This window comes from Acomys russatus, chromosome 1 (genome assembly GCF_903995435.1).
Source record: "Acomys russatus chromosome 1, mAcoRus1.1, whole genome shotgun sequence".
NCBI lineage: Eukaryota > Metazoa > Chordata > Mammalia > Rodentia > Muridae > Acomys > Acomys russatus.
The window spans coordinates 66233001-66377179 of NC_067137.1; the positions used below are offsets into that span (position 1 = coordinate 66233001).

At 42.7% G+C, this 144179-nt stretch overlaps 1 protein-coding gene, 1 long non-coding RNA gene and 2 pseudogenes across 3 annotated transcripts; 2 read left to right on the plus strand and 2 right to left on the minus strand.

Annotated features, from left to right (window-relative positions):
* The first annotated feature begins 7997 nt into the window (after nt 1-7997).
* LOC127188060 (zinc finger MYND domain-containing protein 19-like) lies at nt 7998-8459 on the plus strand (annotated as a pseudogene).
* Nucleotides 8460-8497: 38 nt separating this feature from the next.
* LOC127188142 (protein regulator of cytokinesis 1-like) lies at nt 8498-9855 on the minus strand (annotated as a pseudogene).
* A 6970-nt stretch (nt 9856-16825) lies between these two features.
* Nucleotides 16826-105361, minus strand: Baz1a (bromodomain adjacent to zinc finger domain 1A). Of its 2 annotated transcripts, XM_051145991.1 has the most exons (27): nt 105262-105361; nt 104748-104890; nt 90770-91048; nt 68873-69016; nt 62442-62543; nt 60046-60133; nt 56731-56865; nt 54148-54247; nt 52624-52790; nt 50981-51076; nt 49514-49652; nt 48170-48316; nt 44504-44599; nt 44156-44380; nt 43571-43736; nt 43245-43352; nt 40263-40387; nt 37720-38319; nt 33772-33935; nt 32369-32520; nt 30529-30677; nt 25357-25604; nt 25049-25275; nt 22145-22611; nt 20989-21131; nt 18051-18138; nt 16826-17671 (listed from the first exon to the last, which is right to left on the minus strand). In XM_051145991.1, the coding sequence occupies exons 2-27, from the start codon at nt 104858-104860 to the stop codon at nt 17475-17477; spliced, it is 4665 nt and encodes a 1554-aa protein (XP_051001948.1). In that variant the 5' UTR covers nt 104861-104890; nt 105262-105361; the 3' UTR covers nt 16826-17474. The 2 variants fall into 2 exon arrangements, with proteins under 2 accessions (XP_051001948.1, XP_051001939.1); XM_051145982.1 differs by lacking the exons at nt 16826-17671; nt 18051-18138; nt 20989-21131; nt 22145-22611 and adding an exon at nt 29127-29216 and having other exon boundaries at nt 25027-25275; nt 105262-105360.
* LOC127189408 (uncharacterized) lies at nt 32470-34124 on the plus strand. Its single transcript, XR_007830649.1, has 2 exons — nt 32470-32577; nt 33800-34124. It is a non-coding gene; the product is annotated as an uncharacterized LOC127189408 (long non-coding RNA).
* Nucleotides 105362-144179: the final 38818 nt, after the last annotated feature.

Here is a 144179-nt window from a genome sequence, read left to right on the forward strand (position 1 = left end):
CTCCCACTACTGTATTTTTCTGAACCATAAGATGCACTTTTCCCTCAAAAGTAGGGGGTGGGGGGTTAGAGTCTGCCTTATGGTCCAATTGCTGTTTTCTGTTTTTCTTGTTTTACTGCTCTAAAAACTGAGTATGTCTTATGGTCAGGTGAGTTCTTTTAGTTTTTTTTTTTCTGAGACAGGGTTTCTCTGTGTAGCCTTGGCTGTCTGGGACTCCCTTTGTAGACCAGGCTGGCCTTGAACTCACAGAGATCTGCCTGCCTCTGCCTCTTGAGTGCTGGGACTAAAGGTGTGCGCCACCACACCCAGCTCAGATGCATCTTATAGTCCAAAAAATACGGTACATGGTCTGGTGCTTTCTATTTAATTAATTGCTTGCCCCCTGAGATTTTTACTATTCTATGAGCAAATGCTCACTATGCCAAGTGATGTTGTGTAACCTTGCCTCCAAATTATCCCTGATTGGCCAATAAATGCCTACATTTGGGCAGGGCAGATGAGAGAGGTAGGTGGAGCGAAGGTTTGTGGGCTTAGAGGACAGAAGGATCATAGGAGGGAGAAGAGCAGAGAGGAAGGAGCAGAGACAGGAGAGCAGAAAGAGGAAAGCAGAGTCGCAATGTGAAGCCAGGCGTGGTGGCGTACGCCTTTAGACCCAGCATTTGGGAGGCAGAGGCAGGTGGATCTCTGTGAGTTCAAGGCCAGCCTGGTCTACAAAGGGAGTCCAGGACAGCCAAGGCTACATAAAGAAACCCTGTCTTGGAAAAAAAAAAAAGCCAAAAAACCTTGTCTGGAAAAATAAAAACAAAAACAAAATCAAAATTGAGGCTGAAGGGTATTTGTGGTGGTTTGAATAAGATTGGTCCCCATAGGCTCATATATTTGAATGCTTAGGGAGTGGCAGGAGGATGTGTGGCCTTGGAGGAAGTGTGCCACTGGGAGTGGGCTTTGGGGTTTCAAACGTTCAAGCCAGGCCCATTGTCTTCCTCTTCCTGCTGCCTGTCAATCCAGACGTAGACCTTTCACTTACCTCCCCAGGACTATGTCTGCCTGCATGCTACCATGTTTCCTCACAGGATGACAATAAACTAACCTCTGAACTGTACACCAGCCCCAGTTAAGTGCTTTTGTTATACGAGTTGCTGTGGTCAGCTGGGGAGGTGGCGCATGTCTTTAATCCCAGCACTCCGGAGGCAGAGGCAGATCGATCTCTGTGAGTTTGAGGCCAGCCTGATCTACAAAGCGAGTCCAGGACAGCCAAGGATACACAGAGAAACCCTGTCTCGAAAAACCAAAACCACAACCAAAACAACAACAATAACAACAAAAAGAGTTTCGTGGTCATGTTGTCCCTTCACAGCCATAGAAACACTAAGAGGGCATTGCTTGTGGCAGACTTTTCCTAGCGTGCCCATGGTTGCTTCTTGGTATTGTAGGAAAAGGGAAGGGAAAGGAGATGAAAGAAAAGTGGTGGGAAAGGAAAGGAGGGGAATGCAAAGGGAAGTGGGGGGGGGGGGAAGAAGGAGGAATAAGGGAGGAATAAGAGGGGAGGGAGAAAAGAGGGAAGGAAAGCAGGTTTCAAAACCAGGCACAGTGACACACACTTCAAATCCCAGCACCCAGGAAGTGGAGGCAGGGGGGATCAGAAAGTTCAAGGTCATCCTTGGCCAGCTGGGCTACATAGTGAGACCATCCCTATTGAAACAGACAACAATAGCAGCAGACCCCAGACATTGTAAATCTTGTCTGCCTAGCCATGTGCAGAATAAAGTCTGACTATTGGATTGCCTGTAAAGTTCAGAAGGCACCCTGCCTCCCCTATTCCTGACCAGTCCCAGAAGCGAAAGCACAAACAGTTCAGGAGTCTTTCCTTTCCTTTTCCTTTTCCTTTTCCTTCCCCTTCTCCTCCTTTTCCCCTCCTCTTCCCCTTCCCCTTCCCTTTTCCTTTCTGGCATTGAGACAGGGTCTCACTCTCCCCACTCCTCTCCACTCAGCCTCTCACTCCAGGCTGGATTGGACCTGACTACCTACACCAGGCTGGTCTTGAATTCATGGCAATCCTCCTGCCTCAGTGCTGCTGCTAAGACCACAGCCATGGGATATGTCCATCTAGCTGAGGGTTTATACCAAGTGGCATTTGAATCCATCAGCGTCCGCAAGCTAGGCAGCCAGTAACTTGCAGCTGGTGTGTAGTTAACACCACTGGAGCTGGCTGGCATATCCAGAGTTTGAAGCCACATTGAATAGCATTTCGCTTCTGCTGCTTCTGTCAAGCCTTCATGTGACTCAGACTGCTAAGTGTCTTGGCCATGAGATCATGCTCCTAAGTTAGTAAGAACTAACAAGGAGACGTGTAGGACCTGATCAGAGAGTGAGTCACAGCACTCGGACCAGAGCTCAGGACCAGTGCTGTGTGTTCTCTAGTTCTCAGTCCAACTTGAATGTAGAAGAGTGTGTAACCTCGTCAACACTTTGCTAGCAGTGTAGGGTTAAGAAGCAGCAGCTGCAGGGCGTGGTGGTGCACGCCTTTAATCCCAGCACTCCTGAGGTAGAGGCAGGCGGATCGCTGTGAGTTTGAGGCCAGCCTGGTCTACAAAGCCAGTTCAGGACAGCCAAGCTAACACAGAGAGACCCTGTCTTGAAACCCTCCCTCAAAAACAACAACAACAACAAAAAAAAAGCAGCTGGGCTGGTGGTGGTGACACACACCTTTAATTCCGGCTTGGGAGGCAGAGTCAGGGGTTGGAGTTCAGAGTTTGAGGCCAGCCTGGTTTACAGAGCAAGTGCCAGGGCTACACAGAGAAACCCTCAAACAATCAAAGACTGGTGTAGTGGCACAGACCTTTAATCCCAGCACTCTGGGAGGCAGAGGCAGGTGGATCTCTGAGTTTGAGGCCAGCCTGGTCTACAAAGCAAGTCCAGAACAGCCAAGGCTACACAGAGAAACCTTGACTCAAAAAACAAAAACAACAACAACAAATAATAATAAAAATAAATCTTAAAAAAGAGTACCATTTTATAATCCTACCCACAAGGAAGGATTACAGACTCCAGTTTCTACAGTGCTTACCAACGTGATAGTCTGTGTGTCTTTTTTAGTTAGTCTAGTGGTTGTGATATAGTGTCTCCGTGTCTGTGTGTGTGTGTGTGTGTGTGTGTGTGTGTGTGTGTGTGTGTGAAGACAAGGTTCCTCTGTGTAGTCCTGGCTGTCTTGGAACTCACTCTGTTGACTAGGTTAGCCTTGAACTTCTGCCTCAGCTTCCCAAGTGTTGGGATTAAAGGTGTGCACTACCACTGCCCACTTTGTGCTTTATTTTATATATTTATATATATTTTTTTTTTTTAGGATTTCATATATGAATACTGTATTTACATAATTTTCCCATGCCTCCCTTCCCTCCAGTTCCTCTGGTGCTCTCTTGACTCCTCAAATTCATGGGTTCTCTTAAGTATAATTGTTACACACACACACACACACACACATTCATAAATGCATCCACTGCAATCATTAGTTGCAGCTCATAGGTGTTTATGGCTGACCTCTTGGGACTGGCTAACCTACGTGAAGAACTCTCTCAGCAACCTGTAGCTCTTCTTCTAGGGCAGAAGCCTTGTGAGACGCCCCCCCCCATACCCCATCTATGTTGGCATGTCAGTTGGTCTTGTCAGATTTGGGGTCTTGTTATTGGTTAGCAGCTGTATTGGTGGGGTTTCCTGGGCGCAGTCTCCCTGTCCAACATAGACACTATCTCACCATCTCTGGCTCTTGCAACCCTCCCCATCCCTTCCTTGATGTTCCCTGAGCCTTAAGTGTAGGGGGGTATCAACTGATCAACTGATGACGGGGCTGGGCACCACAGTCAGTTGTTTCCTGCATTTTGACCAGTTGTGGTTCCTCCCTTACCCCCTTGTGCTATAAAGAAGCTTCTTTGATAAGAGGTGAGAGCTACACTTCTCTCTCTCTGTGTGTGTATACCTATTTGAAAGGCAGTTGGGAATTATACTGGTTTAGGAAATTGGCAGCATTGGGTTCTCCTGCTTCCATGGCCTCCTCACCAGCTATGCCTCCTTTATAGACCCTGGCATGAGCTGCCCTCCTACTGGCTGAGCCCTAAGGCTAAGGGTGTAAGTGCCACTGTTGCCACTTTTGGAATATCTTGCCGTTTGGGTCATTGTTGGTGCTGGTAGGTGTCACATCTGAGTCACACTGCTTGCTTTCCTCCCTTGCTTGCTCCTTCTGATTGTTTGTTTGTTTTGTTTTGTGAGACACAGTTTCTCTTTATAACAACTCTGGCTGTCCTGGTACTCATAAAGATCTTCCTGCCTCTGCCTCCTGAGTGCTGGGACTAAAGGTGTAAGATGTCACACCGGCTCTGGGAGGAACATTGTCACCCCAAATGGCACAACTTCATTTAAACTACATAGTATAATTTAACGTCATTTAAATTTTATATAATTTTATAGCCAAGCGTCCTGGTGCACGCCTTTAATCCCAACCCTCAGGAGGCAGGGGCAGGTGGATCTCTGTGAGTTCAATGCCAGCCTGGTTTACAGACTGAGTTCAGGACAGCCAGGGGTACACAGAAAAACCCTGTCTCAAAAAAAGCAAAAAAAAAAAAAAAAAAAAAATATATATATATATATATATATATATATATATATATATATATATATAATTTAAAATAACTATAAAGCAATATGATTTCCCATGGTGTTTTCAAACATCCTTAGTGTTACTGATCCCACTTCCTTTCCTCTTCCTCCATCTTGTCCTCTTTCTCTGGTTCCCAGAGTTCCCCTTCATAGCACTTTTCTGCATTCCCCCCTCTGGCGGTAAGGGTGAAGTTTAGAAGTTTTAGGGACATCAGATCCTAAAACTGGCCTCATATCAGTGTGAGCCACTTGATGTGGGTGCTGGGAACAGAACTGTGGTCCTCTCCAAGAACAAGAGCTCTTAACTGCTGAGCCACTTCTCCAAATTCCTGGATTATCTTTTTAAATTTTTTTTTTTAAGGACAGGGTTTCTCTGTGTAGCCTTGTCAGGATAGGGTGTTGAATCGTCTAGAGCTGAAATGACCCAGTGGTTGTGAGCTGTCCTATGTGGGTGGTGAGAAATAAACTCTGGTCCTCTAGAAGGGCAGTACTTGCTCTAAACCCTGTTTTTACATTTTAAGGGAAACACAGCGACATCTGTTGGCCACCATAGGAAATTGATCTGCTTTTTGTTTTGGAATCCTTAAATATTTTATTTATTTTTTAAATTAATCAATTAACTTTACATTCCAACCGCAGTTTCCTTTCCCTCCTCTCCTCCCAGTCCTTCTCCTCCCAGCCCTCCCCCATCCATCCCTCCCCCCTTTCTCTTCAGAAGAGGGAGGCCTCCCACCGGTATCAACCAGCCATGGCATATCAAGTTGAAGTAAGACTAGGCACACCTTCTTTTAGTGAGGCTTGACAAGGCGTCTCCGTAGGGGAAAGGCAAGCAACAGAGTCAGAGATATCCCCGGCTCCTGCTGTCAGGAGTCCCGCGTGAAGACCAAAGTGTACAACTATTACATATGTGTAGAAGGTTTAGGTCAGTCCCATGGATGCTACCTGGTTGGTGCTTCAGTCTCTGTGAGCCCCTCTGGGCCCAGGCTACTTGATTCTTGTTTTCTTGTGGTGCCCTTGACCCCTCTGGCTCCTAGAATCTTTCCTCCCCTGATCCCTTCTGCAAGATTCCCCTAGCTCTGCTTAATGTTGGCTGTGGGTCTCTGCATCTGTTTCTATCAGTTGCTGGGTGAAGCCTCTCTGATGATGGCTATGCTAGGCTCCTGTCTGCAAATATAGCCAAATATCATTAAAGTGTCAGGGGTGTCATGGCATGGGTGTCAAGCTGGACCAGTCAGTCATTGGTTTGCTGTTCTGCTCCACCTGTACCCCTGAATGTCTTGTAGGCAGGACAAATTGTAGGTCAGAGGTTTTGTGACTGGGTTGGTGTCCCAGTTCCAATCCCTCCATTGGAAGTCTTGCCTGATTACAGGAGACGGCTGATTCAGGGTTCATATTTAGCCAGGGTCACCCTCACAGATTTCTGAGAGTTTCCATTGTCCTAGATCTCTAGCTCGTCCCAGAGATGTCCTCCCCCATCCCAGATGTCTCTTGCAGTACTCTCTTCCTCCATCCTCTCCGACCTGATTGTTCCTGTTTCCATCCCTGACCCTACAGTCTCCCCATCCCACCTACCCACAATGTCTATTCTAGTGAGACTCATGCGTTCCCGCTTGGGCCTTCCTTGTTACGTCACTTCCTCGGGTCTGTGGACTGTAGCATGGTTACCCTGTCCTTTATGGCTAGTTATCTGTCTCCTTCTAAGTGAGTACAGACCATGTGTGTCTTTCTGGGTCTGGGTTACCTCACTCAGGATGATCTTTTCTAGTCTCATCCATCTGCCTACAAATTTCATGATGTAATTGTTTGTTTGTTTGTTTGTTTGCTTTTGGAGATGGAGTTTTTCTGTGTAGCCTTGGCTGTCCTGGAACTCACTCTGTAGACCACGCTGGCCTTGAATACCTGTGTTTGCCTCTGAAGTGCTGGGATTAAAGGCGTGCACTACCACCACCTGGCCAATGTCATTGCTTCTTTTTGTTTTTGTTTTTCCAAGATAGGGTTTCTCTGTGTTGCCTTGGCTGTCCTGGACTCACTTTGTAGACCAGGCTGGCCTCAAACTCTCAGAGATCCACCTGCCTCTATCTCCCGAGTGCTGGGATTACAGCTGATGTCATTGCTTTTAATAGCTGAGTAGTATTCCATTGTGTAAATGTACCACAGTTTATTTGTCCAGTTTTTGGTTGGGGGACATCTAGATTGTTTTCAGTTTCTGGCTGTTAAAAATAAAGCTTCTATGAACATAGTTTAGCAAGTGTCCTTGTGGTATGGTGGAGCATCTTTCGTGTATATGCTCAGGAGTGGTATAGCTGCGTCTTGAGGTAGAGTTATTCCCAGTTTTCTGAGAAACCGCCAAATTGATTTTCCAAAGTGACTGTAGAAGTTTGTACTTCCACCAGCAATGGAGGAGTGTTCCCCTTTCTCCACATCCTTGCCAGCATATGCCATCACTTGATCTGCTTTACACTTGAGATCACTTGATTTTCTGTTCTTTGTGAGGAAAGCCAGGTCACTTGGAGAAACCAGCATTGAGAGATGGTGCTTCGGTCCACTCTAGTTTCAGGGTTTAAGAAGTTATGCAGTGACACACAGTCAATATATTGTTGAGACAACAGACATTTATTAAAATAATTAACTAGAGGCATGGAGAGATGGCTCAGAGGTTAAGAGCACTGCCTGCTCTTCCAGAGATCCTGAGTTCAATTCCCAGCACCCACGTGATGGCTCAAAACCATCTATAATGTGATCTCATGCCCTCTGTAGATAAAGCACTCATATACAATAAATAAAATAAATAAATCTTTATATTTTAATTAGTTAATTAATTAATTAAATTTAAGAAAGGATCTCAGCTGGGTGTGATGACACAGCCTTGTAATCCCAGCACTCAGGAGGCAGAGGCAGGTGAATAGCTGAATTATTGTGAGTTTGAGGCCAGCCTGGTCTACAAAGAGAGTTCAGGACAATCAAGGCTATTTAGAGAAACCCTGTCTCAAAAAAAAAAAAAAAAAAAAAAAAAAAAAAAAAAGAAAAGAAAAAAAGAAAGAAAGAAAGGATCTCATTGTGTAGCCCAGACCAGCCTGTAACTCATTCCATGTCTTGTCTTCCAGGTTGCTTCAACCTCTCAGCAATCTTCTGCCTCTCGGCCTCCTGAGTGGTGGAGTTATAGATATGGGCTCCATACCTGACAAGACATGGACATTTGTTATTGAGGTGATGGGTAATGAGCCTAGGACCTTTGGCATTCTATAACCTGTGCTTCAGCCTAGCCGATCTGTCAGTCTGTCGGTCAGTCGGTCGGTCAGAAGCCTCCCAAGGGAGCAGCTCTGCTAGCCTAGAGTGCAGACTGGACCATGACTGACTTTAAATTGGGCAAGTCATGCGGCTCAGCCCAGTGGCTGGGAAGACCAAACACACAACAATAGAGGAGCCAGATGTACCATCGGTGGAGAGCTACTCTTCTGAGGCTCAAATGGAAGGAGATGATGATGGAAATAGTGCTGAGATATTTGCATACGCCTTCTACAAAAACCAAGGAAGGGGCTACCACATGAGCCGCTGTGGGAACAACACAGGGGAGGTGTGGTTCCTGGGTTCCGGGAGGTGCATCTCAGTGCTGTGACTGCGGACAGTCACCTAGACAGCCTGCAGCTGGTACCATGCGCGTGGCGACCTCCAGCATACGAAGGGAACAAAGCTTATATTGGTTTATAACCCAGCAGCTTCCCTCAGGTCCTGTAGAGGAACAGTACCCCATCCTGAATGTGAGCCGGTGCTGTCATGCCAACGGGGAGGTGGTGGAAGTTGTGGAGTAGTATTGGCGGCCCTACTACTGTGAGTGTCGTTACCCTCCTTACACAGCGAGTGAGAAGCAGCTTAGCTCAGCATCTCTTCCACCAAAGACAGACTGAATGTGGCTGTTGGGTGCAGCACTGGACATGGTGGTGGTGGTGATCTTGCCGTACTTTTCCAGGCTTGTTGGGAGTAAATCCTGGTCTCTTGCTAGGTGTCCGTGGAGCACTGCCATATAGTGTCTCTGTCTGTCTCTTGTTCTTTCCTTGCCTTTCCTGTTTGGTTCTTTCTTTCTGCGAACGATGTAATTCCCATTGCTCTATAACACAGTGCATGGACTTCTGCCCGGTCACCACCTGTGCTGCTGAGTGCTCTTGTTTCCACTTTTCAGTTCACAGCTCCTCTTCCTTCCAGCTTAGGGAGCGTTTTCTGCAGCTTCGCTTTTCTTCTCTTAGAAGATTTCCCCTTCTGTTTGTAACTGACTTGGATCTAAAGCTTTTCTCTCAAACGCTAGGAAAAGTTCCCAGCTCTCCTCCTTCCCATTTCTGGACACCTTCAAACAGTTCCTGGTGAACTTCGTAGTAGTTTCTTAACTGGATGATCCGTGTGTCATGAAGATGAGCAGGTTCTCTGTGTAGTCCTCAGGATGGCAGGGACAAAAGCCTGCCTCTGTTCCTGCCTAGAAAAGGCTGGTCCCAGAACTGAGCCGGCTTCACTCGAACTGTCTCATTCACCTGCTTTATGTTTTCCATTTTCAGTTCCTCTAACCGAGCCGCAGCGCGTTCCTGATTTTGGCTTCTGACCAAAATCATAGCTGCCACACGCTGACGGAACAGGTTCCGCTCTTCTAAGGTAGGGACAGAGGTGCTGTCCACGGCACAGAAGTTTCACGGAGTTCTCGATCTTGTTCTCGGAAGTAGCCGAAGTTCCTCCTTTCTCTCCTTTTTCTGCTTTCTCATCAATTCTACTTGAGTGCTCAAATCTTTTTTCTAGTTGCGAGACAGCAGTTTTTCTTCGTGAAAGTGGCCTCACTTGTAACTCACTGCACAGGGTGCTCGTTTTTTCTGACAGATGGATGTGCGTTTGAGAAGCCTTTCCCTCAGGGTCTCCTCTTCCGCAATCACCAGACCCTTGACGTGCTTCTTCCCATCCTCGGTTCTTTGTAGTCGCTGTTCCTCTGGATTTCCAGCTAATTCCCGTATTTCCCGAAGGTGAGTGAGTGCTTTCTGGAGGCACACGGTGGACTCCTCTGCTTTGTGCCTCACTTCTCACGGCTGATGCTTCAAGCAGCCAAGAATTGAGACCCGCCACCTCCCTCACGCGGGACGGAGGATGGTTACCAGCCCCGGAAGCCTTGGCTCTGGAGCCGTAGCCAGCGCTCTTCACCACCGAGCCATCTCTCCAGCACTTGTGTACCATTCTTTATCGCACAGACATACAAAGGGGAAGATTCCTCTGCATCTCAGCATGGCCTTTTCTGCTGTAGTTGGCTTTTGAATGAGGATGATAATGGAGGAGATGAAAAAGGAAGCTGAGGTCACTGTCACTTCCATGCTTTCTGTGCCTCTCTATGCAGTCATGTATCCTAGAACAAGTAAATGTGTCTGCAGACTCTGAGGGCCGCTTTTTATTAAGGCTGAAAAGGAAAATCCAGGCCTCACAAAAGACATCGTTATGAAAGTATTAGAGAAAAACAATGTAGAAGTTAATTTCTTCATATGGCAGCTGATGGCGTGGAAGAGTGCGATTGAACGCAGAGACCAGCGAGAGCCAGAATCCCAGGACCCAAATGAAAAGACACCGCACTTAAACAGATTCTCAGTAAGATCTGAGACCAGATCAGTGACAGAGTGAGGTTTTGCAGACAGTCAAGGATATAGCTTTTAAAAGAACTGCTTGATGTGAACACCAGAACTGCAGGGCACTTGAACACCAAAAAAACAAAAACAAAAACCAAAAAACAAACAAAACACACACATACACACACACACACACACACACACACACACACACACACACACAAAAAAAAAAAAAAAAAAAAAAAAAAACAAAACACCAAACCAACCAACCAAACAAACAAAAACCAAAAAACCCAAAACAAAAACCTTTTGGAGTTTATCCAGTAAATATTTTTTTAAAGGAAAATTAGTAAATACTCTTTTGAGAAGAACTCAGCACATTAGAAGTCAAAAACATGACAGCTGGGCGGTGGTGGTGCACACCTTTAATCTCAGCACTGGAGGCAGAAGCAAGCGGATCTCTCCTTTGATAGCCCTTCATCGCAGCGCTATTGCTTCGTAGTTCCCGGTAGACTGAATTCCATTTGCAATCTGTTGCGAAGAACTATTCCTTTCAGAGACAAGATAAGCGGCATTCTAAAAACCCGAGTGAAAGCAGCCGGTTGCCATTTGTACCTCCAATTTTGAAAGCATGCTGGGTTTCAGGGAGACCTCAGAGGGTTTTCTAGTAGGGAAGTTATAAAATGTGCATCATCCGTCAGCTGTGGCTTCCACGGTGTCAGGGAGCTGGGGAGTGAGATCATCATCTCACACGAGTGTCTCCTGCTGGCGAGCTTGAATCCTGAGGGGCCCACTGGACTTTGTATCAAAGTGTATCTGCCTGGCATTGAGAGACTGTGCACTGAGTCCAGAATTAAAACGTGTTATTTTCCTATCATTTATTTGATATTACTTTTGTTTATGTGGATGTGTGTCTCTCTTTGTGTGTATGTACACATGTGCAGGTGCCTTCAGAGACCAGAAAGAGCATCCGATCCCCTGGAGCTGGAGCTACAGGCAGCTGTGAGCCACTTGACATGGGTGCTTGGATCTGAATTCCAAGTTCTCCGGAAGAACAAGCAAAGGCTTTTAACCGCTACACCATCTCTCCAGTCCCATTTTCTCATATTTTAATTAAGATTTAAAATTTTAAAAAATGTTATTGTGTGTTTAATTATAAGTGTGTCCTTTGGAGCCCAGAGGGCAGTTCTGGACATTGGTTCTCTTCTTCCAGCTTTGTGTGGGTTCTGGACCTGAACTCGGCCATAAGGCTTGGACAACAAGTACCTTCTACTCAGTCAAGCTACTGGCGCCAAGAGATTTGTTTTTAAACTGGGCTATTCATCTCTTGCAAACTATCTTGCTAGAAACTTCAGCTAATAAAACTTTCCAGGTGGTAGTGGCACACACGCCTTTGATCCCAGCACTTGGGAGGCAGAGGTAGGTGGATTTCTGTGAGTTCAAGGCCAGCCTGGTCTACAGAGGGAGTTCCAGGACAGCAAGGGCTGCTTACACAGAGAAACTGTTTTCAAACTAAAACCAAAACAACAGCAACAAAACTTTCCACACTGTGTCTCATAGAGAACTTACAGATGGAGCCAGGAGAGTTGGAAGTTCAGAGTCATCCAAGTCCATGTGACACATTTGAGTCCAGCTTGGGCTTCATGAGACCTTGTCTCAAAAACAAAATTCCGTACTGTGTTTGCCATTATCTTTCTTCAAATTCTGGTTCCTGCTTGGTTTGTTGAATTTCAGGAACTCGTTCTCCCCCAGCCTCCTGTTCTCTCTGTAGTATAAGAATTGAGGCCAGGGCAAGCACTCCATCATTGAGCTATGTTGCTAATCCTTTATTTGTCAACCAGAGTTTCGGTATGTAGCCTTGGTTGTCCCCAAACTCACTCTATAGAGCAGACTGGCCTTGAAGTCAGCGAGATCTTTGTGTGTCTGTCTCCTGAGTGCTGGGATTAAAGGCTTGTGTCACCATACCCAGCTCCTCTCTCCTCTTTCTGCCTCTTTATTCCTTTTCCATTTTAATGATGATTAATATATTAGACAATATTAAGAAATTAGTTCAAGGGGCTGGAGAGATGGCTCAGAGGTTAACAGCACTGTTTGTTCTTCTAAAAATCCTGTGTTCAATTCCCAGCAACTACATGGTGGCTCACAACCATCTATAATGAGATCTGGTGCCCTCTGCTGACATTCAGGCATACACACAGGAAAAACACTGTATATGTAATAAATAAGTCTTTAAAAAAAAAGAAAAAGAAAAATTAGTTCAGGCTGGAGAGATGGCCCAGTGGTTAAGAACACTGGCTGCTGTTCCAATGAACCCAGGTTCAATTCTCAGCCACCCACATGGCAGCTCACAACTGTCTGTAGCTCCAGTTCCAGGGGATCTGACACTCCTGCCCCCAAACACACACATACAGGCAGGCAGAATACCAATGTACATGCAATAAAAACAAATAAGTCCAACTATTTACATGTTACTTTTTGTTGTTTTTTGAGATAGGGTCTCTGTGTAGCCTTGGCTGTCCTGAACTCACTTTGTAGACCAGCCTGGCCTCGAACTCAGTGATCTGCCTTCCTCTGCCTCCCAAGTGCTGGGATTAAAGGTGTGCGCCACCATGCCTGGCACACATGTTACATTTTCTAACAGTACTATTTTTGTTTGAGTTCCCTGTCTTTTTTTGTTGTTGTTGTTTTGTTTTTTAGTACAACTTATGTTTATATTGTCTCAGTGTGAGTTGTTTTTTAAAAATATATTTTATTAATTTATTCATATTATATCTCAATTGTTATCCCATCCCTTGTATCCTCCCACTCCTCCCTCCCTTCCATTTTCCCCTTACTCCCCTCCCCTATGACTGTGACTGAGGGGGACCTCCTCCCCCTGTATATGCTCATAGGGTATCAAGTCTCTTCTTGGTAGAGTTCTCTTTCTTTTAGTGATGTATATTGAAATAGTTACAGAAGTAGAGCAACAAACACATGGGGTATTTTTCATAACCAAAAGGGTTATTGGCAATAGAAAATGCTGGTGGGGAATTAATAATTCTTTAAGCTGGAGTGATGGACACAGGAGAATTACTTCATCCCACTGCTTTTGTATATGTGAAGAGATATTCTGATCTATTTCCCTATGTTTTATGTATATACATGTTTGTCTATGAGTATGTGCTTGTTTAAATGCAGGTGCCCTACAAGTCCACATCAGGGGTCAGGTCTTTGGAGATGGAGTGACAGGTGGTTGTGAGCCACCTGATGTGGGTGCTGGGAATTGAACTTGGGTCCCATGCAAAAGCAGCGTGAGCTCTGAACTGCTGAGCTCTCTTTCCAGCTCCATCTTACTGTTATTTTCTTTAAAAAAGTATATGTGTCGGGCGAGCAGGAAGTGGCTAGAGAGATGCCTCATTTCAAGGGCACTTGCTGCTCTTCGGGGCTTACTTGGGTTTGGTTCCCAGGACCCAGATGGTAGCTTACAGAGGCCTCTAACTGTAGCTCCATGGGATCTGATGCCCTCTTCTGGCTTTGGAGAACATTGCATGCACATTCAAATAGACCCACACATTAAAAAAAAAATGTTCATTCCTGCATGGCATGTGTGCACAGGTCCTCACTTTCAACTGTGTCTGAGAAAGGGTCTCTTAATGCCATCTCATCTGCTGGGCTAGCGGGCCTGTGGGTGTCCAGGGCCTCTCCTGTTTCTGCTCCCCACCTTGCCCCAGGAGTGCTGCGTTCACAGATGCTCAGTGTCCCATGTTACCCGGGATCTGAATTCCTTTTGTGTGGGGTAAGCCCTCTCTCCAGACCTATATCCTGTCTTCTTGGTACTTTTGTCTTATAGCTCATGCTGATACCTTCTCTGATGTTCCTTCTGAAGGTCCTCAGATGTGCATTCTGCTGCTGGCATAGACACGCCCACAGACCGTAGTGAGTCAAACTGCTCAGTTCTATATTCTCGCTGATTTCCTACAGCAACTCTTACAATCCTTTAATCCCAGCACTAAGGAGAGGTAGGCAGATCTCTGCTAATCGCAGGGCAGCCTGGTCTACAGAGCGAGTTCTAGGACAGCCAGGGCTACAGGGCTATACAGAGAAACTTTGTCCCAAAAAACCAAAAAACAAACCCAAGGGGGAGGGGCACACATTGAACTGGGGCATGCTGACCATTCAGAGGGTTAGTCCATGACCATCATGGTAGGAGGCACGGTGGCAAGCCGGCAGACATAGTAGCCGAGTTCTATGCCTGGATTGCCAGGCAGGAGGAAGAGAGAGACACTAGGCCTCCTCAGAGGCCACCCCAGTGACATACTTCCTCCAACACCTCCTCCAAGGCCACAGCTCCTAACCCTGTAGCATTATTCCCTAATGACCAAGCATTCAAACACATGAGCCACTCCTATTCAAACCACCACAGTGGATTACATTTAGATGTCCTACTTAAAGCTAGGTGGTGGTCTTTCGTCCCAGCACTCAGAGGCAAAGGCGAGTTTGAGGCCAGCCTGCTGTATAAAGCAAGTTACAGGACAGCCAGGGCTATACAGAGAAACCCTGTCTCAAAAAGCAAAGCAAAACAAACAAAAGTCCCATTTAAAACACATACACACACACTCAAACCCCTAAACTATCATACTTTTAAAACAATTTATTTTCATGTATATCTGAACGTGGGTTGGAAAGGCGGTGGATATATGAATGCTGGGTCCAGGTGCTGTTGGAGGCCAGAAGGCATTAAAGGTGTGCGCCACCACGTCCAGCTAAATTTTACTTTTAAATCACTCAATGACTATTGTGTCCTTGTGGAGGTCAGAGGACAACTTTTTGGACTTGGCTCTCTTTTGACCTAGAGATTGAGCGCAGGTGGTCAGGAGGAGGCAAGCGCTTTCCTCACTGGGTCTTCCGACTGCCCACAGCTTTTCAATTTACACTATTTGTTTATTCATATTCTGAATATGCTTTCTCATTTTTTTTGAGGCAAGACTTGCTATCTTCTAAGACAGAATTGTTACCAAGAAAAATGATGGAACTACCTAGTCTCTAGCATGCTAGTACAACACGTGTACACTGATGAGCCGCCTTTCTCTCTTGCTAGTACCACATGTGTTCACTGATGAGCCGCCTTTCTCTCCGCTCCTGCTTTGCTCCCACATGCTCCTTTGGATGGCAAGCACACATCACATGGCTACTGTGGGAAATGAATTGAAAGTAACCTTGCTTGTGCTGTTACTAAAACCAATTGAACCATTCTGGCCATTTCTCTGAAATCAATGTACTCAAGAGTGTACAAATCCCCTTCTTTCTCTAAAAAAGGCAGATTTTTTTTTTTTTTGAGACAGGGTTTTTCTGTGTAGCCTTGGCTGTCCAAGACTCACTTTGTAGACCAGGCTGGCCTTGAATTCACAGAGATCCACTTGCCTCTGCCTCCCAAGTGCTGGGATTACAGGCGTGAGCCACTGAACCCAGCTTGAGATTTTTCAATCTTACAACCAAAAAAAGCTTATCAAATTGGTTTATCTAACACAAAAAAGCATTTCAGTTAGTAGGTGCAAAGACTGTAACTTTGACACTAAGGGGCCAGGCACACACAGTAGGATGTTTTGGCTTCTTTCCCATCCAGCACTTTGCAATTGTAATCAAACAATGAAAGAAAAATGCCAAATGTATTAGTAGTTACTTTTCTATTGCTGTGATTAAACACCATGACCAAAGCAACTTATATAAAAGTTTATTTGGACTTATGGCTTCAGAAAGCTCCATCATGACTGGGAATTTTGGCAGCAGGAATAGGAAGCTTCCACCTCAAGCAGGCTCAAGAAGCAGGGAGACAAACAGTAAGGCGAAGACGACTCAAAGCCCCGCCCCTAGTGATCTACTTCCTCCCTTTCCTCCCTCCTCCGCTCCCCTCTCCTCCTCTCTTTCCCTTTCCTTTCTTTCAAGATTTCTCTGTGTAGCCCTGGTCATCCTGGAACTCACTCTGGTAGACCAGGTTGGCCTTGAACTCAGAGATTTGCTTGCTTCTACCCCTGGAATGCTGGGATTAAAGGCTTGCACAACTACTACCTAGCTAAGCTCACTTTTGAGAGGGGGTTTCTCTGTGTAACAGTCCTGATTGTCCTGGCCTCACTTTGTAGACGAGGCTGGCCTTGAACTCAGAGATCTGCCTGCCTCTGCCCCTGAATTGCAGGTGTGAGCCACCGAGCACCTGGCTACGGTCACATTTCTTAAGCCTCTAACTGGGGACCTAGTATTCGAATACAGAGCCTATGGGGGCCATTCACATTTAAACTACGACAGATAGACAGGGACAGTAGCCCAGGCTGGCTCTGAACTGGTGATCTTCCTGCCTCAGCATACTGAGTGCTAACATTATAGGCCTGCACCACCAAGAGCACGAGTGAGGCAGAGGGTGCATGCCTTCTTCAGGGTTCAACATGTTTCTCTCCACCTGAGGAGAATCTGAGCAAGAACATTACTGCCACCGGGACAACGAAACAGTGAATTCAGAAAACTTGAAAAATGTATCATTTTATTTGTACACTTAAAAAAGTTGTACACAGAAACTTATCGTTTGTGAAACAGAACTGTTAGAAGAGTGACATTTTTTTATTTAAATCATTAAGAATGTTTGAGAAATAAAACAAAACCATAGTAAAATGTTTTAAAAAATTAAAGAACATTTTCCAAGTATAAATTTTATAAATACAAAACAAATTCACAAATGACTCTGAATGCTAAATAAATATCTCGTTAATAAATTCATTCGACACTGGCTACAGCACATCAGGGCTAGAAAATTGGATTCATTCACGTGTAGTGTGGAAACAGTGTGCTCATTTACCAAGTCTTAAGACACACACCCTCTCTAAACTGCGCTCTAAAAGACTCATTTGTGGAGATAAATCCACCTAAAAGGTCAATGACAAAAATAAATCATAGATGAAAAAATATTTTCCAAGATACCTGAACACATGAATGATCTCAAAATGTACAAAAACCTCTGTAAACTGTACTGTATCCAATACATCTATTTATTAAACTTAGTAGATACTGAACAAAACTGTAGCAAAGGAAATCTCTCCTACATTCTCCTGAGTGCTTGATATTAAAACTGAGACTATAGTGCAGGCCACACATGGATGCGGCCGACCAGCTGTCACTGCTTTACACACACATCTGCTTTAGAGCATGATTTAATGTTCCATTTTCACGAACGATTCACGTTTTTCTTCACATACAGCCTTTAGAAGGACAAAGTTAGATCCGTGACTTTTTTGCAGCTAGTGGTGCGCTAACCTGGTCCACATTACTGGGTGAGACATGGAGTCCAAGCTTTTGAGCCTGAATATGAAAAAACGCTTGAAGCCGAGTTCCAGCTTTTGCTTCACTTGTGTTCCGAGGGTTGTACTCAAAGCAGTTCGAAAACATTAACTCAATATCATCAATAAACTCAGCTAGAGAGAAAGAAAAACAAACAACATTAGGAATGAAAGTATATATATACATCAGAAACAAATTTTGTTTGTACACTGGAAAACTTTAGAACTTACACAGGCCTTGAGGGGAGAGACAGCGCCTTCTTAACTTTTCATGAGGCCCTATGTTCAATCTCCAGCATCAAAAAACAAAAATACCACTTCTTCCACTAAGACTAGACTGTATAAAATGTCTCTATTTAACCCAATTCATCTTTCATCTCAGTATGTATTGATAAGCATTGAGGGACCCCAAAGGCTGCCATCTAACCAATTATACTAATGTACATCATTTAAAACAAAATAAAAATAGCAACAACTTTTAAAAGCAACAAAAAGGAAATCATAAGCTACTTACATGCTAATTTATATTCACATTTATTTACTTTTTCTCGAATTATATTTAAGGCAATGGGCTTCTTAATGATGTCATAGTAGTCTGGGACCTGTAAAATAATTCAGTATTTCACAGTAAAAAAAGATTATTAGATATTTATAGTCAAGTGAACTTTATATCTGAAAAGCAAGTTAATATCAACTTCTGAATACTATTATTTCATTAAAATATGTCACATATTTAGAGTCATTAAATGATGTAAAGCTTGTTTGATATCATTAGAAATTAATTTTTATGAAAAGTAAAACTTAAGTTTCGCTCATGATTTTCCCTATAAATATATGCCCATAATATTTTCACTAGTGGGCAGTATTGCATCTGTAGTAATGAATAAAATGTGACAATGCTTGCTTAATTGATGACAAAAACTATTTATGAAAAATAAGGTAAAAGCTGGAACTCAAGCCCATCTTTAGCTCCAGAGCAAACACTGAGCTAGACCAGGCTGAGATCCTGTGGGAAACAAACCAAAACACTAGTCCAGTGGCGTTAATCTCTCCTGACTCTCCCCACGCAAATTGGTGGAGGGTGAACCCACACATACAAAACAAACTAATTTTGAAATGGACCTGGGTTCAATTCCCAGCACCCACAGGGCAGTTCTCAATCATCCAGCGACAACTCCAGCCCCAAGATCTGACCAGCTCTGCCCCTGAGCACACTGCACAGACATACACTATCTATCCCCACATGGTCATTTCCCAGCTCTTCCCTACAGTCTCTCTATCCTAAAGCACTGTCAGCCCTCCCTGAGCCTCTAACCTTTCTTTTGAGGTTGGCCGCTAACTCACAGCTCTCCTACCTTAGTACCCAGCACACACGACTCTGGCTCTTATTATGATTTAACTTCATTCTGTATATTCCTTTTTGTTTTGTTTTGAGACAGGGTTTCTCTGTGTAGCCCTGGCTGTCTTGGAATTCACTCTGTAGACCAGGCTGCCTCGAATTCAGAGATCCACCTGCCTCTGCCTCCCGAGTGCTGGGATTAAAGGCGGGCGCCACCATGCCTGGCTCTACTTCTAAAGTGCTATTATAACTTTAAAATTTTACTTTACGTTTATTTGTGTGCTTGAGTATGCTTATGTGTGAGAGGTCAGAACAGAGCACCAGATCCCCTGGAGCTGGAGTCACAGGCAGTTGTGTGCCATCAGATGTAAGCTCTGGGAGCTGCTCTTTCACCCTCTGGAAGAGTGACAAGTCCTTAAATGCCTAGCCATTTCTCTAGCCCCTTCTCCGGAAAACTTTATGTGTACGCATGAGTGTTTCCTTGCATGTATATATGTGCACCACATGCACATCTGGTGCCTGTGGAGGCAGAAGGAGGAATTGTTTCCCTAGAACTGAAGTTACAGATGGCTGTAAACTGCCACATGGGTGCTGGGAACCAAACCTGGGTCCTCTGGAAGTGCTCTTAACTGCTGAGCCATCTCTCTAGCTCTGCTATTATAATTCCTATTATAGTACTGTGACATTACCCTAGCACATTCTGCGCTTAATACATTAACACAGCAGCAGCTCATTCTCCTGAGTTAGGTTTGCCATCTCTCTCACAAAAGCCTCTTTCACATCAGTGTTTCCAAGCGAGACATTTCAGACAAGGACCATAGCTTCATTTTGGGGACGTATGAGGATGGAAACCAATGGCTGGGAGTCAAGCGAAACCATTAAGTAAAAAAATGTCTGAGGTGGGACCCAAGAATGTTTGTTTGGTTTGCTTTTTTGAGACAAGGTCTCATTATGTAGCTCTGGCTGCTCTGGAGCTCACTATGTGGACCTGGCAGGTCTCAAACTCACAGAGATCCACCTGCCTCTGCCTCCCTAGTGCTGGGATCAAAGACATGCATTGTCAATCTGGCGCTCAGGTATGTTTTAATATGTTCTTTAAAATGATTCTGAGGTATGCTGTAGTTTGATAACTAACTTAACATATGAAAAAATGCCACTAATAGTATTTAGTTGAATTTATCCCACGCATACTTATTATATAGAACAAAAAATTACTTTAAGTAAGTTTATCATTTACAAAGTATCAGCTATGGGGCTGGAGAGATGGCTCAGTGGTTAAGAACATTTACTGTTCTTGCAGAGGACCTGGGTTCAAGTTCTCAGCACCCTCACAGTGGCTCACATCCAAGTTCCAGGGGATCTGATGCCCTCTTCTGGCCTATGCAGGCATTGCACACACATGGCACACATACAAACACTCATACATATAAAAAACAAAAATAAATCCTAAGGAGTCTGAAACACAGCCAGGTAGTCTACAGAGTGAGTCCAGGACAGCCAAGGCTACACAGAGACACCCTATCTTGAGAAAGAAAAAAAAAAAAAAGAATCTGAGAATAGTTGAGTGGTGGTGGTTTATGCCTTTAATCCCAGCACTTGGGAGGCAAAAGTAGGCCAGCCTGGCTTTCTCCAAGACAGAGACAGAGACAGACAGACAATCCTGTCCATATAACAGTCTAAAAACATAAGTAACATAACCACAGGATCAGAAGGGACTAAAGAGCAATGCTGTTTAGCCTTAGGGTTTTTTAGTTTTGTTTTTTTTATAGAACAAACCTTCCAATTGTGTGCTTTTGGAAAGAATTCAGCAGAGAATAGGTGCTTTGATTTCAGTTTCAAAGTTTCATAAAGACTATATTATTTAGAATATAAATGTAAATGAGGTAATATATAAACATATTTCATAAAGTCTACTTATTTTTTTTTGTTTTGTTTTTTGTTTTTCGAGACAGGGTTTCTCTGTGTAGCCTTGGCCATCCTGGACTCACTTTGTAGACCAGGCTGGCCTCGAACTCACAGCGATCCGCCTGCCTCTGCCTCCCGAGGCTGGGATTAAAGGCGTGCGCCACCACGCCCGGCTCATAAAGCCTACTTATATTACTAATATTATTACCTGGATTTTAGAAACAAGCTTCAAGAAGGGCCAGCTATCATCGTGCCGCACCAATTCCACAACAAGCTGTTCAAAAGCAGACAGTTCATGAACTCCTCCTTGTCGGCCAGAACTTCTTCGATTCATCGGTACAGGAGATGACTCTGAATAAGTAAGTGAGAAATTTTAAGCACTACTTAAGGGAAATACTGACCACAAGTTAAGCTGGTCACAGAAATACATGCCAAAGCGCAATAAAAATGGACACTTCACACTGCTGTTTTTGCTTTTCACATGTATGTGGCATGACGACACGGATGCATGTCTGTGTGTGTGTGTGTGTGTGTGTGTCGGTGCATATGCATATGCACCCAGGTGCCTGTGGAGGCCTGTTTGTGTGGTCCATCTTCTTTGTGGAAGCAGGGCTCACTGACAGGGCTTCTTACCCTGATGCCTTGTGTTGGCCTATGGTGCTCAAACTACAGGTAGGTTTGCCGCCCTACGCAGTATTTACATGGGCTCTGCACCCCTGGTGCTAAATGCCTGGTTTCTAGCACTGTAGGCGGAGCTATATCCTTAGTCCGTCTAACCTACTCTGAAAGACCTGGGAATCTGGGCCAAATACTCTAATTTACTACTTTACTAAAAATATTTTTAAACTAAAAACAAAACAAAGCAAAAGAACCAAAACCCAAACCAGCTAAGCAATTCTCTAATAGCTCTTAAAACATGTCTTGAAGTAAGCGTATTATGACAGGGTATGGTGGCGCGTACAGTTAATCTCAGCACTCAGGGGGCCCAGGGGGAGAGGAGTGGTAGCCCTACCCTTCATTCACTCTTTTCGGAGCTTCTGTGTACTTTTTTGTATTTATGAAACAGTAAGGGCTAAGGAGACGGCTCTTTGGGAAAGTACAGATGTGAGGATCTCAGTTTGGTCCCAGGCCAGGCTTTACGCTCCCTCTGGCCTCCACACACAGGCACGGGCACACTCTTTTCAGATTTAGTATGTTGTCCATGCCGGTAGAGCCCACTAATGTACTTTGCCTTCACTCAACAACAGTGGCCTCTTCAATGACTTATGCCTTAGAACAGGCTGTTGTGTAGCATAGAACAGCTTTTAAAACGACAAAGGGCTCCATTTTCTTAGGTAAGGAAGAATATAAATTAGGTTTCTTACCTGTAGATTGTCTTTTCCTGCCCCTTTTCTTAGAGTCACTATCCTGAAGAGAAAGCCTCTCGGCAGGATTTAATGGTATCAAGTGTCCGCTCGCTCTCGAAGCGCCGACTCTGAAGTTGGGGAAGCTGGGGCTGTGCTCTGGGGTGCTCTCAGCGCTCTTCCTTCCTCTGCGTTTCCCACGAGGGCTGAGCAGTCCCACAAACACATCTGCTTGCAGTGCACCAGGGCTGTGGCGCGTGGGCCGACTGCCAGGCCTTAGAGATCGAGTTTCTGTCGGAGGAGCAGATCTGACTTTCCTTAGGCTTCTGCCAGGAGTTTTAGAAGCTGTGCTTTTGGGTGTGCTCTGCTGACTCCTTGAAGGGTATCTCCCAGGGTCTTGCCGTTGGCTGCGACTTGAGAGAGAAGAGCCAAATTTCCCTCTTGTTTTAATTGGCAATCTAACTTGGGGCCGTCCTCGTTTTGGTGGGCTATAAATATTATTAGAAAATACAATTATTGCACATAATAATGAATATATGGTTTTTTTTTTTTTCGAGACAGGGTTTCTCTGTGTAGCCTTGGCCATCCTGGACTCACTTTGTAGACCAGGCTGGCCTCGAACTCACAGCGATCCGCCTGCCTCTGCCTCCCAAGTGCTGGGATTAAAGGCAAGCGCCACCACACCCGGCTCTATATGGTCATTTTACTCAGTGAGTAAGTTGAACATAAGTTATTTTTGCAAAGAACCTTATCCTAGCGGGGTATGATGGTGCACGCCTTTAATCCCAGCACTTGAAGCAGAGGCAGGCAGATCTCTGTGAGTTTGAGGGCAGTCTGGTCTACAAATTGAATCTAGGACAGCCAGCACTGCAAGAGAAACCCTGTCTCTAAAAACCAACCTCGCCCCCAAACAAAGCAAACAAACAAACAAACAAAAAAAAGAACCTTATCCTACAGTTTATATCCTTTACGCTTTGAGACAAGTTCTCATGGAAATCCAAACTGTACTTTCATGTATTTCTCTGAAACAAGGACATTTAATTTCTAGGTGACTAGGACATCATAGTGAAAAATCAAGTCCTGAATTGTGGTAAATAATAAAATTCTCAGAACTGTAAACAGACCTCTTCAATAATCTTTAAAAACACAGAAAAATCATGGGACTAAGGTTGCACTGTGTCTCCCTCTGTGTCATCACCACTGACACAACTGATGGTCCAGCCAATGGCTGATATGGAAGTAGGCCTCAAACTTATGGTTCATAAAGACTAAGTCAAGAACCTCTCTATTTTCTGATTCTGAAAATATGAAACTAGATTTAAGTTATCTCTCTACATATGTCTACTTAACCTGGAACAAGAATTTTCCAAAATTATTGACCAATTGGTGTGTGTGTGTGTTTGCAGTACATGTGTATTGTGTGCGCGCATGCAGTACATGTCCGTGTTCAGGTGTGCTAGTCCTACATGGGCATGTGCAGGCCGAGACTACCGGTGAGTGTCTTCTATTGCTCACCACAGTTTTTAAGACAGGATCTCTCAGGAAAGCTAGAACTGGCTTATTAGGCTAGACTGGCTAGCCAGTAACCCCCTGGGACCTGCCTCTCTCCATAACCCCCAATCCCAGGGCTGGGGTTACAAGTGTATGCTTTTCTGTGGGTGTTGGGGATGCAAACATGGGTCCTCATGCTTGTACAGTTTTCAGTTTACTGACCAGGCCATCTTCCACCAGGCCCTCAGATGCTTTATTGCTTTGTCTAATATGATGCTGCCTTCAACAGCCATGTGTAGTAAATGGGCTCTCTGAGCCGGGACTCTTTTTTTAAAAAATTATTTATTTTTATTTCCCATGCATCCAATTTTGTCCCTAAATATGTCTGTGTGAAGGTATCAGATCCCCTGAAACTGGAGTTACAGGCAGTTATGAGCTCCCATGTGGGTGCTGGAAATTGAACCCAGGTCCTCTCGAAGAGCAGTTACCCATCTCTCCAGGCCCCAGCTGGTACCCTTACAAACAAACAAACAAAAAACTCCCTCAAAACAATAGTATAAATCAGGAGGAAAAGTGGTATAGAGGTAGGAGAGGAGCTGCAGGGGAGGGAATGGAACAGGGAGTGGATTTCATGAAAATACAGAGGATACATGTGTACAATTCTCAAATAATAAAGGAGAGAAGAAAAAAAAAACCTTCATCACAACAAAAAAGGAGGGGATGGCTCTTTAAATTATTCTCCTCTGACACGGTCTTTTGTATTGACAGTTCTTGGTTGCTGTTGCCATACTTGGCTTCTTGATCCCATGGCACTGGGTGCAGATGTTTAAAATGAGAACAAAGAATACAATATGGCTTCCCCTCCTTGTGGCATAACCAGGCCTACTGATGGAGAACTAGTGGATAGAAATATCTAGTCTATAAATCTACTAGATGTATCTACTTGGTAGATATGACTTTGCTTTCATTTTAGTCCTGAAAGAAAGGGCCAAACTGTATGGTGTTGCACTCATGTAATCTGAGTACTCAGGAGGCTAAGGCAAGATTACTTCAAGCTTAAGGCTAGCCTGAGCTACAGTGTGAGACTGTGTCAAGTGTGTAAAAAAGAATAAAATAAGAGGAGACAACCCCAGTGCTACCTCAGCAGGAATGTCCATCCAGCCTCCAAACCTATGCACTAGGCCTTAGCGACAGCTCACTATGTCTCAGAAGGGTTGTTAGTTCTGGGGGCAATGGGGCACGAGAACAAGAATACAACAGTGTGGACTGCTTAAATTGGACATACCCGCCTTGGAAATATTCCAAAATATTTGTAATACACAGAAAGCACAAGCAGTTTCAGATATGTTAGTTTTAGAACAGTTACGATCCCAACTGGTGTGTGTGTGTGAAGAGACACAGGCTGGAAGACTTCACACCAAAACCTGGACTCACCTGCGTTCTTCCTCTTCTTCAGAGTCCTCTTCATCTTGTTCTACCTCATACTCTTCCTCCTCACTTTGATCATCTTCATCATCATCATCAACTTCATCATCTTCACCTTCCATACTCTCTTCCATTTCTTCATCACTTTCCAAGGATGGTCTCTGTCTAGAGGAAAGTCTTCTAGAGCGCTGCTTTGGTCGACATTCTGGACAAAACCAATCTCCATCAGGAACAGTCTGAACAAATCACAAAAATGATCATTATCTACTTGTCAAAATCTCAATTTCAATGTGGGCAACAGACAAAGATGAAACTACCTTGAGCTTTGGTCGGATGCAGTAGGTGTGATGCCCTCGATCACAGCCATCACAGAGTACCATGTTTTCAGCATCTCCCTTTTTCCTGCAGATCTTGCAACGTGCGTTCAGTATAGATTTAGACCACATCACACTACGATCCAAGGTTGATAAGTGAAGAAAGACTTGGGATAGACTAGCAGAGGAAAGGAGAGACTCCCTCCAACGGTCCAGGACAGTTTTATAAGAACGGCCGCTGTCACTGCCATCTTAAATGAGAGGGGAAAGTGATTAAAGTTCCTGGGTGAACATAAATGTCTACCAGAATTACTTCTTGCTTCGATTTCATGTTTCTTCTAATGTTTATCAAAAAGACTATGCTTAGTATTGAAAGCTAAAATTCCACATAATCCTGGGACTTGGGAAGTGAAGGGCAAGAGAATTGCTATGCTTTGAAGACAGGCTGGACTATGCAATGAGTTCTAGGTCAGTCTGGGTTACAACGGAGTGAAACTGTCCTATCCTCAACTGCCCACACCTAACGTTAAACATTAAAGAACGTATCTGCTGAGCCACATTTTAAAAAATGACATAAGGAATTACTTAAATCCACAAACTGAAGGCTTGAGGATTTTAATAGTTAAAAAAGAAAAGAATTTAGGCAATGTGTTTCCAATCTAGTCTTTGTAACAAATCTTGATCTAATTTAAAACTGGATAAGCAAGTTACTATTTCTTTGAATCAAGTATGTCACTTCCTCAGTGCTAGAAGAATGATTGATTGTTTTCTAATTTCAGTATCAAACACACATGAGGTTTCTTTTGAGCTGATAGTACAGGTTCTGAAATTAGATAAAGGTGTTGGCTCAGAGTGTTCATGAGAGTACATATACTAATACCACTTTGTCGTATAATTTGGAAAGTTTACTACAGTAACACTGCTGTTATCCCAGCAGTCAAGAGACTGTGGTAAGAGATTACCCAGAGGCCAGTCTGGGTAATATACTAAATTCAAGGCCAGCCTGAGTAACATACTGAGTTCAAGGCCATCCTGGGCTTCTTTGCTCTATCTCAAAACAAAGAAACATGCCCCCACCTAAACTAACTAATTAAATAAAATGGGAAAAAACAAAGAAAACAAACAAACAAAACCCAAAAAATAATGCTTGCCACACAAGCCTGATGACTTAAGGTGGATCCTAGTACTGAAAGCGGAAGGGAAGAACCAACTCTAGGAGTGTTTTCTGACCTCCAAACTGGTGTGGCATACTTGAACAGCGCCCCCCCCCCCAACAATAGTAATCAAAACAAAGAAAACAGAACCCCAGAAAAGGCTTTGGTGGCTCAGAAGCAGAATGCTTGCCTTGCACTGCAGCCCTGGCTTTCCATCCTCAACAACACACATCCATACAGATGTACAACCACATACCAAACCAAAAACAGAGTTTTATTGTGGAAATAAAATATTGTGAGAACTAGCAGAATCAGAATTCAGATATCAGAACTATAGCTGTTCTTCCAAATCCTGAGTTCAATTCCCAGCAACCACATGGTGGCTCACAGCCATCTATAATGATATCTGGTGCCCTCTTCTGGCATGCAGGTGTACATGCAGGCAAAACACTGTATACATAATAAATAAATCTTTAAACAAAACAAACAAAGAAAAAAAAAAAACCCAGTAGACCAGGAAGTTTACATGAGTCAGAACTCTGGTGAGTGTGTGGCTCAGTGACAAAGCATGTGCGCACCATACACCAGGGATAGCTAAAACACAACAAAGACACTATACAGAACTTATAATAAGTCAAGGGACAAGGGAAAAATCAGCAAATGAACCAATGACTTTTTTTGGGGGGGGGGGTGGTCGTTTGAGACAGGGCTTCTCTGTGTAGCCTTGTCTGTCCTGAACTTTATAGATCAGGCTGGCCTTAACTCAGAAATCCACCTGCCTCAAGTGCTGGTGTTAAAGGTGTGCACCACCACTGTCCATTGAATCAAACAACTCTTAAAGACTTTTCAAAGCTTGAGAAAATAAATCTGGACACCAGTCCAGATTGGTAATGGCAAGAAATAAGGTTGAAGAATGGCCAACATGCAGAGTGGACAAAAGGCCAATTATAAGAGGCTTTTGTAGTCCTGGAAATCAGTGATTTTAGTGCATATGTTGGTGAAACTCCTTTTTTGAAAGATAACATAGCTCAGGCTGGCTTCAAATTCAGGGTCCTCTCAACACAGCCTCCTAACTGCTGGGATTACAGACTGTACCAACCACCCCTGGCTTACTGTGGGTGCAATCCCAGGTCTTGGGGAGCAGAAGTGGCATGATCAATTCAGTGTCACCCTCAGCTACATAGCAAGCTTGAGATCAGCTATGCCAGTTTAGCACTGGGATTATTGGCCCACCCCACTATCCTAGGCTTTTTACATAAGTGCTGGCAATATAAATTTGGGTCCTCAGCTTACATAACAGAGTCATCTCCCCTAAGCCCCTTCTCCATCCCTTTATGGAGATAGGATCTCTTGTGGCCCAAGGTACCACTCTCAAATTCCCTACACCTCCTGGGATGGCCTCTACTTCCTAAGTGCTAGATATCACAGTTGCACACAGACACACAGATTTGCTTCCTTCACCAGCTCAAACAAGCCAGTCACTCCTCCCTTGTTCTCTAAGGTTACATATCTTTTATCTTTCATTTGCTAGTCTGGATATACTCCTGAGGAAATTGTTGGCTGAAATGATTAAGTATACTGAGATTTACTTTGCACACATCAACACAGAAGAGCTGTAAGGGGCTGGTAAGATGGCTCAGCAGGCAAAGGTACTTGCTGCCAAGCTTGATACCCAACTTCTGTTCTGGGGCCAGAGAGAACCAACTCCCCAGCTGTCCTCTGATCTCTCTCCCCCACCCTCTCTGTGTGTGTGTGTGCATGTGTGTGATATTGATAAGGGTAGAAGGGAGTTGCAAGAAGTCTGGAGGAAGGCTGGGGGCATAACTCAGTAGTAGAATACTTGCTTAGCCTATGTGCTCAGAACTTACGGGACCTTCCGGTGGGTGCTTAGAATATAAGAATATTGAGAGAAATGTAGACACTGGAGCCTTGGCTGAGGTTTCAGAGGGAAACAAAGATCCTTAAGAGACAGCACCACTGAGGTGAAAATGTCTATATATCACTGGAGCAATAGGAAAGTATGTTCTCAGGGTCAGCACACAGAGGCTGTGTCCACAGAGTGTAAAGCCAAGTCTGGCAGCAGAACTTAGCAGTGTGTAAAAGTCTCATACGGTGTTGGTTTTGAAGGCTTGAAAAAAGATAGGAGTCATGGAGAGTGGCTGAAGTGTAGCATCATGTGGGAGGGTTGGAGGCCATGGGAGGTGTGGAGACCACAGACATTGGAGATGCCAGGGCCACAGCATGTCCATCACGGACAACAGTGGGTATGGAAGGGAAGGACAGGAGACTCCCCCTGCCCAGAGACTCCCATCCATCGCCTCGGGAGTTGTGGTGTCCTTGTATCCTTTAAAACGTTTGTCACTCCCTGAACTCTTTAAAGATGTATGAGAATCTTCTTGAGGCTAGCCTTGAAAACTTGTTTCTCTCCACACACACAAAAAATGCCATTAGATGGGTGCTCAGAGGAGAAAGGCCTATCTATGACTGTGGCCGTCAATGTGCCATGACTTATTTAAGTTATAACAGAACTATTAACTCATGAAATCAGGAAAAGGTTTATAACAATGTAATAGTAGATATAAATTCTTCAAACTAAGTACATTATATGAATAGACTCACATTCTGAAATTGGATGATACTGTCTATAGCAGTGGTTCTTAACCTGTGGGTCACGACCCCTTTGGGAGTTGAACCCTTTCACAGGGTCACCTAAGACCATCAGAAAACACAGATAGTCACATTATGATTTATTATAGTAGCAAAATTTCATTTATGAAGTAGCAACAAAAATAATTTTATGGCTGGGGGTCACTACAATATGAAGAATTGTAGTAAAGGATCACAACATTAGGAAGGTTGAATCACCGGTCTATAGGAACTTAAATTTTTATTTAATTTTTTTCAGGTGTATGAGTGCTTGCCTGCATGTATGTATGTGTACCACATGCACTCCTGGTGCCCACCGAGGCCAGGAGAGGGCGCTGGATCCCCTGATCTGGAGTTACAGATTGTTAGCTACTGTGTTGGTGCTGGGAACCAAACCTGGATCTTCTTTATGAACATAAGTGCTCTTAAGCAATGAGGCATCTCTCCAGCTCTGACACTTCATTTTTACTACTCTTCACACTAATTAGTATCAATTATTTAAAAATTTTAGTATTCAGGTTCTTCTTTTTTAAAATTAAAGACAAGATCTCACTATGCAGCCCTGACTGGCCTAGAAAAGGCTATGTAGACCAGATTTGCCTTAAACTCGAGAGATCCTTTCTAGTGCTAGGATAAAGGTATGTGCTACCGTAGCTAGCTAACACGATGAATTAACTTAAAATCTGAAGAAGACAACATGGAATTAGAAGCAAGTATAACACTAAAATTAATTTGAATTTTAAAATTCCTATTTTTCTGAAGACATAATAATTAGGTTCTTAGGTTGGCCCTAAAAAGCCTATTAATTGAATAAATTTCCTAAAATGGAGATAGATTATTTCTTTTATTCTAACCACAAATTGTAGCTCAGTGGTCGAGTCTGCCTAGCATGCACGAAGTCCTGGCTAATCCCTAGCACCTTCCATACCTCTCAAGAACATTTCCACCTATAGTCTTAACACTTTATACTCTAACTTGACATTTCTTGGGCGATGCATATTTTTAAACCAAATCTCTATGATGGAGACTAAAATCACTAACAAAAAAATTTCAAGTCACTTTTAAAAAACTCTATTTTTACATAATTTATATTATTTGAAGAATGGATAGTAATACATTTTGGTGATTTTTTTTTTTTTTTTGAACATCACACAGAAAGAAATAGTTAAAAAAAATTTACTAGAACAAATGTCTAGATTAAGCCAGGAAGCAGTATCTATGCATTATTTAAAATACATCTTACCCAAAAAGCTCATCTTTTAAAAAAAATTTTGAGTTTTTTCTATGAGCCTATCAATTTCATTATGTCAGTCCATAAAGTTCCAAAAAGAAGTAATTTTGAATTATTTAAATTTAAAGATAAGAAGATACTCACCAAGTGGAGCTTTGAGGAAACGCCGTTCAATGCCCTGTTCTATCTGAAAGAGGGCCATGGCCAGATAATGGACCACATTGCTCACTGACTGTGGTGTACTGGTGTTAGTTGAGATGGTATTTGGAGTTTCTGTTTTAATCCCCAAAAGTCTATAATTAAAATAAAAACAGTTTATGATGCAGAAAACTCACAATCAGGTGAAACTTGGACTTACTCATTCTTCTAAGTTTGTGTAGCGTGTGGAGGTCAGGACAGCCTCAGGTGCCAGCTGCCGCCTTCTCCCTTCTGTGAGACAAGGTCTTCTGTCACTTGCCTTGCAGATGCCAGGATGGCTGGCATGAACTCCCAGGAATTCTGTCTTTGCCTCCCATCTTGCCAGTGAGAGCACTAGAAGCATGTGCCTAGCTTTGTGTGAGTCCTGGGGATTCTAACTCGGGTCCCCACTTGCTTGGCAAGGGCTCTATCCACAGCCCATCTCCCCAGACAGCAAAGGTTTATCGACACCTATGCAAGAATGTTTCCAGCCTTAAAGAGCTATCACAAGTGAAAGGATAGCAGAGGTCTACTTAGGACAGAAGGCTCCTAGTCAGAGAGAAGGCTGAAGAGGGAAGGCTTCTGGGAAAGATTTCAGAGAGGTGTGGGTGACAGACCTTAAAGCCATGGGCAGTTTATCACTATTGTTCTTGCTTCAACTACTAAGTCCCCCTACCCCTCACTAGGTGTAAGCCTCCACAGTGTAAAAAGATCACTTACAAAGCCTTTTCCCATGTTCTTCCCCACAGGAAACTTCCTATAGTCCTTTTTCTGCCCCCAACCTGGGTCTCACTATTTGGGTGTCCCTGGAGCCTTCCATATAGCTTTAGGTTGGTCTTAAATTCGCAATCCTGCTGCCTCTTTCCTCAAGTTAGGCCCTCTCACTGTAGTCTCTGTTCTTTCAGGACAAGGAAGGCCCCTATAACAGTTTCACATCTTTCCAACATTCTCTTCTACAGGAGAAGCTGCTTAGAAGTATGAACCAGCCAAAGTGACCTGGCTGACACAGAAGTGTGTACTTTAATGAGTTGTCTTATGGTTGCATCAGTACAAAGTGAAGCAACAGTGTGAAGTGCTGAAAAAGATGACCTCAAGGGAGAGATTTATGAAGGATCTCTCTTCTCTTCTCTTCCCCTCCCCTCCTCTCCTCCACAGTGTTCCATAACTGATCTACACATTACCCCACCTCAGAATGTACTCATTCATTTAGTGAATTTGTATGTTGTGTGGGGCACATATACCACAGTGCACATAGAGAAGTCAGAGGATAACTTTGACAGTCACTTCTCTCCTTCCACCTTGTTGAGACAGGATCCTGCTGTGTACTCCAGACAGGCTGGCCTGCAAGTTTCTGGCCAATTCTTCTCTACCTACTTCTGTCTCTCCATAGGAGGACTGGGTTTGCAGACACATGACACGGTTATCTTTAAATGGCTTCAGGGGTCCAAACTTAGGTTATCAGGCTTGTACTGCAAACAAACACTTTTACCCATTGTGCGAGGAGGAGGAGGACCAGAGTTCAGACACCCAGCACCCACATCAAAAGGTAGGCATGGCAGCACGAGACAGGTAGGTACCTGCAGTTCACTGGCCAGCAAGCCGGGCTGAAATAATGAACTCCAGGCTCAGAAGAGGCCAGCTTTAGGGAAGGATATTTGATTTCTATTCTCCACACACATGCACACCCAGCCCAAATAACAACAGAATGAAATTAAACACACGTCCTAAAAAGCCCAAACAAAAGAAGCCAAAAACTAAGATGACAGCAGCAAGCCAGAGCTGAGCATCACGGCAGAAGCGTTTTTACCTGTCTCTTACTATGACTCTTGCTTGTTCAATTTCCATCTCCTCCACATCTTCAGTCACAGTTTTAACGACTCCATTCTCCTTGTTCTCCTCACTTAACAGCTCATATCGTCCACTCTCTAAGGCTGACCTCCAGATGTGCCGATCTGTAACCTGTAATGAAACCCAGTTTACCAACCCTGAAATACAGGGATATGTTACCCCGAAGAGGTATGTACTTATACAGTAAGATTAACTCATGTACATTCTAGAACACAGGAATCAAAAAAGACATCTAAAAAAATATAGTTATTGTACTCAGGAAGGAGGCTTAGGCAGGAGGACCAACAGGCAAGCCAGGGTTATTAAAAGGAATCATCTCATAGCCCAAAATAAGTAAATAAAAATGAAGTTATTCAATGATGTAATAAAATTTATGTAAGTGTAGATGAAAGCTTTAGTACTTTAGTCTTAAAAATCTTATTTTGGCACATGTCTTTAATCCCCAGCACCCAGGAGGCAGAGGCAGGTAGATCTCTGTGAATTTGAGGCCAGCCTGGTCTACAAAGCGAGTCCAGGACGGTCAGGACTACAAGAAAAACCCTGTCTCAAAAAAACCCAAAAAAAAAATCTTATTTTGTGTGTGTGTGTGGGAGGACTTACTATGTAGCCCCAAACCAGCCTTGAACTCATGGTGATCCTCCTGCTTCAACTTCTAAAGTATTAGGATTACAAGTGTGAGCCGTTTTGCACAACTTTATAATCAATTTTTTTGTTTTATTTTTTGAAACAGGCTTTCTCCATGTAGCTCAGGCTTGTCCTACAGCTCACTTTGGAGACCAGGCTTGCTTCAAATTCACAGAGATTCACCTGCCTCAGCATCCCAAGTGCTGGGAATAAAGACATCTGCCACCATGCCCAGCTATGAACAATTTTTTAAAATTTAAGTGTATGATTGTTTCATCTGTGTGTAAGTCTATGTACCACTTAAGTGTCTGATGTCTGGTGGCCAGGAGAGTGTGTCAGACTGGGACTGGAGTTCCAGAAGGCTATGAGGCTGGGTCCTCTGGAAGAGCAGTCAGTGCTCTTGAACACTGAGCCATCTCTCCAGCCCCTTTATAAATGATTTCAAGTTGGCCATAGTGTAAAAATGACAAGTGATGGTAAAGGCACGAATATAAACAGGCATGGTGATGCAAGCCTGTAATTCCAGCAGGAAGATGGAGAGTTCTAGGCACTGAGGGCAGTGTTAGATCTGTCTCACAGATAAAGAAACCAACGGCAGGAGGTGCACTTTACTGGAGTGGTATGTAGCTGTACTACTGGGGGTTGAGGGGACAGCCAACAGAGAAGGCAGGAGTTGATTAAGCAAGATGAAAATATAAAACATTTAGAAATAGTCACACAAACATGAGGAAGACCAACCTTGACTGCTCCTAATGTCCCTTGATAGATTCTGTCTTCAATATCCAAAAGAAAGTCCCTGAGCCTGAGCTCCAGCTGCCTCTCTGCAGACATCTGTGCTGTGTCGCATGTACTGGAAGAGCGTCCCCGAGAAGAAACAGGCTTGCTGTCAGCCTGAGGTTTGTCTGAAATAACCATCAAGCATCTTTATTAACACTTTCTCTGTAAAAACATAACATGAGCAGAGGTGCGGTGGTGAATGCCTTTAACCCCAGCACTCGGGAGGCAGAAGCAGCAAGACCAGGACAGCCAGGGCTACACAGAGAAACCGTGTCTCAAAAAACCAAACCAAACCAACAACAACCCCCCCAAAACAAGCCCCCCAATATAATGACATAATTTTGAGAAAATTGACATAAAAGCACAAATTCTCAGTAGTTACAACCATAAGAGCATTATATGATACACTTTTGAGATAATCAACATGAAAGCACCATGAATCCTTAATAGTTATAATCACAATCTGGTAAAGGCCCTTGTCTTAGGGTATCTATTGCTGTGATAAAACAGCACGGCCAACAGCAACTTGGGAAGGAAAGGGTTACTTTCAGCTTACACCTCTCAGAAAGGAAGTCAGTGCAGGAACAGAAGCAGAAGCCATGGAGGAGTGCTGCTCGTTGACTGCTCATTATTTGCTTAACCTGTTTTCTTATACTCCCCAGGACCACCAGCCTTGGCATGGCAGTGAGACGGGCCTTCCCACTCCCACCCATCAGTCAGGAAGCCCTACTTCCCTACTGATGATCTTATGGAGGCATTTTCTCAATTAAGAGTCTTTTCTTCCCAGATGACCTTAGCTTGTGTCAAGTTGACATAAAACTAGTCATCAGAGCCTTGTATCCAGAACATACAGAAAACTCTTACAGTTCCATAAAAAGACAAATAATCCACTTATAGAACGGGCAAAAAATGTGTATAGACATTTCTTTAAGGAAGATATACCAGTGGACCTCCTCCAGTGAGGCTTCACATTCCTTAGGATGGCTGAAATAGAAAGATAATTTACAAAGAAATAAAGAAGAACCTTCATACACCATGGCTGGGAAAACAAACGCATAGCTGCTTTGGCAAACAAACTAGCAGTTCTTCGAGTATTAAAGTCATTACATGGCAAATTAATTTTACTGCTAGGTATATATACTTAACAAATAAGAATGATGGACACAAAAACTTGTATGTAAATATTTATAGCAGCATTTCCCATAATAGTAGAAAGGGGGAAACAAAACGCACACCTATCCACATATGGATAAATTAGTATATATACACAATGGAATATTATTTGGCCACAAGAAGTAATGAAGTTTTGAGAACATTAGAAGCATTGTACTTATGATGCTAACCACAAATGATGATATGCTTCCACTCATATGAATGTCAAGAGTGCAGACCGATCTGTGAACTGAAGACCAGCTTGGTCTATAGAATGCAACCACGGCCATTGTGAAAACCTGTCTCAAAAAACCAAAACCAAACCAACCAACCAACCAAACAAAAAGGAATGTAAAGAGGAAATTTTAACAGAGACTGAAAGACCTGTAGTTGTCCAAAGTTAGAGACAGTGTGTGTGTGTTCTGACACTGTACAGTATATGCAAACTATCCTGTGTCCACTTCCCATCTTACTGCAGGAATGGCATTACAGAGCCACACCACCTCATCTGGCTTTTTATGTGGGTTCAGGACCTGCCCTCAGGTCATCAGGCAAGAGCTTTTAGCTTGCTGAGTTAATTCCCTGGCCCACAAAGATTCTTTTTGAAGCAACAAAAATGTTTTAAGCTGTACTGTGGGGATGACTGTCCATATTTGTGAACATACTGAAAACCACTGAACTGTATACTTTCAATTGGTGAGTGTCTGATCTGTTGAAAAAGTACGAAAAATAGTCTAAATTGAGGCCTCACCAGAAGGGGGAGCCATGCCCCAATACTGTTTGGATAGCCAGGAACCGGAAGTTGGATGGCCCAGAGCTCTAGCATAGAACCAAACACAACTGCCTCCACACCCCCTCCCCAAGTCAATGAAATGATTCCTAACAATATTCTGTTATACCTATACGTCAATGTCTAGCTTAATCACCATCAGAAAGGCTTCCTCAGGCATAGTGGTGCACACCTTTAATCCCAGTGCTGGGGTGGGGGGTGGGACATGCAAAGGCAGGCAGATCTCTGAGAGTCTGAAGCCAGTGTTACACAGAGAAACCCTGTTTCAAATGACAAACAAACAAACAAAAAACCCAACAGAAAAGAAAAGCTTCCTCCAGCAGCCGAAGGGAGCAGGTGTGGACCCTCAGCCTAACAGTAGGCAGAGTTTGGGGAACCCTGAGGAAGAGAGGAGAAAGGATTGTAGGAACCAGAGGGGTTGAGGACACCAGGAGAACATGGCTCACAGAATCAACTAAGCAGGGCTCATGCAGGTTCACAGAGACTGAGGCAACAGTCATGGAGACTGCATGGGTCCTGTGCTACACGGTGGTTGTTAGCTTGGGGTTTTTGTGGGACTGACTCCTAACAGAGGGAATGGGGACTGTCTCTGGCTCTTTTGCTGCTCTTGGGACCCTTTTCCTCCTACTGGGTGGCCTCATTCAGCCTTGATACGAAGGTTTGTACTTAGTCTTATTGCAACTTGTTACGCTGTGTTCAGCTGATATCCCTGGGAGACCTGCTTTTTTATGGAGGGAAATGGAGAAGGAATGTATTTGGGGAAGAGAGGGAAGTGGGAGGAGAACAGAGAGGAACAGAGAAAGGGGAAACAATGGTAGGGATATATTGTATGAAAGAATAATGAATAAAAAGAAAAAAATAAAAAAAAAAGCAGGAGCTGGAAAGATGGCTCAGCAGTTAAGAGCACTGTCTGCTCTTCCAGAGGTCCTGAGTTCGATTCCCAGCAACAACATGGTGGCTCACAGCCATCTGTAACATGATCTGATGCCCTCTCCTGGCATGCAGTGTACATGCAGATAGAACACTCATATACATAAAATAAATAAACCTTAATAAAAGAGAATATAAAAAGTGCGACATAGTAACAAGCCTCAAATGTAAGCAGTCCAAGACTCGCACTGCTGGAACTCATACCATGAGATGCTTCTTTCTCCTAGCTGCCATCAGTGTGTCAGCCTCCCACAGTAAGTACTGTTTCCTGATCTGCCCCGGCAGCCACCCTATCTCCACTCTATCTTCATGCTTCTTGATAGGACTCAGTCAAAACCTTAATCCCACTCACTGGTGCATCTTCAAAACTGCTGGCACCTTAGTCTTGGGTGGAGAGAGAATGTAGACGAGTAGTAAAGGCCCCCTGGGTGTGTCTGTGAAAGTCTCTAGACCTCAGTGATACGCCTGACAGTAGGCAGTAGGAGAGGGTCAAAGAACCACCTTGAACATGGGTGGCTGGTGCAGGCCCAGGTGAAATAAAAGGGGGAGGGAGAGGAAGCCAGTTACGGCAGGTCTTCTGTTTCCAAGCGACTACTGTGCCACTCTCCTACTCCTGTCAACTCCCAGCCTCAAGCTGTTTGGTGCAGGGATTTTGTCACAAGAAGCAAAGCTGAATGACACAAGTAGTCAGTCCACTGTCAAAGAGTGAGAAGACCTGCTCTCACTGTACATGGTTCCTCATAATCCAAACACAGGCATTTTGAAAACCCTGTCTGCATGAATATATGCCCACTGTTGAATCTGCAAACTAATCGCAGGTCAGAATGAAAGCTAACATATTTTAATATTATGTGTAACAGCTTGAAATAGGTTTAATCCAAGCATGGTGGTGCATGCCTTTCATCCTAGCACTCGGGAGGCAGAGGCAGTCAGATCTCTGTGAGTTCAAGGCCAGCCTGTTCTATAGTGAGGTCCAGGACAGCCAGAGATATGTAGAGAGACCCTGACTCAAAAAAACAAAACAAACAAAAATTTACCTGAGAAATGGAATTTCTCTTCAGAGAAGTGGGCCAGCTGTGCACATATTCTGCTCTTCTCCTGCAACAAGGTTTCTTTTAAGGCACTTTCTCTGTGTCCTCTGGAGTTGAGTGCTTCAATAAGCTGGTCTAGCTGCTCACAGGAACTGTAAAAGCACCACCGATTTGGCTTATGCACTGGTTTTGGCAGAAGTACAGAATCGCCGAATGGACCTTGGTCAAGGCTGGAGGTAGATTCAGACATGAAGGGCTCTTCGGTTTTAACCGATACCTGAGGACCGTGAGACGGGGCACTGCTATGACATGACGACGGTCGAGGCAACAGCATGTCTTCAGTGAGACCTGAGTAATCCTCTTCTATGAACAAGCCAGGAATAGAAGGGAAGATCCAGTACCGCCTGTACAAGCGGTCTCGCCCCAGCGGGAAGATGTTAGTACAGGAGATGGCGCTCTGGATCTTGTCTAGGAGTTCGCGCTCTTTCCGCTGGTGCTCTTGTCTCAGAGCGTCTTCTGCGTCAGCACTCAGAGGCTCCTGCTTTATACAGTAGTCCATCTCTTCTTGCTTTATACATTGTTTAACTCCATTTTGTCCGGCTTTCCCTGTGTTGAAATAAAATGTATCATCACCATTTTTGTTGTTAAGATTTATTTATTTATTATGTATACAGTGTACACCTGCAGGCCAGGAGAGGGCACCAGATCTCATTATAGATGGCTGTGAGCCACCATGTGGTTGCTGGGAATTGAACTCAGGACCTCTGGAAGAGCAGTCAGTGCTCTTAACCTCTGAGCCATCTCTCCAACCCCATCATTACTTTATTTCCCTTGGGTTTTTGTTGTTGTTATTGTTTGAGACAGGGTCCCCTTATGTAGACCTAGCTGCCGTAGAGCTCACAAGAGATCCATCTGCTTTAGCTTTTAAAGGCCTATGCCATCATAGCCAGCCTCACTATGTTTTAAATTTTCAATAAAGAAATATGAGACACACCAGGAGGTGGTGGCACATGCCTTTAATCCCAGCACTGGGAGACACGGGTAGGTGAATCTCTGCATTTGAGGCCAGTCTGGTCTACCAAGTGAATTCCAGGACAGCCAGGGCTACACAGAAAAACCTTGTCTCAAAAAACAAAACAAAACCAAAACAACAATAACAAACAGAAAGAAATATATGACATTAAGCTAACCATGATTTACTGTGTCATTATGGACTGGACTGTATTTTACAGTGGCTGGATTTGAAGCGGGAGACTTAACTGGCCAGGATTGGTGTCCTAAGAACAGGACAAGTACATCTCCTCCTCTCTGGCATGCAGAGAACAAGCTGTGTGAAGATACAACAAGAGATCTTTGTGTGTAGGCCTGCACATTGCTTTAATATAGTAAAGAGTAAAAATCAGTAAAAACAGACTCAACACAACTTGCTAGGGGCTGGAGAGATGGCCTAGCAGTTAAGAGCACTGACTACTCTTCCAGAGGACCTGGGTTCAATTCCCACCATCCACATGGAGGTCACAGAAACTCCAGTTCCAGAGGATCTGGCACCCTCACATGCATGCACACAGGCAAGACACCAGTGCACATAAAATGAAAAAATAAATGTTAAAAAACTTGCTAACTAAACTTTGAAGTTATTCAGGATGCAGAGGCAGGTGAGGCCAGCCTAGTGTACACATTGAGTTCTAACCCAGCCAGAGCTACAAAAATGAGATCCTATCTCAAACTTCCCCAACTGCCACCCCCAAAAAATGTGAAGTTTAGGAGATAATGATCTATGATTGGCACAGTGGGTCAGGTCTATAATCCTAGCACTTGGGAGGTAGAGGGGCAGGAGTAGGATTTCAAGGCCATCCTTGGCTACATAGCATGTTCAATGTTTCAAATAAACTGGAAGAGGAAAAAAAGAGCATGAAACTGACCTGTGAAAGAGCAAACAATATTGTATCTCTTCCTTAAATGACATATGAATAAAGAACTTTCATAAATATACTATGTCAGGGGCACTATCACATCTGTCATCCCTTTACTTAGGATGACTTCAAGTTTGAGACCAGCCTCAGCTATAAAGCAAGTTCCAGGCCCAACTGGGCTATGTAGTAACGCCTTGTCTTGATGCAATATAAACAAAACAATCCAATAACTACAGTAATGTTTTTCTTTTTTGTTAAAGATTTGTTTGTTTATGATGTATACAGTGCACATCAGATCACATTATAGATGGTTGTGAGCCACCATGTGGTTAGCTGGGAATTGAACTCAGGACCTCCGGAAGAGCAGTCAGTGCTCTTAACCTCTGAGGCATCTCTCCAGCCCAACAGTAATGTTTTTCACAACATCATTTTATAACAAAAAATGTTTTTACAATCATGAAGGCAGATGTTTAAGATACCACACAGACATGGTGACATACCATCACTCAGAGGTAAAGGAAGGAGAGTCAGGAGTTCAAGGTCAGTCCTGGCTACATAGGAGCGCAAGGCTGTCCTGAATCAAGACCTAGCCATGAAGCAGAAACACAGTCTTGCTGGCAGTGAACTGACAGATACCTCTTGTGCTCCTTTTATGGGATCCTGGATCTTCTTCATCTTCAGTGGCCACATCAGGGTCCAGATCTTTCCGTTCTATTTCTTTGCTCTCAGTACTAATATCAAAATCTTCCCTTCCTTCTTCCCTGAAAGAAAAAGGAATGACCTTAAAGTCTGGAGAAAGTATAAGTAAGAGGAGTGTAGGGACCTGGGTTCAATTCCCAGCATCCACATGGAGTTCTCAGAAACTCCAGTTCCAGGAGATCTGGCACCTCACACACACGCACACAGGCAAGACACCAATGCACATAAAATAAAGAATAAATGTTAAAAACCTTGCTAACTAAAATTTGAAGTAACGGGCTGGAGAGATGACTCAGAGGTTAAGAGAACTGTCTGCTCTTCCAGAGGACCTGAGTTCAATTCCCAGCAACCACATGACGGCTCACAACAATCTATAATGAGATCTGGTGCCCTCTTCTGGCTTGCAAGTATAAAGCACACATATACAGTAACTCAATCATCAATCTTAAAATATTTTTTTTGAAGTTACTCAGGAGGACAAGAAGTGTAGGGATAAAGACAGAACAGAGATTGAGAATGGGAAACCAGTGAGTGGCCCAACTTGAGCTTCTGTTAACGATACCGTTCTATGCTCACAGACAGGAGCCTAGCATAGCGGTCTTCTAAGAGGCTTCATGAGGCAGCTGATGGAAGCTTGAGGAGTTTTGTGGAAGAGTGGAAGGAAAGGCTCAGGGAGCCAGAGATGTCAAGGACACAAGAAAACCTACTGAGTCAAATAACCTGGGCCCATGGAGGCTCACAGAGACTGAACCACCAACCAAAGAGCATGCATGAGCTGGACCTAGACCCCTACACATATATAGCAGATGTGCAGGGCCACTATGTTACTCTCTAACAATGAAAGCAGGGGATATCTCTGTATCTATCACCTGCCTTTGGATTCCTTCCCCTAGCTGGACTCCCTTGTCTGGCCTCAGTGGGAGAAGATGCACTTATTCCTGCTATGACCTGGGGTGCCAAGGTGGGTTGGTCCCCCTTAGGGGTCTCCCCTTCTCTGAGAATGAGGAGAGAATAGAATGGGGAAGGGGTTGAGGGCAGGACTGGGAGGAGAGGGGGAGGGGCTGGAATCAGGCTGTAAGGCGATTAAGTAAATAAGTAGAAAAAAAGAAATTAAGGAAAAAAATTAAAATACCAAAAAGGTGTGTTGATGTATGACTGTAATTCTAGCTCTTGGCAAAGTTGAATCAGGAGTTCTAGGGTGGCTATGGCTACATGAAACCCTGTCAAAACCACAAAGACAGGGACAAGTGGATATTTGTTTGTTTAGACAATATGAGCTGTAACTCACTGTGTAGCCCAGGCTGACCTTAGTTCAAGCTCACAACAACCATCCATCTTCAGCCTCCAGAGTGGGATTACACATGAAAGCCACCATGCCTGGCTTCTTTTTGGAAAACTGAGAAGAGGCTGCGCTGTAAATCAGTGGGAGGGCCCGTGCTTAACACCTTCCAGAGCCTGGGTTTAGTCCCCAGTAAAAAAAGAAACCAAAATAACAATTTATAATATTGTGAACATCATGCATTTAATTTAGTCCCAGCACTTGGGAGGCAGAGAGAGGCAGATCTGAGTTTAAGGGCTACGTAGAAAGATGGTGCAGGCTATTCGACCATACTGGGAAACTGGCTTGTATACTGGAAAAACCTGTTTCTAGTGTGGTGTGGCTCAGCCCTAGCACACACTTTTAATGCAAGAGCTTTCTGTAAGCAAGAGCTAAATAAAGTTAAGCCTAGATCAAGAGGTGGAGCAGGTGACCAGGTGACAGGAAGTGAACATAGGAAACAAACTAGACAGTGAGAGGAAGTCGGAGAGAACACAGGAAGTAGAAAGGAGGGACAATCAGTTTGGAGGTTTTTAAGACAGCATGCAGTAGAAAAGGCTTTTTCCTTCTGGGACTTTGGTGAAAGAGGAAGGTCAGCTGGGTGCTTTCTCTGTCTCTCTGAGCTAGTGGGCTTTCACCCCAGTATCTGGCTTCTGAGTCTTCATTGGTAAAATTGAACATTGAGATTTTGTTTTAAAAACAACAGAAAGAACCAGCTTCAAAAACCCAAAATAAACAATCTGGTTTTATTTTTAAAAAAAGGAAAAGAAAAGGGAATCACCATTTCAACACATACAATTTAGTGATTTTTAGCATATTTACAAGATTGCCTATGATGGTCTGAATGTGACTAGCCCCATAGGCTCATATATTTGAAAGTCTAGTCCCTAGTTCTAGACTGTTTAGGAAAAGATTAGAGGAGGTGTGTCGCTGGGGGGTGGGCTTAGAGGTTTCAAAAGACCAGCCAGCAACAGTCTTTTTCTGTATAGGGATGTAGAAGACATAGACCTATTTGTTTATACTTTCATCAGTTGATGAACATTTAGTTTGTTATTTTTTACAATTTACAAGTTACTGTTAGGAATAATACTAAGCCAAGTGTGATGGTATGCACCAATAATCTTAATACTTGGGAAGCAGAGGCAAGAGGATTCAGTTTGAGGCTATCTTGGTATTCAAAAAGATGACAGAAATCAACCTTCCAATTTAACCCCTGATCTTCTGTAAGTCTCAGAGGCACTGTGAAACAGTGTACCTATGTTTGTGGTGGCTGTTGAGCAGAGAAGGAAATAAACTATTTAGGGAAGAAACATCACTGGTTAAAAATAACCCATTGAAAGCTTTCTGGGAAGTTACCATTTACAACATGGATTTTAAGAGAAAGTGAGTTTTTATATTTTCAAAACTTTAGCTAAAAATTAACATGTGTATATTTAAAAATCTATACATAAATTTCATAGGCTTTTTAATATAATTATAGAAAATTATTTTTTTAAACTCTGAAAGCATTTTAGAGTTTCAGGTGTCTGACTTTTATCCTTATTCTTTATGTATATGAGGTGAATAAAGCAAGCCATATGAGGAGTGAAATCCAAACATACCCTAGATCTGCAGTTGAATTTTGCTGCTCATCCTCCTTCAGTTTTTCTTGTTTCTCTTTCATTTTCTGTTCTTGTTCCTTAAGTTTTTCTTCCTTCCTTCTACGTATTCTGAAAGTCAAATAAAAGACTGCGGTCCATCTGACGCAAAGGTGCTTTTCACTTAGCATCTTTCTTTTATTGAGCTATAGAAAATACTCAGAATGCTGTGACAAACTATTTTGGGGAAATCCACCCCATGCTCTTTAGAAGCACCCAACAAGAGCACAAGCTGGTGCTGTGTCCACAACATGAGCTTTAATCAGGGAGTCAGAGTGCGTGGTGCTTACCGAGCAGCTGTGGCTTCTCTCTCTTTCCGGTGTTGCTCTGCTTTGAGCTCTCGGAACTCCTGCTTAGCCTGTCGTAATACGTCAACGTAATCTTCAATGAAATCCCTAGTAGAAACTAGGGTTAGTAGCTTCCCACAGAGAGCATGAAGTATCTTCATTTTTTCTCCTGCCAAAATGGATTAATTTCTGTGTTATCAGTAAGGAAAAAAGGAACTGTGTATGACAATTTGTAACTCAATGGTAAAACGCCTAATGAAGAACAAGGAGCAGCAGATGTGGTGGCACGTTTGTTTAGTGCCAGCATTTGGGAGGAAAAGGCAGGCAGATCTTTCTGAGGTTAAGGCCAGCTTGGTCTACACAGTGAATTCCAGGTCAGCCAGAGAGACATAGGGAGACACTGCCTCAAAACAAACAAACCAAAAACCAATCAACCAAACAACTCTAACACCAATAATGAACTGCTTTTTCTTATTCTCTTTAATAACTGATTTATCATCTGGAGTTTCTTTTCGGCTTGTTACTTTTCTGAATAAAAGAGATGGGTAGGAAGTAAGCAGGTTAGAAAAATCCCAACTCGCAGTTTACCTGGTGTCAAATCATACACAGAAGTGCTGGACAGTTTTTTTACTAGGCTAGGATTGCTTAATCGAAGCTCCATGCAGGCGTCATCTGTAGCATCGAATCCTCCTCGTTTCTGGTATCGGTACTTTGCATTTGCTGATGTTACATCGGCACCTGAAGCTAATATGTGCAGTCTGAGGATTTCAGAGAGAGTGCAGCTATCAAGATCCAAGCTTTTCAAACTGCAGCCTATATTATTGAAAATGAAACAGTCATTTAGAAAATAGACAATGAATACTCAGCAATGTAAATGTACCTTTATAAATTAAAATGAAATGCCAAACAACAACAAAAAATAAAGCCCACACATACCCTGGTGTAACTGTGGCCATGCAGCGGCCAAGGATGCAACTGCAGACAGTGCAGATTTTGTGGGGTCTGCGTCCTCATCCAAAGCCTCTGTTAGATCTTTAAGGAGATAAATACTTTATTCTAGTGCAGGAGTATTTAGGAAGAATGCCCTTTTAAAACGATGAACGAAACAGCTTAGCATTCAGGGACCTCAGAAGAACCAACACCCAGCACAGCGTTAATCACATTCTTGGTCTCCACCAAAGCAACAGAGCCTAGAACACAGACTTTAAGACTAACATTTCCTTACAGAGCACACAAGAAAATTTCCAAATTACCAGCAAGGTGCACTTACATATTCCAAAATGGCAAAATGTATTTTAGAATTTAATCACTCGTTTAATATAACCTTAGGAAGTCTACTTTGAAAGTTGAGTAAAGATACCCAATATTATAAACACCTTAAGGTTGAATCACGACACAGCATAGATTGTAATTATCACAAAACTGGCCCAAAAAAACTGCCAAAAGAACTTTTACAGCCAGCACTGTTATCAATTATTTATGCTTTTCATTAAAATTTCCTCACTTTCAGAATTTTTCAATCTAAGAAACACCGGGAAGATTTCCCTTTATTTTCTCAAAGAACTGCTTTAGCTTTGAAAACTATTAGTTACAGCAAAACCAAACAGCAAATCTATTGGTATAAATATATAAGCATCATATAAACAACTCTTCCCAATTATAATACACAGATAAAAAACTCCAGTGCCTCATGCTTGCAGAAACAAAAACCAAACAAACCAACTAGCCGCTGTATTACAGTACAGTGTCTACAAGTTACTCTAAGCAACAGGCCATGCTCTGGTTTTAACACTGCCAGTAACTACTGGTATACATCCTTTAGACAAGTCACTTAAGTTGGCCTTTACTTTCTAGAAAAGCAGTTTGTAAGTACTTCAAGTATTTACTAGCAGATCAATATAAGAAAAGCATTTGTTAAAATGTGTGAGAAGGAGAGAAATCTGTCCATCCATCTTGTCACCTCTCCTGCACTACCACCAATGACCTCAGGCTAATCTGAGTCCGTGCTTCCATTGTTCTAGCATGTGATTCAATTGGCAAAGTTTCCAGGTTGATAAAATGAACTTTAGAGAATGAAGTGAGTAACTTTTCCAAGGAAATGGCAACTCTGGGGTCAAGCCTGATCACAATTACTGATGATGTTAAGATACAAAGTGTACACAGGACCACAGAGAAGTTACTTGATTAAATTTAGTACAAATGCTGAAGTCTCACCTACCAGACCTAACTCAAGTGGCACACAATATATTTTTCCTACAAGGCAAATACTAGACCTAAAACTTTACAAATCCTCTGGAACAGGAGTTACAGACAGTTGTTAGCTTCTGTGTGGGGGCTGTGATTCCGACCAGGGTCCTTTGCAAGAGTAGCCAGTGCACTAGGCTGTTGAGCCATGTCTCCAACTCAAAACATGTATTCTTCAGCTGCATCCTGTACCATATGGACTCTAGAGAATTCTAAGTACCTTTAAAAAATTATCCCCTAGGTTCTTTCTTACAAGAGAGTATGGCTAAGATGTATCCAGTATAACTGCACAAAACAGTTGTATTCATTAGATTTTTGTTTTATTTTGAGACACGGTCTCTCTATATAGTCCTGGCACTGAGCTATATGCATAGATCAGGCCAGCCTCAAATTCACAGAGACTCTCGTCTCCGCCTCCCTTACTATTACATGTATACCTATTATTATAAGTGCTGGGATTAAAGGTGTGCTCCACCATGCCTGGCTTTATTAGATCATTTTAATGTATAAAGAGTTACATACAATTCCAGCACTCAGTAATGATATTTGCCCCCGCCCCAAAAAACACTCAAAACTGTTCTATTTAAGGAGTGTGCTCTTATCCTTCAAAATAACTTTGAACTCATGGTATAAAACAAAAGTTAGGAAATTGGTTATGGTAGAACATGCTTGTGACCCAGCACTTAGAAAGTGGAGTAAGGAGGCAGTAGTTCATGGTCAACCTCAGCTACATTGCAACATGGACAGATACTATCTCAAACCATCAGTAGCAACAACAAAAATACTAAAGGCAGGAATATAGGAACTGATGGCTAGTACAAGATTTTTAAAACTGACAAAATGTCTAAGATTTGATATAAAACAGATATCCTAAGGGCTAATAAAATTAGACATGGGCAATGTTAAGAAGAAAAATAACTAGTTTTTTAATTTGTTGCCTATTTTGAGATAAAATAATATAATAAATATAATATAATATAATATAATATAATATAGGGTTATAGTTTAGACTGCCTAAATTTGTGGTCTATTACCTCCTTACTAGCCGTGTTTCTTTTAGCTACATCTGTTTCTTTGCATGGGATATAAAACAGTCAAAGCGGAAGTTAAAGCTGGTAACAAAAACACCAACCACTTTCTAATTTTTTTCCTTTGTATTAACTGATTTCCCCACACAAGTTCCTTCTCATTCTTTGAAAAAAAAAAATCACTGTGTTATTACATGTGCGTGCGTGCCTGTGTGAGTGCAGGTGTGTGTGTAGAGGTCAGAGGGCAAGTCCTTTAGGTGCTGGTTCGACCATAACTTTACCAATAACTATAGTGTTACTGGCTAACACAACACAATGGCTATATGAATACTTTTATTTGACTGACTGAATCACCTAAGATGAAAACGTGGCAGTCATGCTGCTAAAACAACCTTTATATGGAACCTACAGTGATCAGCACTTCAGCTGGAGAGTACATTCACTTCGACTCAGACCATAAAATCAAGAGGGCAGATAGATGCAGATTTATCAATATCCCATCGATCCAGGATCGGGACACAGAACTCAAAAACTATCTAGGGCTTATCAGAGGTCTGGTACCCTAGGCTGGACTTGAACTCTGTGCTGCTGAGGATGACCTTGATGATCCTCCTGCCTCTGCCTCCCACGTGCTGGCAACATGGCATGCCCTTCCATGGGCAGTTTTATGAAGTCGTGTGCATGCTAGGTAAGCATATCTATACACATAGCTTTTAAATGATGGAAGTAAAGACAGTTTATTAAGAAAATAAAAGGAAAGACACATCTGAGCGTGCAAGTGGACCAGCTGGACCAAATCCAGAGCTCAAAAGACTTGTGAGCAGATTTTTAGTTTTCTAAAGGTTTCTCTAAGACATTTTTCTATGTAAACATATTACTGACATTGGATATTTAAGAGCTTAGAATTTAAATTAAAAAAATCCAAATGTTAGTGTAAAAAATGCCAGACCTACAATAAAATCAGCAATAGTATTTTAACTGAAAGTAGTAATAAAAGTTCAAATTCTCTCAATCAAGAGCAGAGGAAAAGGTTATTTAGCAGAATTTCCTGGGGCATTGAAGATACTAGCTAGTGAGATGCTTCTAAATTACAAGGGAAAATGTAAAGAAACAAAAGGAAGACAACTCAGGAAAAATGTCTCAAGGGCTGTCAGAAACAAGTCACAACAGCGACAACTAGTAATGCATTGTTAGCATAATATAACTTAGCATCAGATAAACAGAATACCTGTATTTTCTAATTACAAAAGAAAAGCTAGTTTTGAAATAATAAAAAAACGGTTTTACTACAAAGCTTCTAGTTCAATCAGCAATGATGTTGAACTCTGACCTTTGGTGTCAGCATCAGTTATCTGCTCTTTGGCTATTTCCTCCTCTTCTTCAGCCATCGCCTGGAAGATTGCAGTCAGGAAGAAAAAAAGCAATTCACACAGTGGGCCTTCACTGTCATTTCCTACAAGAGCTTCCTCTAACACTTCTGTGAATAAAACGTTTAAAAGGAATTTAAAGTTCTGTCATGACTGAAGAAACAACTCCATTGGAAAATAACAAACATTCAATCAACATCAGCCTGTGCAACTGCTCTCAAGTGTTTATGAAAGAAGATCTACATATTATCTAAACCAAAATAGATTATGATTTCAACACAGGAAAAAAAAAAAAAAGCCAAAGCCAGTGCACTAAAGATAGTCAAAATAGCCTCACTGGACCAATAAATATAACATCTAAATTTAAAGTTGAGGCACAAATTTAGCTACATTTAAAAACACACAATTTAGACAAATGTGGTGATGCGTGCCTGTTCCTAAAGTTGGCGGCAGAGGCAGGATTGCCGCAGATGAAGGCAGCTTGTTCTACCAGTCTACATAGCAAGTTCTGGGTCATCCAGGGCTATATAGTAATACCCTGTCTCAAAAATAAAAACAAACAAAATAAATAAATAAAATACTCAATGAGTTATTGTTCCATTGTTCATAAGAGCTATGTGGGGTGCTGTTTACCAAACAGTGCACAGGAGAAGTAATTATCATAACATTGTGTAGGTATTAGATGTTTCTTTTCTTATTTATTTTACCTAAATAGCATTGTTTGGATGCTCTTGATTCATAAGGCACAGTGCTTCATGCCTTAAAACCCTCGCCCAAAAGGAGAAACTGAAGAATCTGAAAACCCTGCTGCTCAATGTTTTCTTATCTTATTAAAATGAAAATGACAGTGCAAATCTGTATTGGAGACTTTCTATAAGCATCTTTAAAAAATTATTGGGTAACATTTCCAAATTTGATTCAAATTCCTCCTCATTTTGGACTCTATTGTAAATGCTTATACAAAGTTTATAAACACAGGTAAATTAGTTATAAATTAGAAGTGGAAAATATTTGTCTGTAAACTCTCACATGCCATTCCTCACTCAAGAGGATCTACTCTCCAGCCCTTACATCCTAGGTCTATAACTTATGAGCCCCAAGCCTAAGAGCAACGGTATCTGTTTCCTAGTAGAAGGTCACATGAAGAGAACTGAGTCACACGCATCTTACACAACTAGGCAGTCAAGCCTTCATATGATCTCAGTCCTAGCTCCCAAAGAGAAGTTGTGTTCAAAGCCCCTACAGAGCTGGGAGAAGTCACTGTCATGTAAACTGCCGTGCAGCCAACAGGTAAGCTGAGTACTTGCCTAAGGTTACTCCCTCTGGAAACTCATCCTGAAGATCAAAAAGTTCCCCAAACGCATTGAGGAACTCCAGAACCATCAGAGCATCACCAAAGACTTCAGGAGGTAGTCGAGTTTTCACTGGCGTTGGTTCTGGAAGTTCCTGCAAAGTTAGACAGTCCATGTAACATCTGAACCATGTGCAGGAACTGAAAGGAGTACATGCCCTAACATATTCTTAACTAGTAAACTGTCCCACGTGCACTAGCGGCTCTCAGCCGCAGATGCTGCCACCCCTACCTTACGAACTTACTCAAGCCTACTCAACCACAGCCCATAAAAAGAACTATGAGGAAAAGATACTTCCTTTACTAAAGATAACCTCAGGCTGAAGCATGTTTCTGACTAAATTTCCTATTCAAAGGATCTTCCATTATGTTCAGATTTTGAAGTCAAACTGTTTGTATCGTCAATGTAAACATTATAATACAGAGGATAACTGACCGCCTACTGATTTAATAAACGACATCCTTACAATGCATGCCTGGCTAGAGCAGTTATTTTATGTCAGGTATCACAAAGACCGGTCAATTATTTTACCAGAATAACCACCACTATAGTAACAATGCAACCCTGGAAAGCCAAGAAAAACATCTGTAGAACTGGCTGTTTCCTTTCAGTTAAATGAGGTACATGTGCTTCTACCAAGAAACAAACATTTCATCTGGGTGTATTCTACAGGTTTATAATCTCAGCACCCAAAAGAGTGACACTAATGAGTGGAAGCTCCAGGCTGCCTGGACTATACAGCGAGGCCTACCTCGTTGTCAAAGGTGTCGGGGGGGAACTATGCCAACCATGTGTGTGTGGGTGTGTACATATATACATGTATATATGTATATACATATATATATGTGTGTGTATGTGTGTATGTGTGTATGTGTGTATATATATATATAAACCAAGCTGGCCTAAGAGTGGAAACTCACATAGATCTATCCACCTGTCCCTGACTACCAACTGCTGGATTAAATGCATGTGTCACCACCCTTGCTCAAATGTAGCCATTAGGCACCTCACTTTCCATTTAGGTCCCTTAGTAAAGGGAGCAGGGGCTGTCTTGAGCATGGACTCTGTGGTCTGCTCTTCGATCACTTCCCCTTGGCAGGGTGGCCTTACCAGGACACAGAGGAAGAAGACTCGGGCAGTCTTAAAAAGACTTGATAGGCTGGGGGCAGTTGGTAGGAGAGGAGTGCTCCCCCTTTCTGAGGACTAGGAGAGAGGGGGAAGAGGGAGAGAGGGTAGGACCAGGAGGAGACAGGGAGGGAGCTATGATTGGAATATAAAAAATAAAAAGTGCAGGCACAGCTGCAATGCTCACTAAACAAATAAATAAAATGCACGTGTCACCATGCCCCGCTCAAGGACTTTGCCAGCAAAGGCACAGAGGACAGACTAAGCACACCTGTTTCTAACACTTCCCACTCATACCTTCAGGTCATCACATTCCATGTCTTCTCTGGGTTTACTCCACTGCTTTAAGTATTCCATATATTTTCGCTTTTCTTCACGTAATTTCTCTCTTTCCTAAAAAGAAAGGTAAATAAAAATCATTGGAAGAGATTTATTAGTCAATATCAACATCACCCCAGAATTGTTAGTAAACACTGGAGCTGAGCAGCTCAACTAGGCGAGTGCTGGCTCAATAGTCAAGAATCCTGGGCTTGATCCTCAACACCATAGAAACTGAGGCTTGGGGACAGCACTTGTAATCCCAGTACCTGCCAGGTGCTGGCAACAATTCAAGATCATCCTTGGCTACAGAGCAAATGTGGGGCCAGCCTAGGTTAGTTACATGAGATCCTGTCTCAGTTAAAACCGAACAAAAATCCCCTGCAACTGAAGCTCCATGCAGATGGTTGTGAGCGCCCATGTGGGTGCTGGAAGAGTGAGTGGCTAGTATCCCCATCCACTGAACCATTTCTCAAGCCCTGTTTTTGTTTTGATTTTTTAAGGCCAAGAATGGAGATGGGAAATAAATGAATCCAAGTGTTATTTATTTATTTATTTATTGGTGTGTATGGTGTATGTATGTGGGAGGGAGACAGAAATCACTATCATTGTCTTCCTCTCTTCTCTCCTCCTGGTCTTGCCCTCCCAGCCTCCACCTTGCAATTAAAAAAATGTGTGTATGTGTCTGCTTATCGTTTATATCATATGTGTGCAGTGCCCACAGAATAGCACAGCAGATCCCCCAGACCTGGCATTACAGTTGTGAGTAGCCCAATGTGGGTGATAGGAACAGAGCTTAAGCCCTCCATGAAAACAGCAAGTGTTCTGGGCACTCAGCACCGGGGGTGGGAGGTGGGGTGTAGAGGCAGGCAGGTCTCTGTGAGTTTGAGGCCAGCCTGGTCTACAGAGTAAGTTCTGGGACAACCAGGGCTACACAGAGAAATGCTGTCTCAATCTCAAGTATGGGGCTGGAGAGATGGTTTAGAGTTAAGAGCACTGGCTGCTCTTCCAGAGGACCCAGGTTCAATTCTCAGCACCCACATGGCAGCTCATAACTGTCTGTAACTCTAGTTCCAGGGAATCCAACACCCTATCACAGACATACATACAGGCAAAACACCAGCGCACATAAAATGAAAATATGTCATTTAAAAAAAAAAGAAAGAAAAGCAAGTGCTCTTAACTACTGATCCATCTCTCCAGCCTACTGACTTAAAATTTTTATTTATTTAATGTGCATGGATGTTTTACCTGTATATATGTCCGTGTACCACATGCATGCCTGATGCCTGTGGTGGCCAGAAGAGGATGACAGATGCCCTGAGCTGGAGTTACAGATGGTTGTGAGCTGCCACGTTGGTGCTAGGAACTGAACTCAGGCGCAATGGAAGGGTAGCCAGTGCTCTTAACTATTGAGCCTGCATTTTAAATTTTGAGTAAAGTGTAAAAACACCAAATACACTGAACCTTAAAATAGCGATACTAATTTTTTCATTGTTTTACATGCAGACTCAGAAATATGAATGAAAATGTAAAAGCACTTAAAGAATTAGCCATGAATTTAAATATGTAAAGTTATATTATATATAAGAATTAGAGCTAATATATATCCAAATGAGTACCTTTTCTCTTTCTATTTTAAGTCTCTCTTTTTCTTCTTTTTTCTTTAGTCGCTCTTCTTCTACAATTTTCTTCAATTCTTCCCTCTTTTTCTCTCTATCTTCCTTTTCTTTCTTTCTTGCTTCCAAAGCATCTGCTTTTTCTCGTTTTAGTTTAGCCTTTTCAAAAGCTGTGAGGAAGGTCAAATTTAAAACTATATACAAAGACAGACATTTAACTTTTTTAAAAAAAATCTAACAAAAGTGGCTCTAAAAATAGTCAAGGTTAAATTAAATTAGCAGAGACTCACAAATTCTTGAGGAGCTAGCAGGTAACTGATTAAATAGTAAGCTACAAACACATACTGTCTTTGAGAGCAAAGATACTAGAACATAAACAAAAAATGACAAGTAATCTACTTGTTGAGATACGGAATCACTTCTGGGCAGTGGTGCCGCCTGCCTTTAATTCTAGCACTCAGGAGGAAGAGGCAGGCAGATAGATCTCTGAGTTTGAGGCCAGCCTTGTATACAGAAGGGTTCCACAGACTACACAGAGAAACCATCTCAAGAGGGAAAAAAAGATATGGAATCACACCCTCTCAACTCAAATGTATTAATCTAGAATTCACATGCAAACTAGATACAGATGCATCAAACTGGGAGGCAGTGTCAGTGAAGGCCATGGAGTGTAGACACATTGGTCTGCAACCCTGAATACAGCTTCAACCCAGTCTAGCATTAGCAAGTCTAGTAGGGAATGATACACTTGGAAGAGATGAATAAGTCTCATTTAGAAAAAAATGGGCCTTTTGGCCATCTTCAGTAACTCGCTAAAATGACAAACACAAAGGGAAAGAGGAGGGGCGCTCGCTGTATGTCCTCCAGGCCTTTTAGGAAACATGGAGTCGTTCCTTTGGCCACATACATGTGAATCTACAGAAAGGGTGATACTGTAGACATCAAGGGAATGGGCACTGTTCAAAAAGGGATGCCCCATAATTACCACGGCAAAACCGGAAGAGTCTACAACATCACCCAGCATGCTGTGGGCATCACTGTGAACAAGCAGGTTAAGGGCAAGATTCTCGCCAAGAGCATCAATGTGCACGTTGACCACATCAAGCACTCTAAGAGAGGAGACAGCTTCCTGAAGTGTGTGAAGGAGACTGGCCAGAAGGAGGAGGAAGCCAAGGAGAAGGGCACCTGGGACCAGCTGAAGCTCCAGCCTGTCCCACCCAGAGAGGCACAGAGAAGTGAGGACTAAGGGGGAGGAGCCTGAGCTGCTGGAGCCCATTCCGTACAAACTCACGGCCTAATGTACGGAAAGAAATAAAGGGCCTGGACTGTAAAGTGGTTTTATTAGAAGAAGGAGGAGGAGGAGGAGGAGGAGGAAGAGGAGGAAGAAAAAGAAAAGAAAAAGGCAGTTACCTAGGAGGAGAGGGTTTTAAATTAAAAAATAGATATGTCACTCCAAAATATTCCTCATTCAGACCCAGAGAACTATTCCTTAACAGTGTTGTGTTTGGAGAGAACGTGAACACTCACCTAGTGCCTTCATTTCTTCTTGTTTCAAAAGCTTGTCTCTTTCTTTAATAGCTTTGCTCCGATATCCTGCAGTGGTCAGTTTATTAGCAATGTTGTCTTCCTAAAAATTAAGCCAAGAAACTAAAGTGGTAAATCACGAACTATATAAACTGATGATCTGCCAAATTCTCCTAGTAAGTAAAAAGAAAACGTCAAACCCTCCCCACCAGGACTGCAGAGATATAGCTCAGTGGCAGAGTGCATGCCCAGCATGTAAGCATCCTAAAGCCCTGAGTTCAAATGCCCAGCACGGCAAAAGACAACAAAACCCAGAACAATTACGCCTTTTCGTAAATACTGAAATGAGTTCTCTGATTCTAAAGTATAAATGTATAATTAGTAATCCTAATCACAGTGATGTGTAGGACATGAATCAGTCCCAACATTTATATAAATCAGAAAAACATCAAACACTTTGGTAATATATCAAGAGCCATAAAAAGTATATATTAGAAAAATAATAAATCCAAAATTACTTCGTAAACAGATGATATGAACATCAAATATAAAAGACATGTTAGAAGGATTTTTTGGGGGGGCCAAATTTTTATTCTATTTTGGAATACTATTCTTGCTATGTAGTTCCTTGGCTGGCCTAGAACTTTCTATATAGAAATTAATTGGTCACTATGTTGAAGGTTATGTGAAAGAAGAAAACCTTTCATCCACAGGGCCTGGAGGGAGTATAGCTGAGTGGCATGGGTGTGGTAACAAGGAAGGGACAACAGATCGTCTCTACTGAAGGCTTTCCAGCAAGGAAGAAAGAGTATCTGTCCTACTTAACACAAGCAACTCTTTCAGTGAACACCTCACAAGAGCCTAGAAATGACTAAGATTCTTCGCTAACTCTAACTTATATGGAATACCCTCCCGACTGTTCCTAGGAGCAGCAGAAGCTGCTTGCACATCGTTACAGTCGTCAGCAACCTCTAGTCAGCAGGAAAGTGCAAATGAGCACGCACAGGATGAGGGTAAGAGTCCAGGATCAGAAAAATCCAAATGTTATTTGTAATTCTGAGAACAGCGTAGATTATTAGCCTGCCTACTTCCATAGTGCCTGGGTTAGGGAATGACAATGATCTGATGAAGGAAAACTCTTTACTGCTAAAAGAAATAAAGATAAATTGGGAAGCAGGCACAGAATTGGCATATATTTTATCGCACGCTGCCCTTCTCAATTTACCTTGCATCTAGGTCTCTCATTACATACCCTGAATCAGCAGTAGATTGTTCTTTGCTTGGCTACCACTTTATGATTAAAGTATTTTTAGTAACTATATAAGCAAATTGGAAATTATTAGAGAAAGAATATTAGATCCATTTGTTTGACAAATTGCAGCCTCAAGAATATACATTCTGCCTTGTAGTCCACTAGATCTCTCTGCAAACTAATGAAGAGTCCAGCCTGATCTAAGGACGGCCAGCGTGTGTTTAAATTTCCACTATCTCAGAAATGTGCTTAGCCCTCCTAGTTGAGAACGTCCCCAACTATTGTTAGCTCATTCAGAAAACCGTGCCTTTCCCCCCAACCCCCCTACCCCCACCCTTGCTCCTGCCCTATGCCATTACTTAGCCAATCGTTTTAAAGGTCAGCTAACCAATCATGTTTGTGCTAATCGTCCCCTGCTAGTTCTGCTTCTGTGAGGGTATAAAACGCCCATGCTTCTGCTCTTCTGAGCTTGGTGGACCCCAGCGCATCGGTCCAATACATTCCTTTGCTTTTGCATCGACTCTGGACTCGGGCTCTCAATCAGGCTTCCAGGAATAGACTCAAGCGATCGGAGTCTAGCATTTACAGATCTGCCATGCCACATGCACTATGAACACTGCAGACCAATGCTGTCCCTCATAACCATGTTCCTGCCTCAAGTACCCTTCCACCCTCTCGCCCTATTCTGCTCTATTAGCCACTGTTCTATTGCTGTGAAGAGACTCCATGACCAAAACAACTATTACAGGAGAAAGCACTGAGTTGGGGGCTGGCTTACAGCTGCAGAGTGTTGACCCATTATCATCATGGCGGCATGCAGGCAGACCGAAGCAGTAGCTAAGAGCTCCATCCTCATCCACAGGTACAAAGAGACATACTGGGCCTGCTGTGGGCTTTTGAAACCTCAAAGCCCACTCCTTGATGACTACGCATTCTAATTTATGATTCTATGGGGGCTAGTCTTATTTAAACCACCAACTCTTCTGTTTAATTCAGGCCTTTCTTAAAGTCCTCTAGTCAGAACTGCTCCAGATACTCCAGGATTATTGCTTATTCCCTGAGATTTTCACCCTACTTGCTTTTCTCTAGTAATTGCCAGTATGCGTGTTCCTATCTTAGTATAAAATCTGTCTCCTGAGAATGTTTAATCCACACTGGAAATTTCATAAATCGTAATGCTGATCAGATGTCAGGTGAGCACGCACTCAAAATTGTCTTACATGAAGTAACGGGTTTTCTTCTTACAGCGTATAGAGGTGACAGTAACCAAGCATTTCCTTGATTGCAAATTCTGCTTTATTAACAGCTAAAGAATAGTTTAGCTCTTTACCTACCTGACCAAGAGATAATCGTTTGGGAGGTCTTCCCCTTCGTCTGTTAGCAGGACTGAAGATAAATGTAGGTGGATGATCAGGGAAGAAATAAGAAAAATCTTGCTCTGCTATGTTATATGTTGAAAGAGATGATGCCTTAATTAAAAACACACAGGGTACAGTGACAACATATTAGTGGACCATATACAGTATGTTCAAATGTCATATCACCACTATTAATGCTCTTAAAGTTGGTTTATATGATCCCTTTCTACATTAAATAACTCATCAGAAAGATACCAGATAGAAAATAGTTAAAGTATACCATGGCACAGGCCTGTAATCCCAGCATTTGCAAGGCAGGGGAAGAGGATCAGGGGCTTAAGGTCATTCTCCGCTGTGCAGTAACTTTAAGGTTGGCTTCCATGGGACTCAACCTAACAAAACCAAACAACCACACCACAAAATACCAACCATATTTCTATAGATTCTTGAATACTAAAAGCTATTTCAATGTAATGGTCTTCTGATTTTTGTTTTTAATATTGTTGTGTATTTGGGTGTGTGCACACACAGATGAGGGCAAGCAGTGGAGTTTAATATAGGCAGTTGTGGGATCAAATTCAGGTCCTCAGGCTACAGAGATGGCTCAAAGGTTAAGTGCACTAGCTGTTCTTCCAGAGGTCCTGAGTTCAATTCCCACCTACCACATGGTGGCTCATAACCATCTATAATGAGATCTGGTGTCCTTTTCTGGCATGCAGGCATACATGCAGACAGAATATTGTATGTATAATACATAAATCTTTTCTTTTTAAAATCAGGTCCTCTGCAATAGCAATAACTAGCTCTCCCCACCCCCAACCCCCAGAACAGGGTTTCTCTGTATAACCTTGGCTGTCCTGGACTTGCTTTGTAGACCAGGCTGGCCTTGCACTCAAAGCAATCTTCCTGCCTCTGCCTCCAGAGTGCCGAGATTACAGGCATGTACCACTGCACCGGCTAGTAATTAGCTCTTAACAATGAACCATCTCTACAGATACATACTCTGTTTTGGTTTGGCCAATTTTGTCTACACTTTTCCAGGTAAATATATATTTTTTTATTTTATTTTGTTTTATAAATAAGAACTCACTGTGTAGCTCTAACTAGCTTTAGACTTGCTATTTAGACTAGGTTGATTTTGAATTCAGGAATTAGCCTGCCTCTGCCTCCTGACTGCTGGAATTATAGGTATGTACTACCACAACTGGCTTGAAAATATTCAAGTCATACACTTGACATTAAAAAAAAAAAAATCCAGTCAGCATGGTGGGGCATGGCTTTAATCCCAGTACTTGGGAAGCAGAGGCAGGCAGATCGCTGTGAGTTCAAGGCCAGCCTGGTCTACAAAGTCCAGGATAGCCACGGCTACACAGAGAAACCCTGTCTCGAAAAACAAACAAACAAATCCATATTTGTTTTAACCTGGCATATAATAATTGCATATTACTTATGAAACAGAATATGTTTTAGTACTCCAAAAAATATCTTTCTCCTTTGTTTTGTTTTTTTTAAATAGTCTTTCTGTGAAGTCCAGGCTAATATCACACATGCAACTTTGTATATTTACTCAGAAAAGGCAAAAATAGTTTTTATACTGTAATAATGCTTTCAAGTTTTTATATAGCAAACATTAAATTTTAATCATATCAACTTGCCCGGTTTCCCACTGGGTACTTATATATTCTAATAAATTTGAATTCTTTATTGTACCCACTGCAGGTATTTTCCATCCAGTGCTTGCCCTTGATGGCATTTTTAACCTGTGTTTCCACTGCCAACGCAGTCTCCTTGGCATCGGCTGCTGCTCTCCGCAGCTCTTTAGCACACAGAAGCTCAGCACTTGTTTCATTTCATGCACTCAGCACTATTTCTTCAAATGGCCATTTACCCTAACTGTATTGTAACAAATGATCTGCTTTGTCCCTAAATATGTGAAATGTCAAATTTTATATATGTTTGTCTTTCTTTTCCTTTCTTTTGTTGTGTGGTGTAAAACACGAAACACACATCTTAAGCACTTGGAGCTGGTTTAGGTGAATGTTTCTCATCTATCCTTGAGTACCCATGCATGGGTGGGCCAGGGGCTGACAATGGGTGCCTTCCTCTGTCACTGTCCATCCTAGTTTTGAGACAGAGGCTTTGCTGAAGCCCACGCTTGTCCTTCCAGTGAGATCAGGGAGCCAGTGAGTCTCTGGGACCCTGCTTTACTGCCCCTGCTTTACCCCCAGAACTGGGCTTAGGGATGCACGCCACCACACCAAGTTTTTCCAGGGTTGCTGGATTTCTGAACTCAGGTTCTTAAGTTTGTACAGCAGCGCTTTACTCACTGAGCCATCACCGCAGCTCTACTCCTGCACACACGTTTCTTTATATAGAATCTCAATATGTCTCAGACTGGCCTCAAAATGGCAATCCTCCTTTCTTCTGTCTCTTCAAGTGTTGGGGTCACAGGCATATACTATCATGTCTGATTCTCTATTTTTTTTTAATGCTTCTTTATTCTAATATTGATTTAAATAGTTCACATTAAAAACTATATCATTTTGACTTTTTATTTAATACACAATGGAAGATCTTTAAAAGTTGATTTAAGAATTCATAGATACCAGGCGTGATGGCACACGTCTTTAATCCCACCACTTGGGAGCAGAGGCAGGTGGATCTCTGAGTTTGAGACTAGCCTGGTCTACAAAGCGAGTCCAGGACAGTCAAGGCTACACAGAGAAACCTTGTCTTGAAAAATAAAAACCAAACTCAAAACAAAACAAAACCTAAAGTTGATTTGTAGGACTAAGGATGTAGTCTAGTTGCTAAGGTTCTTGCTTAGCATATGAAGCCCTAAATTCAATCCCAGTCCCATATATAGATACATGACTATAATACAGCACTTAGGAGGAGGCAGGAGGATCAGCTTAGTATTTGGTCTAGGATGCCTTTGCTTAGTTCTCTTACTTGAGCAGTTATTTAACATTATTCTGAGTCCATCTGTTATCTCAAAGACAGATTCACGATGTCAGAAAACAGTTAAGTTACTACACAACTTTCCAAGTTCTGCATATGTTTTCATCTGCCTTGGCTGATCTTCTACTGAGCAGAAAGTGGTAGTAACTACGCCACCTAGTAGTCCTAAAACAGCACCCAATTCAACAAGAATACTTTTAAGGTACTAAAAATTAGCTCCCCAGGTAAAATGAGAGCTATTTAAGCCATCTTTGAAATATCGTTTTATCAATGTTACAAATTTATAACACTAAACATTTGTTATTTAAATAATTCCACTATTCTCATTACCTTAATTTTAATGACTCCATCTTGTGGTTCACAGTGCTGCTTCAGAAAAAGCTTTAGTTTATCACGAGAAAAGATGTGTTTTCTCCGGCTGATGTTGGGGGAAGAGGGTCGTATTAGTACTAACATTTAACCAGAACTCCATAATTGCTATACATTTAAAACGTGACTTTTAAGGCCAGGAAAAGACTTACATAGTGGAGAATATATATTCATCCTCCAAAGATACTTAGTAGACCTCCTTAGCAACTCCACACAGAGGGTTTATGCCAGAACTTAGAAAAATCTAAGTGGATCAACTATAAAAAGTCTTTTACAAAACACCATATGTATTTATTGTTTAAAAACAATAAAGAAATAAAGTAAATAGGAAAATTGTTTATTAAAATAAAAATAACTAGCTATGACATAGCATCAACTAACCACCAATTCACATGGGTATCATAAGCAAAATTGAACAGAGATATTAGCAAATTTTAAATTGTATTTAATGCCATACAATAGTCAACAAATGAGATAAAAGTTTAAGAGAGTGAAAATTAAATTTCAAATATGCAATTCTATTTTTCCCTTTGATTTTCCTCAAAAGCAACAATAGCAGCAATGGACACCATATCCAATAAAACCAACCAAAACAGCTGGAAACAAACCCAGCACAACAATCCTGGTAAAATGTAAATGTTTTAATTAAATTCAGTACAAGTACTTCAAACAAAAGTAGGAAGTTTCCTAGTCAATCAACCTTACTGGAGGCATTAAGCAGTGTCCCTTCTTAAACTTTCCTGGCGTTTATAGGTTTTTGCTCTGCTGCTGCCCAGGACTGTGGAGCAGCTGGCAATCAGAAGGTAATAGCTTGCTGACAATGAACAAATTGATTCTTGAAGTCTGCATTGTGTGATGTATTTTATAAATACATTAAAAAGTCAGTTCTTCATTTTCACTAGTTAAATAAGGGCTCAAAAGCCATAAATGGCAATTAGCTATCATTGGTCAGTACATAGGACATTTGCGTTAACAGGGAAGTTCCACTTGTTATGACTTCTCTAGTGTAGCAAGTCTCTTACAGGAACATTGCTATCATTCAATGAACAAGACAGTCTTTGAGGCCAAAAGAGCGGGGCTGTAAGTTAAAGGCTGGAGAGAAGACTCAGTGGTTCCTAGCACCCACATGACAGCCCACTACTGTCACTATATTTCCAGGAGATCGAATGCCCTCTGTCTCTGCCCTGTGGGGACTAGGCATGTCATGCTGGCAAAACACACAAACACATAAAATAAATTGAAAAAGTAAGAAATATATTTTGAAGAGCTGTACATTATCTCACTGCTTTATTGTCAAGCATAACTTTCTTACTCTGTAATTCTTTAGCTCATCAATGAAAAAGAGGAAAATGAGCCAACGAGGGTGGAGCCAAAGTCTAGTACTATTATATAAAGTAGAAACCAAAAAGTAAATAGAAAAATGAATATTATTAAATAGGAAACAAAACAGTAACTGCTATACTTTGAACTAAAGACAAAGGAGAAGAAAGAAGTCAACTGTGAGTAAGGGAAAGTCTGTGGCCTCCACTGCCCAGGCATGAACCCATACACCTGATTAGATCACAGTTCCTCAGGGACATAAAGTTCAATACAGTAAAATGAACTGTCATAGAGGCATGCACCACCTGTTGATACTGCTACACAACACTGACAGCTACAGAGTTCATCCTACAGAACCATACAACTGGGCTCTAAAATAAATAAATTTTAAATTAAAAATAACATTTTAAGTGAGTTTATGATTTTGTATTGGGCTAAATGCTGGGATGCTAATGGCCCACTGGCCACAGGCTGGACTTGCCTGCAGTAGATCTTAAACTATAGATCTTAAACCAAAGAAGTCAATCACACACCTCACACACTATAGAAGGTGATGTATCCGGGCTGGTGAGACGAGTCAGCAGGTTCAGACTACTAACCTAACTTCTATCCCTAGAATTCAACATGGCAGAAGAAGTGACTCCAAAAAGTAGTCCTCTGATCTCCATGTGTTACCTGGCAGGTGGGTAGCATGCATCCGCATATACACACAAACTTTACAAGTTTTTTGGTTTTGATTTTAAAGAAAGTGGTATCTCAAGCTGGATGTGGTGGTGCACATATTTAATCCCAGCACTCAGGAGGCAGAGGTAGGTGAATCTTTGTGAGTTTCAGGCCTGGGCTATACAGCCAGGGCTGTTATACAGAGAAACACTGTCTTGAACTGCACCACCACCACCCAAGAAAACAGAAAATGGTATCTCAGGATTTACCTAATATATCACTTTTCTTAGATTACCTGAATGAAGTACAAGGCAAAAAGAATGGGAGAACAATTAAAAATCATTTTACAGCAAATGTTAAATACTGAGTTTTACCTGATTTGTGTTGCTTTAACGATGGCAGATTCGTACATTTCCTTTTTAGTGGGCTGCACCCTGTACCTGAATAATAAGGGATCAACTGTATCTTTTTTCTTCCTAAAAAGAAGAGGAGAGAGCCAAATCAGCTAATTATTTGAAAACATGGGATTCTTTTTTTTTTTTTTTTTTTAATGTGCATTGGTGCTTTGCCTCCATATATGTCTGTGTAAGAGTGTTAAGATACCTTGGAACAGGGGTTACAAACAGCTGTGAGCTGCCATGTGGGTGCTGAGAACTGAACCCTGGTCCTCTGCAAGAACAGTCAGTGCTCTTAACCTCTGAGCCTCTGCAGCCCCCAAAACATGATGTTCTTAAACTTTCATTTCCTTTTACATTGTAGTAATAGAATCTTTGTTTTTTTCTTTTGAAACAGGGTTTCACTATGTAGCTCTAGCTAGCCTTGACCTCAGAGAACAGCCTGCCTCTACCTCCTAAGAACTGGGATTGAAGGTGTACTCTACAATACAATCTTATGTGGTTTTATTTTAACTAAGATTTTTATAAGTTAGACATCCTTTCCACTATATTAGACAAAACACTACATGGCATAATTTAATCTTAGGTAGGGATTTTAATTATTCATTCAATAAAATTTCCTTGGGTGAATAAAGTAGCTGGAAATGATTTAGTAACTTAGTACTATTTAGGTTAGTTTTTTGATTTATGGTTTTTGTTATTGTGTGTGTGTGTGTGTGTGTGTGTGTGTGTGTGTGTGTGTATGTACAAGCACGTGCTTTGTTTTGTTTTGTTTGAGACAGGGTTTCAGATAATCTGGCTCATTACATGGCTGAGGGCAACTTAACTCCTGATCCTCCTACCTTCCCCTATCCAATGTAGTATTATAAGCATGGGCCACCATTCCTAGTTTCTGTTTAGTTAGAGAATTGAGCACATCTTGATGCATGCTGGGTTAAGTATTCTACCAACTGAGCGGTCCCCAGCTCCTTTGTCAGAAAAACTGGGAGAGGAGGGGGGGGGGAAAAAAAAGGAAAGAAAGGGAAAGCTGGCATAGTGGCACATTATCTGTAATCCCAGCACTTGGGAAATAGAGGTATGAGAATCAGAAATCCAATGGCATCCTAAAATACACAGAAAGTTGCAAGCTAACTTGGGTATCTCAAAAAGCAAAAACAAATGCAGTTATTGGGAAATATTCTGTGAACTGACAAGGGCAGATTGGTTTCTATTTGCACAGTAACATGCTAACACCAAATATACTTTATGGTGTTAATTAAATCACTGCTCCAGTCAGCCCTCTCTATCAGGGTGCACGCCTGTAATTCAAGCACTTGGGAGGCTGAGTCCGATGGAGCTCTGAATTTGAGGCCAATATAAGAAGCTCCAGGTTGCATAGTGAGGCCTCATCTCAAAAAAAAAAAAAAAAAAAAAAGTATTTGGGGAGAAAATGCTCATCTGTACCAAGCATACATTTTTTCTCTGTCACTATTCTCTAAACAGTACAGTATAATGCCTATTTAACAGCATTTGCATTGTATCTGAAATTATAAGTAATCTATGGGTGAGTTAAGTATGCATGTATATGCAAACACTGTGCCACTTCATCTAAGAAGACTGACTGAGCATCTGCAACTTCTTTCTTTGAGGAAAAGGGTAGTAGTGAGTTCCTGGAAGAAATTTTCCATAGGTACTGGGACAGTTTTTCCTATTTACTCACAACAAAATGTTATTTTATATGAATGTTTCTCCCTCTCACATATACATTCTGTCAAGCAATTTATTTATATTTTATAAAGGGTAAAAAATAAAAAAGAATTTTAATTAGAAATGACAAATGAGCACTGTATTTTCAAGTTAAAAGTTTCTTTTCAGCAATTATCAAGTTATGTTCACTACAACTCTTCTGCAATGAGAACCCGTAAATTATTATTCTTTAGACATAGACAACTACTTATATCGATAAACACATACACCTACTATATTTACTGTCTACCTCAACTTACATGCTAAACTTTCATTCATAGAACTACAAATAACAAAACAATTAGGACCACTTCTTTAAAATTATCTCTGTTGAGATGGCCAAACAGGAAAGAACCTACTCCTGCAAGTTGTACTCTGATTTTACACAACGCGCGCGCGTGCACGCACACACACACACATACACAAATGAAAAAGACCTCATCATCTTAATGGCCCAGTTATCAAGACAGCCAGATTATATTATATAAAAGGAGCTCAATGAATGTGAAAGTTTTAAATAAGTAAGGGCTGGTGGAGGATATGTGTAACTCCACAGGAGGCAGGGGCATGAGGGTGGCAAGTCTAGACCCAGATTGAGTTAGTAAGTTTGAGGTAGCTTGGGCTAACATAGCAAGATCCTCTTATCTCAAGAAAAGAAAAAATATATATGTAATTTGTACAGCAATATATTTGTATGATATATTAATAAATATGTATTGTATTTTCACCCAGAGGTTTCTGAAATAATTACCCTTTTTATGTGCTCCTGTAATCACCACTAGGGCAGGAAATACTATTAAAAAAATACTCTAGCTGGCCAAGGTGGCACATGCCTTTAATCCCAACACTCGGGAGGCAGAGGCAGGTGGATCACTGTGAGTTTGAGGCCATCCTGGTCTACAAAGCAAGTCCAGGACAGCCAAGGCTACACAGAAAAACTCTGTCTTGAAAAATCAAAAGGCTTTAGGACTGGAGAGATGGCTCAGCAACAAAGAGCACTGAGTGCTCTTCTGGAGATCCATTCCCAGCCAACCACATGGTGGCTTACAACCATCTATAATGTGAACTGAGGCCCTCTTCTGGGCTGCAGGTGTACAAGCAGGCAGAGCACTGTTTACATAATAAATAAATCTTTAACCGCTCCCCCCCAATTCTCTCTCCTCTCTCTCTTCTCTCTCTCTCTCTCTCTCTCTCTCTCTCTCTCTCTCTCTCTCTCTCTCTCTCTCTCTCTCTCATTATAGATGGTTGTGTGCCACCATGTGGTTGCTGAGGATTGAACTCAGGACTCTTTGAAGAACAGCCAGTGCTCCTAACCTCTCAGCTATCTCTCCAGCCCCAACTTACTTCAACTTTAAATGATATCTGTTTAGAGATGGCCCATAAAACCCTGATTCATGAAACAGTTTAGAGGCTGGAGAGGTGGCTCTGCCCCTGAGATCACTTGCTCTTGGAGAGGATGCAGATTCAATTCCCAGCCGCCACAAAGCAGCTCGCAACCATCTATAAACCCTAGTTTCAGTAGACACAACACTCTTTCACTCTCTACCAGCTTCCAAGCACACAGGAGGATCTCTGAGTTCCAGGCCAGCCAGAGCTACGTAGGAGATCCTATCTTAAAAACAGAAACAAAACAAAAAGAGTCAAAAAATATGAAGATGTCCAAAGCTTAAGTATACACAAACTGTGCTTTGTGATGGGAAGGACTAACAGGGATTCTTTGAGAAATGTAGTTTAATAAGCATGTGTGTAGGGTTGGAGAGATAGCTAAGGAGCTAAGAACCCTGGTTGCACTTTAGAGGAGCCGGGTTCAAATCCCAGCATTCACATAGCAGTTCATAATTGGCAGTCCTGAGAATCAGATGCATGCATTCTGTCTCTGTCTCTGGTTTTTTGAGACAGGGTTTCTCTGTGTAGCCTTGGCTGTCCTGGACTCACTCTGTAGACCAGGCTGTCCTTGAACTCAGAGATCCACTTGCCTGGCTAGGATTATAGGTGTGTGCCACCACACCCAGCCAGATGCTCTCTTATACAGGCAGACAAAACATCCATACATATGAGATAATTTCTAAAAAGAAGCATGTGTGATTGTGTGTGAGAGGAAGGTGGAAGGGAAGCCTTAAAAATATACTCAGTGACCTGCTCTCCAAAATCTTGACCACTGTTAACCAACAAAAACTGATCTACAAAGGAATATTTTTTTGAATAATCAGTCTGATAAGTGAGCTAATATGTTCTAAAGAAATGCAATTTTATAAAGATTTATGTGAACTGTAAGCCATCCCCGATTAAATAGTTTCCTTTATAAGAGTTGCCATGGTCATTGTGCCTCTTCACAGCAGTAAAACCTTAACTAAGACAGAAGTTGGTACCAGGGACTAGGGTATTGCTGTGATGGGGCTGGCCTTTGCTTTTGTTTGGAGGAATGCAGACTTGAGGACGTTGGATTAGAAAAGCAGTTGACAGCTTTTAATGGACCATAATAGAAGAAACATGGAAGACTGGTGCTGGGGGTGACTTGAAGGGGGTGGGGACAAGTCCCGTTCACGAGGATTCAGAAGAATTTTAGTACGTGGTATAGAGACTGTTCTTGTGATAATTTAGTAAAGAATGTGTCTGCTTTCTGCCCTTGTCTGAAAAGTCTCCCTGAGGCTAAATTGAAGAATTATACATTGAGTTGGCAGAGGAAATCTCAAAACAGCCTAATATGTACTCTGTCCTGTGGTTACTAGCATTCACTCTTTTGCCTAAAACTCTCTTTGTAGATCAGGCTGGCCTGGAACTCAGTGATCTGCTGCCTCTGCCTCCTGAGTGCTGGGATTAAAGACGTGAGCCACCACACCCAGCTAGTATTCACTCTTATGCATATCTGTAATAAAAAGGAGCACACTGAGCAAGGAAAAAATATAAAACGTACATTTTGAGGAGAAAGGGGGCACCAGGAAGTGGAAGGAGTTAAGTTCTGTGTTCAAGGAGATAAGCAGATTAAAGAAAAGCCTGATGGTAAATGGAATAGAGGAGTGGTGACCTCAGGGCAAGACCTCACCCAGCTATGCTTCCAATTTATAAAAGGAATTAAAGAAAAACTGGCTACACACCCTTTATCTCAGCATTCAAAGGCAAAGTAAGGCAGATCTGATAGCCTGCGGCCAGCCTGGTCTACAGAGTTTAGGGTAGCCAAGTCTAGGCAGTGAAGCCTCTCAGCACTCGGGAGGCAGAGGCAGGCTGTGAGTTTGAGGCCAGCCTGGTCTACGGCGAAGGTACACGGAGAAACCCTATCCTGAAAAAATAAAACAACAAACCCAATTGTAACTAGGAAAGAGAAAATAAATGGCAGCGAGGCTTTTAGAACAGACAGGACCCAGATCAGTAAGAATGTCTGACCAGCACGGATGCAGAGGAGCAGAGGCCCCCACTCACTGCTGGTGACAATGCAAATGGCATAGCTGCACTGAAGACTGAAACTCAATACCAGAGATGGGGAGCTAACTCAGAGGGTAAGGTGCTTGCTGCACAGGCATAGAGACCTGCATTTGTCCCCAGCACCCATGTAACAGAGCTGGATACAGTGGCCTGCATGTGTGATCCCAGTACTGGGCAAAGCTCTATGGCTCTCTGCCCAGTGAGCTCCAGGTCCTAATGAGAGAACCTGTTTCCAAAATTAAGTCAGATGGCATGTGAGGAGGAATAGGGCCTAAGGCTGTCCTCTGGCCTCCAAATATCATGTGAACATACATTTGCATTTTTAAAAATTTAGCAACAAAAAACTTAAGCACTTTTTTTTTTTTTTGAGACAGGGTTTCTCTGTGTAACAGCCCTGCTGTCCTGGACTCACTTTATAGACCAGGCTGGCCTCTGCGCCTGGGTGTAAACACATTTTTATGTAATCTAGCATTCATACTCCTTGATATTTACCCAAATGTGGATCTTACCTCTACACAAAAGTATGCCATATATATTCATATCAGTTTTTATTTTAAATTGCTATCACATGGAAGCACAAAAATTTCCTTCAATAGGTTGATGAAAATAGTGTAGAAAGACTGGAATATTATGCTAGTGAGATGACTCAGCAGGCAAGGGCACTTTCCCCCAAGGACCTGAGTTCCACACCCAGAACCCACATGGTGGAAGGAAAAAATTGGCTCCCATATATCCTATGACCTCCATACAAGCTGTAGCACACATGCATCAACACACATAACAATATTCCATGCAAGAAGGAAACAAGCTGTCAAGCTGCTATTCAAAGAAACTCAGTGAGACTCTAAATGCATAATCTGTAGTGAAAGAAGCCAGTCTGGACAGCTACATTCTGGAAACAACAGAAGAGTGAGTGAGTGCCAGAGTTGCAGGAACATCTTAGAGGTGGGTAGAGTGCTTGCTTATACCGGTGAGGCTCTAGGTTCAATCCCCAGAACCATATTGTTTGGTTTGGTTTTGGTTTTTGGAGACAGGGTCTCATTATGTAGCCCAACAGCATGTATTGTCACACCTGGAAAAGGAGACTGTTCTTAAGCAGCTAATTAGAGAGTTAACTAGGTTTACATTTTGAAATTTTTAACATGTTGTTGAAATAGATTGTTTATGGATGGTACACCACAGAATGACCAGAAAAGGAAAGGCAAGACAGAAACGCTTATTTCACTAGATGATCACCACTCTGATTCTAACTACAAACTACTTACCCGGGCTGAAAAGAGCTGCTCTGTGTTTCTGAGTCATCACTGTCACTGATGACAATAGTCTCTCCATCAACACTGCCCACATGTCCATTAGCAAAACCATTTTGATGTAATGGAGGGAGGACTTCCAGGATTCTACACTGCAGCCTGAAACAAATAATCACAAAATGAAAATTGTATCACATTTTACAACTCAACATTTCCACAAGTCTGCTATTCTGAACAATTCTATTTATTTTCATGTCAGATGGGTAATGTGCCTATGCTGTAACAGATCTAAGAGAGACACATCTAACCCATATAGCCCACAACTCATTCATAAACTACAGTAGATCTGTTTGTGACTATAACTGACTAAATAATTTAACTGAAAGGAAAACTTGACATCTAATTTTAAAACTCAATTGGTCAGGATTCTTGGGCTGGTGATGTGGCCCCACTGCTTGCCAGCATACACTAGGCTCAAGCCCAGTACTGCACATAATAACAGTAACAAAACAACATGACTTCTGGGTGTTTCCAGAGGAGGAGGAGGTGCGAGTCAGTGGAGCTGATTCCATGTTGGCAAGCAGAACCCGATTAGCCTCTCCCCATGTCATGCTTAAAAGGTACATCGGTGTCCTTCCTAGGATACCCTACTCTCCCTTGGAAGAGCACTCCAGCATCTTTGGGCCTCTGGCTCCTGCAGCAGCCTTCCCACTGTTCTCAGGCAAGCATTCAGTTTCAGATTGAGAACTGCACTGTCAGCCTTCTGGTTTTGCCTTCGGATAGGGACCGCAATGCTACACTCCCAGTGCCTGGTAATCCACTTGTTAGGTAGCCAATTGTGAGAGCTATGCATTTAGAACCTAAAAGCCAATTCTCTTAAACCTTCTTCCTCTATCTGCACCAGCACATATATTTTCTATTTTTGTATCTGGAGAACTATGATTAATAAAGTTACCTATCTTTTTAAATCTAGTTGAGTCTAAATTGTCTTTCTTAGGAACTCTATTTGTTTATTTTTAAAGACAATTTCAATATGTAGATGAGGCTAGCATCAAACTTTTGGTACTCTTTGTTTTAGCCTCTGGAATGCTGGAATGTGCCACTAAACCCAGCCAGTTATTACACTCTAAAGTAACTGCTTAAAAAAAAATCAATATTGCCAGGCATGGTGGTGCACGCCTTTAATTCTAGAACTTTGGGAGGCAGAGGCAGGTGGATCACTGTGAGTTTGAGGCCAGCCTGGTCTACAAAGTGAATTCAGGACAGCCAAGGCTACACAGAGAAACCCTGTCTCGAAAAACGAGGGAAAAAAAAAAATCAAATATTGGCTCAGTGGTGGTGGCACATGCCTTTTATCTTGGCACTCAGAGGCAGAGGTAGGTGGATCTCTGTAAGTCTGAGGCCAGCCTGGTCTACAGAGTGCATTCCAGGATAGCCAGGGCTATATAGAGAAACCCAGTGTCCAAAGAAAGAAAGAGGGAAGGAGGGGGGGGGGAGAATAAAATATTGGTATGTGTTATCATACAAAATGAATCTTACAGTTCTTCAAAGATCCAATATTTTTACATTCTGAAAGTCTCTTGACCACATTTTTTATTTTTACTATAAATCTAGTGTGTTTTCTTATCTCTGGGAATTTTTTGTATTCCCTAATTCTGTAACCACCATTCTGGTATTTTCTTAATTAAAAACAAAACAAAACAAAACAAAATTACTGCTATTATAGTTGTTACTTTACAGTGCTGGAGATGGAACCCAACGTCGCACATATACTCTACTATAAGACACACACCCAGTCCTAACCTGGCTTCTTTTACTCTGCGCACATTATCTGGATTGTATGGGACCAATTTCTGACTCATTTACTAATGAGAATACTATTTAATCCCAGCACTATTGTGTCAACTTTCAGTGACAGAAAAAATTTGTTACCTGCTATTTCCATACTCCTTCTTATCCCAACTTCATTTATAGCTTTGAAATCAATCTACTTTCAACTTATCTCTGTAGTCACACAAGTACACACCACACACACATGAGAAAAGACAAAGCACCCAGGGAGGCAGAGGCAGATGGATCTCTGTGAGTTGAAGGCTAGTATAATCTAAAAAGTGAGTCGAGGACAGCCAAGACTACACAGAGAAACTCTGTCCTGAAAAACCAAAATAGAAAAAGAAAAGACAAACTATTTTTCACATGGCCAGGTATCATTCACTCAGTAAAAATTCCTTCCCTTTCTGAATTCAACCTTGAGCCTACATGGTAGAAGGTAAGAATCTATTCCTGGAAACTGTCCACTGACTCCACATGTGTACTGTGGCATCAATGCATGGACACAGGGACACACACACAATGCCATTAAAAAAATAAAACACTTGTACATGCATGTCCATAAGAGCCAAAATATAGAAACAACTCAAATGTCCATCAATTGCTAGATAACCATTATTGAGGAAACAACAACAAAAGACATTGAGGCTCACACCCATAATCTATCACTAGGAAAGCCGGAGCACAGAGAATGAGTTTAATGCCAGCCTGAGCTACATACCATCTCTAACATGGTGCACAGACAGACATGTAGGCAAAACACTCATATACATTTTTTTTTAAGGTAGAACATAGTGATTAAGAAGAAAAAGCGAGCACTACTGACTCTCTACAACTCCCAAGTAATCTAGGGGAGCTCTTACGAAGAATAAAGTATGCAAAAAAATACCTAGCAATGAGCCAAATCTCTGCTCTCTGAGAAAAAGCTGGGTCCATGTTAGATACTGTGCTATTCATTTGACTATCTCATTCAATGAACAAAGCTATGTGTGGCTGTGTGTGTGTGTGTGTGTTTGTATCAGCATTCATAAACCTATTCATTTGCCAGCTCTTCTAGAAATAATGAACAAATAAATATCTGGAGAGATGGTTCATCAGCTGACATGCATACTGCTCTGCGGCAGAGCCACGTTCAGTTCCCAGCACCGATACCAGCTGGCTCCCAGGTGCCTGTAACTCAAGCTCCAGAGGAACCCAGGACCTCTGGCCTCTGCAGACACCTACATTTGTGTGCACGAACTCACATGCACACACATTTAAAATGGTAAAAATGAATCTAAAATAAATAAATCTTTCAAAGGGGCTGGAGAAATGGTTCGGCAGTTAACAGCACTTAATGCTCTTGCAGAGATCCTGAGTTCAATTCCAGCACCCACATAAGGAGGCTCCACAGCTGCCTTTAATTCCAGCTCCAAAGAGATCCTACACCTCTGGCTTCCTCAGGTATCTGCACTCATGTGCACATACCCACACACAGACATACACACACACACACACACACACACATAATGCTTTAAAATTTCTTTACATCTTAATTACTGAGCTATCTTAATGATTAAGGACAGTTGCTGCTCCGGCAGAGGACTGGAATTCAGTTCCCAGGATCCACATTGCAGCTTTTAACACCAGTCCCAAGGGATCTAATGGATGTAGTGCCCATGCTCACATACAGGCAATCACACATAAACACAATAAATAAGTAAATAAACAAATCTTTTTTAAAAATTGAAGAATACAAAATGTTTCTTAACTCATTCTATAAAACCTGAAATAGAGTAAATATGGGAAGATTCTTACCACTGAAAGAAAAACAATGTATTTTTTAAAAATTAATAGGTCTGAGTGGACACTTGTCCAAAGAAGATATAAAAGGCAAAGAGCATAAAAAGATATTTGTCTCATCTGTAAAGCACAGAATCAAAATCACAGCAAGTAACAGGTTTGCCAGTAAGGTGGCATTTATCTCAAAAGAAAATTTAACATTAGAAACTAACAAATATTGGTAAGGCTGTAGAGAAATAAGAACTGGTGCAGATGTTGGAGAAAACAGAATTTTCCATTTCCCCACTAAGTCAAACATAGAACTATCATACAACAACCAACTCTATTTAAAAAAAAATTTTTTTTAAATTTGAACAAAAGAATTTACATACTTTAACACCAAGTCCTTCCAGCAGACAAAACATGGAATCAACCAAAAAGTCCACTAACAGACGAATGGATAAACAAAATGTGGTTATATAAACACAACACAATAGTGTGACATAAAAAAATGGCATTCTAATAAATCTGTAACTCAAATGGACCCTGAAAATATTCAGTGTGATATCTATAAAAGGACAAATATTTGAGCCTGCTTATATGATGTATATAAAATAATAAAGTTCATAAAGACAGAAAGTAAAGATTACTAGGGGTGGGGGAAGGGCCAAAAGGAAGTTATTGCCTAATGAGTACAGAGTTTCTGTTTGGAATGATGAAAATGTTCTGGAAATGGTGACAGTTATACAACACTGTGGACACCACTGAATTTCACAATTAAAGATGATTAAAATGGTAATTTTTATACAACAAAAAAGAAACTCGTGTTATTATCCTAACAGAAAAGTCTAGGAAGAAATTTAATGGACACAATCACTTTGCCAGCAAATCAAAATGATATCTAAGTATCTGCAAGCTGGAAGAAATAAGCAGTTTCTAAAGAAGAAAGGAAAAACTGCGAGAAGTCACATCAAAACCTGCTAGGTAGTTGCCTGATAAGACTCTGGAATGTGCAGACATGAAAGCAATCAAATAGATTCACTTTTATTTCCTTCCTTCCTTCCTTTTTTCTTCTTCCTTTCACTTTTTGACAGGATCTGGCTACTGTACTCACTTTGAATACTTAAATTTCATATCCACACTGCATTACCCAGCCTTCACATGTCAATGAAGGGAAGTTTTCAGGGAACCTGAAACTCTTCGATGGCAGAGCCCATGATAGTGACAGTCATGAGAGGGAAAAGCCAAGCCCACACCTGGACACATGTGTGCAGGGTCACCAGAGGGAACAGTCTAGCCACGATAGGGCCTACAGAGCTGCAAGAGTTTTAGGTACTGATCAAATTAAAACCAACAGAAAAAACAACTATTTCCTTACAGAGGAATTGGGGAAAAGGAAGCCAGTATAGTATGCCTAAAATGTAGTAAGTATTTAATGTATCAGTTGCATTAGCTAGTGTCAATGTTGCTGTAGCCATGTATCACACCCAAACCACAGGTACCACTTCTTACCAATCTAATCTTGGCTAGGCTTCACCTGGCTCACTGTCAATCATTCAAAATGCCAAGTATCTAATAGATTTCCACACACACACACAAAAATTAGCCTATGTCTTTCAGATCCCACTTGCTCCTATTTCTCAGTTCCAGAGTCCAAAGATTTTTGAGGTACAAAAACATTTAGAAGGCCAGGCATGGTGGTGCATGTCTTTAATCCCAGCACTTGGGAGGGAGAGGCGGGGAGATCTCTGAGTTCAAGGCCAGCCTGGTCTACAGAGTGAGTTCCAAGACAGTCAGGGCTACACAGAGAAACCCTGTGTCAAAGAGAGAGAGAGAGAGAGAGAGAAGAGAGAGAGAGAGAGAGAGAGAGAGAGAGAGATTTACAAAATAATTCGTATCAGCAATATAGATTTTAAGTCATATTTGTTTCAGAAAACGGGAAATTAGCTTAATCATGGTCTAAAAAGTGGCAATCCCTAGCACCTCAAGAGATATAGCACTTGCTCACTTGAGGGACAAGAGAGAAGTTGACTTAGAATTGCATGAATAGCATTGGGGGGTGACTTGTAGTGACAGAAATGTTCTCTCTCCAAACAATATCAGTGTCAATATCCTTGTTGCAGTGCTATTAACCATAATTTTGCAAAATAATATCATTGGGGGAAAAGTTATTGTTGTCCAATCTAATCGGGAGCAATAATTATCTCAAAATAGCAATTTTAATTTTAAGATGCTAATGATAAATATAAAATATTAATTCTGATTGTGTATTAATTTCATATAGGAGAAATAAATCAATAAGGGATGAAAATAATGGATACTATGTGTGTTAATTTTAGAATAACCCCAAAGCCAAGGCCAGCCTGGGCTACAAAGTGAGTTGAGGCCAGCCTAGGCAACATAGTAAGAGTCTATCTCAAAAATAAAAATAAAAACAAGGGCTAGTAGGAAAGCTCAGCAGAGGAGGGCACAGACCACCAAGCCTGATAACTTGAGTTTGATCCCTAGAAACATTATTTGGGGAGGGGGGGAGGAGGCGGGAGGAAGGGAGGGAAAGAGAGAGAATGTGTTAGTTGGCTCTGTGTTCCTGAGCCAGCCTGTTTTGGGGGTGGGGGGAAGAAAACAAAAGAGAGGGAGGGATATAAGAATGATAGAATAAAAGGGTAGATAGATTATTGAACCTACTCTTAGACCACAGAGCTACTGTTAAGCCAAAAATTTTACATTGGTATGGATTTTTGTATGTTGCTACAAGTTTAAGGTTATTTTTGTTGTAACATACTATATGTATGTTTCAGCTCTTGTTTAAGCTATTGTACTCATGCAGCTCTTGGAAATACAACGTGATGTTCCAGCCCTTTTGAAAGTGTTTATTACAAACCGTTTGGGATAATTAAAAAATGCTAGTTAGTAGTCAAACTAGTGGTCATGTGTAGTTACTAGTTTAGTTAATCACAGAAATAAGCTTTATTTAAACACGCAATATTTGCCTATTCAGATATACTATATACAGTTGGTCTTCAAAATCCTCAGCAAGCTACAGAATATGGCATTTAAAGATGTTTTATTAATAAAAGACTTTTTGACAGTGAGACATTATCAGCTTCTGGCAGCACCCCCATTCTACTTCAAAGAGGAGGATGAGCATCAAAGAACCTCTAAACGGAGTTTGCTTCAAATGTGGCAAAGCTGGCCATTGGGCAAGAAACTGCTCTTGCCTCCACTGTAGACTGCATGTTGCCTAGACAAACTGGACACAAGGAAGTCAACTGCCAAGCTTTTCCAAGACAAGGTAGGCAATCCTTCATAATTCCTGCTTCACAAAAACGTCTACTGGACCAGAAGGCTGAAGATAAAACCCCAACATTGCTGAGGAATATTGGGTTACTGTCCCGGCAGCCAGCTGTCTCTGTCATTTCTATAGTCAGACACAATGGCATCAAGATGGTCAAGCAGGCCTCTGAGGGCTAAGGACACCCTGGGCTAGCTATATTGTGAACCAGGTTATCTCCTGTGACTTTCACTGTGACACCCATTCTTCCACCTTCGATGACTGGTGCTGGCATTGCCTTCAGTGACCACGTTATCAAACTCATTCCTCGTATGACAGTTTTGGAAGCTGCTTGCTCTGTACTTCCTGTCTACTCAGTTAATATTTATCTTTCTCAGGTCTCTGATGGGATTGAAGACTAGTTATAGTCTTACGTAAAAGCTTAAGTTGTGGATCTAAGAAATGTGGCTATAGCCATAGGGCAGTGGACCTCATGGTCCACATGGACTCCAAGGAGTAAGAAACCCTGGACCACTCACCCCAGCAAGAACATGAAAGGACAAGAGAAGCCCTTGGCTGCTGGGGAGTCTCTGTCCCAACACAGACCCCAACACTGAGCATCTCCCCTCACAGCTTCCATACTAGACCTATGGAAGAAAGGGAGGGGCTCAGGTAACCCTACTCTCTCAAATTATAAAGTTCATTAATAAATACAGTCCAATAAGTAATGAATCAACTAAAGCTCACTGCACCCAGAGGGTGGGGGAAAGTTGGACAAGGAGGCGTATGCTTGTAAGCCCAGATTTGTAAGGCAGAGACAGGAATCGATGGGGCTCTCTGCCCAGCCAGCCTGGCCTGTGTGGTGAGTGAGCTCCAGGCCAGTGAGAGACCAGTTTCAAACAGTATGATGATGGCATCCAAGGAATGACACCCAAGGTTGACCCCTGGCCTCCACATACACTGAGATCATGCACTCAGACACATGAACATTAAAGACTTCCAAGAGAAAATGTTCATTTTTCTCATTTCTTGTTGTGTCATAACCCCAGTACATACTCTTTGCATTATGTTTTTGTGCAAATTTTCTTTTATTAGTTCAAGTTACTGAGAATATACTTTAATAGTTAAAAAGTTAAGAGTATTAGTGTGTTGGTCACTTTTTCCCTTTCCCTTTTTTGAGACAGAGCCTGTTTACATAAAGCGAGGCAGCTGGAATTCACAACAGACCATGCTGGCTTCATCTTGCAGTGACCTTCCTACCTCTGCGCCTCAAGTTCTGAGACGACAGGCAAGCACCACTATTTTCAGCCTATAGGTCATCATTTGATGCTAAAATTGATATACTTACAAGGCTAAAAGAATTCTACAATATTTATTTTCCAAGGTAGTTTGAAAAACAATATTGAAGTATAACAGCATATGCTTTTTAAAAACTAAATAATATTTTTTAAAAAGTTAACTCCGGGCCGGGTGGTGGTGGCACATGCCTTTATTCCCAGCACTCGGGAGGCAGAGGCAGGCGGATTGCTGTGAGTTCGAGGCCAACCTAGTCTACAAATCAAGTCCAGGCAGCCAGGACTATGCAGAGAAACCCTGCCTTGAAAAACCAAAAAAAAAAAAAAAAAAAAAAAAAAAAAACCTCCAAGCTGGGCATGGTAAGGCACGCCTTTAATCCCAGCACTTGGGAGGCAGAGGCAGGCGAATCTCTGTGAGCTGGAGGGCAGACTGGTCTACAAAGTGAGTACAGGACAGGCAAGGCTACACAGAGAAATCCTGTCTAGGAAAAAACAACAACGTGTCTCCATGGGGCTGGAGAAATAGCTCAGCAATTAAGAGTGCATACTACTTTTGCAGAGGACCCAGATTTGGTTCTCAGTACCTACAAGGCAGCTTACAACTACCCAGTCCCAGGGAATCTCATACCCTCTTCTAACTTCAATATAAAGTAAACATACATACATGCATATACACATACACATAAAATCTCTTTTAGAATTCTTTTAAAACAAGCCTAGATAGTACAGGGATCATATTTAGGAGACCCTTAGATATCAATTAAATGCTGTGGTACAAATCTAAATCTGCTATGTGGCTTATTTAACCTATGTTAGGAAAGTCTGTCCGCTTAAGCTAAAAGAATGCAGCTTAAACTAGGTATGCAGTGTGTGTCTATAGTCCCAGCAGCTCAGATGGTTGAGGGCAAGAAGCACTTGAGCTCAAGGGCTCCAGGTCAGCCTGGGCAATATAGTGAGACTATCTAAAAACACAGCAAGCATGCAGGAAAGGAAAGGAAAGGAGTTATTTCAGGTAACTAATCTAGTGATGGTCTTAAGGAGCCAACAGTTTAATCAGTTTCTACAATTCGAAACAGCATACGTCTATGCGCCCTGGTAGGTTTGCTTGTTGTTTTCTCTCTAGGCTGCTCCAGCCTTCAAAGTACAGATGTGCTACCATGCCCAGCATTCTGACACAATGATTCATCTAAACCCTTCCTAAGTGAAAAACTGGCTTGCTATTTTTTTAAATTAGTATAATACAGAAAAAAAAGTTAAAAATATATATATGTAATTTGGCAGTGGTGTTTCTGAAAGGAACATTTGAGAAATGGACTCCTTTTGCATTTCTTTGATCTTTTCGTTTGTTTTCTAGTTTTTCGAGACAGGGTTTCTCTGTGTAACCTTGGCTGTCCTAGTCTTACATTGTAGACCAGGCTGGCCTCGAACTTACAGGGACCAATCTGCCTCTGCCTGTGGAGTACTGGGATTAAAGGCGTGCACCACCACCACCCGGCTCTTTGTTTTTTGAGACAAGGTTTCTCTGAGTAGCCTTGGCTGTCCTAGACTCGCTTTGTAGAACAGGCTGGAGTGAAACTCAGAGATCCGACTGCCTCTGCCTCCCTGAGTGCTAGGATTACAAGTATGTGGTACCATGATCCAGGCTCGGGGTCTTCAATGAGTACCTGTGGAGGGGGCAGACAAGTGGGGGGGGGGACAGGAGACACAAAGAAATGAGGGCAAGTCTGGATTCCGATCAAGCCCCATTTATTGAAAATTTTCACAGTTTTTATAGGCATGGGGGCATGGGTATTTGCATAAGCAGGGTTGCTATGGATACCTAACTCTGGAATGCTCCTGCAGCTGTCTACTTTCACAGCTGATATAATCACAGAAGAGGGAGAAATTCCAGAGAGAAAGGGAAGTTGTAAAAGATCTGGGTAGTCAGGAAAAAGTTCCCGGAACTGCTGCTCGCGGGCAGCTGGCCTTTAATCTGATTTTACCAGTAGTCTTACTGGAAAAGCTAGTTTATAGCCAGAAAGGAGTAGCTCTTACTATGAGCTCGGGGGTCTTAGAATGACCATCTCCCACAATAAACCACAACAGGTGTCTAACTGCTGAACCACAACAGGGTCAGCTGGTTTCTGGTAAATGACAGACTGCTGGAGAAATAGGAGCCTAAAGGTGTAGGCTCTGACAAGATGGCTGAACATTGGCCATATAGCCCGTCCCCAACAGTACCAAGCCCAGCTTTTGACATATTTTTTAATGATTTGTTTATTTTTATTTTTTGTGCAGTGGTGTTTTGTCTGCATCACGGGTACCAAATCCCCTGGAGCTGGAGTTACAGACAGTTGTGAGCAGCCATGTAGGAATTGAACCTGGATCCTTTGGAAGAGCAGCCGGTGCTCTTAACCAGAGCCATCTCACCAGCCTGACATATATTATCTTAATAGGTAAAATTATACAGCAGAATTATATTTGCACCTATATTCTGTGCCTATACTTTGATTTATAGCTAGGGCTTCCCAAATATCATTGTGTGTGTATGTATCTATGTGTAGAGAAGTGGGGATGGAAAGCTATCAAGATCTTACTTTAAAATAGAAAAAGCAGATTTTAAAAATTCATACTCTGAACAAGGAAAGCGTTTAACATTTTCTAAAAACTGAGTCAAGCCAGGTGTGGTGGCACATGCCTTTAATCCCAGCACTCCATAGGCAGAGGCAGGCGGATCCTGTGAGTTCGAGGACAACCAAGGCTAACACAGAGAAACCCTGTCTTGAAAAATCAAAACCAAAACCAAAACCAACAACAAAAAAGTGAGTCAATCAATCTGACCATGAGAATTAAATGGAAGCACCTTGTGCCTGGCCTGCCTGGCCTATAGGCTCACTGTATTCTTGTATGTTTTCAGTTCTGTAATGTTCTAATTCTACCAAGTATAAGCCAGTATACTTTCAGGAGTATTTTTTCTAGCTTCTCCTCTGGTATCAATGGTCACTTCTTCGTGCTGTCAGTACACTTTAACAGTACCTTCTGCCATCCATTGTTTCAAATCTACTATGAACTCTTATAGCTCCCAGAACATCTTAACTATATGCTTTTTGAAACAGTTTATATCTTTTAATGAGTCACAAACCTTACTCTTAGAATCAGGAGTCATTTTTATGTATCTTCCTTAGTCTTCCCATGGCAGTCATTCAAATATTTACATGTACAAATTGACAAAAGCTACCTATACCTATGACCAAAGATAAACAACAAAAAATAGCTTCAGGAGCTTGGGGGCCAGCTCAGTCAGTGGAATATCTGCCATGCAAACATGAAGACCTAAAAGCCATGTTAAATTTTTGGAAAAAAAAAAAAAAAAAAAAGGTATGCTGCCATGTGTAATCTCAGTGCTGCAAACAGGTACATCCCCAGGGGCTCAGGATCCACTCAGTAGGAAATTGCAGGGCAGTGTGAGCCCGTCTCTAGAAGTTGACCTCTGCCCACACCCCAACCAAAACCCCCAAAAGCAGCCAGCCCCAAACAAAAGCCCCAAAGAATACACTTCAAAACCTGAGTAGTCTGGGCTGGGTATGGTGGTACACGCCTTTAATCTCAGCAGCTGGGAAGCAAAGGCAGGTCATCTCTGTGAGTTCGAAGCCAGCCTGGCCTACAGTGTGAGTTCGGGCCAGCCAGAGGCTACATAGTGAGACTTTGTCTCAAAGTAAGTAAACAAACAAAGCACTGGAAGGTAGGGGCTAGAGAGATGGCTCAGAGGTTAAGTACCCATGATACTTTTGCAGAGGATCAAGGTTTGATTCACAGCACCAACACGGTAGCTCACAACCCTTCATAACTCCAGTTCCAGGGAATCCAGCACCGCCTTCTGACTTCCAAAAGGCACAAGATATGCAAGTGCTGTACAAACACACATGCAGACAAAACACTCATACACATAAAATAAGTAAATCTAAACAACAACAAAACAGAAACTCTGGTTGATGCCTATAATTCTCAGGACTTCGGAGGTTGAAGAAGAAGATTCAAACTTCAAAGTCATCTCCACTACACTTCCAAGTTTGACACTTGACCTTGTCTCAAAAAAATATATGTTGGAGAAATGGACTCAGTCAATAAAATGCTTACTGTGCAAACATAAGGAGCCCAGTTTGACTCCCAGCACCCATATAAAAGACAAAGCACAATGCGTTTGCAACTCTAGTGCTGGGGATGGCAGATACTGACACATGCCTAGGTCACCGGCCATCCAGTTGATGAGCTCCAGAAAGACACACAACATCAACCTCTGCCTCACCCACACATGCACATACAACCATACACTTGAACAAACATGCACGAATACACACTAATAAGGTGGATAGTGACTGAGGAAGACACTGGATGTCGACTTCACATGTGCATGCACACACATACACCAAAAATAAAAGTGATCCTATAATGAGAGAGTTATTAACACCAATCTTCTAATTTTAGGATGAGATTTAGGTTAGTAAGTAGTGTGTACAGTCTACGCACAGGTAAGGCACATGGATAAACACCAAGCAGTGACCTTGCAGCCAACCTTGGATCTTCAGCTCACTTTAAGTTCATATGTGTGGTCTAAAGAATTGCTACTGTCCATTCTTCAAGAAGACTACCTATAGAATTATTATCTTAAACATAAAAATAAAGTGTTTCCAGACTGAAATTATTAACTTATTCTTTTTTGTTGTTGTTGTTTTGTTTTTCAAGACAGGGTTTCTCTGTGTAGCTTTGGCTATCCTGGACTCACTTTGTAGACCAGGCTGGCCTCGAACTCACAGAGACCCACCTGCCTCTGCCTCCCGAGTGCTGGGATTAAAGGCATGCCCCACTATGCCCAGCTATTAACTTATTCTTAAATAAATCTGTTCTCCAATTAGTATTTCTATGGATATATGCTCGCTCTAGGCACCTTCCTTCAGTTTAGTCTAAGTTTTATAGCACTTCTTTACTTGCTTATACAGGGTCTCACTATGTTGCCCAGGATGGCTTTGAACTCCTGCTCATCCTGCCCAGCATTCTTGGGGCTGGGATTACAAGTGTGCTCTACCATGCCCCCGCTGGCAGCTACTTATTCTTTACTACATTTGAGGAAGTTGTGACTCTTTCCTAGATGCACAGTATTCGTTCCTCTCTTTGAGAGAGCAACAGGTGAGTGTGATCCATGATTCATTTCACAGGACTACGAGGAGAGTTAGGTACCTGTGTTCAAAGTCTTCAAGGGCTCCAAGAGGGAAATCTGATTCCAAGCTAGAATGCTATAGGCAACTGCAATAGCTTTATCAGGAGGAGGAGGAGGAAGAATGAGAAGAGGAGGAGGAGGAAGAAGAGGAGAAACCATATAGCCCCTAATTTACGACATTAAAGTATTATCAAGACACTTATACATAAAATAGCAGTACTACATACATAATACAATTAAAAAGATTCACATTCATTGTGTCCATGCATTCTGTGAGGCAAATCTATATGGCAAAGATTCATTTAATAGTTTTTAAATGATGGAGCTGGAAAGATGGCTCAGTGGTTAAAAGCATTTGCTTCTCTTGGACCCCAAGTTGGATTCCCAGCATCCTTAGAGACTCACACCATCTGTAACTACAATTCCAGGGGATCCAACACCCTCTTCTGGCCTCCACAGGCACCAAGAACACGTGTAGTGTATAGATATGTATGCAGGCAAAAACTCATCGAATTTAAAATAAATCTTTTTTGTTTGTTTGTTTGTTTATGGTTTTTTTCAAGACAAGGTTTCTCTGTGTAGCCTTGGCTGTCCTAGACTTGCTTTGTAGACCAGGCTGGCCTCAAACTCACAGTGATTCGCCTGCCTCTGCCTTCCAAGTGCTGGGATGAAAGGCATGCGTCACCACGGCCCGGCTTAATAAATCTTAAAAAGTCTAAAGCTCAGAGAGCTTCAATTTCTTGCTTGGAGTCATGTAACTGCACATAAATGACAGAATTCAAAACCAGGGAGACAATATTAAGAAACTATGCTATTTGAATTAACATCTTGTATTCTGTACTTTTAAGGCTGGAATGAGGGCTCCAGGCCTGCTTGGTTCACTATTCTAACTCCAGTGTCAAGAAATATATACTAGCTGGGCACAGGGAGTTCAAGGCCAGCATGGTCTACAAAGTGAGTTCCAGGACAGCTAAGGCTACACAGAGAAACCCTGTCTCAAAAAAAAAAAAAAAAAAAAAAAAGCCGGGCGTGGTGGCGCACACCTTTAATCCCAGCACTCGGGAGGCAGAGGCAGGCGGATTGCTGTGAGTTCGAGGCCAGCCTGGTCTACAAAGTGAGTCCAGGATGGCCAAGGCTACACAGAGAAACCCTGTCTCGAAAAACCAAAAAAAGAAAAAAAAAAAGAAAGAAAAATATACTGAATAACTTATACCCCCAAACCACCTAACTTCTTTTGATCTCTGTGTCTACATTTATAAAGATAGTAAAATCTCTCTCATGCCTATTGATATAATATAGCCACAAAGAATCTGTCTTCCAATTGAATATTCTTTTCACAAGACCACTTGTCCTTTTCTATAGACAGTGAAGTAGTAGAGGAAAACAAATGTGGGAGCATGTGGCTTGCAAACCAGGTGATAATCAGGACTGGGAAGGCGAGAATCCAACCAGTTCTGGCTTTCTTTCCCTATCTTAGCCCGTCAGCTGGTCTTCTTGTTATGCCATAGCAAAGCGAAGGTTTTATATTTTTTGTCTGATTTTTTTAAAGACAGGGTCTCATTATGTAGCTCTGGCAGGCGCAGAGATTCTCCTGTCTGTACCTCCCACAGTCTGAGATTAAAGGTGTGTGCCATCACGAACAGCCTAAAAATCAGTTGACTGCTTACTTCAGAGTAGAAAGTTGTCTATAACCACACCATACTGAATGCATCTGATCTCTTGGTGGGGGAAAGTCTTGGTAGGGAAGAGGAACACTTTAATGCACACTTGAGCAAAAAGGAAGATAAGTAAAAATAAATGAGGCAAGGCTGGAGAGATGGCCCAGAACACTCGTTATAGCCTGCGGGTAATGACACACACCTTTAATTGAAGTATTCTGGGGGCACAGGCAGGCAGATCTCCATGAGTTAGAGGACAGCCTGGTCTACAGAGAAAGAGAAACCCTGTATCAGTAAAAACAAAACAACACTTTTTACTCTTCTAAAAGACCTGGGTTTGAGTCCCAAGACCCACACAGCAGCTCACAACCATTTGTAATTCCAGTTCCAGGGGATTTGATGCCATCTGCTAGCATCAGAGAGCATGAGACACACACATGGTACACAGTCATAAATGCAGGCAAAACACCCACATACTTAAATTAAATAAAATAAAAATTAAGGAAGAAGAGTAAATGAGGCAAATAAAAAGTGACTATTGAGATGAGCCAATCCAGAGTATTTATCTCTTTCAATATCACAAAAGACTCTAATCTCATTTCTCTGCATGTTCTTCCCAGTGAGAGACAAGTAATTTTAAATAATTTGCCAAAACTTATGCAGGTAATTGGCAGGTAGGTGGCAGGCACAATTCTAATCTATTAAGTTTGTTTATATATTTTAGCCAAAATTTAAGTGGAAAGAGATAAGACCAAATACAGTAACCCCTGAGTCTAAAGTTAAAGAGTTCAAGTCCATGTGGCCCAGACTGGCCATGAATTCACTGTGTCAGCGAGGACTGCCTTGAACTTCTGATCCCTCTACCTCTACCATACGCACACTTTATGCCATGCTAATAATGAAACACAGGCCTCCTGCATGCCAGGAAACACTCTACAAAGTGAGTTACAGCCTTTGCTTAAAAAGAAAAATTCAGCTGGGTGTGGTGGCACACACCTTTAATCCCAGCACTCAGGAAGAAGAGGCAGGCAGATCTCTTTGAGTTTGAGGCCAGCCTGTTCTACAAAGAGAACCAGGGCTATTACACAGTCTCAAAAAAACAAGAGAGAGAGAGATAATATTATCTAAATGCAAAATTCTCTCCTCTCCTCTCCTCCTCTTCTTCTTCTTCCTCTCTCTCTTTCTGACATTTTCTTTCTCATTTTTATCTTTGAGATGACTTCCAAAGAAGTATGTATAATTCTAAGCCTTAGCCTTCCACTATCAATATTGGCCTTCCAAAAAAACTACAAAGTTAAGGTCAGCAAGATGGTTCAATGAGGAAAGGTGCTTGCTACCAAGCCAGTGCAGTCCTCTGGGCTCACATAGTAGGAAAAAACCAACTCTCACAGGCTATGTGTGTGTGCATCCCCTAGAGACACACACACACACACACACACACACACACACACACACACACACACACACACACACTCACACACACACTCCTCTCAACTGAACTCAAGCAAATCTTAATCTCTTTCATATGTATGAAGCCCAGACCAGGACCCGGCCTGTGGGGTCCCCATGAAAACATAAGCAGTATGTCCATGAAACCAAGAGGTACAGTCTGGGCCTAAGTGACAGCAAAGGCGGCCAGACCTCTACATCTCACCAATCACTGAAAATCAAAATATCATTTTTCTTTTCTCACATCTTCTTCATCATTTTAAATAAAAAGTTTAAAGTGTTGGGACAAAGAAATGCTGAATTTCAGATGGAAAGTGAAGGGCCTCCAAAACAAGAATGCAAGGAAACACATGGAGAAAGTAAACACCACCATTTTGATATATGGGGAAAATTTTCAAGTTGAACAAGTGCAAAGGCCCTGAGGCAGGGACCATGTCTGGCATTTTGAGAAGTAACATACATGTTTGCTTGGTGGTTGGGGTTCATGCTACGTCAATAGCCTGAGTCAGCATCTGGCACAAAGGAGGCGCTCGGTGTTTCTACTGATTGTCACACAGAAACAGGGCATGCATATAAAGTAGATCATGGTATTTCACACCTCATAAAGAACTATAGTTGAGTCTTAGAAAAGGTAAAGTGGAAAGCCAGGGAGCCAACCCAGCCACTAAAGATGACTGCTCCCAAGCTTGAGGACCTAGGTTTGATCCTCCAGACATGTATAGTAAAAGGAGAGACCAACTCCAAAGATTGTCTTCAGACCTGGTGTACACACACACACACACACACACACACACACACACACACACACACACCTAAAATAAATATTTTTAAAGCAACTTAAATACTTCTTAAGATTCTCTTCCTGGGGGCTGGAGAGAGGGCTCAGCGGTTAAGAGTACTGCCTGCTATTACAAAGGTTCTGAGTTCAATTCCCAACAACCACATGGTGGCTCACAACTATCTATAATGAGATCTGATGCCCTCTTCTGGCATGCAGACATACATGCAGGCAGAAACACTGTATACTTAATAAATAAATCTTTTTTTAAAATTCTCTACTTTAAGCCTTGCCCAACTCTCTTTAAAATCAGGGCTTCCATCACTTCTCCAACTAGCCTCCCTTTCCATGTATGTCTTATTGTGACAATATCTGATAAAAAGCGACCTCTGAGGACATGGTGATGAAGGCATGGCAGCACAGTGGGTGGCAACAGTCTACTTGTAACCCAGCTGGCCAAAGCAGAGAGAAGAATGCCAGCTTTCCTCTCCCTTGGAAATACCACAGCTGCAGTAGCTTCTACAGCTAAACCTAGGGAACCACTTCCTAGGCAGCTGTTTTCGAGCAGGGTATCCTGAAGGCTCTACCTGTTCAGGCACTCTCCTTTCAATTGCACTTACTATTACTTGCCCTAGGCGGCTGTTTCCTAGCAGGATGCCCTGAAGGGTCTACTCTCTTCAGCATTCACCTTTCAAATGAAAGCTATGCCCTAGATCTCTTCACTGCCTCGCCCTCAAGGTTTCTCAGCTTCAGTCTGCTAAGTAGTGGAGAATACATGTGCGTGCAGCTATGAAGGGCTCTATGCATTATTTTTAGAGAACATAATTAGAATGCTGTATATGATAGGGGGAAACTTTAGGTGTAATCTCAAGAATGGTCAAACCCAGCACTTAGAAGTAGAGACAAAATCAGGATTATAGAGCCATCTTGGACTACATAGCAGATTCACGGCCAGCCTGAGATTAAAAAAAAAAAAAAAAAAAAAAATGGCTGGAAAGGTAACTCAGTGGTTGGTTTAAAAGTACTTTTGCGGGCTGGAGAGATGGCTCAGAGGTTAAGAGCACTGTTAGCTCTTCCAGATGTCCTGAGTTCAATTCCCAGCCAACTACATGTGGCTCACAAACATCAATATGAGATGTAATGCCTTCTTTTGGCCTGCAGGTGTATATGCAATCAGAGTACTGTATACATAATAAATTAATTTTTAAAAAGTTACATTCAAAAACTAAAAAATAAAAAGAGTACTTTTGTTCTTACAGAGGACCTGGTTTGGTTGTCAGCACCCACATGGTCTCTAACAACCATCTGTAATTCTAGCTCCAAGGGAACCAAAGCCCCTATTTTGACCTCTGTGAGCATCAGGCATGCTCACAGTACAGATATATATATATGTAGGCAAAGCACTCATATACATAAAATAAATAAAATTTAAAATAAAACAACAACTTAAAGGCCAATATAGAAGCCAGTGAGAAGGCTCAATGTGCAAAAGTGCCTGCTTGCCGAGCCTGACAGCCTGAAGTTAGCACCCAGACCACGTGGTAGAAAAAAAGGACCTGCCCACCTCACTCCCACATGTGTGCCATGGTATACACCCACACATAAAACTGAATAAATAACTGTAATTAAAAGTTTTTAATGTCTATGGTGGTCTATGGGAGGCAGTGGCTCATGGATCTGAGTTCAAGGCCAGCCTGGTCTACATAGTGAATTCCAGGCCAACAAACACTAGTGAAACTCTGTCTTGGTGAGGTGGGGGTAGGGAGTTTAATAGGAAAAGGCCACCTTTAATCCCAGCATTTGGGATGCAGGTGTGAATTCAAGGCCAGCCTGTTCTACATAATCCCAGTACAGCCAGAGCTACACAGTAAGACCTTGTCTCAAAACAACATCAAAAAGGCCAGTAAATATGGGAGACTGAGACAGGCAGACTGTTGAGTTCAACGCTAGACTAGGCTACAGAATGGCTAATATATAAGGAAACTTAAGATTTATTATTGTTCAGAAGACAATTTCATCTTTTAAAGATTTGTTTTTATTTATATGCCTGTGTAAGCATATGTCACATGCCTATAGGCACCTATGGGAGCCAGACACCCTGGAGCAGCTGTGACTGGAGGTTGTGAGCTTCCTGGTGTGGGTGCTGGGAACTGAACCTAGGCTCTCTGGACGAGCACTTAAGACATCTCTCCACCCCCGTAGAAAAACAATCTCCTGTATTTTACAGACTGTTCAACAAGAACAGGTGTGTTTCCTAATGAGTTTCAATGAAATGTCTGTCTCCAAACTTCCCCCTTCTAAAAGGATTCCCAACTCAGTACTGTCATAGACGCGCACGCGCGTGTGTGTGTGTATACACCTCTATATATTCCTACTTTTAAGACAAAAGATACAGAAAAAAAAATCACTATATTTTTATATGTAAGCCATATTCCTAAAAGTTTATATTTCACAAGAATTTATAAATTGTAGGACATATTTGCCATAAGGGAATGCCATTATGCCATTAGCCATAAGGGAAAAAAGAGCCAGTCCCCAAATATGTGTCCATTGTTCCTACAAACACAATAATCTGCTTTCTCACGGTATCACACCGTGAGATGAACCATTAGTCTCCAAAATCACATTTACACCATGACCTTTCTTCCTTTATTTTTTGAACCAGTCTTAGTCTATAGTTCGGGTTGATGGGGAACTCACAGTGATCCTCCTGGCCTCAGTTTTCCAGGTGCTGGGGTTACAGGCATGAGTCCTCATTTACCTGTGCACACATCGTCACCTAGAGTACTGCTGTGCCTGCGTGAGTGTGGAAGCCACAGGACAGCTTCAGCTGTCCTTCCTCAGATGGTATCCACTTTGTTTGTTTTTTGTTTTTGTTTTTGTTTTGTTTTGTTTTTTTGAGACAAGATCTCTCACTGGCCTGGTCCTTGTCCAGTAGGCTGTCCTTAGTTGGCCAACAAAGCCAGGAATCTGCTAGTTACCCATCCCTTTCTTGCTGGGATTACAAGATTCATGCTATTATTGCCTGATTTAAAAAAAAATTTTTTTTTATTGCCTGATTTTTAGTTGTATAGGTTCTAAGAGACTAAACTCAGGTCCTCACGCTTGTGAGGCAAGCACTTGCCAACCAAGCTATCATTCTGGCCCTTTCATTGTTAAGACAAGTTCTCTTATAGTCCAGGCTAGCCTCGAACTCAGTATGTAGCTGAGGATAACGTTGAACTTTTAATTCTCTTGCCTCCTCCCATCAACTATTGGAATTATAGGCATGTACCACCATGGCCGGCTTTTTTTGTCTTTGTTTTGAGACAAATCTTCCTATGCAGCCCTAGCTGGCTTGGTACTACATACATAAGGCTGACCTCGTGGCAATCCTCCTGGCTCTTGAGTATTACAAGCACGGTATTAGCAGGGCTAGCAATAGGAGCATTTTTGTTTTCTCTCTGTTCTATTTACTGTGGCAGGGTCTCATCTATCCCAAGCTGGCTCTGAGTTTGTGATGTAGCAAAGGAGCACCCTGCACTTCTAACCTCCTGACTTTACCTTACAGGGTGCAGGAGTGCTGAGACCACAGACGAGCACCACCACATATAGTTTATGGAGTTGTCGGGGGGGGGGGGGGCTTTGTGTAGACTAGAGTCTCAATAAAGGTATGTGAAAAAAATCTTTTTAAGAGACAGAAATACAGCAACACATGGTGGTGCATGCCTGTAATCCCAGGACTCAAGGAGGTAGAGGCAGGTGGATCTCTGAGTTTTAGGCCAGCCTGGTCTACAAAGCAAGTCCAGGACAGCCAAGGCTACACAGAGAAACCCTGTCTCAAAAAAAAAAAAAAAAAAAAAAAAAACTAAAACAAAAAGGGAGAGAGAGAGAGAGATACAAGGAGACTGTTATGTTCAACATAATTCTAGTTTTGTTAAATAAAATACTATAAGCCATCAAAATATACAAGTATATTTAAACTATTATCTAGTATGAGGATATGGTAGATGCCATTCTTTTAGGCTTTTAAAATATGGAATGTCTATGTAAAAAGGAATTTATCTAGTCTGGGCGGTGGTGGCGCACACCTTTAATCCTTTAATCCCAACACTCCGGAGGCAGAGGCAGGCAGATCTCTGTAGGTTTCGAGGCCAGCCTGGTCTACAAAGTGAGTCCAGAACAGCCAAGGCTACACAGAGAAACCCTGTCTCGAATAACAAAAAAAAAAAAAAAAAAAAGGAATTTATTTATACTAAGTTAAATGGTTTATGGAACATAATCTCAAATATATTTCAAGTGAAGGCTTATAGAGAACATTACTTATTATATTAAAAGGAGAAGGACAATGTTTATGTATGTTTTGAACAGATGTATAACACACATGTACATATTTTTGGTAGCACATAAATGAAATGATATGTAAAAAGTAGCTACCACAGAATAAATCTGTGGGCTAACAGGGTAGCTAGATGAAAGCAAAAGGAAAAATTTCCTCAGATCACCTTCTCCAAATTTCACCTTTGGGAAGTAGTTTGGTTTTAGACAGTCTTGCTGCATGGGCCAAGGTAGCCTAGAACTCACAATCCTCCTGTCTTAGCTTCCCTAATATTACAGGCATGTAGCATCACACCTGGCTATATATTGACTTCTGAGCAATTTATGCTTATTAAGATGAAAAATTAAAAGTACTTTACCTTGTACCATTGTTCCTAATGACTTCCACAGTTTCTTCAACAAAATAGCGGTCCTTGACATATGCAAAGATATCATCACAAATTTCGTGTAAGCGTGAACGATGGGTAAGGTTGGTCAAGTATAAAACTGGAATAATTAGTGGATCTGGGAAACTCTGAAGATTCTGTCTTGCTTTTTTTTCTGATTCAAGTGCTTCCTGATATGTCAGTCCAGGTCTACCCGTCACAGCACAACTCCACACAAGGCTGTTGCACAGAATGGTTCGTTCAAAAAAGTCACTGATTAAGAAACAAAAACAAAATCCCATTACCTATCATTGCATAGACTTTACATTAAAATTGACACCTTTATGATCTTTTCCCCTAGACACCTCGTTAAGTTATTCATTAATACAGCTCGATGTTAACACTGCAGTGTAGACGTGGTATCAGCAACAGCTGGATCAGCTGTGCCCGGTCTGAAGTTTAGAACCAAACTGAGAGCAGAGTCGACCTTTCTTTTCCTTTTAACTTTCAAGCTTTTTGTTGAAAAGCACTCACAACACTAATATCAAATTAACCTTAATAGTGGAAAACTAATAAATCTAGGCATATAACAATAAGAGAAAAAACTAAGTATTTTACATGATGAAAAGTCAGTGAGTAAGCAGTGCAAGAGTCTGAATCTAAGAGGGGTAAAGGGGCAAACAACCTTATCTCAAGTTTGAGCTTTCCTTTATTTTCTTTTTACAGTAAGAAAAGACTTAACATTTGCAGCAAAACAAAACAGAAAAAGGAAAGAAGCAACAACAATACAAAGGAAAGGAAGGGAAGGCAGGAAAGAGGGTGAGGAAGAAAAAACTTGCAAAAGCAGAGATTCTGGAAATGGTGAATAAAAAGCAGGCAAATAAGTGGCTCACTCGTGAGTAATCAACCCCAGCACTCAGGAGGCTTAAGCAGGAGATCCCAACATTTTCAAGGCCTCCAAAGTAAGTTCCAGTTCAGCCTAAGCTACAGTTTAAGTCTCTCTCAAAAGATAAACCACAGTGCCAGGAGTGCTGGCATATGCCAGTAAATGCAACCCTTGGGAGGGGGAGACAGGAGGATCAGGGCTAGTCTAAGCTACCTGAGAGCCTGTGCCAGAAACCAACCAAACAGCAGCACATGGTAACTGCTAGGGATAGGATAAAACTACTATTCTATGTGCAGTGCCTTTTTGAACAGAAGTAATTTCTTACTATGAACCTTTATTTTCTAAGTATATACCTAGTTTCTTCTCTTTTGTTTTGTTTTGTTTTTCAAGAGAGTTTCTCTCTGTGTAGCCTTGGCTGTCTTGGACTCGCTTTGTAGACCAGCCTAGCCTCAAACTCAGAGAACCGCCTGCCTCTGCCTCCGAGTGCTGGGATTATAGGCGTGCGCCACCAAGCCAAGGTCTCTAGTTCCTTTTAAAGTTCAAGAAACCTATGAAATCAAAAAACTTCAAAGGGAGATTGGGTAGAAAAAAACTGAATTAAAAAAAAAGCCCACACACATATATTATAACCACAAAAATGTGTCTTTATAGACACACTGTAAACAGATGTTCCTATGGGAAGAAAAGACTTATGTGTATGGCCCTAAACATTTCCACATTGTTTGAATTTTTATTTAACATGTACTCCTGCATCATCTTACGAGGAGGTTCTAAATTTTAAAAATGTAACATATGCAAAAAGTTAATAACAGGTACCCAACTGGAAGGGCCATGGTAAACTTTTGTCCTTCTCTGCAGAACTATGTGAACAGTATGAGCAAGTCATTCTTCGCAACTTTTGCCTTCCTGAACTCTTCTATCGCTCTTAAAACGGCCTGGGTCTACTTCCTGGCTAGTGTCTCTATCTTACATATTATCCCTATAAGCTCTTTAAAGATCATTTGGAGCATGCTTATTAGGATTGTTTCATTTGTACATATATCAAGACAGCAATAAAATTAAAAAAAAAAAGAAACCAATCACAATAAAATGAAGTAACAGCAACAACAATAACAAAAATAATAATGATGGTGACAATGAGCAATGCTGGAAAGCTGACTTGGTGGTCGAGAACACTTACTGTGAGCTGGGCAGTGGAGGCACACACCTTTGGTCCCAGCACATGGGAGCCAGAGTAAGGTGGATCTTTGTGAGTTCAAGGCCAGCCTAGTCTACAAAGTGAGTTCCAGGATAGCCAGGGCTACACAAAGAAACCTGTCTCAAAAAAAAAAAAAAAAAAAAAAAAAAAAAAACAGAGGAAGAGGGAGCACTTACTAAGAGAGGGCACTTACTGTTCTTTAAATGGACTTGAGTATGAATCCTAGCACCTATGTAAGTAGCTCACAATTGTCTGTAACTCCAGCTCCCAGGAATCACATGCCTCTGGCCCCTTAAGGTAACTGCACTCACATGCATATACCCACATACATACATGTAATTAAAAATAAGAATCTTGTCAGCCAGGCGTGGTGGGGTGGCACACACATGTTATGGCAGCACTTGGAGCCAAAGGCAGGCATAGGACGGCCTGGTCTACAAAGCAAGTCCAGGAGAACCAGGGCTACACAGAGAAACCTTGTCTCAAACAAACAAACAAACAAAAACAAAAATAAATAAAAATAAATAAATTAATTAAAAATCTTTAAAAAAAAACTCACAGATGACAACTTAGATGACTTCAAATCTATAGGAAGAGACTTTTTTGAAGTATATTTTGATGTAACAGTAAGTGGTTATTTTTTTATAAGAAACAAACAGGTATACTAACAAGAGAATTCAGAAGCAGGCAAAATGGATCAGGAAATTCTAGAACATTTTTTTTCCAAGTGGTATTAAGCTTAGGTCTTAAAGAAAGCATAAAGTGGTTCTCGCAAGAGCTGTGCATCCTTCTAAGCCGGCACTCCATAAGGACGAAGCCATGCGTCTTTCTAAGCCGGCACTCTGTAAGGACGAAGCCTTTTTGTATCAGCTCCTCAGCTGAAATCTTTCCAGAAAATCCAAATCCAGCTAGTTTGTGAGTTGGAGAAAAAGTTCAGTGGGAAGCAGGTAGCCTTCCTTGCTCAGAGGAGGATTCTGGCAACACGGAAAAGCTGAAAGAAAAATAAGTAGAAGCGCTCCAGAAGCGGCACCCCGACAGCAGAGCATGATGCCATCCTTGAGGGCTTGGTCTTCCCAAGTTAAATTCTGGTTATGAGGATCCGTGTGAAACTGGATGGTAGGCGGCTCATAAAGGATCATTTAGACAAAGCAGAGCAGAGCAATGTGGAGCATAAGGAGGAAACCTTTTCTGGTGTGTACAAGAAGCTCACAGGCAAGACCCTTGAATTCTAGAGTTTCAGTTGTAAAGAAAAAGACTGAAGCCGGGCATGGTGGTACATGCCTTTAATTCCAGCACTCAGGAGGCAGAGGCAGAGGCAGGTGGATCACTGTGAGTTCGAGTCCAGCCTGGTCTACAAAGCAAGTCCAGGACAGCCAAGGCTACACAGAGAAACCCTGTCTCCAAAAGCCAAAAAAGAAAGAAAACGACTGAATAAAGTGTCATTCATAGTTGAAAGAAAAAGAAAGAAAGAAAGAAAGAAAGGTTACCCTGGTGGTAAGTGGTGGCACAGGCCTTTAATCCCAGTGCTAGGGAGGCAGAGACAGTCGGATCTCTTGAGTTTGAAGCCAGCCTGGTCTACAGAGCAAGTTCTAGGACAGCCAGAACTACACAGAAAATCCCTGTCTCAAAAACAAAAAAAGCATAAAGTTAAAGAATACCAGTATGTGTGTATGTGGGGATGAGTGAGTGGAGGTGGGTGGGAACCTATTTCTAATAAGCAAGAAATCTTATGTCATAGTAATTTATTAACTAAGAGGTAGACAAAGATATAGCTAAAAGTGATTTTCAAGCATACAGAATAAAATGAATATACATTTACATTTTTGTATATTAGATTCTACCACCCACACCAAAGTATTCCAAGTGGTTAATGGCCCACATGGCCAAGCTTTAGCTCTATCAGCCAAGTACCTAGGATATTCGGTGCACCATAAGGCATCTGAAATCTCTGCTGGGTGGCAGTTAAATATAAAGCATGTTTTGACAGACACTAGACTTAACCTTGTCCAAAATTATCAAAGTGAACAATGGTATAAGTGCCACAAGCAGCCACTAAGCACTTTACCAGGTAGAACAAGAGGATAATTGCCAGTGCAACAGCTCAGCAGGTTGTCACCAAGCCTGACCTGAGTTTGACTCCCTGACCCCACATGGCACAAAGAATGAACTCTCACACGTTTTGTGACTGATACAAACTCATGTGCGTGCACATAAACGATAGGGAGAAAAAAAATTAGATAGACGGATGGGTGGATGTAAAATACAAAACAAACCAGGATAGGAACTGAATGATACAAGCTGCCCTGCTCCCTCCCATGAGGTTCCTCTTATCTCCTGCAAAACCTTCGTGTTCTTTTATTTCCTTTGGTCTTTGGACAGTTTTTGCTACATTTGTACACAGAGTCCAACCCTCAGGAAGTAGGAGGTAAAACAAGACTCCCCCACTGTGGCTCTGTCGTCATCACCCCAGCAGAGCAGAGCCATCTCTATGCACACCCTCACCTCTGCTCACCCTGTCATTCTGCTCACACTTGAACCTTCATTACTCACACCCAAATATGAAGTCAATGCCAACTTCAAGGAGTGGGTTACCCTGTCTCTTCAACATCTACATTACAAGTTTGTTTTACTATTGTAAGCAGAAAGAAAACGCAAAGTGAGAAGTATTATTTAATATAAATAATTTAAGCTAACATAAATCACACCTGATTTATGACTGTATTCTTCAATAATCCTCCTTAGGATAGGGATATGTTACTGCTCAGAAGCCAAATCCAGCTGGGCATGGGGGTGCATGCCTGTAATCCCAGCACTTGGGAGACAGAGGCAGGTGGATCTCTGTGAGTTCAAGGCCAGGCTGGTCTACAAAATGAGTCCAGGACAGCTAAGTCTACATAAAGAAACCCTGTCTTGAAAAAAAAAAAAGAAGAAGAAGAAGAAGCCAAATGCAGCCTTTATTGTACTTAATTTCCCTGGCACACAATCACATCCTCACGTCTATGTTCTCCCTACTTTCTCGCTTCATTTGTATGGCAGTGTGGAAGACACTGTGATCAGAACAACCTAAAATACTTGTTATCTGTCCCTTCACACACAAAAATATACGATGACCTTTCCTCTTTACCATTGTTTCATAAGGAACAATTCTGAGCTGCAAGGTAAAAATCTTTCCTAAAAACATATTAACATATTCTAAAGTCTACTAATTCTAGTTAGCAAGCTAAAAGACAAAGTGCAACACACTGTTTGTTGGGGATCAGAAAAAAAGCCTAGTGGATTTAAGAATTAAGGAGGTGGCTATCACTGGATCACAGCCGCCAAACTGAAGTTCAATCCCTTCGGGACTTCTGACCGAAGCAAGAACTGCAAATGCCATTTCAATGCCCCTTCTCATATTCGGAAGACCATGTCTTCCCCCTCTTTCCAAAGAGAATGCCCATTCAAAAGCACGATGAAGTGCAGGTTTTCCGAGGACACTACAAAGGCCAGCAGATTGGTAAAGTGGTCCAGGTGTACAGGAAAAAGTATGTCATCTACATTGAACGAGTGCAGCAAAAGGCTAATGGTAGCACTGTCCACGTGGGCACACCAGGCTAGAGTTGGACAAAGACCGTAAGAAGACCCTGGAAAGGAAAGCCAAGTCCCAACAAGTAGGAAATTAAAAGGGCAAATTCAAGGAAGAAACCATCGAGAAGATGCAAGAGCAGAGGCCTCTCATTACACTGTTTAAGTAGTTAAAAAAAAAGACAGTCAAGGCTACACAGAGAAACCCTGTCTTGAAAAGCCAAAAAAAAGAAAGAAAAAAGAAAAAGAAAGAAAAGAAAAACCAAAAGAGAAAAAAATTAAGGAACATCATATACAATTCAGATGAACATAAAATGTACATTATTTAAAGGCAGAAACTTTACTAGCCAGATACAAAATGTGATTAGCTCCATGACGATCCAATAGCGAAGATCTAAAGCATTTCCCTGCCCACAAAAATAAAAATAGTTTTCTTCCCTGAGAGGGTCATACATAGGAGCAGATTAGAACATGGGCATAACAGAATTAACATGCCCTATATTACTAAAGATACCAGCAAGATAGGTGAAAAATGTATTTTTACACTCAGTTATAAACAGCCTGTAATTTTTTTTGGGGGGGGGGGTGGGTTCGAGACAGGGTTTCTCTGTGTAGTCTTGGCTGTTCTAGACTCACTTTGTAGACCAGGCTGGCCTCGAACTCACAGCTATCTGCCTGTCTCTGCCTCCCAAGTACTGGGATTAAAGGCATGCGCCACCATGCTCAGACAGCCAGTAATTTTTAAAGATAAAATCACAGCATCTAATTTTTATTTTATTTTATAGTTTTTTGAGACAGAGTTTCTCTGTGTAGCCTTGACCTGGGCTGGCCTCGAACTCAGAGATCCACCTGCCTCTGCCTCCCAACTGCTGGGATTAAGGCAGGCGCCACCACGGCCAGGCAAGCATCTAATTTTTTAAAACCACTCTAATGACGTTTTATTTTGCAATTTTATTTAATTGCTGCCTTTGCCAGAGATGACATAAAGCACAGGTTCCTAAAATCTGCAGGTGTTACAAAGCTGAGAAAACAGCAATAATGTTAAAATCTTAAGAGAAACTGATAAAAGTGAGACATGCCCTGGTGCTGGATGTGGAAGTCCTTAACAGTGATGCACGTGAAGACGACCAATTCTAAGTGAAACTCAAACCGTGCCTCAGTATTGTTCGTACCATAGTTTCCCTTGCTTTAAAAGGGTTCTTTACAGCTCCCACCTAGCATCTCTCTCTGCTCCACACATGCCCTACCAGCTTCATCCTTCAGGATCCAATTTAGATCGTCCCCTATCTGAGAGCTTCCCCAACTCTCAGCAACAGTAACCAGTCTCCTCGTCCATGCTTCCACTATGCTGGCCTCATAAGAAATATGTCACTTGTACTATTTATCATATTGGAGACGTTTCTCACTAGGGAGACAAATTATCTCAGCATTTTCAAAATCTCTCCAAAGAAATATGGCAAGAGTAAACACACAGACCCTCAATGGATGGTCCATTCATTTTTATGTGTGTTTAGGCAGAGGAAGGGAGGAAATGTCTGACTTCATCACTTTTCTTTGGTTAAGTTGCATAATCTCTCTGAACGTGGTTCCTCTTCTATAAAATGGAGGTATGCTTCATAAAAAGTTTATGTAAAAAAATTAAATGAGATAATTCTAAACAAATACCCATAGTATACATGGACTCAAAACAAGTATGGATTTATTTTTATTTTATTTTGTTTTATTTTTGGTCAAGGATTTTTATGTGCAGAGAAGATCCTACGACAGTTGTTATCAACCTTCCTAATGCTGCGACCCTTCAATATAGTTGTTATGTTGAGGACCACAACCATAAAATTATTTTTCTTGCTACCTCATAACTGTAATTTTGGTACTGTTATAAATCCTAATGTAAATATCTGTGTTTCCTGATGGTCTTAGGTGACCCCAGTGAAAGGGGGTCACCTAAAGAGGTTGTGACCCACAGGTTGAGAAACCCTGCCCCAAGAGGATCACCAGGGCAGTAAGGAAACAGTGTCAGAGGAGCACATAAAAAGAGAAAGGGCAGGCCTGGTGTGGTGGTGCACACCTTTAATCCCAGCATTCTGGAGGCAGAGGCAGGCAGATCACTGTGAGTTTGAAGCCAGCCTGATCTACAAAGCAAGTCCAAGACAGCCAAGCTACACAGAGAAACCTGGTCTTGAAAAACCAAAAAAGAGAAAAGTCAGCCCTGAGGAGTAGGATCTGAAGTCTCTGAGTGGGAGCTTAACTACTCGAGGAATTTCTTCCTGGCAACTCAGGAGGGCAAGCACAGGAATAACAGAATTTTAAAAACAAAAACAAAAGAACCGGACCTTTAGTCACCATATATAGGACAAGGGAAACAAAATATATCCATGAGTTGTTTTGGGTTTGTTTTTTTTTTTGTTTTTTTTTTTTCGGGAGTGGGGGGGTGGTGGTGTCCAGACACAGTTTCTTTGTGTAACAGCCCTGGCTGTCCTAGTATTCTTTGTAGACCAGGCTGGCCTCAAACTCACAGAGATCCACCTGCCTCTGCCTCCCAAGTGCTAGGATTATAGGCCTGCACCACCACACCTGGTGTGCTGAGCCATCCTTTTTTTCCCCTTGTTTTCTGAGACAGGGTTTCTCTGTGTAGCTTTGGCTGTCCTGGCCTCACTTTGTAGACCAGGCTGGCCTCGAACTCAGTGATTGGCCTGCCTCTGCCTCCAGAATGCTGGGATTAAAGATGTGCGCCACCACACCCAACATGCTGAGCCATCCATCCTGCTGGCCCAGTTTTCACTGTGTTTTGATGAACATCAGGTTATAGTAAACAACCTAAAACCCAGTTTGTTGGCAAAGAAAGCTAAAGGTGTGAAGACTCCTTAGAATTATGATTTTATTTTTTAAGTAGGTATGTGGATATTTGCTTGCCATGTTTGTCTATCCACCACATACATGCCTGGTGCCCATGGAAGCCAGAAGTTATTGGATTACCTGGAACTAGAGCTACACACAGTTGTGAGCTGCACTGTGAGTCCTGGGAACTGAACCCACGTCTTCTAGAAAAATAGCCAATGTTCTTAACTGCTAACATCTTCCCCGCCCAGCACTGCTTAGACATGGAGCCTAAGTTCATCAGCCCTTGCACGCAGGCGGCCACGAGTTCGTCAATATAACAAAGATGATGCAGGGGGCCACGAGTTCGTCAATATAACAAAGATGATGCAGGGGGCCATGTGCTCATCAATATAACAAAGATGACCCTAAGACCTCACAGATCTATCTCCCCCCGCCCCGCGCCACAACTTGTTCTGAAGCACCTTGGGATACTCTCGTACTCTTAGGCTGAGAAAAGTCATCCCTTCAGAGTCCCACACAAGTGTCAGATCTCATTTCTTACTCCACTCAGGATCAGCATCCACTGGACATAGTTAAGTGGACGAGCTCAGAGGACAAGAAAAACCAAACTGAGAAGCTGCACAATAGTGAGACAAAATGGATTTTTTTGTTGTTTTTTGAGACAGGGTCTCTCTGTGTCTTGGCTGTCCTGGACTCACATTGTAGACCAGGCTGGCCTCGAACTCATAGCGATCCACCGGAGTGCTGGGATTAAAGGCGTACGCCACCACCGCCCAGCTGACAAAATGGATTATTATTTCAATCCATTATGATACAACTACTGATACACACACTTTGACTGAAGAAAGCTCTGTGTTAACATGAAACAGCATAACCTGCTAAGCATAGGAAAGATAAAGCTGAAAGCTGAGGGTGGTGGTGCATGCCTTTAATACCAGCACTTGGGGAGGCAGAAGCAAGCAGATCTCTGTAAGTTCAAGGCCAGCATGGTCTATAAATTGAATTCCAGAAAAGCCAAGGCAGAGAAACTGTCTCAAAAAACAAAAACAAGAAAGGAAGGAAGGAAGGATGAATGAGTGAGCTGAAAAAATATTTAGGAAACTCTGCTCTATCCTAGGAAAAAATGACTTCTGAGCACAACAGGAGGAACATGCGGCCAACTTATCCCCCCAAAAGACCTAAACACACCTAACTTGAAGACACTAGTTTGAAAGACTATCTATCCACATTCCCTTGAAAAGTGCATGCTCACCAAACAGCTTTCCACTGTAACTAGATTTTACATACCCCGTCACCAATGTGAGAACTGGCTGGTATGAAAAACATTTTGCTCCATGATAAATTGACTGCACCAGGTGTGGTGGCACATGCTTGTAATCCCAGAGCTCAAGTGCAGGAAGAGCTCACGTTCCTAGCCAGGCTGGGCTACACAGCCAAAACTTGTCATTCATAAACAGATAAATAGCATCCTGATTTGTGCACTTACTACCTCGAGCTTAATCACTGAGGACACAGTAAAGGCCAATGCTGCGCTGACCACAGAGAATGGTGCCATCTATACAAACCTAGGAGGTTAACTTGAAAAGCTTGTAGTTCTAGCTTCTTTGTGCACATTTCTACAACCTTTGACAACAGGCAGAATTCTTCATATAAAGCACCATGTGAGAGTAAGTGGCAGAAAGCAAAGTCGAAGGCCTTAGGAATATAAATTACAATCCTAGTGTCATCAAGTGCTAAAGATATGATTACAATTGCAATCCTAAAGTTTAATCAATATCCTGAAACCTTTCCTCACTTATGAAAAGGGCTCAGTTAACACAAGGAAGTGATAAACAACAAAAACAATGTATTCTAAGCTAGTCAAATCTTTTTCACTGCAACTATTTCATTGGAAATTTCATTTGTTCCAGGTTGAAACAAGCTGAACTGCTTACTAGTCTGAGGTGGAAGAGATTTTTAAACTTTACATAGATTCAAAGATGTAAAATTTCAATTCTAAACAGATAAAAGTCACTGGATAGTACAACAAATCATTAAGAAACCATATTTAAGATGTATAATTTCTTTCTTTCTTTTTTTTAAAGATTTATTTATTTTCTATATATCTGATGTAGACATGCAGTCCAGAAGAGGGCATCAGATCTCATTATAGATGGTTGTGAGCCACCATGTGGTTGCTGGGAATTGAACTCAGGACCTCTGGAAGAGCAGGCGGTGCTCTTAACGGCTGAGCCATCTCTCCAGCCCCAAGATGTATAATTTCTAGTATTCAGAGCCAACTGTCTTTTTTTTTTTTTAACAATTCATAACCAAAAACAAAAATTGGGGGCCAACCAAAATTATAGTAAATCCTCACCTGACATGAAACTAAATTATGCTCTTTCACATGTATACTTGCCTACAGTTAATGTGCTATTTGTAATAGGTTTTTCTCAGAGAACAGGTCAAACAAGTTAGCAATTACTTCAGAAACATTTAGTCCAGACCATTTAAATAGGGAAAATTGTAAGCCGGGCATGGTGACGCATGTCTGTAACCCCAGCACTTGGGAGGCAGAGACAGGAGGATCGCTCGGAGTTGGAGGCCAGCCTGATCTACAAGGTGAGACCAGAACAGCCAAGGCTACACAGAGAAACCCCCTCTGTGGGGAGAGGGGAGGAAACTGTGCTGTGATATGACTGACAGTCCATCTTGGTCACAGTCTCTGTGTTAAAGAACATGTGGTCTCAGAGAAACCTAGCACATTCTCCAGAAAGAGGTAACCGCCACCTTGGCCTAGGAAGGAAAGAGGAAGAGACTTTAACAGAGACGGAACATCATTCAGCAATGAAAAGTTTCTGACAAACTACTAACCAGGAAGTTAGAGGTGTGCTGGGAAGCTGAAAGAAACCTCCCTGACACTAATTATGGCAGAAACTTATATTCAAGAAATAAAAAGAAAATTGAAGTAAGTGAGCAAGCATAGGCAAGTTTTCAGACAAATACACAAGTTTTTCAAAATATAAAAGGTAATCCTTAAATTCATACAAATCAACTTAAGATGTAAGTTAAAGCAAGTTTCCTTCTATTTCTACAGCTCATCATATACCATCCACCCTAATGCATTTTTGAAAAGAAGATTTTTTACCATATAAGAGAATGGGGAGATAGTTAAAGACTTAACACAACTAAATGCCAGTCTATTTCACAGCCAATTCAAAAACCATAAGGATTAAATATCTAAGACCATAATGCAATTTTGTTTAAGGCAAATGATCAAGTATCTGTTACCAAATTAATCACCTCTATTAAACTGTTTGTGACTTCCAAAACCTCAATGCTTTAGCACTGAGAAAATAAGAGATTTTTTTGTTGTTTTGTTTTAAGCCACCTTTAAATGTTTTAATATTAATACTACAAAGCATACAATTCCTCACTTTTTGTGTTAGGATACCAAAAATATTTGTTTGTTTTGTCTTGTTTTTCAAGACAGGGTTTCTCTGTGTGGCTTTGGCTGGCCTCGACTTGCTTTGTACACCAGGCTAGCTTCAAACTCAAAGAGGCCAAAAATCTTTATTTTATCATTTCAGATTTCTCTATGATTAGAATAATTCATCTCAGGAACCAAAGTACACCAAGGATTTTTAATTCACAGGAGATAAAAGTCAAATTTACCTCGCCCTCTACAGTGAGGCCAGCCTCTTTTGTTGTTTGGTTAGAGGCACTGTTTGTTTTTTAGGGTCTTTACTTTGTCTTCCAGACAAGCCCAAAGCTCACTCTGTGGCCCGGACTAGCCTTGAACTTACAGACCTACTTCAGTCTCCTGAGTGTGTGACAAAAGAGCCTTTCAAAAGATTGCTTCTATCAAAGGAAAGAGGAGCTCGGGATGTAAGCCTATATTAACTATTTTCTTGGTACTCTTAAGTTCAGAAATGTTATTAAGGACTCTAGCTTAAACTTCAGAAGAAAATATGAAGACATCATCCTTGCACAGTTACCCAACTCAAATCCACTTAAGAAGTTACATGAGTGCACTCAAAGTAATAAAACAAGTCTGAACAGGAGCCCAGTGAGCTGTGCACTCCTACTTAAAGGTACTATTTGATGAAAGTACTATCTGCTTCTCTAAATATAACAAGTTTACCTGTAACCCCTTCTAGGGAGCTGAAGGGGGGTATGTGTGTCTTACTTGGAACTGATTTTTGTAATCTCACTACTCCTTTCTCAGACAGCTGCAGGGTTTGACTAGAGACCTCCCAGGATCAAGCCTTTCCCCTCAGGCCCCCACACTCAGAAATCCTCCTACACACATCGTATTTGGTTGCTATTAACACAAGGTTTCTAACCCACAAAGACGTCTGCGTGGAGGATAAAGAACGTGCAAAGAGGGGTGGGGGTGGGGGTGAGGCCGTTCCCGTGACTGATCGATTCAGGCTCTCATTTAGGGACCCTGTTTTAAACCCGGGGCCCTGAAACATACCGGCGCCGCTTCGTGTCACTGAGCCAGGGAAGCTCTTGGATGTACCAAGCAATGGACTGAAAATCTGGGAGCTGAAGCTACTTCTCTGGTCTGCACTAGCTTCGGGTTCTTATCAAAACAAAAGCTGTGGCACATGTCAGGCGGCCCACATGCTCGCGCGGGAGAAGGGGGGCGGTGGGGGGGGCAGTTGCCGATAAAGAGGCGACAGACTGAAGGTGGAGTTGAACTGGTCTAACCACCCTCTCCCGACTCCCACCGCCCCAGCTCCTGCCTACAAGAAAAGGAAAACGAAGGGCGTCCGGGACCCAGCTGTCTCTCACTCCTCTCCCCAAGCTCGGCCCGACTTCTTCCTCGCCGGTCTCCCGGGGGCGGAGACGCCGAGTTCCCGGGGGACCCGAGTTAGTCACCAAGAAGAGGCGGTGACAGAGCGAGCGCGCGGCTCGCGTCGCTTACTCCCAGGCCTAGGCGGCGCGGGACGCGAGGCCGCCGCTCGGGACACCCGTGTCCCCCGCGCCCCCTTGACCGGCGAAGAGATCCCCTCGCCCCTGGGGCGAGCCACCACTCCTGCCCGGGTCCCCACCTTAGCCCTGGCAGCCCTCTCCCCGCGCCCCAACACACACACCCCAAACGTCAGAAGCCACGCGCGACCGATAAAACCTAGTCCCGGGCGGGCCGTTTCCTGCCCTCGGGGTCAGGGATTCCCTCTCCCGGCTGCGGGACCGCGGGCGGCGCGAGGCTGACCCGGCGGGGATCCCGGAACCGGCGGCCGAGCGCGTGCGGCCGCGGCGGGGAGGGGCGAGGCGGGGAGTTTCCGCCCGCCCGGCGAGCGCGGTGGCTCCGAGCGGTCCCCGGCCTCCGCGGGGGCCCAGCCGCCAGCCGCCCCACGCGGTCACGGCGCGCCGCGGGGGAGGGGGGCGGCCCGGCCACCCGTCACGAGCCCGGGAGAGAAAGAGACAGCCAAGACAAAAGGGCGCGGGGGCGGCCGTCCCCACTGACCCGGCGCCCGCGCCGCGGCCGGCCTTACTCGTAGTGGCGGAAGATCTCGTTGGTGACTTTACAGTAGAAAACTTCCTCGTCCGGCCGCAGGTCTCCCGGCGGCTTCTGCCTCACGAACGGCTTTCGGTGAAGCAACGGCATCTCTGGGCTGCTCCCGTCCGCCCCGCGTCCCTAAGCAAATTGGAGGGAAAGGAAAAGCCGGTAAGGTGGGGAGCGCCGGGGCTGCTCGGCTGCCTTTTGTGTCACTGACGAGCCCGGTCCTCGCCGCCGCCGGTGTGCCGAGTCAGTCGGGCGGCCGGGGCCCCAGCGCGCCCCGAGGGAGCCTCACAATGGGGCGGACGCCCCGCTGCGGGCGGGTGGTGCGGCGGCCCCCTCCCCCAGGGCCGCTCCGGGCCGCCGCACCCCCGGGTGCCGGGACGGGCAATGTGCTCGACGCCGAGCCGAGCCGGCGCATCCCGGAGCTAGGCGGCCACGGACGGACCCCAGGGCGCCGCCGCGCTTTGTTCCCGGTTCCCCGGGACGCCGGCTCGTGAGCCCCTCACCTGCGAGCGCTTGCCAGCCGCCGCACCTTCCCACGAGGATCGCCCAGAGGGCCCGGCCCGCCCCGCCCCGGAGTCTCTCCCGGCCGCCGCCGCCGCTGCTCGCGCTGCCACTGCCGGGCTCCGCGCGGGGATCGCGTCCCGCCGGCACTTCCCCGCCTCTCCGCGCTCCTGGGAAGTTTCTGAGCTACTTTCGGCTCTGAAGGAGGAAGAGCAGTGGGGAGGAGCTTTGCGCTTCTCGCTTCTACCTTTTTATTGGTTACTGGATGACTTTTACAGCCTGTCACTGATACAGGAAGAGACGGCGAAGAGCCTGGGAGAGCCACATTATTAATTAATGGAGCAACCCCTCGTGAAGAATCAGAAGCATCCTCCATGTTTGCGATTATCGGCCAGAAGATCTAGGGAAAGCGCTAGTGTTCCTTAAACACATGGCTGACGAAGTAAAGCCTTCATCTTTTTCAATGGGCCACCAGCGCTCAGCTTTTGAACTGGAAAGGGGATTCCAATTCCGATTTAAACTGCACTTTGAAGAAGGGAAGAATGAGAAACGAAATTGTTAAAAACTCGCAAAGTATTTTGCATGGGTAAACATCCATCTTGAAGAAAATACCTATCTTGACACCTCCGTCTTAATACTTAAAACAATTTAAATGTTTGGATAGCTCAGGAAAACACAAGTTTGAAATGTTATCACAATTATAAGATCCCCAACATATTTTAAACTAAACACACACTTTAAAAAGTGTAATATATACACTCCTATAAGTAATTTAAGGTCAGCATTTAGTTCAATTAGAATCAACAATGAAATGTCTCATAAAACAATTTTCCTATATCAGTAATTTTCACCTATGAAAACAGTTTTAATGCTTATGACACCTGGGACTTTTGAATTGAAAAGAATACTCTAAATTAGAAATCATTCAAAGTGTTCACCAGCTGAAAAAAATACTCTAAATTGGAAATCAACCAAAATTTTCACCAGCTTTGCTCTGATGGCCTTTTTTTTTTTTAACCATCACTTATTTGTTGTTTGCATGTGAGAATTAGTCTAAAAGTAATCCTGAAGCATAGTCATCCAATAAAACGCTACTTTTTTCTAATTACTAACACTGTGAAATGATTTCAATAACTGGAATCAGCCAGGCTTAGTGGCACACGCCTTTAATCCCAGCACTTGGGAGGCAGAGGCAGGCGCATATCTGTGAGTTCGAGGCCAGGCTGGTCTACAGAGCGAGTTGTAAGACAGCCAGAGATGTTACACAAAGAAACCCTGTCTTGAAAAAACAAAAAATAAAATGACATAAAAAAATCATTAAAAGTATGTGTGCATACACATTTTTAGATGATTATATTTGCAGAAAATTAGAAGTCTCCCAGTGGCAAATATATACTTAAACCTGTATAAACTTTTCAGAAAAAGTACATACTTCTGGTGTTTTAAACTGGCCTCCAGGGGCTGGAGAGGTGGCTCAGTGGTTAAGAGCACAAACTGCAGCCTGGTGGTGGTGGCGCATGCCTTTAATCCCAGGTGGATCTCTGTGAATTGGAGGCCACCCTGGTCTACAAAGCTAGTCCAGGACAGCCTAGGCTACACAGAGAAACCCTATCTATCTCGGAAAGACAAAACACACACCAAAAAAAAAAAAACCTTAAAAAATTAAAAACACGTTTATGTTTTATTATAAATACAAATATTGATTAAATTATTTTATTATCCTTTCAAAATTGATATTTTAGTCTTTTTTTTTTTTTTTTTTTGGTATTTTTTGAGAAAGTTTCTCTATAACAGAGCCCTGGCTGTTGTGGGCTAGCTTTGAAGACCAGGCTGGCCTCAACTCACAGAGATCATCCTGCCTCTGCCTCCGAGTGCTGGGATTAAAGGCATGCACCACTACACTCGATCCTTTTTGTCATTTTTTTAAGACTGGCTCTTGCTATATGGCCCAAGCTGAACTGGCTCTGGCTGTTGCAAATTTGAAATCCTCCTGCCTTAGCTTCCTGAGTGCTGGGATTACAAGAGTGTGCCACTAACCCCAGCTCACCATTTCTCTTCAAGTTATTCTATACAATTACTACTAAAAGCTTACTTAATTATTATGACTTATTTATGTATTTTGATGTCATGATTACTTCCTGGCTTTTGAAAATAAAAAGCTCATTACTATATTCAGAAAGTACAGAATACTGTCACAAAATTGACTTTGTATTTTTTTAGAAAATGGAAATACTGTAAAATAAGCCATGAAAGCTAGAATAATAACAGGTAAAGGAGAAATCAATTAAAGTTATTACCATTTTAAATATAGTTAAATTGTAATTTTAGTTCCTTTTATGTACCAGAACAACATACTAGCTCATTTAAGAGGAAAGTGCTGGGTGGTGGTAGAGAGATGGCTCAGTCATTAGGAGCACTGGCTGTTCTTCCAGAGGACCAAGGTTCAGTTCCCAGCTCTCACATGGCAGCAGCTTACAACTGTCTGTCACTCCTGTTCCAAGGGATCTGACACCCTCATACAGACAAAACACCAATGCACATAAAATAAATCATTTTTTAAGGCAAGTGTATTCCAACCTCCAAAAAGTAATGGTCTGTGGGGAAGAGATAAAAGCACATCCTAGACAGGAGTTACGTGAGTCCTAACAGTCACAAGTAATACAATCCAAAAAGAAGAGTAGAGAAAAAGTAAAAGAACAAACAGAAGGAAGTCCCAGGATCTGCCTGATCCTCCGTCCAAGAGGCTGTCTGTAGGATATGATTGGATACTCCACTTTATCCAAGTACAGGCCCTTCCCTCCCCTCCCCCATTAGTCACCCATCTGGGTGACCACACCACTCTAAGATATAAATATGCTAGCAACACAGGTGTGTATCAATCGAACATCCTCAAGGTGTAATTTGGTTAAGTGTCAATTTTGAGAAGCTATGCTGCTTTAGACACATTACAATAAAATAAGACTGTCAAGTGTAAGTTTTAAAACCTTGAGCTAGGTTAATTTTCCTATCTTATGAAAAGTGGTTTTGTGAGCAACTTATCAATTAGCTATAGAAGACACCATTGGAATCTTTTCAGTTTTTCCTTTTGTGCCTGAGGAAATGAATCATAAGAGCTAGAATCCAAGCCCCGGACAGTCTTTTTAGACCACACATTTTCAATAAGATTTGATAAAATGTCATTTTCTTTCATATTCTACTTCCCTATAGAACTTTTACAATCCTTGCTGAACTACAAAAATATTATAGAGCTGTCTTCATAATCATCAGAAATAATTTTTTTGAGAGTTATTGAGAATTTCAACCCCTCAGGACAGGGGCAGGGGAGAGGAGAATGAATTGTCAAGAATGTAGTCATTATAGTTTTTTTCCCCCCCTCCGAGACAAGGTTTCTCTGGGTAGCCTTGGTTGTCCTGGACTCACTTTGTAGACCAGGCTGGCCTCGAACTCACAACGATCCACCTGCCTCTGCCTCCTGGGTGGTGGGATTAAAGGCGTGTGCCACTACCACCCGGCCCAGTCATTATAATCTTAAACAGCTAACCTAAACCCTGTCTCACATTCCATCAACATATCTGACAAACGCCAGTACACTGTGCTCTTACCTCAGCAAGGCGATACAGGTATTCGGAGGGTGTGTTCTCCCTAAAATCTTCTGAGGAGCTTGCCTCATAAACACATGCAAGAAACACATCCACCTTCAACTCCTTTCCTCTTCATCTCTGGCATATCTCAACACCTCCCATGCTCACTTTACTGCTTTTCTGACAAATTCATAGCATGTGACCTGTAGAACAAGTCTGTTCCTTTCTTCACATCAGAAGCCCCTGGTTTGATGTGTGAGCAGTGACTCTAGACCTCTGCTGCCCATAAGAATCACCTGTGAAGTGTTTGAGGAATACTGATGCCAGCCCGGTGGTGGTGGTGAACGTCTGTAATCCCAGCACACAGGAAAGCCGGAGGCAGGTGGATCTATGTGAGTTCGAAACCAGCCTGGCCATCTTTAAAACAGTAATAGTTAACATTTAGTGCATGCTTATGGTTTTGTGTTTTGTTTGTTTTTGTTTGGTTGGTTGGCTTTTTGTTTGTTTTGTTTTTTGAGACAAGGTCCCTCTGTGTTAGCCTTGGCTGTCCTGGACTCGCTTTGTAGATCAGACTGGCCTCGAACTCACAGTGATCTGCCTGCCTCTGCTTCTCCAAGTGCTGGGATTAAAGGTGTGCGCCAGCACGCCCCGCAGCTCTCCAGTTCAGCACAGTTCATCTTTGGACTTTGCCGATGAAGCCACTGAGGCTGGAGAGGTTACTCCAGCATCTGAATCCGGAAGTATATCTGTTCTTAAACCCCAAACCACTCTCCCTACTTCTGTTGTGTACTGAAGATTTGCATTCCAGGCAGTGGTAAGTATGTGCCTTTCATCTCAGAGGCAGAGGCAGTTGAATCTCTGTGCTATTCAAGCTCAGATAGAAATTGAAACAAGGAACTTGATTCTGTGCACAAGAACAATTCAGAATGTGTAATAAAGAGCGGTTATAAATGGAGGCTACAAAATAGCTCACTGGGCGAGATGCTTGCCCAACATCCTGGCAGCACCGCTGACCTCCACATACACACCATGGCGCATGTTCACCCATATGCACATCATATATCCACAACAATGAGTAAATGCATTTAAAGTAAAAAGTTACAAATGATACTACTTAAGCATGAAAGTGCTACAGGAAACCATAGAAAACTTAAGTTACTTATGAACAGAAAAGCTTAAATACAACATGAAGCACAGAATTCACAATATACGATTCCATAAAGTAAAAATTAAAAGTTCTTCCTGACAACCGCTATCACAAAGTTGAAATACAAAAATCAAATTGGGGCACTTGGGAGGCAGAGGCAGGGGGAATCACTGTGTTCAAGGCTAACCTGGTCTACAAAGCGAGGTCAGGACAGCCAAGGCTAACACAGAGAAACCCTGTCTTGAAAAAAAAAAAAATCAAATTAGGAAAAAAATATTTGCAACTTGTGGACAAAGAGCCTATTTTCCTAATAGACGAAGAAATCTTATAATCACAATCGCCCAAGGGAAACAAATCAGAAATACAACTGATGTTTTAAACACTCTCAACCCCATTCATAAGAGAAATTCGAGTTAAGACTACATTGAGACAGCAGTTTTATCTTCCTTATTAGCAAAGCTCACCATCGTGTTGATAAGTTTGGAGAAACAACTTTCTATAGAGGGGAAAATCTACATAAGATTACAAACATGCTAGAAATTTTGTGTGTAGGCAGACATACCCTACAGGCATCTCATTATGAATATTTACTTAAGTAATGTTAGAAATAGCATATTAAAACCAATGGAAATGTCAACAATTGCGTAAGTTATGTGTACACGTACAATGGCTAGTATTCAGACATTAGAAAAATAAGGAAATCAAAGAACAAAACATACATAAAAGTTTTATATAATGCCTTCATATCCTTATATATTCAATGGATATTAAAATATATGTAAGGGCTAGAGAGATGGCAACTGCTGCTCTTGTAGAAGACTCGGGTTCGAGGCCCAGGACCCATATAGCAGCTTATAACTACCATAACTATAGTTCTAAGGGATCTGATGCCTTCTGACCTTCATGAACATTTACACGATGCATATGCACACCCACAGACAAAACCCTCATACACACAAAATAAGTAGAAGAAAATAAAATAGAAATATGACACATCTGGAAGGATATTATAGAAAACAAACTGGTTGCCTCTGAGCAGATAAAAGGTGGCTAGCTGCTAGAGATGAAAGGTAGAGTCTTCGCTGAAGAAAGACAAATACAGCTGGGTGTGGTGGCACAAGCCTGTAATCCCAGCACTCAGGGAGGCAGAGGCAGGCGGATCTCTGTGAGTTCGAGGCCAGCCTGGTCTGCAAATTGAGTCTAGGATAGCCAAGGCTACACAGAGAAACTCTGTCTTAGAAAAAATAAAGAATTTTATTTTAAAAATAAAAGAATACCTTTTATAAAAAGTAAAATTTGAATTTCTGTGTTATGTGTCCTGCACAGGGCCTTGTATCATCAGATGTCACTGTGACAAGAATTTGACACATATTTGTAGTTCAGGTCAGTGGCCACATAGATGTACAAAACAGAGATATAATGTAATTAGAGTGATACGAATAGAGTCAGGTAAGCAATTGCTTTCATCTTAATATGGAAATAGAATAGATCACACATCTAAAGGCCACCTAGATTATCTATGCCGATTCTAGCTTATGCAATACATTGTTACTATGTTCAGCCAAATAGATCTGTTGTTCTTTAAAAAACAACAAACCATACATATAAGGAATAAGCCAGTGGTTTTAAAATATGAATTATAGGGTTCCCTTTTATCACTAAAAGCTATCAAATCTACCTAAAGTTTCACTAATAATTGGCATGTCACTTGCTGACTAATTTGTTACTGGAGTAGAAAATATTAGCATATATTTGTCTCTCATTTATTTTCCCCTTTGTGTTTAGGCCGCAGCCTGCTAACAGGGATCATTTAAATGATTACCATTCAATTTTTAATTTTTTAAATATTTAGCACAGTGCCTGGAACACAGCAGGTACTCAAAACCCACGGTGGAGGAATTCCATTTTGTCATGTTTCTGAAGATACTTAGAGCTAGAGCAGTATTTCTTTCCGCTTTGCTTTTATCACTGGAAATAGGATTGTTAATAAATACTATTTTGACACCAAGAACTGGCCGCTGGGCTTTACAAGAGTCCAGTCGTGTGGCCACACTTATATTCAGAAACTACATGGTAACAAGGGGCAGGCACAAGCCAGCTGAATTCAGAACCGGGTCCTGAATACATTTTGTAAACTCTAACCTAAGGATTCTGCACAAAGCACTCCGTTCCCTCAAGCCCCTGTACAGCGAAGACACTTAGGGTTCCCTCCCATTTATGTTGCTGCTTTCCTGTTTCCTATCCAGAACCTGGAAGCTGTGCCACCACATTTCCTATTGTCCTAATGTCTTGGTTCAAAATCCTTAACACACTTGAAATTTATTTCTTCAGCTGTATTTCTTTTTGCAGGCTGACAGGAAAGTTCTACCCCCATGCTACCAATAGGCCACTTTTCTACAACTTTGTAGCCTTTTCACATCAAGTTCCTGGCGGTTAGAATCTGTCTTACCCATTTGACCAAGTGCCTGTCTCAACTCAAGTGCAAATGTCAAACCTTCCAATATTTTCTTTTAACTTTTAAAAAGCATGTGTTTATGCTTATTTTACAGGTATGAATATCATGTGTGCACCATTTGTGAGCAGTGCTTGTGGAAGCCAGAAGGGGCGGGGTCAGACCCACTAGAAACGGAGTTACAGTTGATTGTTAGTACTGTGTGGGTGCTGCGAACCCAGTATGGATCCTCTGAAAGAGTAGCTAGTGCTCCTAACCACTTGAGCCATCTCTCCAGCTCCAAACTTTCCAATATTAAATACTTGTTCCCATCTCAAACTGAACCCTGAAAATCAAAATCAAACTCGGTTCTAGTGTGGTAGAACTCCAGAGGTGCCCGTGTCTGTATGTTATTTTACATAACACATTAAACTCACAAATGCAATTAAGGTTAAATGCCTTGAGATGGGCAGATCGCCCTGTGTTCCCCAGTTGCATCTAACCTAACTACAGGAATTCTTAAAGGTAGTTCTTAAAGGTATTGTTCCCCAACAATATTTTGAAATTTAAAAAAAATTATTAATGTGTGTGTGTGTGTGTGTGTGTGTGTGAGAGAGAGAGAGAGAGAGAGAGAGAGAGAGAGAGAGAGAGAGAGAGAGAGAGATATGCACTGCTGGGGGAACCCAGGGCCTCACACATGTAGGTAAGCCCTCCACCGCTGAGCCGTAGCCTCAGTCCCTGGCTACAGTTAGGAAGAGTTGAGGGTGATTGCACAAAAGTCAGAGACATGTGGCATTGCTGGTTTTGGATGAAGAAACTAGGTCACAAGCCAAGAAGTGTAGTTATCTCTAGTCAGGTTTCCACAACTGGGCTATAGCCCCAACCCTTGTGGTTGTCTCTAGAAGCTAGAAGGGATCCAAAAGGTGCATAACCTTTCTACACCTTTATTTTAACCTGCTGAGACCTATTTTGAGCTCCTGACTTAACCAAGTTTATGGTAATCTACTATGACAGCAATATGACATTAATATATCCAGCGTACAGTCTGAAAGTATCCTTGGTTCAGTCAGATGTTCAATTGCTGATTTCTCTTGCAGTTTATATTCTATGCATAGTTACACAAACAGCTCTCAAGTACTAGGTATTTGACTGTCTCCATCTCATGAAAACAGATGTGGAATTTTTTTTTTTTCACTTGTGCAGTCATGTTCACACTCAGGGTTTAAATTTGGAAGCTTTTCGGTTTATAGTTATTCAGCCTGTACGATCATACACGTGTGCAAATTGGCACGTATACAGTGAGGGAGGAGTGGTTCCTGATTAGATTCCATCTCCTCAGACCCCCCTGGGGATCTTGCTCCCATCAATCATCTCTCTCTAAATAGCAGCTTCTCCACCGCAGGGATCTGTGCCCCCGAGGCTCTGAACTAGTGCAGTCTATTTCACAAGGGTGGGAGGACTAAATATGTTGCCTTTTATCCTCCTCCTTTCCTTCTCAACTAATCCTTCCCCACTTCTCTTTATTTGTGACATCTTTACCGAGCCACTTTACTTCCTATTTGCTACTGGAATGGTCCTTGATCCTGACCCGTAACTGACAATTCCAGTAGACTCTGCCCAGAAGACACCGGCCCACTCCTTAGCATTTTCTCTTCCTTGGTCTCAGTGATGCACTCCTGTCCCTCAAAGGTTCTGAGCCGGCTTGGCACCAGCCTGTTCACTAAGCCCTGTGTGCTATTTGCTAGCTTCCTGCTAGCTCTTCCCTTGCCTCTTCCTCAGGGAAGCCTTCCCCAAATCCACCCTCCCCCACCCCATCCTGAGTACAATAGCTGTCTCATTGGAAACCGAGCTCCTCCAGGGTCTTCTTTTTTTCTTGGGGACTCTGTCACAGCTTCCTGGATACTTATGATTAGGAGTCACTTTCAAAATTGACATTATCAAGATGAGCCTCAAGTGGTAGGTGCTGGATTGGCAGAGCCTTCAGGCCGGGGAGACTAATGGGCTAAGTACAAACAGAAGAAGAATCATGGCGCCACCCCACAGCGGCCCTGCTTTACATGCTCTCACTTCCAAAGGCTCCAGGTACCTGCTGCCAACTGTACTATGAAAATAATAGCATGGCTTTACTCCTTCTTGGAGAGGGAATTGCATAGCATTTACTATGGTGTATTACTAGACTACAGTTTATTTGGTCTTGTGCTGTCTTCATAAGTTAAACTTTATCCTAATATGTCTGTGTGGGTGATGACACACTAATGAAAGAAGAAAAGTTAGAGATGATTCCGAGGTTTCAGGCCTGAGAGTCCAGAATAGCAGTAACAGTATTTAGCAGACATGGGGTAATCAGGACTGGGAATGGGAGGGAGGGGAAATACCACACTATCCACGGACTGTGAGTTCAAGGCCAACCTGAGCTATTACAAAGAGAAAACCTGTTTTGGAAAACCAAACCAAACCAAACCAGAGAACCTCCTGCATTGAAAAACCAAATCAAATCAACCCTCCCTCAAAAGAGTTCAAATCCAGTCTCAGCTATATAGTGGATTTGAAGGCAGCCTGGGCTTCAAAGGACCTTGTCTCAAAAAACAAAACAAACAAACAAAAAACTAAAAACAAACAACAAGGAAAGGAAAAACTACCAAAGCCCCACGGCAGCTGAGAATCAGATTGATGGCAAAATCTATTCTTTCAGGCATTGTTTCTAAAGGCTTCGGAACATCATCCACAGTGGTAGGAGCCCAGCTCCCTCCGAGCAACCAGAAGGGAGAGTGCCAGCCAGAACAACTGCCCTCGTGGCCTTTTGGAACTTCTAATGACTCTTGGTAGCAGCAGAGTGTGCCACAGCTAGAAAGAACATTATCTAGAAAGATTCTGAGGCTAACTGATTCTCCTTCATAGGCTGCCAGGGAGCACTGTGGGATGAACTATACTTCTGCAGTAAGACACTTGCGTAGCATGTTTGAGGCTCTGAGTTCACTCCTTAACACTAGGGGGGAGCACGGGGGGGGGGGGGGGGAGAGAGGATAGTGCCTGGGGTGGTGATGCACGCCTTTAATCCCAGCACTCAGGCAGAGACAGGTGTATCTCTGTTAGAGGCCAGCCTGGTCTATAAAGCATCAGCCAGGGCTACTACACAGAGAAACCCTGTCTCAAAACAACAACAAACAAACAGACAAACCCAACAACAACAACAAAAAGAGTATAGTGGGGATGCTCAGTTCAGCAGCAAGGATGACACACAAAGTTATAAAGCGCTCCATCTTTTTTTTTTTTCCTTTTTGAGACAGGGCCTCTCTGTGTAGCCTTGGCTGTCCTGGACTCACTTTGTAGACCAGGCTGGCCTCGAACTCACAGCGATCTGCCTCCCGAGTGCTGGGACTAAAGGCATGCACCACTTCATATCTTTAAGAGTATAGTGGGTGCTGGATGGCATGGTAAGGGGCGTAGGGAGATCAGGTGAGAGGCTGCTAACCATTAGGTGATCATATCTGGGAAATTCAAAAATAAAGAAGTTTCACTTCCTCTCCATGCTTTGAGTAAGTTCTGTTTTATCAGATAAAAGTGGTCTCCTGGATTTGCCAGCTATTCTCTGTAGTAGTTAAGGGTGATTCACCATGCTAAAGAAACAGTAGGTGACTACAAAAGCTCACTCAGTGTAGGAGAATAAAGTCTGACACCTATGGAGCGGGTCCAGATTCAAGTTTCGCTTTGTTTTTGAGACAGTGACTGGACTAAAATTAGCTACTTAAACTAGGCTGACTTCAAATGTGCAGTTATCCTCATGCCTCAGCCTCCTAAGGGTTTCTTAAGCATTTATACATTAATTCTTTTTTTTCTTTTTTTTCTTTTTTTTTTTTTTTTTGGTTTTCAAGACAGGGTCTCTGTGTAGCCTTGGCTGTCCTGGACTCACTTTGTAGACCAGGCTGGCCTTGAACTCACAGCGATCTGCCTCCAGAGTGGTGAGATTGAAGGCATATGCCACCATGCCCGGTTTATACATTAATTCTAATTAGATTCTTATCATATAGATAAATTATCATCAATACTACTTAGGATATGGTAATATCAGAATGCTAGAGAAAGAATTTTACTGAGTTAACATAGCACTAAGGACAGAACCCTAGGTGCATGGAGAGAGAGGGGAGGAGGGAAGGACAGAGGGAGAGGGAAAGAGAGAGAGAGAGAGAGAGAGAGAGAGAGAACACTAGAATGTAATAAAACATGATTAAAATAAAATGAAGCACATTTATTCAATCAGAGGTGAAAAATCTCTCAATAAACTTTAGCATTAAGATCCAGTGGAAGAGCCGGGTGGAGTGATGCACACCTTTAGTCCCAGCACTCGGGAGGCAGAGGCAGGAAGATCACTGTGAGACTGTGAGTTTGAGGCCAGCCTGGTCTACAAAGCAAGTCCAGGACAGCCAAGGTTACACAGAGAGACCCTGTGTCGAAAAACAAACAAAAAACAAAAAAACAAAAAAAGATCCAGTGGCAGAGCCGGGCGGGGTGGCAGCACATGCCTTTAATCCCAGCACTTGGGAGGCAGAGGCAGGTGGATTGCTGTGAGTTCAAGGCTAGCCTGGTCTACAAAGTGAGTCCAGGACAGCCAAGGCTACACAGAGAAACCCTGTCTTAGAGAAAGAAAAAGAAAAGAAAAGAAAAGGAGCAGGAGAAGGTACAGCATTAGGAAAGCAAAAAATAAGAGTGAAAATCTGAGCCTGGCAGTGGCGGTGCACACCTTTAACCCCAGCACTTGGGAAACAGAGGCAGGTAGATCGATGTGAGTTAGAGACCAGCCTGGTCTACAAAGTAAGTCTAGATCAGCCAAGGATACACAGAGAAACCCTGTCTCGAAAAACCAAAAGGAAAAAAAAAATAAAAAAAAAGAAAGGAATGAAAATCCAAGCCAGTCCAAAGTAGTCTGTGCCTAGAATTCCAGTCTTTGGGAACCAAAACAAGATCACAAAGTCAAAGCTAGCCTAGGTTACCTGGCCTACATTGAGACCCTGACCCCAAAGGGGTGTGTGTGTGTGTGCGTGCGTGCGTGCGTGCGTGCGTGTGTGTGTGTGTGTGTGTGTGAAAATCCAAGATCACTTCTAGCTTGTAAAGAACAAAAACAAAACCCAGAATGACAATGAAACATAAAAAGCCACAACTTCAGCTGCATTTTCCTTACATCTGGTCTCCACTATTATTGCTATTATTCATGTCTACTCAACATGTAGCTAATAAGCGACTCAAAGATAAAAGGTATAGACACTAGAAATAGACCAAGAAATTGGCTAAGGTACAGAGGCACAGACCTGTCATCCACCTCCTTGGGCGTTGAAGCAGAAAGTCTCCAAGTTCAAGGCTAGCCTGAACAACATGGCTAACACCCAAACCCTGTCTCTCTTCACTCATGCACACAGGAGGATGAGGAGAATGTTCTTGTGTGTGTCTAAAGTGTATGTGTGAGTTCCGGCAAAGATCACACATAGAGGTCAGAAGACAACCTCGGGGTCACTGGTCTTTGCCTTCCACCTTATTTGAGATGTTCTTGTGTTCACAGCTGCATACATTAGGCTTGCTGGCCTTCAACCTTCTGGTCTCCACGTCTCATCTCACCGTAGGAACAGTGGAGCTACAGATGTGTGCTACCACAGCTGCCTTTATGTGGAATCTGGGGACTTGAACCCATAGCTTCACACTTGCATGACAAGCACATCGCCCACTGAGCCATCTCCTCAGCCCCAGGAGGAGGAATGTTTCATTAGGTATAGATGATCTAATCATCTGACTAGAAAACCAACAGTCAACTAAGAATTATTAACGGAGGTTTAAAAAACGTTTTCCTGTATAGGAACAATCACCATTTGGAAAATCGAGAAGAAAGGCTTCTTCAAAATGAGCCCATGTTGAGGCATCTGCGCTTCTGTTTCTTCCGCAGGGTACATACACCTGCCCTGAACCTCGCGCGCTTGCTGCAGCCTCGGCCTTTACTTCTCACCACTACTTCCTGTTCTCAGCCCACTCCCCCCACCCCCGGGATGACGCAAACCTGCGCCATATTTCCCGCCAGACAGCTGCTTGTTTATTTTCCTCCTGGGTACACAGACCACATTTCCTAACTTCCCTGCCAGTTACTTGGGCCGGTGTGGTGTGGGTGAGTTCAGCTCGGTGGACTGTGGGAGACAGAGGTGCCTCTGCTACAGAAAAGTCTCAGACACTGATCCACTTCCCTCTCCTTTTCCCACCAAATAACTAAAAAGATCCCCCCAAACCTAGAGAGAGGTCAATGGCACAAGAAGATGAAAGGAAAGCTGACGAGCCCACATCCTTGTGTCACAGCTGCAAAGAAAACTGCTCAGATTCCCAATTCCCAAGCTGCCTTGTTTCTGAAACAGGAAGTAAGTTCTTTCAGGAAAGGAAGTCTAGGGTTTGATGGTTTGTTTGTTTGACAAAATGACATGTTTTTTTCTTATCCTTTAGTTTGTCTGTTTATTAAGCCAGAGTCTCACAGGCTGGACTGGAACGCACACAGACTCACCTGCCTCTGCCTCTGGAGTGCTGAAATTAAAAGAGTGTGCCTGATTGGAGCATTTTTCAACTGGTAAGTAATTTAGTCGTCACAATCCGTTTTCAGGTGAGGGGAAAGGATCTGGTGACCTTTACATGCTTGTTCAAGGTCACCTAGCTATGCAGGAGGCAAGCCCTTTTCTGCTTTGGAACCTACCAGCTACCACTAGGTTGTATGGACTTACCAGAGCGAGGACAACTTTAAAAGAGTCTATTTTTACCGGAATAAAAAACTATATATAAGCCCCCAGCACTGGGAAGATAGAGGCTGGAGGCTCAGAAGTTCAAGGCTTGTTTATCTAATGAGCTCAAAGCCACCATAGCCTACAGGAGACCATGTCCCAAGCACACGCCAAAGCTGGTAGCATACATCTGTAATCCCAGCTCTTGGGATTCTGAGGCAAGAGGATTACTGTGAGTGCCAGGCCGAGCTGGCATGTATGAGCTCTGCCTCAAACAGCAACAAATAACATGATCTCTAAATAGAAAACATGGAGAGCCAGTTATCTCATGGAAGAAGATGTATAGATGGTAGAGACCATGGCAGGGTGTTCAGTCTCATTAGGCATCAGGGAAAGGCAAATTTGAAAACGCAGTGGCTGGTTGGAGGTTGGAACGAAGTCCCGTCATCTCAGCATTCAGGAAGCTTAGGCGAGAGGATGGCTTTGCGTTTGAAACCATCCTGGGTTACATAGCAAGTAACTAGGTCAGCCAGGGCTACATACCAAAACCCTGTCTCAGAAAAGCCAAACAAATAGACAACAAAACAAATTATAATTAAAGGCCAGGCATGGTGGCTCACACCTGTAATCCTAGCAGAGAGGCAGAAGAACTATTGTAGATAGCCTGGGACTATTCATATAAAACCTGCAAAAGACCTGAGAAACAGACTCCAAAATATGATGATGTCATAGCACACCTATCAAAATAAAATAGTAGGTAAAGATAACGCCAACACTAGCAAGAACGCCTTGTACTATAAGCTCCTGTGCTGCTGATGGTATGGTACAGTGGTTCTGGATTTATTATTGTGTTCTTGTGTCAGGCTCTGTAACTCAGGCTGACTTCAAACTTCCCATGTGGAGGATGGTGACCTTGAACCCCTGATCCTCCTGTCTTTACCTATAGGCCTGTGCCACCATACCCAGTTTATAGGTGCTAAAGAGCCAACACACGGCTTCCAGCATGCTAGGCAAGCACTCTACCAGTTGAGCTGTGTCCTCAGGGAAGTTTCTCTATAAAATCAATAATGTACTCTAGCAATTTTACTTCTGGTAAAAATCCAATTCTGTATAAAAACACACGCATAAGTTTTCATCATTCTGTTCTCAATTACTGCTCCCTCCAGCTAGCTTTGGCTTGATGTAGCCGAAAAGTTATCAGAAGGAGCCTCAGTCAGACTGGCCTGTGACCATGTTGCTGAAGCTTTTTCTAGATTACTAATTGATGTAGAAGGACCCAGGCCACTGGGACCCATGCCATGTGTAGGCAGATGGGCCTGGGCTGAGCCAGAGAAGTAAGGGGGGGAGGGACACCCCTAACTGCTCTCAGTGATGGATTATAACCTGGAAGTATAGGCAAAAAATAAACAAACAAACAAAACTCAACTCTTTCCTGCCCAACAAGAAAGTTAATCAGAACAAGTGCACCAAATGAAAATACTTCATATATTCAGTGGTTAAAGAAACTGTGGTGAGGGGCTGGAGAGATGGCTCAGTGGTTAAGAGCTCCGCCTGCTCTTCCAAAGGTCCTGAGTTGAATTCCCAGCAACCACATGGTGGCTCACAACCATCTATAATGTGATCTAGTGCCCTCTTCTGGCCTGCAGGTGTACACGCAGGCAGAACACTGTATATATAATAAATAAATAAATCTTAAAAAGAAAAAAAAAACTGTGGTGAATGTACATCATGAAATTAATATTCAGCAACAGAAAGGGAAAACAATCTATATGACAACGTGGATGAACCTCAAGGGTTCTTATGTTAAGAAAATGCTTCAAAAGCTTACAGGCCGTGTAATGCTATTCATTACACAGAGGTAAAGAGCAGTTTAGTGGTTGCTAGGAGTTGCTGGGAGACAGAGGGGCAAGTGTCAGCCTGTGGTGTTTGAATTTACATCTGTGCTAAAGCGTAGAATTTTATGCATACAACACAGTCCTGCTTTAAAAGCTGCATAAATTAGCCAGGTGTGGTAATGCATGCCTTTGATCCCAGCACTTGAGAGGCAGAGCCAGGTGGATCTCTGAGTTGGTCCACACAGCAAGTTCCAGGACAGTCAAGGCTACACAGAGAAACCCTGTCTCCAAAAACAAAAACAAAAACAAACAAACAAAAACAAAGATTAGGGCCAACAAGACCGCTCAGCAGTAATGGACCTTTCTACCAAACCTAATGATCTAGTGACCCAAGTTTGATGCCCAGAACCTCCTCGTTGTAGAAGGACAGAAACAGTTCCAAAAGTTTTCCTCTGACCTCCAAGCTTGCCATGGCACTCCCCTTACCTCCCAAAACAAATCTTTTTTGTTTTTAATGCGTACTTTTGCCAAGGCTACACAGAGAAACCCTATGAGGAGGAGGGGGATGGAGCCTCTTTTTGTGTGTGTGTTCATGTGCATATGGGGACCAGGGGCAGCCTCAGGTTCTGCCCACATTGTTCTAGAGACAAGAGTCCCTCTCTGACCTCTCTCACTAAGATGATTAGGCTCACTGACTAGTGAGACCCAGAGATAGGCCTGCTTCAGCCTCCATACCACAGGCTTTTAAAATGCAGGTTCTGGAGCCATTTGCCTAGCCTGAGGCCCTGGATTTGATTCCTAGGTGTGTGTAGGGTGGACTTAGATTTGTATTAGGAAAAAAAGAAAAGAAAAAGAAATTCAAATATTTAGCAAACAGAGGTTAAATAAATTATGTCAACCAAGTTACTGGTGGCTGTGCTGCCACCAACAATGTATCCCCAAAAGATTTTTTTTTCCATTTCAAACAAAAAAATGTAACAAAGCAATGTAATCGCCAGGGGTTGTGGCACAGGCTTTAACCTCAGCACTCAAGAGACAGAGGTAAGTGGATCTCTGTGAGTTCAAGGCCAGGAAATAGTGTTTTTTGTTTTGGGGGCTTTTGGGTGGGATTTTTGTTGTTGTTGTTGTTGTTTTCCCCCAAGACAGGGTTTCTATGTGTGTAGCCTTGGCTGGACTTGTTTGTAGACCAGGCTGGCCTCAAACTCACAGAGATCCACATGCCTCTGCCTTCAAGTTCTGGGATTAAAGGCATATGCTACCTTGCTTGTTAGAAATAGTGGGTTTGTTTGTTTGTTTGAAATAGTGTTTTTTAAACTACCTTTTTCAGATTATTACTTTTTGCCTGAACCATATGTACTGTTTTCGTTATAAGCACACAAAAAAGGACTATGTGGGTTTTGCTTGTAACTGCCACTTGACTAATAAAAAATTTAAATATATACTCATTTTGTGTGTGAGCATGATGTATATACACTTGTCACAGGCCATACCTTTTTTTAAGATTTAGTGTGTGTGTGTGTGTGTGTGTGTGTGTGTGTGTGTGTGTGTGTATGTGTGTGTATGAGTGTTTTTTCTGCATGTTTGGTTGTGTACCACATGCTTCCCGGGAGCACACAGAAGCCAGAAGAGAGTGTCAGGTCTCCTAGAACTAGAGTTACAGACTGTTGTGAACTCCAATGGCAATGCTAGGAATTGAACCTAGGTTTTAACCATTGAGCCATCTCTCCAGCCCCTAATTTTTATTAGTATTGGGAAGACAATTCATCACATAAAACATGGAAGGTCTTGGGGATATGGGGCTGCTTAGTTTGTCCACAGCTGTTAACGATGATTGTCTCTTGCTCTGGCAGGGGCCATGATCTTTGCCAGCTGCAGATAGTTTAATTCTGAGGACTCTGAGAGGATATAAATACCAGAGCTGGAAGAGAGCAGGGAGACTCAAAAGAAGGAGGAGGGTGCTACTTTCCACGCTGTTGCTGGTTATCTTTCTGCTGTGTTTGCTGTTGCTGCTTTGCTGGACTACCAGTTATCCTTATGGCTGAGATTGGTGTTGCCACAAAGAACCAGATGACCCTAACCAGCAGGAGCTAAGTCTAAAGAGGTTTACGTCCCCTCTCCCTTCTTATCTTCTTTCTATCCTATCTGGTGTTTGGGGCTTGGAAGGGACATATCAGTATAAGAAACCCAAATAAACCAGGCATGGTGGCGCATGCCTTTAATCCCAGCACTCGGGAGGCAGAGGCAGGCAGATCACTGTGAGTTGGAGGCCAGCCTGGTCTACAAAGCGAATTCAGGACAGCCAAGATAACACAGAGAAACCCTGTCTCAAAACCAAACCAAAACAACACCCCCCCAAAAAAACAAACAAAAAGAAACCCAAATAAAATAAAGTAGATTAAAAAGTATGCTAACACCCCTGAACTGTTGGTCCTGGGTTCTATAAGAAAGCAGGCTGAGCAAGCCAGCAAGTAGCACTCCTCCATGGCCTCTGCATCAGCTTCTGCCTCCAGGTTCCTGCTGGGTATGAGTTCCTGCCTTGGTTTCCCTCAATGGACTGTGGTACAGGATATGTACAGCAGATAAACCCCTTCCTCCCCAAGTTGTTTTTCAGTCATGGTGTTTCATCACAGCAACATTAACCCTAACGAAGATAGCCAGGCTGGCAGTGAATGTGCAGTCATCTTGTCTTTGCCTCCAGAGTGCTGGGATTATACACCTATGCAATGTTGGGGAAATAGGGATGCTGGGGGGGGGGGGGAGGTGGTGATTGTATTTCCTTTGTAAGAATCCACAGAGTTGTGAAATTGGGCTTCCTGTCCTGAATCATGGAGTAGCACCTGCTCCTAGTGAAGCTAGAAGGGCACTAACAAAAGAAGCATTTGCCTAGCACCTGGAAGGCAGAGGCAAGTGGATTTCCATGAGTTCGAGGCCAGCCTAGTCTAGAAAGAGTTCCAGGACAGCCAGGGCTATCACACAGAGAATTCCTGTCTGGAAAACAAAACAAAACAAACAAACAGCAGCATTTAGTCCACGGTTGCCACTATTCACTTAACTTCTGGGGCACGCTCCTTTCTCAGTGGTGAGGTTAACAAATCTATGAAGCAAGGCTGAAATTAGAAGCTTGCCAGAGAACCAGCTTCCCCAACTCCCACAGATTGTATGGGGCTCAAATTTAATAACTCAGAAATGTGTCTTGTGCTTTAGAAGATTTGTGTTCGGGCCTGGAGAGATGGCTCAGTGGTTAAGAGCACTGACTGCTCTTCCAGAGGTCATGAGTTCAATTCCCAGCAACCACATGGTGGCTCACAACCATCTATAATGTGATCTGATGTGCATTGTATACATAACAAATAAATAAATCTTTTTAAAAAAAGAAGATTTGTGTTCCTAACACACCGTTTGGAGTGACCAGAACTAATTTTAGTTGGCTCCTTTGCCTTTGTACACACCATTGTCTTCATGCACGCAGAGGTGGGTGTTTTTGGAAATGCCTCTTGTGGCACTTGTTGCGTCACATTCTCACTATGTTTCCGAAATGGTTTCTCTTGCTGGACAACTAATGTGTGACAAGAAGGGAGCCCCCGTAGATGTATATTCACTTTTATTACACTTTAATTAACTTAGTGTGAGGGAGGCAAGTGCGACAGTGCACCTGTGATGGTCAGAGGACAACCTGTAGGAATCACTTCTCTCCTTTCACTGTCCCAGGGGGCAAACTCAGGTTGTCAGTTTTGGCAGCTAGGACCGGTACCCACTGAGCTGTCTCACTAGCCCCACAACTATTAATAATCCAGGTCTACTCCAAACATGTTCACAAGGAGAGCCTCGCATATTTTTTAATGTGTATTCATGAATGTGTGCAGGTGCCCTCAGAAGAGGGTGGCAGATGCCCCGGAGCTGGAGCTGCAGGTGGCTATGAGCCACCTGGTGTGGGTGTCAGGAATTAAGCTTAGATCCTCTGCAAAAGCCGCAAGTACTCTTCACTGCTGAGCCACCTCTCCAGCCCCGCTTCGTGTGCTTCCAAGGAATTCTGTTTTAATTTAGAAGTTGTCATGGCTATTTTAAACTCCTTGGTGTTTTCCTGTGGCTCGTGCCATTATTGATATTTATTTTAAGTTTTCTTATTTTGTTTTAAATATGGAAGCGAGTTATTAACAGGAAACTGACTCAGGTGCCAAGTGGGCAGATCACAGGATCTAATTACCTATGCATTATTAGTCAGAGGTGGTGTGAACCTGAATACCTGTAAAGGCTTTTTATCAAGCTGGGGTGAAAGGCATTGAGAGTAATGAGTCACCAGCAGTGAAGCCATGATCTGCAGGCATGAATTTAAAATATGCTGAAATGCCATTTTAAATGTTATGAGAAGACAGCGCATAGCAAAATCAGAAATCAGATGTCTCAAAAACATTTTTATGATTATTTTATGTGTGTGTGTGTATGTTCTGCCTACCTGTATGTCTGTGCAGCACACTACGTACACACAAGGATCTGATGCCCATGGAGGCTGGAAGAAGGTGTGGGGTCTCCTGGAACTGGAGTTACAGACAGTAATGAGTCATCATGTGGGTGCTGGGAATTGAAGCCATGAGGAGGAATTTTAATTTAGAACATGGCTGCTCTGGCAAAAGATCACACACACACACAATCAAATCCAGAGACCTTGTAGGGCTATGTGATCCAGCTGAAATACAAACACACTTTAATCCAGGGGACAGAGACAAGCAGATCTCTGAGTTCAAGGCCAGCCTGGTCTAGAGCAAGTTTCAGGTAAAGAAAGCTTAGGTAAAGAAAGGCAAGTCCATGATATATGCCTTTAACCCCAAACAATGAAGGTAAAGATTGTTTATAGAGGAAGCACCCATGATCAAGGGTGATGTCCAATTGAGTGGCAGAAAAGGTGACAAGGTAAGAGAAAAGCCAGATTGATAAATCAACTGGGAGAAGAGTTTGAGCCAGAATTGCTGAGTTGAACCAGCCAGCCCAGAGCTCAGGAAGAACAAGTAAGGGTGAGGTTATTAAGCAGTAGGACTCAGAGGCAGAAAACATTCTAGGCCTAGGTTAGATTGTATGGAGGCTAGAAGCTTCCAGGACTAGGTCTAGATTAGCAGAAGGAGGCAGTAAGCCTCCAAGACACTTGAAACAGGTGAATAAAAGTTCCTTTTACAAAGCAAGGTCCCTGGAAGAACAGCTAGTGCTAACCATTGAGCCATCTCTCTGACCACAGGAATCACTTAGATTTTACCAATTACTGTTAATTATTTCTAGCAAAGTTTACTGTGTTTGTTAATTGAACTAAATTACATTTTAGGAAGTTTTTGTTATCTTTTACTATTGTGATTGTTGATTAGTTCCCAAAATATTTTATTTCTAAATCATGTCTATTATTATATGATGAAACCACATTTTTGAGTGAGGTGCTGGTACACACCTGTAATCCAAGTGTTTGGGAAGCTGAGACAGGAGGTCACATAACCAGTTTGGGTAGCATCACAAAATCCTACCTCAAAATAGAGCCTGACCAGGCTTGGTGTTGGTGCACATCTTAATCCTAATATCTGGAAGGTAGAGACAAAGAGAAGAGAGGAGTGGAGAGAAGAGAGGAGAGGAGGGGAGGGAAGGGGAGGGAAGGGGTGGAGACAGGGGAGAGGAGAGGAGAGGGAAGGAGAGGAGAGGGAAGAAGAGGAGAAGAGAAGAGAGGGAGGTGAGCAGGGGCAAGAAGGAGGGAAAGGGAGAAGAGAAAGGAGGGGAGAGAGGGAGGGAAGGAGGGCATCCGGCCTTTTATGTGGATTTTGGAGACCCAGACTCAGGTCATGAGGCTTACAGGTTGTGGCGCATGTGTGCCTGTCCATGCAGAGGCTAGAGGTCAGTGTTGTAGTGTTGTTCTCCCTCAGTCTCTCTCCACTTTAGTGTTTTGTTTTTTTTTGTTTTTTTGTTTTTTTTTTTTGGTTTTTCGAGACAGGGTTTCTCTGTGTAGCCTTGGCCATCCTGGACTCACTTTGTAGACCAGGCTGGCCTCGAACTCACAGCGATCCACCTGCCTCTGCCTCCCGAGTGCTGGGATTAAAGGCGTGCGCCACCACACCCGGCTCCACTTTAGTTTTTGAGACAGGGATTCTCGTGGAACCCAGAGCTCCCTGATTCTGTCAGACTGTCTATCCAGTGAGCTCTTGGCATCTGCCTGACTCTGGCTCTCAGCCCTGGGATTATAGGAGCACCACCATGCCCAGCTCTTTATGTGGCTCCTTCTGTATGCACAGCAAGTACTTCACTCACAGGACCATCTCTCCATGGCACCCCCCTGCATTGTTTTCCATATTTTAGATTTATTTTAAGTGTATGAGAGTTTTGTCAGCATGTATGTCTGTGTACCATGTGCTTGCCTGGTTCCCATGGAAATCAGAAGAGGGAATTGGATCTTCTGGAAATGGAGTTGTGGATGGTTCGTTGTTCCCTGCCATGTGCGTGCTGGGAACCAAATCCAAGTCATCCAAATCATTGGTAGAGTAATAAGTACTCTTAATTGCTGAGCCACCTCCCACAAACACAAACACAAAAACAAATCTTTTTTTTTTTTTTTTTGAGACAGGGTTTCTCTGTGTAGCGTTGGCTGTCCTGGACTTGCTTTGTAGACACCTAGCTGGCTTCAAACTCATAGATTCACCTGCTTCTGCCACCCTGAATGCTGGGATTCCTGGCGTACGTCACCACACCCAGCTAAAAACTATCTTAACCACAGATGCCTGCACATTGCAAGACACAAAAGGCATTATACATTTTTGGAGCTGACTTGCTACCACAGGCTTTGGTATTGGGCCAGTTCTGGCACACAGCAGCCATTTTAGCTTTAACAAATTACCACCTACTTCAGGTCTACCTGAATCCTCGGGTTGTGTGTCTATGTGAAAATGCTAGCACTCGCCTGCAGGATGTGCTTTAGAGATTAGTTATGGTATTTATAAGGAGCTCAACACAGAGTAGTCAGTAAGCCACTCCATCCTTTTATTTTGTTCTGTTTTTTAGAGACATGGTTTCACTCTATAACCTTGGCTGTCCTGGACTCCCTTTGTAGACCAGGCTGGCTCCAAACTCACAGTGATCCGCCTGCCTCTGCCTCCCTGACTGCTGCATTAAAGGTGTGTGCCACCATGCCCCGATCACTTGATCCTTTTATACAAAGTCTTTTGTGTTCATGCAATGCAAACACTGGGCAACACTGGATCTTAGATTTTTCTAGATTGTCCAGAAACACTGTCGCTAGAGATGTATTTGTCAAAATATGAATCCTGGATTGTTTGTGGGTGTTTTTTTTTTTTTTTTTCTTTTTTCTGATTAAAGGCTTGCTGACACAAGCCTTTAGTCCCAGCATTTAAGAGGCAGAGGCAAACTCTCTATGAGTTCCAGGCTAGCCAGAAGTACACAGTGAGGTCCTTGCTCAAAAACAAAACAACAAATTAAAAATAAAAACTAAGATTATCACGCTCAAATATCACTTTGAGCTAAGCTTATTGAAGAGACCTAACAAATCCATGTGAAATAAATGAATGAATCTACTATAGCATGCACAAATGTGGAAAGAACTCATAGACAGGAATATTTATTTTCAGTGGATGAAATGGAATAAATAGAGTTCACTAAGTTACTTCTGACTGTTATATTTGATTTACTAAATGCTGATAATATTGGTCCAATTTATGTTTATAATTTGATGCAATATGCAAAGGAAATATGATTATCTTCACCTTTAAACGTACAGTTACATTTATCTATGTATTTATTTATTTTAGATGTATTTTATGTGTATGGGTGTTCTGTCTGTGTATGTCTATGTATGTCTGTGTACCACTTGTATGCCTAGTACTTGCAAAGGCCAGAAAAGGGAGCTGGATCCCTTGGAACTGAAGTTATACATGGTTGTGAGCTACAATGTGACTGCTGAGAATGGAGACCAAGTCCTCGGCAAGGGCAGGAAGTGCTCTGAATCTCTGAGCCATCATAAATATTTACTACATTTAGATAAGCTCTCATTGCAGTACAGTACAGAGAAACCCTGTCTCAAACAAAACAAAACAAAACAAATCTGATGTCAACCTATAGTGCTCTCAAGTGTGTGTGCATGCAAACACACACACACACACACACACACCACATCACACCAAAAAAAAAAAAAAAAGAGAGAGAGAGAAAAATGCTTATTTAATTGAGGGAAATACATGCTTTAAATTGTACAGAAAACTAAACTCTCTAAATGATGGTATCCAATAGGTACCTTTAAATACACCTACAAAAAAAAAATTCTGCTTTCAAAGTTATGACCAAATCTTATACCAATTAATAAAATTTCAAAGAGTGGACAGGTAAGATGGGTCAGTGTGAAAAGGGACCTGTTGCCAAACCTGATGATCTAGGATCAATCCCCGGGACCTACATGTAGAAGGAGAGAACCGTCTCCCCCCTCCCTGTTTGTTTTTTTTGAGACAGGGTTTCTCTGTGTAGCCTTGGCTGTCCTGGACTTGCTTTGTAGACCAGGCTGGCCTCGAACTCACAGTGATCCACCTGCCTCTGCCTCCCGAGTGCTGGGATTAAAGGCATGCGCCACCACATCCGGCAAGAACCATCTCTCAAATATTTCCCTCTAACACACAAGATCCCCATCATAAATAAATAAATGTAAAACTTCACAGAGAAATTAAAACTAAGTCCTATAGTTTAGCAGTCTGGTCATGAGGGTTGGGCATGCTGCTTAGCAGGAGAGTGCTTGCTTAGGTTCTTATTGCCCATGAGATAGACACAGTAAAACCCAAAGAAGAGCTTACTTACCAAAGAGCTATTTCACATTTAAACCATGTCTTTCCTAATGTAGCGTGCTTGTCAATTAATGTGAACAGCAATACTCTTGGAGGTAAACTAATTAGGCTGTTGCTCAGGTGGATCTGGGAAGCCACAGGGAAGCGACCTTCCCCAAACCTCTTCCACTAATTCCCTAGGTGCTGTCAGTCATTAACATGTTAGTTTAAATTAGTTTGTCATCACCCACCAATTTTTATAAGTCTCAAAAGAACTAAAACATTGGAGCCCAACAGGGAGAGAGAACCAAAGGCCAAGCTGATTGAGTCTGTAACAGGCCAATAGGCAGTTAGGGAAGTGGGAACAAAAAGCCAAAGGGCTGAAAACGGAGAATGCAGAAAGGTGGCTCAGGAAAAAAGAAAGGATTCATAGAGGAAAAACCTTACCCGTTTCAGAACATTTCAAGGAACCCACAGGACGCAGGTGGTGGCGCACGCCTTTAATCCCAGCACTCGGGAGGCAGAGGCTGGCGGATCACTGTGAGTTCGAGGCCAGTCTGGTTTACAAAGTGAGTCCAGGACAGCCAAAGCAACACAGAGAAACCCTGTCTTGAAAAACTTAAAAAAAAAAAAAAGGAACCCACGGGTATTCCTCATATGCCGTTGGTTCCAAACAGCACTGAAGCTGAATATTACACAATCACAACATCACAGTACTATGTTCCCATTTGATTGGTGACCCTGTCTTCCAAAGTCTTTTGCAATTAAATATCAGGGAAACCCAACTACCCTGAGCTTGGAGGGCCTTGGGGCAGCTGCTCTGGCTGCCCCTGCTAGCCTGTCTATTGAGTAACGGGGATTGCAAGTTTCTCAATTACACAGACAGGTTGAAGACTGGGGACTTGGCTCAGTCAATGAAGTGCTTGTCTGTCTCACACCAAGTCCTGGGCTTGATCCCTCCACTGGCTCGGTGTTGGGGACGGTAGGCCATATGGCCAATGTTCAGCCATCTTGTCAGAGCCTACACCTTTAGGCTCCTATTTCTCCAGCAGTCTGTCATTTACCAGAAACCAGCTGACCTTGTCATGGTTCAGCAGTTAGACACCTGTTGTGGTTTATTGTGGAGGACGGTCATTCTAAGACCCCCGAGCTCATAGTAAGAGCTACTCCTTTCTGGCTATAAACTAGCTTTTCCAGTAAGACTACTGGTAAAATCAGATTAAAGGCCAGCTGCCTGCGAGCAGCAGTTCCGGGAACTTTTTCGTGACTAACCAGATCTTTTACAACTTCCCTTTCTCTCTGGAATTTCTCCCTCTTCTGTGATTATATCAGCTGTAAAAATAGATACCTGCTGGAGCATTCCAGAGTTAGGTATCCATAGCAACCCTCGCTTACGCAAATACCCATGCCCCCGTGCCTATAAAAACTCTGAAATTTTTCAATAAAGGCGGCTTGATCAGAATCCAGACTTGCCCTCATTTCTTTGTGTCTCCTGTCCCCCACCCCACTTGTCTGCCCCCTCCACAGGTACCCATTGAAGACCCCGCAGGCTGAGACAGCTCGGTGGCCCATGACTGTGATCCCAGCATTTGGGATGCGGAGACAGGAGTAGCACAAGTTCAAGGTCATCCCTGTCTGCAGAGTGACTCTGACACTAACCTGGGATATGAAAGAGAGTGTGCTGGCAGGCTTGATTTCAACTGGACACAAGCTGGAGTTATCTGAAAGGAGGGAACCTCAGTTGAGCAAATGCCTCCCTAAGATCTGACTGTAGGACATTTTCTTAATTACTGATTGATGGGGGAGGGCCCAGCCTATTGTGGGTAATGCCACTCCTGGGCTTTGGTTCTGTAAGAAAGCAGGCTGAACAAGAAGCCTAGGGTAGCAAGCCATGAGCAGCACCCCTCCATGGCCTCTGCAGCAGCTCCCGCCTCCAGGTTAGAGCTCCTGTCCTGACTTCCTTCAGTGATGAGCTGTGATGTGGAAGCATCCACTGAATAAACTCTTTCCTCCCCAACTTGCTTTGGTCATGGTGTTTCATCACAGCAATGGTGAACCTGCTAAGACAGCTATCCCGCGGAAATTATGATCTTTGATCTCGGTGAGAACGAAAAGTACCTCATGAGTGCCAGGTGATGAGGATCAGGTGTGCATTTGGCCCCAAGGCTCCACCAGTAAGAAGGTGCCACTTGCCTGAGATCACCTATCTCTCCTCTAACCAACCGGCTCCTTAAAAATAGCTTCCCAGCCACATGGCAGAATCCCATCTGCCTTGCTAGCTGCTCTGTTGAAATCAAGTTCTCTCTTCCCCTTCGCCTTCTTTCTTCATCACTGCCTCGCTTCTCTACTGGCTTTCCTCCCAGACCCGGGAGAGAACAGAGTGAGCCTCCTGAACAGTAACCATTCAAATGTGGCAGATCTTATACGCTACGTGCAATCTCAGATAACAAAACGCTCGAAACCGCTAAGAAATACTTCAGTAATTACCTTTGCTTTGGCGTTGGAAAGTTACAGGCTGACTGACTGTCAAATGGCTGGGAATGTGTTCTATTTACTGGTCTTCTCTTTCCAGCAGTTAAAAACCAGTAACCTAAAGTCGTGCAAGCTCAACATTCTATTAAGATTAATCAGAAGTAGCCAAGCCCACATTGCTGTGGCAAGGCCGCTCACTGTCAGGTATAGGGAAGCAAAAGTGTGTGTGCTAAACCGCTTCTAGATGTGACAATGGCTGAGCACTGAAATAAATTATCAGAAGAAAGGCAGCTGTCTTTCCTGTTATTCTTGGTCCACAAGTCTGAGAAATGGACTCTTGTGGGTGCTGTGATCCAAAAGAAGGTGTCGTCTAAGACTGAGGCCTTTAGGGACAAATGTAGGTCCATGTTTCTGTTTGTGTCAGATGCAAGCAGGGTGCTGAGACTGGAAAGCGAGGGCAGACAGGCAGCCTTGTGGGTGGCCCTGAGTCCACCAGTGCCTCAGCAGAGCAGAGGCTGGCAGTGCACCATTTTAATGCTGTTTTTGGTTGGTTTTTTTTTTTTTTTTTGGTTTTTCCGAGACAGGGTTTCTCTGTGTAGCCTTGGCCATCCTGGACTCACTTTGTAGACCAGGCTGGCCTCGAACTCACAGCGATCCGCCTGCCTCTGCCTCCCGAGTGCTGGGATTAAAGGCGTGTGCCACCACGCCCGGCTTTTTAATGCTGTTTTTATTGTCTTCTCTCTCTCTCTCTCTCTCTCTCTCTCTCTCTCTCTCTCTCTCTCTCTCTCTCTCTCTCTCTCTCTCGCTGAAGGAAAGCAGCAGATTTTGTTTTATTTTACTTTTTGTTTTGTTTTTGAGATAGAGTTTCTCTAGGTAGCTCTAGCTGTCCTAAAGCTCAATATGTAGGCCAGGCTGGCCTAGAACTCAGAGATCTGCCTACTTCTGTCACCCCAATACCAGGATTTAAAGCCAGCACTACCATGCCCAGTTTACTTTTTGTTTTTCTGAATAAATGTCTCACACATTTACCTGCATGTATGTACACCAGGCTGACCCAGAACTGGCATGTAGCTCAGTCTGTCCTCAAAACAAGACACTCCTCGTGCCTCAGCTTGCCAAATGCAAGGGCTACAGATGTCAGCCACTATACCCAGCTAAGCACTAAGCTTTGGAAGACAACCACCACACTTATAGACAAAGATAAAAGCTACTTAGTGGTTGCTTTTTCTTTTCTTTTTTCTAATTTTTGTTTATTTGTTTGTTTGTTTGAGACAGGGTTTCTCTGTGTAACCCTGGCTGTCCTGGAACTCACTCTGTAGACCAGGCTGGCCTTGAACTCACAGAGATTCCCCCTGCCTTTGCCTCCTGAGCACTGGGATTACAGGTGTGCGCCACTATGCCTGGCTCTAGTTAGTGTTCGAAGCCTTTCAAGTCAGTGAGAATCTGCACTAGTCTGCTATAGCTTGAAGGGTAGAAAAGCTAGCTTTAACTCAAAGAACAGTAAGTACCACAGAACGTTAAGAGAAAAAGGAGCATTTTGCAGGGTGTTCTTTGAAGTCAGTGAGGCTTGAGTTCGAATCCCACCTCTGTCACTTAGAGCTGCAAAGTATACAATAACCTACATTACTCACTCTTTCTGCCTGTTGATCTGGACATGAGCTTGGTAACTGGCCCTGGAATGAGTTTTAAACCACACAGTCACCCTTAGGAGCATTCTTCTCTACTGCTGTTGGGAAGTAGAAAAAGACACACAAAAAATTATTTTCTTTTGAATTAGTCCCGTTATATAACACTGGCTGGCCTTGAACTTAGTATATGGATCAGGCTAGCTTGGAATTTACAGAGATCCTCTACCTCCTCAGTGTTGGAATTAAGGGTGTGTATCACCATGTCTGGATAAAAAGGCAATTTTTAAGATACTATGATTGATAATTATTTGTTGAGTCCAAGTCTGTTTTTGACACTTTATGTGCCCCCAAACTGAAATTTATGTAATACCCCAAATATTAAATATCTTTATTAGCTGGGCATGGTGGCGCATGCCTTTAATTCCAGCACTCGGGAGGCAGAGGCAGGCGGATCGCTGTGAGTTCGAGGCCAGCCTGGTCTACAAAGTTAGTCCAGGATGGCCAAGGCTACACAGAGAAACCCTGTCTCGAAAAACCAAAAAAAAGAAAATCTATATTAATATAAGAGATTTCTGAGATAGATATGATAGTGTAAATAACCTTTTAATGTTTGTGTAAAGCTCCTATATACATAAAATACAAAATGAAAAACATTTGCATATTATGAGCATTTATGGAAATGCAAGGTGATCATTAGAAAACAACACAGGTTCTCAGAGGACCATTCTAAACGAATTCCTTTCATTTACTTATTTATGCAGTGTTGCTAAGCTACATCCCAGTCATATAACCACACCCTTTTTCTTTTGGTTTGGTTTTTTTGTTTTTTCAAGACAAGGGTTTCTTCTGTGTAGCCTTGGCTGTCCTGGACTTGCTTTGTAGACCAGGCTAGCCTCAAACTCACAGGGATCCACCTGCCTCTGCATCCCGAGTGCTGGGATTAAAGGCGTGCGCCACCACTACCCGGCACCCCACATCTTTTTTGATAAGGTCATTTGGTGGGCTTAACAGGAGAATCTGGAACCTGCTTTCATTTTTCATTATGGTTGAACCATGAGCAGAAATGATGGCTACAGTAAAAACTATTTATGGGTATGCAATTACAGCTGCCAAGGAATTAAAATTTCTCAAACCAAAACAGAAACTAGTAGCGAGAAGTCAGATTATATCTGGCTCATGGCAAGATTTTGTTTGTTTTTCGAGTCAGTTTCTCTGTGTAGTCTTGGTTGTCCTGGACTCACTTTGTAGACCAAGCTGGCCTCGAACTCACAGCGAGTGCCGTGGCTCATGGCAAGAATTTTTAAGGAATACTACGGTACGTGTTTGTGCCTGAGTGCATGTATGTGTATTACACGCAGACAAGAGCCAACAGAGGCAAGAAGGGGACATTAGATCACCTGGAACTGGAGTTACAGGTGGTGGTGAGCCACCCTGTAGGTGCTAAAAACTGAACTCCGGTCCTCTGCAAAACCAACAAGTGTTCTTAAACACTGAGCAACCCTTCTCCATCCCATGACAAAAATATTTAAAGCAGAGGGCAGACATCCAGACAGGAGTACATCTGTGAGTCCTTACAGTGAGCAAGCAAGGCAGGAACTTTTTTTTTTTTCCCCCAAGACAAGGTTTCTCTGTGTAGCCTTGGCTGGCTTGGACTCCCTTTGTAGACCAGGCTGGCCTCGAACTCACACTGCCTCCCAAGCGCAGGGACTAAAGGCATGCGCCACCATGCCCGCCTTAAGGCAGAACATTTTAAATGGGTGTCAGAACAGAAAGCTGTACAGGAAGGTAATTATCAGGAAGTAAAATTTGTTTATCAAGGACACCGAAGAAATGGCCAGGCTTTTTGCCAAGCTAGGCAGTTATAACCACCACGAAGTCCTGGGAACACAGTTTCGTGTGTGATGCTCACTGTTGTTTTCCAGGGACACCCCATCAGAAAACAAACGCATCCTTTCTGCTTTTGAAATAATCAGAACCTTAACAATGGCAGCCTGTAATTGTAGAGTGCTCCCTCTCAACCCCGATGCAATTAGGGGGCTTTAAAAATACCAGTGCCAAAGGCTCCAACCTCCAGCCAATTAAATCAGTCTCGACGGAGCAGGCCCAGTCCTCAGGAGAGTTCAAAAGCTCCCCCAGGTGAATTTAATGTGCAGTGAAAGTCAGCAATTGCTCCCCTAGGGGAGAGTTCCTCCTGTACACTGCTCTTCGACTTTAACATGGGCACAGTAAATTGGGGAGGGGTTGTTAAGATGCAGGGTTTGATTTAACAAGTCTGGTCTGGGAACTAAGATTAGCAATTCATTATAGTCTCCAGTAATATCAGTGGGGTTGGTACTCAGATCGCACTTAGAGTCACAGGCTGTAGGGAGAGTGCTCACAGTGCATTCTGGCCTGTGTCAAAGTGTGATGCTGGGGTTCAAGAAAGGCTCAATAATTAAGAGTACAGGCTGCACATCTAGTGGACCGAGGTTCAGTCGCTAGCATCTATATGGTGTCTTACAACCATCTGTTACTCCTGTTCAGAGGATCCAGTGCCCTCTTCTGGCCTCTGTGGGCACCAGGCACTCAGTCAAAACACTTTTGCACACATAAAACTTAATATTGGATCAAGATCTCTACATATTAATTCTGATGACTATACAAAGAAGACAACAGACTATTTTTATCTTGGAATTACAATTTAAGAATATTTTCACTGGCCAAAATAAGGTAAAATTTATTCCTTGGGAGCCTGAAGAGATTGTTTGGTAGTTAAAAAGCATTTTTTATGCTCTTGCGAGACCCCGGGTTCAGTTTCTAGCACCCACATAATAAACCATTCGTACCTCCAGTTTCAGAGGATCCAATGCCTTCTGGCCTCCAAAGCCACAGACATTCATACAGGCAAAACGCTATGCATGTAAAAATAATCTCTTAGAAAGTATTTCTTAGGCCAGGCACAGTGATGCACACCTGTAATCCCAGCACCCAGGGAGGCAGAAGCAGGTCGATCTCTGTGAGTTTGAAGCCAACCTTGTCTACAAAGAGAGTACAGGACAGCCAAGGCTATACAAAGAAACCCAATCTTGAAAACAAAAACAAAAACAAAACAGAAAAGTACTCCTTAAATGAAACTGGGCATGGTGTTACACGCCTTTAATCACAGGACTTTGGAGGCAGAAGCAGGCAGATCTCTGTGAGTTAGAGGCTGGCCTGGTCTACAGAGAGCTCTAGGCTAGCCAGGACTACAAAGAGAGACACTTTTTGTTTTGTTTTGTTTTTATTTTTGGTTCTTCAAGATGAGTTTTCTCTGCGTAACATCCCTGGCTGTCCTGGAGTCTCTTTGTAAAGCAGGCTGTCCTCGTGCTCACAGGGATCTGCCTGCCTCTGCCTCCTGAGTGCTGGGATCAGAGGCTTGCGCCAGAGAACCTCTGTTTTCTAAGTTCAATTCCCAGAACCCATATAGTAGCTGACAACTGTCTATGACTCCAGTTCCAGAGGATCTGCTGCTGTCTTTTGGCCTCTGGGGCAGCAGGCATGAAGGCAAAACACCTCGCAAATAAAATAAAATAAAATAATTTTTTAAATAAAAAATAGGATAATTCTGACATTTAAAGCAGCAATTAATATATTGAAAGAAGAACGGTAACAGAACAAAAAAAAGAAAGAAAGAAAGAAAGAGAGCCAGGGGTGGTAGCACAAGCCTTTAATTCCAGCTTTCAGAAGGCAGGGGCCTTCTGAGCGGCCCCAGCACTTCACAGAGAAATCTCCTCCTAAAAAAACAAAACCAACCAACCAACCAAACAAACAAACAAACAGAAAGTGGTAGGCGGGGCTTTAGAGGGCTGGAGAGATGGCCCAGTGGTTAAGAGCAATGTCTATTCTTCCAGAGGTGCTGAGTTCAGTTCCCAGCAATCACATGGTGGATCACAACCATCTACACTGGGATCTGATGCCTTCTTCCAGCATGCAGGTGAACATACAGGCAGAGTACCCATATGTAAAATAAATAAATAAAAAGAAGAGAGCGCTTTAGGACACCAATAACCATCAGATAGGAAGAAAAACATGAACCTATAAAGTAGAATTATATACTGATGCTTTTTTGTTTTGTTTTGTTTTGTTTTGTTTTGTTTTTCGAGACAGGGTTTCTCTCTGTGTAGCCTTGGCTGTCCTGGAGTCACTTTGTAGACCAGGCTGTCCTCAAACTTACAGAGATCTGCCAGCCTCTGCCTCTGCCTCTCGAGTGCTGGGATTAAAGGCGTGCACCGCCACGCCTGCCTCATACCAACGCTTTTTAAACTATGTTGGGGCTATACACCCCATACACTTACGGTCTGCTGAAAATACTTGGTCTAAGCACATAAGACAGCTAATCTACTGGACATCATTGCTTTTAGTTCAGCCTACTTTGAACATATTCAGAAGAAGTATATTAACCTATAGCTAGCCAAACTTATCTAACACAAAGCTTATTTTGTAATGAAGTGTAGAATATCTCATGTAATTTATTCTTGTATCTGAAAACACCCTAAACACTTCAGCAACATTTTGGCCTGCCACGTGTCTGCTGCTCCCCGCTGTGATTTCATGGTTCCCTGGGAGCTGTGACAGCTGCCCAGCATTCCAAGGGGCTCTCATGCTGCCCACGGCTAGCTCCAGAAGGCTGAAATTCACATTCAAAGCACAATTTCATCTTCAGTAGGTACCAGTTGCTTTCGCACCTTAATATATGGAAATTTCTCAAGTCAAACCATCCTAAGTTTCTGCCCATCTTTTACGTTAGTGGTTGAATTTGAGGAAATGAAATAGAAAGTGTCTGAGTGGCTACTGTAAAAAAAAAAAAAAAATGAGAGGAGACTGGAAGTGAGGAAACAAAGTAAGATGGAAGGGTGCACTGGGGATCTGTGGGCATGAATTTGTAACTTGGTGGGCATGAATTTGCAGTGTAACAAATCACAAGAGCCATGCCCACCACCCCACCCCACCCCAGCATTACCCAGCAAGTCAGAAGCAGACAGACTCAGTATGAATGAGAAGTTCTAGGCCAGGGAGGAAAGAACATTAGAGTCAGGGAGTTAGGTATGCTCGCAAAGATTGGCCGGAGGGCTGGAGAGATGACACAGTGGTTGAGAGCACTTCCTGTTCTTGAGGACCACCTGGATCCCAGTGATGGTTCACAGCCATTCTTAACTCCAGTTCCAGGGAATCGGGTCATTCTTCTGGCCTCTGAAGTCAAGAGGCACACACATGGTGCATGTACATACATGCGGGCGAAATACTCATACATAAATATAAATAAAAGAACATAAATTTTAAAAATGTTTTGGGCTGGAGAGATGGCTTAGAGGTTAAGCTGCTCTTCCAGAGGTCCTGAGTTCAATTCCCAGCAACCACATGGTGGCTCACAACCATCTATAATGAGATCTAGTGCTCTCTACTGGCCTGCAGGTGTACACTGTATACATAATAAATAAATAAATAAATCTTTTTAAAAGAATGTTTGACGAGGAGAGGGGTGGGAGAGGGCGAGTGGCAGGTGTGGTGGTGTGTGACTTGGATGACCCGGGAGGGAGTGATAGACAGATCCCTGTGTGTCCTAGGCCAGTCGGAACTACATGGTCAGGCCCTAAAGAGGAGAGGGGGTAGGAAATGACCATTGTGAAATGGGTGTTAGCTAAAGATGAGGAATGGGGACCCCTCACTCTGTCATTGATACAGATGGGAAGAAATGAGATAAAGTCATAAAGCAGAAGAGCTAAACGTTTTTTTTTTTTTTTTTTTTTTTAGATGAGCTCAAGGCACAAGGGTGGGGGGCGCACAGGTGGGTCAGTTTCCTATATGGTTTCTGCATAAAAACTCACACATTTCTCAAAACAGCCACAGTGGATTTATTTTCTACCTTGACCCATGTAAGACACGCACTCTCATACTTCTGTTGCAGTTTTAGAAAAATAAAAGTCTGTAAAATTCCCTACTGTAGCCTGCCAGGCCTTTGCGCTGTTTTATACATTTTTTTTTCCCTATAAAAGCATATGCCCTTCTTTGTCAGCTAGTAGTCTAAGTCTACGGACGTGTGTGTGTGTGTGTGTGTGTGTGTGTGTGTGTGTGTGTGTGTGTGTGTGCCGGCAGAGGTAGGAAACCCTGAGCAGCAGACGTGTTCTGTGACCAATCAAAATACCCAGGAAAGTCTACAATGACTCTGCTCTTTGGGTTACACTCACTCCCTTGAGTTGAGTCTCTTAGACCTATGCAAATTCTGCTCTGGAAAACTCCAGAATTTGAGAACTAGACTAGTAAGTTTCTCATCCAGTCAATGAAACTGAGCAGAGCTACAGGTATCAGCTACTTTCCACTAAGCCCTGAGTGTAACACAGCCAAACATTCTATTGCTGCAATCCATTGGCTTTTCTGTTCCACCTTCTGTTAGGCTGATGCATATATGGCTGTGCTATAATAATATTTATGGGGCGCAGATATTGGGAAGGCTCAGTGGGTAAGGGCACTTGCTGCCAAGACTGAGTTTGATCCCTGCAACTCTAGTGGCAGAAGGAGAGAACTGACTCCTGAAAGTCTTGCCCTGCAAACATGCAGACACATTCCCCTCCCCACCTCTTTTAATGTGAACAATACCTGAATAAAGAGATCGGTGTTAGGTGTGTCTGTGCATGTAGTGCCATATATGGCTCTGTACACACTGGCACTGGGTCTCTTATCCTCCCTACCATGATTCGGAAACTATCTTTATAACAAGAGTTACAGTCTATTGCACTCTGCCTTCCAAAGTGCTTGCTTATGCCTCCATTATTTTATCACCTGCCATCTCCCATCTTAGCTAGGCTGGGGATACATTCTCACCCCTAGATTGTAGAAGAGAAAGCAGTAGTCAAATAATCATTAATGACTTACTCAAGATCATAGAATTTGATGGTAGGCTAGTTTTTAAACTTCGAATATGTTTTGACACTTCCTGACATACTCTTTCTTTTGTTTTTGCTGAGTTTGTTTTTTAGATCTCTCTCTTTCTCTCTCTCTCTCTCTCTCCCTCCCTCCTTCCCTCACTCCTCTTTCCCTCCCTCACTACATGGCTGTCCTGGAGCTCCATATATAGACCAGGCTGGCCTTGGACTTACAGAGATCTGCCTGCCTCAATTTCCCTAGTACTGAGATTAAAAGTGTGTGCCACCACATTTGGCGCTACCATATACTTTCTCTTCATTATAAGAAGTGAGACCTTTGGTAATGTCTAGTAGAAATGCTCTAAATGCTTTGTTTCTTTCTGAGGTATTAAATCCTAAGAGTTAACCCTCATGCATCATTGTGTGAGAGATTCTTCCTAGGAGGAGTCAACACATACCCTTACTCACCCAGGAAGGAAGGCTAACTTGGTAAGCCAATGAGGTTTTTTGGATAGGGGTGAATTATGGGTGAGGGGTTAAGGAGTAGAAATGAGTCAAAGATAGCTGCATAGCCAAAGCCCACCCCAACATGGGTTACAGCTCACAATGTCTGGAAATCTGAAGCACACTGCACAGCCTGGAGACAGTTTAACAAGTTGGAGAGTGTCCTTTTCAGGTGCTTCAAGTGGCCTGAACTTCTTCCAGTCAGTTAACCTGGTCATTGTTTCTTCCACACTGGTGCTTCTTCCTAGCAGCTTAGCAGAGAGTACTGAAGTCTACTGTTTATAATACTCTTGGGGAGGAAACGGGCTAGTGAGTCTAGTCTGTTTCAGGGACTTCCTGTGCTATTTTGAATTGTTTACTTCCTGACTAAATCAGCTTCTCTGTTACACTTCACCTTTCCTTAGAACATCTTGTTCCACCTACAAGTAAAACATCCTGTATTAAGTTTTCCCTCCAAAATGGAACAGTCTAAACTTGAGAAAACTACTGAATAACATGCATATTTAGCACACACTATAAAGATGGGTTATACCCATAACCTCTAAACATGTTTTTATATTGTTTACTAGAAAGAAGGTCTCTGTAAACTTTTTTTTTTTTTTTTGGAGTAAATATCCAATAAAGGAAAAATAACCACAATATATAAAAGAGTTATGCTGGCTAGTTTTATGTCAATTTGACACAAAGTAAGTCATCTGAGAGGGAGAGAACCTTATTTAGTTCCCGTCCTGACTTCCTTCAGTGATGGACTATGATGTGAATGTGTAAGTCAAATAAATCCTTTCATCCTCAACTTGCTTTTGGTCATGGTGTTTCACTACAGCAACAAAAACCTTAACTAAGACATTAGCAGGACTTTCTGACTTTCCAAAACATTGCCACTATTTTTTGTTTGTTTTGCTTTGCTTTTTTGGGGGCGTGGGGGTTGGCTTTTGGTTTTTGGAGACAGAGTTTCTCTGTGTAGCCTTGCCTGTCCTGGACTTACTTTGAAGACCAGGCTGACCTTGAACTGCCTGCTTCTGCCTCCCGGAGTGCTGGGATTAAAGGCATGCACCACCACACCCTGCTTTGCTTTGGTTTTTTTGAGACAGGGTTGCTCTGTCTAGCCTTGGCTATCCTGGACTCACTTTGCAGACCAGGCTGGCTTCAAATCCTGAGTGCTGGGATAAAAGGCGTGTGCCACCATACCCAGTGACCCTAATTTAAATAGTTTATCACTGTATCTAGTGTTTACTAAACACATTTCCTGTTGCCAAACGTAATGATAGTTTTGGTTTTTTGCAAATGTTTTTTACATTTATTCTTTTATTTATTAAGGTGTTGGGGACAGTAGGCCATATGGCCAGTGTTCAGCCATCTTGTCAGAGCCTACACCTTTAGGCTCCTATTTCTCCAGCAGTCTGTCATTTACCAGAAACCAGCTGACCCTGTCGTGGTTCAGCAGTTAGACACCTGCTGTGGTTTATTGTGGGGGATGGTCATTCTAAGACCCCCGAGCTCATAGTAAGAGCTACTCCTTTCTGGCTATAAACTAGCTTTTCCAGTAATACTACTGGTAAAATCAGATTAAAGGCCAGCTGCCCGCGAGCAGCAGTTCCGGGAACTTTTTCCTGACTACCCAGATCTTTTACAACTTCCCTTTCTCTCTGGAATTTCTCCCTCTTCTACGATTGTATCAGCTGTAAAGGTAGACACCTGCTGGAGCATTCCAGAGTCAGGTATCCATAGCAACCCTCGCTTACGCAACTACCCATGCCTATAAAAACTCTGTGAAATTTTTCAATAAACGGGGCTTGATCAGAATCCAGACTTGCCCTCATTTCTTTGTGTCTCCTGTCCCCCCACTTGTTTGCCCCCTCCACAGGTACCCATTGAAGACCTCACGGGCCACAACATTAAGGGGTGTGCCTGCCACAGTACACATTTAAAGGTCAGGGACACCGCGCACACCGCGCAGGAGTCGGTTCTCTTGTTCAACAATGTGGGTCCAGAGTGTGGACTTCAGGCCATTGTTCTCCACAGCAAGGGCCTTCACCTGCTGAGCCACTTTATCGGCTGTGAGAACAGTTGTGCATAAGATTATTTATTCTAAAGACCAGGACAATAGCACCTGTCTATTGTTCGGCATCAGTATTCTACAGTAGACCTTAGTTGTCATCAGAGACAATGAATCACTGGCTACTTCGTTGGACACCTAAAACTAAAAGCTCAAGGGGGTTAGGGGATCCATATACAATCTGGCACTGGGTTACCTCTGATCCTGGGTGGGAGCTAAGTGGCTCAGTGGACCTGAAGGGGGGGCAGAGGGGGGACTGGAAAGCAGGAATTGTGTCAATTACCCTCCTCCTCCATCCAACCAGTGTCTGCCTTAAGAGTAGAAGGAAGTTATTTGACGTGTGACTGCCAAATTCTTTTCCAGCTCCATCTCTATCAACCAAGACACAGCACCCCTGAAGAAAGGCAGCAAGGAGGCCTGAAGCTTCTGGAAGACTGTCCCAAGAATAATCCCCGGCTGCCTCAGGGCAGTACCCCACCTCCAACCCCTGCAGGGCTGGGACGGAAGGCCTGGGCCACCACACCCAGCCTTTTTCAAAGGCGTTGTTCTCTCTCTCTCTCTTTTTTTTTTTTTTTTTTTTTTTGGTTTTTCGAGACAGGGTTTCTCTGTGTAGCCTTGGCCATCCTGGACTCCCTTTGTAGACCAGGCTGGCCTCGAACTCACAGCGATCCGCCTGCCTCTGCCTCCCGAGTGCTGGGATTAAAGGCGTGTGCCACCACGCCCGGCTCCAAAGGCATTATTCTCAAATACTTTCTTCCGTGCCCTGATTATCTATTTTACAGTGTGCTGCTGTGGAGTATCAGAAACATGTGCATTTTGCAAGCATAGTGAGCTACAGCCCCAGCCCTAAGGTCTTTTCTGT

What these genes read in the sequence shown, in the direction of transcription:
- Baz1a (XM_051145991.1), bottom strand. Translation starts at nt 104,860, where the DNA reads ATGCCGTTGCTTCACCGAAAGCCGTTCGTGAGGCAGAAGCCGCCGGGA. An exon ending in AGAGTCATAGTAAGAGACAG is followed by an intron (nt 30,678 to 32,368) that starts GTAAAAACGCTT and finishes TTTTAATTATAG; the next exon opens with ACTTTTGGGGATTAAAACAG. An exon ending in ATGTGAATATAAATTAGCAT is followed by an intron (nt 17,672 to 18,050) that starts GTAAGTAGCTTA and finishes CTTTCTCTCTAG; the next exon opens with CTGAGTTTATTGATGATATT.